The sequence below is a fragment of the Oncorhynchus tshawytscha genome, linkage group LG09, assembly GCF_018296145.1.
Source record: "Oncorhynchus tshawytscha isolate Ot180627B linkage group LG09, Otsh_v2.0, whole genome shotgun sequence".
NCBI classification, from domain to species: domain Eukaryota; kingdom Metazoa; phylum Chordata; class Actinopteri; order Salmoniformes; family Salmonidae; genus Oncorhynchus; species Oncorhynchus tshawytscha.
Genome location: NC_056437.1, coordinates 22,969,371 through 23,102,402, shown reverse-complemented (window position 1 = coordinate 23,102,402; position 133,032 = coordinate 22,969,371). Strand labels below are relative to the sequence as shown.

The 133,032-nt window shown below is 42.5% G+C and overlaps 3 protein-coding genes, 1 long non-coding RNA gene and 2 pseudogenes across 11 annotated transcripts; 4 read left to right on the top strand and 2 right to left on the bottom strand.

Moving 5' to 3' along the window:
* Positions 1 to 1,831: 1,831 nt before the first annotated feature.
* Positions 1,832 to 5,285, bottom strand: LOC112257287 (annotated as a pseudogene).
* Positions 5,286 to 32,760: 27,475 nt separating this feature from the next.
* Positions 32,761 to 37,614, bottom strand: LOC112257605. Its single transcript, XR_006084051.1, has 3 exons — positions 37,517 to 37,614; positions 33,622 to 34,774; positions 32,761 to 33,468 (listed from the first exon to the last, which is right to left on the bottom strand). It is a non-coding gene; the product is annotated as an uncharacterized LOC112257605 (long non-coding RNA).
* On the top strand, positions 36,513 to 45,410 carry LOC112257603 (protocadherin alpha-C2). 3 transcript variants are annotated; one of them, XR_002954606.2, is made up of 3 exons: positions 36,513 to 39,332; positions 41,030 to 41,091; positions 42,372 to 45,410. XR_002954606.2 is itself a non-coding variant. In XM_024431300.2 (3 exons), the coding sequence occupies exons 1-2, from the start codon at positions 36,879 to 36,881 to the stop codon at positions 41,039 to 41,041; spliced, it is 2,466 nt and encodes an 821-aa protein (XP_024287068.1). In that variant the 5' UTR covers positions 36,513 to 36,878; the 3' UTR covers positions 41,042 to 41,066; positions 42,372 to 45,410. The 3 variants fall into 3 exon arrangements, 2 of the variants coding, with proteins under 2 accessions (XP_024287068.1, XP_024287067.1); XM_024431300.2 differs by having other exon boundaries at positions 41,030 to 41,066; XM_024431299.2 differs by lacking the exon at positions 41,030 to 41,091 and having other exon boundaries at positions 36,519 to 39,332.
* A 13,126-nt stretch (positions 45,411 to 58,536) lies between these two features.
* Positions 58,537 to 61,065, top strand: LOC112257286 (protocadherin alpha-8-like). Its single transcript, XM_024430774.2, has one exon. The coding sequence runs from the start codon at positions 58,669 to 58,671 to the stop codon at positions 61,063 to 61,065; it is 2,397 nt and encodes a 798-aa protein (XP_024286542.1). The 5' UTR covers positions 58,537 to 58,668.
* Positions 61,066 to 64,097: 3,032 nt separating this feature from the next.
* LOC112257599 (protocadherin alpha-C2) lies at positions 64,098 to 126,660 on the top strand. Of its 6 annotated transcripts, none has more exons than XM_024431296.2 (4): positions 64,098 to 66,601; positions 108,020 to 108,078; positions 117,589 to 117,674; positions 123,776 to 126,660. In XM_024431296.2, exons 1-4 carry the CDS (start codon positions 64,229 to 64,231, stop codon positions 124,081 to 124,083), a joined length of 2,826 nt encoding a protein of 941 aa, XP_024287064.1. In that variant the 5' UTR covers positions 64,098 to 64,228; the 3' UTR covers positions 124,084 to 126,660. The 6 variants fall into 6 exon arrangements, with proteins under 6 accessions (XP_024287064.1, XP_024287062.1, XP_024287063.1 ...); XM_024431294.2 differs by lacking the exon at positions 64,098 to 66,601 and adding an exon at positions 70,679 to 73,200; XM_024431295.2 differs by lacking the exon at positions 64,098 to 66,601 and adding an exon at positions 73,900 to 76,388.
* Positions 126,661 to 131,299: 4,639 nt separating this feature from the next.
* Positions 131,300 to 133,032, top strand: part of LOC112257285 — a 22,098-nt pseudogene continuing 20,365 nt past the window's right edge.

The following is a 133,032-nucleotide window of genomic DNA, read 5'->3' as shown; positions in this document are numbered from 1 at the left end:
CACAGATTACTGTTCCATTTGAGAAGGGAGCTCCTTTCGCCCAATGACGTAACGGCCTTAGCCTGTTACTCCGCATATTCAAATCCTCCCATTCTCTCAAGGAAATGTTCTATGGTAATGAAGTGGTTAACTAGTCAGTTGCATAACAGAATGCATTCAACTGAAATTGGTCTTCTGCATTTAACCCAACCCCTCTGAATCAGAGAGGTGCAGTGGGCTGCCTTAATGTCATCTGCGCCCAGGGAGCAGTTGTTGGGGGTTAACTGCCTTGCTCAAGGGCAGAAGGTCAAGAGTTTTCCACCTTGGGGATTTGAACCAGTGATCTTTCAGTTACTGGCCCAATGCTCTTAACCACTAGGCTACCTGCCACAATGAGAGGCTTTACCTCTTGCCCCTCCCTCCTCAGTACTACAGGGCAGAGATGGAAGAGAACACAAGGGGGGTGCAATAAGTAGACCAGAGCAGGCTGTTATTGGGCAGTTTCACACTGGAAAAAAATCCTGTCTAAATGGGACGTTCCCTCTCTCACGTGAGCATGCCAGAGATTATGAAGGAACTGTGAGCGAGGGAACGCTCACTTACACAGACACGAACCGTGATCATTTATACAACATCTTCATTTATCCACCATATTTGCTACAGGGCACACATGCCTGTGAGAGTCCCAGCTGCAGGAAATGATTATGGATGTGGCCCTCAATGAGGCCACCATCCAGTTATGGAAGGCTGCACTGCTCACAAATAGATACATCTATAACACACATGTTAGTGTATAGGTACTCTCTGTTGAAGCTCGTTTCCCATTTATCAACTCAAGACTTTAGTAGTTGTATTAACCTGATCACCATTGATTCTATGTATTGGCAGGTGCATCCCATCCGAGAAAGTCTCCATAGGCTCAGCTCGTTTTCCAAAGGAAGAATCAATTGACTTAATCCCGTGGTTTGGCACATATTCTGTGTTCCGTGCAGATGCTCCCAGTGACCACCAAATGGAACTTATACACTTTTTTTTATTTGTATGAAACACAGCAGCAATGACTCCGAGCATGGTGTCAGCAATGTCTAGGTTATGAGTTGTCCGCGGACCAATTTCAATTATTTTTAGGGGGTACTCAGGTCGGGGTCTCCACTTACTTTTGAGAGTTAGAATAATAGAATATACAAGGTGCAATTTAAAAATTTGGTTGTGCATCAGCAGTCACTCAATTAGCCCACATCAGCTACATTTTTTTAGATTGCTGGCAGCTAGACTAATTTACCAATCTAAACTAGTAAGCATGGTCGAACTACTGACCAGGTTGGGACCTATTGCTTATCAGATATAATTAACTGCAAACATTTGCCTCCGCCCCATGACAAAATGAGTAGACTTGCATGAAATGAGTTATGAAATTGCTAAATGTTCTCTGCCTCGTGGTAAAATGTGTAGAATTGCAGAAAATACATTTGTAAACGTCAAATGTTTTCTCCTTCATGAGGTGGGCCACTAAAATGTCTTGCTCGCAAGCTAGGGTGTATGGATGTGGGTACGCAGATCCACAAGGCACTGTGGCCCCTCATGATGAGATCTGTTTGTTTGTGGCCCCCATCAAAGTTGACCATCCCTGACATGGACTGACCAGGTGAAAGCTTTGATCCCTTATTGATGTCACTTGTTAAATCCACTTCCATTGGTGTAGATGAAGGGGAGGAGACTGATTTAATAAGGATTTTTAGGCCTTGAGACAATTGAGACATGGATTGTGTATGTGTGTCAAGAACTACAACGCTGCTCGGTTTTTCACGCTCAACGGTTTCCCGTGTCTATCAAGAATGGTCCACCACCCAAATGGCATCCAGCCAACTTGACACAACTGTGGGAATCATTGGAGTCAACATGAGCTAGCATCTCTGTGGAACGAATTTGATACCATGTGAAGTTCATGCCCCGATGAATTGAGGCTGTTCTGAGGGCAAAGTGGAGTGCAACTCAATATTAGGAAGGTGTTCCTAATCTTTTGTACACTCAGTGTATGTATTCAATTAAGGCAATACCATTGGTCTAAAACAGCTGTCATACCATCAAGTTGAATAAATAATTGTGTTAACGATAACGATTGTAATAAAAATCCATTATATAATTTCTCAATTTCTTGTTAAATATTTTCCAATGAGTCAAGCTGAATATATTGTAATAACTATGTTACAGCAGCTTTCTGTATTGAGTGAATAGGCAGCAACAGTAGCTCCTGAATCAAATATGAAGAGAAAAACAAGAAATGTCTTGGGAAACCATGACTGACCCTCTGTGTTGGCTACACATTATAGTCCAGTCGTCTTTGGTGGTTTGGATGTTTGTTACTGAAAGGTTGACCAGTCATCTTTGGGATGTTCAAAACATGAATATTTGGTATTGAACTCCATGGTTCAGTTGTCTTTAGGATGTTCAAAACATGAATATTTGGTATTGAACTCTGGTTCAGTCGTCTTTGGTAGCACATCTTCAACCCCTGTGGTAGCAAACAGTGACTTTAGCTATCTTCTGTAGCCTAACTAGAATGATTGGCACTGTAAATTGTAATTCAACAGACTTTGAAACAACATTGTGTCTTTGGAATGGGGAGGAAAAAGGCAAGGCCATATTTCCCTGGTCACTTCCACAGCACCAACCACTGATGACATGGTCAGATTGTTTAATTCCAAGTCTTTTGATGTATATTCGGTATACACCAAAAAGCTATTTTCCTGGGCTCAGCCAAGCAAACTCACATTGTATTCACTGGGGGAAGGACAGTTGACTATCTAGGTGCTGTAGTTGCTGTTGGTCGGGTCCCTCTCACTCTCTTTTTCCTCTTGCTGACTGGTAAAGCGGAAGGGCTGCAGGTCGGGCTGCTCCCCGGGGGGCAGGCGCTTCATGAAGTGAACGTCCTGCTGGTTGGGCAGTGTCTGAGGGCCTCTCCTGGGGCGTCCCCTCTTGGTGAATCCCACGTACCATCCCGTATAGCATGCTGACCTCAGAGCTGTGTAGTGGTTCTCCAATACCATTTCAATGAAGACACAGTCTGCACTGCGATTACTAGCCTTCTAGGAGACACACACACATGATCATGTCAATACAAGATGAAAGAGAATAACTGCAGGTTAAACTCCACATTGAAAGGAAAGTATAGCGAGAGTCAGAATAAAAATGGTGTTTGTCTCACCTTCCCCACAAGCTTGCCTCGACGGTTCATGCACAGGTAGAAGTTGGTTTCTTTACCACGGATTCTCACCTGACTTCCAAAGGTATCAGCCTCCACAACAAGCTGGGCTTGGAAGGAGACAGAGGCCCAAAAAGACAGATTGAGGGGGGATTGTTAAATGCAATTAGATCATTGATGTAGCCCAACACCATAATGCGGAGGTCAAACTCAATCAATAACATACATTCCTTCTCTATCGCCCTCTCACTACCTACCCCAAACCCCCTCGATCCCCCTCCAACAAAGCAACAAAGCAGGGTAAATGGAAAACCAATGACCTTATCAATGGCGTAAAGTGGGACTGAGTCTAACACACAGAAACTGCTGCTCCATCTTTTTCCTATTTATATTTCTCATGTTAGGGTCTGTTAATCAAATCAAATCAAATTGTATTTGTCACATGTGCCGAATACAACACATTTCACCTTACAGTGAAATGCTTACTTACAAGCCCTTAACCAACAATGCAGTTTTAAGAAAATACCAACAAAAACAAAAGTAAGAGAATAGAATAACAAATAATTAAAAAGCAATGTTAAACAAAAATTGTGGGGCTATATACAGGGGGTACCGGGAACAGAGTCTATGTGGAGACTATATACAGGGGGTACCGGGAACAGAGTCTATGTGGAGACTATATACAGGGGGTACCGGGAACAGAGTCTATGTGGAGACTATATACAGGGGGTACCGGGAACAGAGTCTATGTGGAGATTATATACAGGGGGTACCGGGAACAGAGTCTATGTGGAGATTATATACAGGGGGTACCTATGGGAACAGAGTCTATGTGGAGACTATATACAGGGGGTACCGGGAACAGAGTCTATGTGGAGACTATATACAGGGGGTACCGGGAACAGAGTCTATGTGGAGACTATATACAGGGGGTACCGGGAACAGAGTCTATGTGGAGATTATATACAGGGGGTACCGGGAACAGAGTCTATGTGGAGACTATATACAGGGGGTACCGGGAACAGAGTCTATGTGCGGGAGCACCGGTGTCGAGGTAATTGAGGTAATATGTACATGTAGGTAGAGTTATCAAAGTGACTATGCATAGATAATAACAGAGCAGTAGCAGCAGTAGCAGCAGCATAGAAGAGGAGGGGGGCAATGCAAGTAGTCTGGGTAACCATTTGATTAGCTGTTCAGGAGTCTTATGGCTTGGGGGTAGAAGCTGTTTAGAAGCCTCTTGGACCTAGACTTGGCGCTCCGATACCACTTTCCGTGCTGTCATCAGTAGCCAAAGGGCTTGTCTGTCCATTTGATAGTTTATGAATTTGAGGGCCATGTACTGTAGGTATGATAACATACAGGGAATGACTGTTTGGTTCTAGTTGATTCTGATTTTTATTGGAGGGTTCTGTATATTCATGTGAATGTTAAATATGTTAATAGGAAGTACACTCATAGGAGAAAAAAAAGGTGCTATCTAGAACCTAAAAGGGTTCTTCGGCTGTCCACATAGGATAACCCTTAGAAGAACCCTTTTTGGTTCCACGTAGAACCTTTTTGGGTTCCATATAGAACTCTTTCCACAGAGGGTTCTACATGGAACTACTCCTATGGGGACAGCCGAAGAACCCTTTTTTCTAAGAGTCTACTATTATATCTTACCATATTTATCCCCATCGTCTCCCTTGGCACTGATTCTCCTTCCCATCACCTGCACATGTTTGCCGCTTGTCCTGCTGTAGAGCTGGTACACTCTGTGCTGCCGATGGCTCATGGCGTCTCGACCTCGTGTCTGATTCTCCACGTATACACTGAAATTAACATTGTCCACAGCTAAGACCTGTACCACCACAAAACAAACAGGCATGTGGTTAGAATGAGAGACTTTATCCAGAATTGGATATAATAAACTAAATGTATACAATTCTATACACACATTTACCTGCAGGTGGCTGCAGACCACCAGTAAAGCCTGGACAGATCTGAGAGAAGGGGAGAATGGATCTGCCTTGAGATTACATGTGGTATTTTTCATCCCAAAAGAATAGAAAAGCAGTCAGGCTGCCATGTCCCTGCCTCTTTTCTGCCTCCACCAACAATTTTAAACGAGTCTCTATGCCTCCAAAAAAGGTACTTTTTAGATCAAAACCTCACAACAAGAGACAGTGGCCATGTTGTCGCTCTCCAGGGACAGCTGCTGAGCTCAGCTCATATCTATGGTGAGCTAACAGGATATCAATATTCACGAATCCATCCAGCAATCTATCTAAGCACTTCAAGTTCTTATCCCTCTCCGGCATACACAGCACATGCATAGATACATAGATTGCATTACAATGCTGAACTCCATCTTAAATAAAGAGGGGGGAGAGCAGGAGAAACGTTACCAGTAGAGTGTTGTTTCGGCTTCCCAGTACCGTCTGGCTGTGTGCTCATTAGGAGACCACTATACCTACTGTGCTGTCCAGATGCCTGGAACACAGCCTACAGCTGGTGGAAACTGCACACAGATGTCTGCTGCTCCACTTCTGCTCCTCGTCTACTTCTGTTCTATCTCTGTGTTACCTCTACAAACCTGACCTCTTCTCTGTTTGAGAAGTAGAGAATAAGTTTGAGAGATATATGACTAAAATGGGATTGACAGGGACACTTTACAGAGGGAAACGGGGTCACTTTTAACAGTAAATGGAAGATTCGTTAACAAGTCTGATAGAATTGCTTTATGCTTGGTTATAGCGGATGGATGCCCCAATTTGGGGAAGAGGTAGTTACTGATTATCCACTTAACTAATCACAATCCTGTCAAACACCCAATCAAAGGCACTAATAAGGTACAGTCATACTGTAGTCATCTTGTTAATTCATAACCTGTTAGCAGACCCTTTGTCAGTGACAAACGGTCTTTCAGTCTGGGGAGAATAAAAAGTGGTTATGGGACATGGTTGAGTGACCAGAGGAGCAATGCTGCAGGAGCTGACATGATAGTTTTATAAACTGTATGACTATGTGGAACAGCCTCAGAGAAATTGCACAGATAAAAAACACAAGATTCCACCACCACGTGGTATTGGAAAAACAGAAGCATGCATATGCAATTTCTATACCATAGTTAGCTGTCCAGATAAATGTTTTTTCATTAATCAAATGTCTAAAGGAGAACGTTGACCCTTTCTGACGTGTCTAACATCACACCTGTTAACGGGTGCTGGAATTATAGTCCGAGCATGCATGAAGAGAAACACATGTGCACAGACACACATACACACACCATTCATGTAACACGGGATACTTGCACTCGTTTCACTTCAGAAAATCTTAGGTTGCGCATCAAGGGTTACTGCGCATCAAGTGTTACTGCACATTTAACTTACAACACCACCAGTGTAGAGAGGAGGTAACTCATCTCTCATCCCGCTCAGTTACCCTTGCCAAGGAAAGTCGGGCACCGTCAGGACCTCTCAACTGCTACTGTCTGTAATCCGTTTGTTGGAGAAAGGATTGGGGGAATGCAACAATTCCTGCGGGCATCAGCAGAGCACTCCGGGCACATCAGTTAGGATGCTGGCGGAGGGGAATGGGTTTTCTCTGGTATCGTATAGCCAAAATGTGAGCGAATACGCGCAGGGTATGTCCCGTTTGTCCAACACCTCAATTCGCCGAAATCATGACAGATGTTGGGCAAAATAGAACTGTTCGCAGGTTTGCCTTTTTTTTACTTGATCTGTTTCTAAAACTAGGTCTACAATGTTTATATAAGAAACATTTAAAATAGGCTTAATTATTCCCATTGTCCATTAGTTTCCCTTGTCTTCTTTAATTCCTTCTGTAGGCTTTATTACTTTTCTTTTTCCGATAATCTATGTTAATTGCTCAGTTATAGTCGTTCAGGGAAACATCCATTCCCAGTGTCACGGAAAGTCTGTATTTAGAGAGTGAGTGTGGGGCATGAGTGGAGTAGCAGCGGGGAAGGGGTAGGCGATATACGGCTCGTGTAATCCAAGTGATGATCTAGGTTGGTCCCACGGGAGTCGAGACCGCTTGGCATGTCATAGAAATACCAAGTAGATCAAGGAGTCCACAAGCAAGGGCAATGCGACTTTCAGAGAACCCAGTGAGGTAGCAGATTGTCCACTGATTGTGAGGGTGGGGTGAAAAGTGGTTTAGGCATCACTGTGAACTGGACATCCTTTCCCCGCCAGACGTCCTTTTTCCAGTACGCTGTATTAAAATGCCTGTCAGCATAGACTGAGAAGACCAGCCCAATACAATGCAGAAAGTTTTACTTCAGGTGTTCTGCAGGTGAAAATGAGACACCTGCCTGGTGCCCTTCTTGCCTGGCTGACGCGCTGCCCACGTGACTAAACAGCACGCTAGAGAGGCTGGTGTTAGCAAGACTAGTGCCCTTCCTCCATATAGTCTGGATTTTGTGTTGGTAGCCTACCTGACCAACCTCTCCCTCTCTGCTATAGACCTTAAAGATTTCCATATGTGTGTGAAGTGTGGTGATGACTGGAGAGTAAGCCTCCATTGCATTTGCACTATACAAACATGATGGGTACATTGAAGAACTGTTTTTGTTTTGTCTTATTTCGTTTTAAGTTCCATTAAGATTATGAAATACATAATGGAAAAGGAAAGGGAATGGGAACATTGGAAATGAGGGAGGGAGGGTGGGTGTGCATAAGGTATGTAAGCAAAGAGTGGGATCCAAAATGAACATTTCTCAGGGATTTAACAACACCGCCAGATCCTCATTCACCACAGAACTGCAGACATATGGTCAGCCAACCATACTAACCCCTACTACGCCCCCCTCTCTCTCTGTCTGTCTGTCTGTCTGTCTGTCTGTCTGTCTGTCTGTCTGTCTGTCTGTCTGTCTGTCTGTCTGTCTGTCTGTCTGTCTGTCTGTCTGTCTGTCTGTCTGTCTGTCTGTCTGTCTGTCTGTCTGTCTGTCTGTCTGTCTGTCTGTCTGTCTGTCTGTCTGTCTGTCTGTCTGTCTGTCTGTCTGTCTGTCTGTGTCAGACAGACAGACAGACAGACAGACAGACAGACAGACAGACACACACACACACACACACACAGTGGGGCAAAAAAGTATTTAGTCAGCCACCAATTGTGCAAGTTCTCCCACTTAAAAAGATGAGAGGCCTGTAAATTTTCCTCATAGTTACACTTCAACTATGACAGACAAAATTAGAAAAACAAATCCAGAAAATCACATTGTAGGATTTTTAATGAATTTATTTTCAAATTATGGTGGAAAATAAGTATTTGGTCACCTACAAACAAGCAAGATTTCTGGCTCTCACAGACCTGTAACTTCTTCTTAAAGAGGCTCCTCTGTCCTCCACTCGTTACCTGTATTAATGGCACCTGTTTGAACTTGTTATCAGTATAAAAGACACCTGTCCACAACCTCAAACAGTCACACTCCAAACTCCACCATGGCCAAGACCAAATAGCTGTCAAAGTGGAAGACATACAAGACCACTGATAATCTCCCTCGATCTGGGGCTCCACGCAAGATCTCACCCCGTGGGGTCAAAATGATCACAAGAACGGTGAGCAAAAATCCCAGAACCACATGGGGGGACCTAGTGAATGACCTGCAGAGAGCTGGGACCAAAGTAACAAAGCCTGCCATCAGTAACACACTACGCCGCCAGGGACTCAAATCCTGCAGTGCCAGACATGTCCTCCTGCTTAAGCGGTCTGTCCAGGCCCGTCTGAAGTTTGCTAGAGAGCATTTGGACGATCCAGAAGAAGATTGGGAGAATGGCATATGGTCAGATGAAACCAAAATATAACTTTTGGGTAAAAACTCAACTCGTCGTGTTTGGAGGACAAAGAATGCTGAGTTGCATCCAAAGAACACCATACCTACTGTGAAGCATGGGGGTGGAAACATCATGCTTTGGGGCTGTTTTTCTGCAAAGGGACCAGGACGACTGATAAAGGAAAGAATGAATGGGGCCATGTATTGTGAGATTTTGAGTGAAAACCTCCTTCCATCAGCAAGGGCATTGAAGATGAAATGTGGCTGGGTCTTTCAGCATGACAATGATCCCAAACACACCGCCCGGGCAACGAAGGAGTGGCTTCGTAAGAAGCATTTCAAGGTCCTGGAGTGGCCTAGCCAGTCTCCAGATCTCAACCTCATAGAAAATCTTTGGAGGGAGTTGAAAGTCAGTGTTGCCCAACAACAGCCCAAAAACATCACTGCTCAAGTTTCAACTGTTCTGTCTGCGGCTATGGAACCCTGACCTGTTCATCGGATGTGCTACCTGTCCCAGACCTGCTGTTTTCAACTCTCTAGAGACAGCAGGAGTGGTAGAGATACTCTGAATGATTGGCTATGAAAAGCCAACTGACATTTTCTCCTGAGGTGCTGACCTGTTGCACCCTCGACAACCACTGTGATTATTATTATTCTACCATGCTGGTCATCTATGAACATTTGAACACCGTGGCCATGTTCTGCCCGGCACAGCCAGAAGAGGACTGGCCACCCCTCATACCCTGGTTCCTCTCTAGGTTTCTTCCTAGGTTCTGGCTTTTCTAGGGAGTTTTTCCTAGCCACCGTGCTTCTACACCTGCATTGCTTGCTGTTTGGGGTTTTAGGCTGGGTTTCTATACAGCACTTTGTGGCATCAGCTGATGTAAGAAGGGCTTTATAAATAAATGTGATCGATTGATATCTATTTATGTAGCAAGCTAATAACACAGAGCCTAACGTTAGCTAGCTAGCTGCTAGGAGGACATAATTTCATTGGAGGAGTGGGTGAGTGACTTTTTCCCCTCATTTTTTTTTTCAGTGGCTACACAGTTAGAGATGCACGTGTCATTTGGTTAGCTAGCAATAAATGTGAATCACTTTGCTAGCTAGCTATGCTGAACGCCGTTATCCAGTTATCATATCTCTTGTGTTTGCAAATTCATTCTGACTAGCTATCTACTCCAATTTCAAAACACTCCTGTCTTGTTTGAGTGTGCCAGAGAGCAGAATAAGTGATGAATTTACGAATGCGCAAGACCCGCTGAATATGACCAGTGTCAGTAAACGTAGGCATAAAAAGTCATAGTTAATCATGAAAGCTCTAGATAACATGTAAACAGCCTAACCAACTCTGCTAGGGCGAGTAAAATGGTCAGTGAGGTATTCTCTCATTTGTGTCTGGAAGTAGCTAGCTAGCAAGCTAGCCAGCCTTTGCCAGTTAGCTTGGTTGGGACAAAGGATGAGCAGCCTATTCCCCGTAATTTATCAGTGCAATTTTGACGGCCAACTAGCTAAAAAAGTTTTAGATGTTTTATCTAATGTTCCTTTGTTAGATTTTAGCTCATCTTGCTCTGGCTAGAATTAGTTGTTGATCTTGTTGTTCTTGATGTGTATACAGGGAAATATAGCCTACCTTTTTATGATTGTTTACCAACTGGCAAGTTTCTTCACTGACATTTTCAACCTCTCCCTGTCTGAGTCTGTAATACCAACACGTTTCAAACAGAGCACCATAGTCCCTGTGCCCAAGAACACTAACCTGCCTAAATGACTACGGACCCGTAGCACTCACATCTGTAGCCATGAAATGCTTTGAAAGGCTGGTCATGGCTCACATGAACACCACTATCCCAGAAACCCTAGACCCACTCCAATTTGCACACCAACAGATCTACAGATGATGCAATCTCTATTGCTCTTTCACACCTGGACAAAAGGAACAACTATGTGAGAATGCTATTCATTGTCTACAGCTCAGTTTTCAACACCATAGTGCCCTCAAAGCTCATCACTAGGCTAAGGATCCTGGGACTAAACACCTCCCTCTGCAACTGGATCCTGAACTTCCTGACGGGCCGCCCCCAGGTGGTGAGGGTAGGTAACAACACATCCGCCATGCTGATCCTCAACACGGGGGCCCCTCAGGGTTGCCTGCTCAGTCCCCTCCTGTACTCCCTGTTCAATCTTGACTGCACGGCCAGGCATGACTATAACACCATCATTAAGTTTGCTGATGACACAACAGTGGTAGGCCTGATCACCGACAATGATGAGACAGCCTATAGGGAGGAGGTCAGAGACCTGGCCGTGTGGTGCAAGGACAACAACCTCTCCCTCAACGTGATCAAGACAAAGGAGATGATCATGGACTACAGGAAAAGGAGGACCGAGCACGCCCCCATTCTCATCGATGGGGCTGGGGTGGAGCAGGTTGAGAGCTTCAAGTTCCTTGGCGTCCACATCACCAACAAACTAACATGGTCCAAGCACACCAAGACAGTTGTGAAGAGGGCCTGACAAAACCTATTCCCCCTCAGGACACTAAAAAGATTTAGTATGGGTCCTCAGACCCTCAAAAGGTTTTACAGCTGCACCATCGAGAGCATCCTGACGGGTTGCATCCCTGCCTGATATGGCGACTGCTCAGCCTTCAATCTCAAGGCACTACAGAGGGCAGTGAGTATGGCCCAGTACATCACTGGGGCCAAGCTTCCTGCCATCCAGGACCTATATACCAGGCGGTGTCAGAGGAAAGCCCTAGAAATTGTCAAAGACTCCAGCTACCCTAGTCATAGACTGTTCTCTCTGCTACCACACGGCAAGTGGAACCAGAGTACCAAGTCTAGGTCCAAGAGGCTTCTAAACAGCTTCTACCCACAAGCCTGAACAGCTAATCAAATGGCAACCCAAACTATATGCATTGCCCCCCACCCCACCCTCTTTTACGCTGCTGCTACTCTCTGTTATTATCTATGCATAGTCATTTAATAACTCTACCTACATGTACATATTACTACAATTACCTCGACACCGGTGCCCCTGCACATTGACTCTGTACCGGTGCCCCCTGTATATATATTTTCTTAAAATTGCATTGTTGGTTAAGGGCTTGTAAGTAAGCACTTCACTGTAAGGTTGTATTGTATTCGGCGCATGTGACAAATACAATTTGATTAATAGGACTGGTAGGACTAATAGGACTGGTAGGATTAATAGGACTGCACATTTCCTAAATTTAAGAGGACTCCCATGGTATTTAGCTATATAATTGCAGAAATCCATTCAAGTGTATTTTGTGGCTTTTGCCTAATGCGTTTTAATGATCTAAGGTTGTGCTGTTGCAACTGCCTGTAAACACATAGTCAAAATGAACGATGGCAGGCCCTTCTGGTAAATTGCTTGTTTGCATATTCGCCTACTTTACCTCGGATTGACTATGGTGCACTTGTCTGCGTAGAGTCTGGTCCTGGATGAGACAGATGTTTTTATTAGGTTTTATTTACTGCACTATTAGCCTATACAAACGCTTTGAATAATAGTTTCACAACATGGAACAACAGATAGTCCCCCCCCCAAAAAAAAAAAAAAAATCAAAAGGAAGTTTGTTCTGAAGTGTCTTTCCTATATCCGAGAGCTATAAGAAAGATCAGGAAACAATTATTATTATTATTATTTATTTTTTTACATGTATTTAACACTTTATTTTTGGAATTAAACGGTCTCCATATATACTTCCATTCATTTTTTCAACTGGTACCGGGGGACCTTCAGAGTCTTGTGAGGTCTGTGGGCATCCTAGAGCAAAGCACCATCGTGCTCGTGAGAGTCTCACCTTTCCGCAGAGGGGACATATTAGTGTGTAGCACAAACTGTTCGGACGCTACAGACCATTATGTGAGAAGGCCAATTTTCGGGATGTCTCACAGTCTGACAAAGACCGCTCTAGCTCTGTCAGTTTTCACCGCAGATGCGGAAGTGCGACATCGGCGGATGTGTTATATTGAGATGCATCCAATGCAAAACAACACATATCTCTAGTTTAAATTGACAGATTTTTATGGGGATTTTTTTATTATTCGATTTCCGAAATGGGAAGACGAGCACAAGAACATCTCTGCTATTTTCCCCTTGCAATAGCTAGGCTACAATATCACACCAAATTAATGTTCGTTGGGGTAGACCTAAACTGTCAAATTATATTTACTGTGCTTAGATGTTTGTCCTCGTGGCCTTTGTTTGCAAGTTAGTTAGGATGAAGTAGAGATGATTCGTGTAGATCAGATGTTATTTCTGATGCTAAACCCCTCAGATGAAATACATAGTTGTATGATTAACAGGGCTGGGTGGCATTAAGCCTATGTTCAGAAACCAAGACTACCCACCCAGTACCCACAGACTGAAGGACTTCTAGAGGCCTAAACAATATTAATGTTATAAACCAAAATCAGATTTGACCCTTTTGTAATTTTAATATGTTTCTCTATTAGGTGAACATATGCCATCTATTAGCAGAAACAGTTATTTAGCCTTTTAACTTTGACTCAATAAGAACAAGGTTTCGGTTTCAGATGTAGGATGAGATATGGTTCTGAATAAAAAGCAGAATCAGATATACACCTCCATCACCACGAGCCATAATATACCAGTGAACTAATGCATCAGTATAAGAGTGCTGTGAGAGACTCATGGTCTTAAAAGGTTCCATATGGGGCTGCTGGGCCTGTGTCAGACTGAGCTGATACACAGTACTGGGCCTGGCACCACCAACACACTTTCTGTCTTCTTTTATTTGAGCTGTCATGCTTTACCTGACACCTGTGCTGTGATTGGATAACCTTTTGTCCCGGAGAACAAATGATACTTTTCACCCTTGCCTCGCCCTCTCTATGTCTGCCTCTGTGTGTGTTCAGTAGTAGTCTCACGCTCCAGACACTGTTATTTTTGTAAATGTTGAAATATGGATAAAAAAACAAAACAATGGAAAACTGGACCTATTTGGAACAAGCTCAATCTCCACAGTGCGAAGAAAGATGAATGCTCTTTTTTCTGTTACAGTGTGTAAGCCATTGTTCTCCATTCTGTTACTTCAGAATAGTGCACATTATGCATATACTGTATGTCAGGCCGAGCACAGTATCTATCTCCTAGAATAGTTTTATGTTTTACATGTGTCTGTTGGTATCTAGCAAGATGTCTATCTCATCTCAGTACATATGTTCAATATCAATATCAGCACACTCAGCAAGTCCCTGTGCCAGAGAACTGTGTTTCAGGTTATTGTTGGGATACATGGGCAATTCTCTCTCTCTCTCTCTGTCTCTCTGTCTCTGTCTCACTCAATGTCTCAGACACGTGCACAAACAAACTGTCTTGGCTCATACTCTGTCTTTCCAGACTTTGAAGGGAGTTCAGACGTCGAATATAAGACAGGTCCCCACCAAAACAAAATATCAAACTTTGAGTTAGAATAAATAATATCTCTCCCACCCTTTCTTTCTACCCCCCACTCCCATTTTTCTTTCTGCCCCCACTCCCATTTTTCTTTCTGCCCCCACTCCCATTTTTCTTTCTGCCCCCACTCCCATTTTTCTTTCTTCCCCCACTCCCATTTTTCTTTCTGCCCCCACTCCCATTTTTCTTTCTGCCCCCACTCCCATTTTTCTTTCTGCCCCCCACTCCCATTTTTCTTTCTGTCCCCCACTCCCATTTTTCTTTCTGCCCCCACTCCCATTTTTCTTTCTGCCCCCCACTCCCATTTTTCTTTCTGCCCCCCACTCCCATTTTCTTTCTGTCCCCCACTCCCATTTCCCTTCTCTGTGTTATTTCATTCTTGGCTGGAGGAGAAGTATGTGCACTTATTATGTGTTTTCCATGGTAGCCTTCCCTCTGGAATAGTTTAGCAACAGAGAGTGAAAGGGTGAGCTTAAGTGACAGAGAGACATAATGAGGTATAAGGAGACTGGGGAGACATTGGGCTGAAAGAGATGGACTTATCTTACCTGACTATTCTGGTGGAATACTTCTCTATATTAACTGCCTAGTTTCAAGCACACCATCCCTGTACTTAGATACATCTATTGATTGGCTATCTACTGACAATATTTTAACATACATGTCTTCCCTGCCATGTCCAACTCTTTCATTCTAACTGGCTGTCATTATAATGCGCGCACACACACACACACACACACACACACACACACACACACACACACACACACACACACACACACACACACACACACACACACACACACACACACACACACACACACACACACACACACACACACACACACACACACACACACACACACACACACAGGCACTCCTGGACTAGGGGTGAGAAGTCTATCAGCAGTAGATGAATGATAAGTTGGTTAGTGTGAGAGATATGAAAGAGATAGGAAATTATGTTATGAAATCTAAGTGTGGAACTGTGCATTTGCCTCTGCATGACCATGACAAGAGGAATAAGCTGGACTGATCTAAACCAGCCGGTTAGGCAGGAACACAACCCAATCTAATGGAAAGAGTTTACTTGCTATTTGCTATTTATCTGTTGGAGTAACTTCAAACAAAAAGGAGAAGGAAAATATGCATTTTATGAATTGCAAAAAAAGTGTAGTTTCTTTGAGCTTTGTGGGAAATGTGTTTAACATTCAGACAGGGACGTCTACCGTGGCAGCTTGAATTCCCTGACCCTGTTTGGTCTTGGCATAGAGGCCTTTTGTCAGTCATCTTATTAGAGCCACAACATGATTGGCTAAGGGCTGCTGGCACCCGCCCAGTAGAGGAAGAAGTGCAGTGCTGCTGGGCTGTGGAGCTGTGTTGTTGAACAGCACTGTGCTCTGGGGTTGTGTTGAAGGCCTGTGTTGTGGCAGAAGGTTGCCCTGTGTGTTCAGGAGGTGGTATGGTTTGGTCTACTCAGAAAGAGTATAATACTCTGCCCCTGTGTGGTTGGCCTCTAGGGTTGTAGTGTGCTCAGGGAGTTGTGTTGCTGTACTGTGCTGGGCTGTTTTGTTGCCAGTGCTGTGATCTTTGGTAGAACAGAGATTTTTAAACAGATGTAGGATCTTAATTTGACCGGTATTGTCGCAGCAAAATAATCCTGCAGCAAAAGGATTTTACAGTTTAGTCCATAATATTGCTTGATTGATGGTTAGGCTATTAGCTGGTCAAAAGGAGGCTACATGAAAAGTGGAATATTGTTAATATAACCAAACGTGTTTTAGTGCAGATTTTCAGTGAATTTATGTAAATCATGAAACTCATCTGCATTTTGTTGCTGAAAATTCTCAGCAACAAAAGAGTGATCAAATTAAGATCCTACATCTGTAGGCCAACACGTACAATACACAGAGCGATGTATGCATATACATAAATAAATAATGGCATTTAGTACACGCTTTTATCCAAAGCAACTTACAATCATAGAAACACATACTGACACAGAGATACTGTAGGCAGATGGATATCGCAAAAGGGATGAATGAGAAAGAAATGAGTGTGAATAGACAATGCAAATTAAGTTTCCGATTTCCCCAGAAACAAGCCCATTGCAAATTATCCCATTTGGAGCAGTTTAGCGGTACGTAATATTGGAAAAAGAAGAATGAGTGAGTACTACATATAAACAACACTCACCTCTTATATACACAGCATGATGTACTAGCATAATCAAACACTGTATGCTGATGGTTGTTTACAGCTGGTCATTACACAATGTGGCAGTTCAACTTAACCACCTGAGGTAATGTGCAAAAAATACAGTGTGAGAAAGTAGGAATGACTGTGTGTATATTTTATGTATCTTAGGTCGATGATTTAATTTCACATCTGTTCTGTAGCATTCAGAACTTTTGAGGAACACCCACAAACACCCCCACACACCCACACTGTGCAAACCCAAGGTCACTTTTGATCCTGCTCTATACCTTCCCCCCTCTTTTGTTGGCACTGAGCAATATGTTGTTTATGATGCCTCCACCTGGGTAAGCACTCATCTCTCTCTCCAGAAAGACTGTAAACCCCCAACCAACACACACGCCATTGTTTTTTCAGGATATATTCACAACACTGAAATGTAATATGTGTCAAAGGTAACATCTACATGGGTAAGAAAAAGTATGCGAACCCTTTGGAAATACCTGGATTTCTGCATAAATTTGTCATCAAATTTGACCTGATCTTCATCTAGGTCACAACAATAGACAAACAGTGGATTTAAAACTAATAACACATAAACAATTACATGTTTAAATGTCTTTATTGAACACACAATGTAAACACTCACAGTGCAGAGTGGAAAAAGTATGTGAACCCTTGGATTTAATAACTGGTTGACCCTCCTTTGGCAGCAATAACCTCAACCAAATGTTTTCTGTATTTGCGGATCAGACCTGTACAACGGTCAGGAGGAATTTTTGACAATTCCTCTTTACAAAACTGTTTCAGTTCAGCAATATTCTTGGGATGTCTGGTGTGAACTGCTCTCTTGAGGTCATGCCACAGCATCTCAATAGGGTTGAGGTCAGGACTCTGACTGGGCCACTACAGAAGGGGTATTTTCTTGTGTTGAAGCCATTCTGTTGTTGATTTACTTGTGTATTTTGTTTGGGTCATTGTCCTTTTGCATCATCCAACTTCTGTTGAGCTTCAATTGGCGGACAGATAGCCTTACATTCTCCTGCAAAATGTCTTGATACACTTGGGAATTCATTTTTCTGTCGATGAGAGTAAGCTGTCCAGGCCCTGAGGCAGCAAAGCAGCCACAAACCATGATGCTCCCTCCACCATACTTTACAGTTGGGATGAGGTTTTGATGTTGATGTGCTGTGCCTTTGTTTATCCACACATAGTGTTGTGTGTTCCTTCCCAACAACTCAACAGTAGTTTCATCTGTCCACAGAATATTTCACCAGTAGGGCTGTGGAACATAAAGGTGCACTTTTGCAAACTTCAGACGTGCAGCAATGTTTTTTTTGGATAGCAGTGGCTTCTTCCGTGGTGTCTTCCCATGAACACCATTCTTGTTTAGTGTTTTACGTATCGTAGACTTGTCAACAGAGATGTTAGCATGTTCTAGAGATTTCTGTAAGTCTTTAGCTGACACTCTAGGATTCTTCTTAACCTCATTGAGCATTCTGTGCTGTGCTCTTGCAGTCATCTTTGCAGGACAGTCACTCCTAGGGAGAGTAGCAACAGTTTGGAACTTTTTCCATTTATAGACAATTTGTCTTACCGTGGACTGACAAACATCAAGGCTTTTAGAGATACTTCTGTAACCCTTTCCACCTTTATGCAACAATTCTTAATCTTAGGTCTACTGCGATATATTTTCTTCGAGGCATGGTTCACATCAGGCAATGCTTCTTGTGAATAGCAAACTCAAATTTTGTGAGTGTTTTTTATAGGGCAAGGCAGCTCTAACCAACATCTCCAATCTCGTCTCACTGATTGGACTCCAGGTTAGCTGACTCCTGACTTCAATTAGGTTCTGGAGAAGTAATTAGCCTAGGGGTTCACATACTTTTTCCAACCTACAGTACACTGTGAATGTTTAAATTATGTAATCAATATAGACAAGAAAAATACAATCATTTGTGTGTTATTAGTTTAAGCACACTATATTTGTCTATTGTTGTGACTTAGATGAAGATCAGATCAAATTTGATGACCAATTTATGCAGAAATCCAGGTAATTCCAAAGGGTTCACATACTTTTTCTTGCCACTGTAGTTTCTCAGAGCAGTGAAGATATTCTTACTTGAAATGAGCTCAAAATAGAACAGGAAAGGAAAAGAGAAGATGGATTGGCAGGAGCAAGGAGATTAAAGGACACAATAAGGAAATAGACAATAGAATATCAGCATATAAAATAGGATAGAAGGCCTTTAATGTCTCCAGTGACTTATTCCCTGTTGTGTCCAACTTCAGCATGTGCAATAACTATATCAATGCTGTGCAGACACAGTTGAAGTATGAGCCTAGTAGTGAAGGATTATAGTTGAGCTTTTGGGTAAAAACACACAAAAAAAACAGTGTTGCGATTGGAGACACACTCAGACATCGGAAGGGTTATTGCATGCATCCCTTGTTTGAACACAGGAGTTTGAGATGTATTCCATGTACATAGATAGAGCATGTTCTCCGATGCACCATGGGCGTTATTCAATCAAGTAACATTTCACAATCCTCATTTTTCACACAAAAACATAGGCTGCTGGGTATAAAAAGTGTGGTGGAAAAATGCACACAACAGTAAGGGAATAGGACAACAGGTGAGCATTTGTCCTTGGAAAATAATCTCTAATCTGTGGCCTTGTTCAGGGTTCATTGGAATGCCTTAGTGTCAAAGAGTACATTTAGGTCACTCGACTGCAGTTGCGTTGGAGTACCAGGAAGTGATATTAACTTGAGATAATGAACACTGCTGACAAACAGCCAGGTGAGACTGATGTAGGCACCAGTGCTGCCACTTTGAGGAACACAGTGGAACTGCACATCAATTAGCCAATCATCCAAAACTACTGTAGTTCTGCAAGCCACACCATTTTACAGTATGTTATGCCAGTCCTTTAGAAGTCCATATTCTACCTAACCCTTCCCATATCTTTATTAACTCATTTATAGTTCGTAAAGATATATTTATGAACTAACCCAGCTGTCATCTGTACTTCCTACTGAAAGTGACCTTAGGCCATCTTTTACATAACACATGTTTTGATCCACCACCATACACTCTGACTTCGTGTGCGAGCTCTGACTGTGAAGGGGTGAGACAGACGCTCAGCACTCTCCTATTCATATAGAGTATATGCCCTTTTTCTGAGGGAATCCTCTGGTTTACACAACTGAGTAACAGGTGCTGTGTCTGCCCCTATAGTCCTCTACCCTCTATCCCCTCCTTCCTTGCTCTCTCTCTCCCTTCTGTACTCTTCATCTTCCCCACTGCGTTTGCCATCACCCACTATCCTTCTCTTGCCCTCTGCCTTTCCCTCTCTCCTTACCAAGGTATCTCCTTGAGGTTCTTCTCCTCTTTTCAGACACCCTCTTCCCATTAGACACTGACATGACAGCATACATTGAACATGAGTGTTAATCCTGACATTCCCTGTTTGTGGCACCCTGCTCCATCTCTGCAAAGAGAGAGAGAGAGAGAGAGAGAGAGAGAGAGAGAGAGAGATAGAGAGAGAGAGAGAGATAGAGAGAGAGAGCTTCCCATTGACTCAGACTAATTATGTCCATATCTAAAGTCTCTGTCTCCATCTACTGGCCTCCACATGTACTGAAACGAAATACTGTATCATGCATTTGCATCTTCCCTTCCTGTAAATTCCTTTGAGCACCGCTGCCTTCACCAAAGGTAGGCTGTACTGCTTTTTGACTTTGATACATCAGATGGTGCAGAGACAAACGTTTCCCCCTCGCATTTCTCACGGTCACTTGTAATCTCATATATATATATATATATATATATATATATATATATATATATATATATATATATATATTTTATTTTACCCAGGTTTACCACGTCTGCAGCTTTACAGGTTTGCCATAATTAGGACCAAGACCAGATGGGTTGATCCCCACTTTACTTTTTGTATTTGTTTCAAAATGTGTGTGTGTAGGAGAAAATAGTAACAATAAAGAAAAACCATTGAATGAGTAGGTGTGTTCAAACTTTTCACTGGTACTGTATATACATTTTTTAGTATTTCGAATTTACGTTTTGGTTGTTTACTTTATTGGGATATTACTTTATTTGATCTTTAAATATATCGAATTTCCATGTTATTACAATAGCCACATTATTCGTTTTAGCCAGTCATTTCATTTTAATAGGCTATTTCGAATAAAGGTGCTGCAGTAGGCCTAGCCTATGCTGTGCAACCTATTTGGAATATTGAGGATCAAATAAACATGATTCATATTGTTAACTCAACCCTAAAATGTGAACGAAACTTTTTGAAATATGAAATAATGCTATTACAAATGTCCTATGGACAATAAAGGCTAATTGTCTTTTAACCTTCACAATATATATAAATATATATTAGTTTAATTGAACTGAACTATGATAGCCTGTCATTTTATCTCCCGTCCTGTAGAATTTGGGCTAAATAACAGTTTCTTTGGATTTTATTAGTGAAAAAGATTATGGTGGTGTGGTGATCAAACTGAAATCAGAGCAGTTGTCGATTCTCCCTATCGGAATACTTGGATTGAGCCAATTAACACACAGATACGTACACACACACAAACACACGCACACGCTAGTGAGCATCACAATGCTGATCAGAGACAGCAACCTCCTCCCAACACCCCTCCCTCTTCTTCTTCTTTCACTCCACACACATTCAAAGACACTCCGCTAGGGCAAACACAACGGATCCACTTTGAGAAGGAAAGAGGACAATTCAGATATGATTATATACAGAATAACATAGATGTAAATGTGGCTATTTTCTAACTGAAACCCCTTTCGGTTATGGAGTGCGTTTTGGACATGGACTGCGCATTCTTGTATATGTAGTGCGTCGCTCAGATGGACCTCCGAGGCGCGAAGAAACGGCTGGCGGGGACATGGCAGGTGACATGCCTAGCTCTCATCAAATGTTTCCTGGATTTTGTTTGAGCTCAGAATCGCTATTCAATCCCTGAGGAACTGGAACATGTGGTTTAAATTAGAAATATAGCCGAGGATTTGGGCTTTGGTTTCTACGTGGAGAGACTCTGTGCGCAGGTTCAGAATAGTTTCAGGCACAAAAAAATACAAATAAAAATGTATTTTATTTGTAAACGAAATAATTGATGGAGAGGAGCTATGTGAACAGTCTCTCTTGCTCTTTCCATTTGCCATGGTAATCGAAAACCCTTTGGAAATATTAAGGGTTGAGGTGGATATTTTGGGGCGACAGTGTAGCCTAGTGGTTAGAGCGTTGGACTAGTAACCTGAAGGTTGCAAGTTCAAACATTGCCCCTGAACAGGCAGTTAACCCACTGTTCCTAGGCCGTCATTGAAAATAAGAATTTGTTCTTAACTGACTTGCCTAGTTAAATAAAGGTAAAATAAATAAAAAATGTAAACTATAACTCTCCCAGATAACTCTCCCAAGCCAGGGACATGGACTCATCGTCACTGTACGGTTCTGGTGATATCATAGATGTGAATATATCGAGGTGATTTTGACATCAGTGTCCACACCTGTCCAAGAGGACGGACCACCACCCGGGACTGTGATAGCGGTCATTAGCGTCATGGACAAGGACTCAGGTGAAAATGGGAACGTTGACTGTGAAATTCCAGATCATGTCCCAGCTCCACTCCTCTTTTAAGAATTATTACACTTTGGTAACTTGTGATTTTTTGGGACCGAGAGACCATTTCTGACTACAACATCACTCTCACAGCACGGGAAATGGGCGCGTCTCCCTTGTTCACAATGACAACTATTTTAGTCCAAGTGTCAGACATGAATGACAACGCACCCCGATTCAAGCAGCCATCATACACCGTATATTTGAGAGAGAATAACGCACCAGGAACCTCAATTTGTTCGGTTACTGCCCTGGATCCAGATTCGGACCAAAATGCCTATCTTTCTTACACTATTCTGGAAGGTGATATACAGGGAATGCCGGTGTCCACATACGTCTTCATAAACTCAGACAATGGAAATATGTACGCTTTGCGTTCTTTTGACAATGATCAGCTAAGAACTGTTCAAATTTGAGTCCAAGCACAAGATTCCGGTTTCCCTCCCCTGAGCAACAATGTTATTGTGAATGTCTTTATTTTGGACCAAAATACGCGGTGCTTAGTAGTGTCTCTGTGCGCTATCTCGTTCACGTTTCTGATGGCTATTATCGTTTTGGCCCGGATAAGGGCATACAGGGACAGACCTTCCATTCGAGGATTTAATTTCTCTCTTAGTGGATGCTGCGTGTTCCGATCTGAGGAGTCTACCGCTGATGTGATCAAGAAGTCCAACCTGAATGTGCAGAAAACCACAGGCACCAAAGGATCCACGAACTGCGACGAGGCAAAAATGCAACGGCCCCCTTTCACAGGCACATTACTTCAAGATGTGTCTGACCCAGGAATCATCAAAGAGCGATTTCATGTTCCTAAAGCCATGCATCCCGATAACTGCAACTCCACAGAAGGATAACACCAAGGGCACAGACGACATCGAGTTGGAACGCACAGGACCTCCGCAACCTGATAGTGAACAACGGAGCAATTACTCCGAACGATGTATATTGTTTCAAACTTAATCACATCAGACAGACACATTTTAAAATTGTAATGCATCATTTTATTTGTATCCTGTTTCGTTGATTGTCATGCTTTTTCAACAAATAAGAAGCATTGCAAAGATAAGAGAGAACGAATGGAAAACAATGACGCATGAGTCAGAAACGCCGTAGCTATGATTAACTTATAAAGTTATCTTAGAGACTGAACAAATATTTTCAGTCATACTATTAGAATTGTGCGTGAAGATTCTATATTGAAGTGGAGGGAGAAGAAAATCGCCGACTTTCAGGAGCGAGTGAGCAAGCATCAGGAGCGAGTGAGCAAGCATCAGGAGCGAGTGAGCAAGCATCAGGAGCGAGTGAGCAAGCATCAGGAGCGAGTGAGACTCGAGTTTAATCATGGGACTAGACCTAGATAGCCTATCCACTAATAATTTGAATATAATATAATTGTATATTTTATGGACTTATATAAAGAGAGAGGTCATGTGAAGTAATCCGTGTAATAAGCAAAACAACGTATTGTATAGTTTTGCTAATTACCTCAAAAATCAAATCAAATCAAATGTATTTATATAGCCCTTCGTACATCAGCTGACATCTCAAAGTGCTGTACAGAAACCCAGCCTAAAACCCCAAACAGCAAGCAATGCAGGTGTAGAAGCACGGTGGCTAGGAAAAACTCCCTAGAAAGGCCAAAACTTAGGAAGAAACCTAGAGAGGAACCAGGCTATGTGGGGTGGCCAGTCCTCTTCTGGCTGTGCCGGGTGGAGATTATAACAGAACATGGCCAAGATGTTCAAATGTTCATAAATGACCAGCATGGTCGTATAATAATAAGGCAGAACAGTTGAAACTGGAGCAGCAGCACGGCCAGGTGGACTGGGGACAGCAAGGAGTCATCATGTCAGGTAGTCCTGGGGCATGGTCCTAGGGCTCAGGTCCTCCGAGAGAGAGAGAGAGAGAGAGAGAGAAGAGAGAATTAGAGAACGCACACTTAGATTCACACAGGACACCGAATAGGACAGGAGAGGTACTCCAGATATAACAAACTGACCCTAGCCCCCGACACATTAACTACTGCAGCATAAATACTGGAGGCTGAGACAGGAGGGGTCAGGAGACACTGTGGCCCCATCCGAGGACACCCCCAGACAGGGCCAAACAGGAAGGATATAACCCCACCCACTTTGCCAAAGCACAGCCCCCACACCACTAGAGGGATGTCTTCAACCACCAACTTACCATCCTGAGACAAGGCTGAGTATAGCCCACAAAGAACTCCGCCATGGCACAACCCAAGGGGGGGCGCCATCACAGACAAGATGACCACATCAGTGAATCAACCCACTCAGGTGACGCACCCCTTCCAGGGACGGCAAGAGAGAGCCCAAGTAAGCCAGTGACTCAGCCCCTGTAATAACAATCCAACAATATGAATTTGTTTGCTAAAGAATAAACTGACGTTTCAAGGCCTTTCGAGTTAGTAGTGCAAGACGTGTGGAACTCATACATTAAAGATAAAATAATGAATGCATCCGAACATAACTAAATAAAAGTAATTCAAGTACTACATCATAAAAACAAAATGCTGATTTGCATACATATATTTGCAATTACTGACGGGATGGTGGCTCACTTGCAACTTTAGATAATCTGCCTCTTCCTAGGGATGCTCCATTGTGCCGCAGGGGGGCAATAGCTGCATACATGGGTATATAAATGAACTGTAGTGTATTGCATTAATAATGCAAGAATGAAACAACTGTACTGCCCGTTTTCCTATTCATTGTAGTACTAGTGTGTATTTCTTTCTTCCAAAGAGCAATTTAAACTATCCCCTGCATATTAAATAATGTAATGTTTCTCACAGAATCAAAATTATTTTATGGCAATTATTTGTAATTAATGTGGTCTATCATTTCTGCTGTATTGCTAACCTTACTGTTTAAATTTTTCCTCAAGCAAGCAAACATTGACTGGACATTTATGAAAAATCTCTGAAATTCACACTGTAGGGCATGTTGCTATTGCAGAAATAACAACACTAACCAACACTTTATTATGTGATTTGTTTTGTTAGCAGACTGCAACATGTCCACCCAGGAAGGAGAAGTTGGGAGTGTAGGAGGTGTTCCAAACCGTACCTGGACTCTAAGGTACACCCAGCCCCTATCTGCACAGCGACCACCTGACTACCAGCACAATGTCTACATCCCTGGCATGCTGTCTGGCTACTGTACACTGAAGCCTGTGCCCAGAGGAGAACTGAACTAATTTTCTACATTTGGAAAGAAGAAGAGGTCCGTCTCTAGCTATGACCCAAGCTTGAGCAGAGAGAGGACAATCTGATCAACAGTGACTTTTCTAAATGAATATAGTGGGACAGACTGTGCATACAATTCAAGGTAATTTCTTGTGGATGCTCACTAACTATTAATATCAACAACCCATAAATTATAACCCTCTGTGTCTGTTTGTATCCATGCTCCTTCGCACGTATAATTTACAACATTACACCATAGTATTTTGTCTCAATACAGCAGTGTCTGTGTCATAATGCTATCCCTTTTAATTCATATCATGTGCAATCCTAGCTTAGGATGAGGGTGATGATGATGATGATGATGATGATTGTACAGATATAATGGCAATTATAGCCACTTATGGTGAAAATGATCTGAGGATATACCATCTGCAGATTATGCATTGCATTCTGTGAGGCAATAATTTACAGGCAGGCACAGTGCCTTCCACATCTATTTTACATTACAGCCTTATTCTAAAATGTATTTAAAACATTTTTTTCTCATCAATCTACACACAATAATGTAATGTAATGACAAGGCAAAAAGAGGTTTGTAGAAATATTTTCAATGTATTAAAAAAACAAAACTGAAATATCACATTTACACAAGTATTCAGACCCTTTACTCAGTACTTTGTTGAAGCACATTTGGAAGCAATTACCTCCTCGAGTCTTCTTGGGTATGATGCTACAAGATTGTATTTGGGGATTTTCTCCCATTCTTCTCTGCAAATTCTCTCATGCTCTGTCAGGTTGGATGGGGAGCGTTGCTGCACAACTATTTTCAGGTCACTCCAGAGATGCTTGATCGGGTTCAAGTCTGGGCTCTGGCTGGGCCACTCAAGGACATTCAGAGACTTGTCCCGAAGGCACTCCTGCATTGTCTTGGCTGTATGCTTAGGGTCATTGTCCTGTTGGAAGGTGAACGTTCGCTCTGGAGCAGGTTTTCATCAAGGATCTCTGTACTTTTCTCCGATCATCTTTGCCTCGATCCTGACTAGTCTTCCAGTCCCTGCTACTGAAAAACACCCCCAAGCATGATGCTGCCACCACCATGCTTCACCTTAGGGGTGGTGCAAGGTTTCCTTCAGACGTGACGCTTGTCATTCAGGCCAAAGAGTTGAATCTCGGTTTCATCAGAGCAGAGAATATTGTTTCTCATGGTCTGAGAGTCCTTTAGGTGCCTTTTGGCAAACTCTAAGTGGGCTGTCATGTGCATTTTATTGAGTAGTGGCTTCCGTCTGGCCACTCTACTATAAAGACCTGATTGGTGGAGTGCTGCAGAGATGGTTGTCTTTCTGGAAGGTTCTCCCATCTCCACAGAGGAATTCCAGAGTTCTCTCAGAGTGACCATCGGGTTCCTGGTTACCTCCCTGATCAAGGCCCTTCTCCCCAAGTTGCTCAGTTTGTCCGGGCGGCCAGCTCAATTAAGAGTCTTGGTGGTTCCAAACTTCCTCCATTTAAGAATGATGGAGGCCACTGTGTTCTTGGGGAACGTAAATGCTGCAGAAATATTTTGGTACCCTTCCCCAGATCTGTGCCTTGACATAATTCTGTCTCTGAGCTCTACGGACAATTCCTTTCACCTAATGGCTTGGTTTTTGCTCTGACGTGCACTGTCAACTGTGGGACCTTATATGGACAGGTGTGTGCACAGGTGGACTCCAATCAAGTTGTAGAAACATCTCAAGGATGATCAATGGAAACAGGATGCACCTGAGCTCAATTTCGAGTTCATAGCAAAGGGTCTGAATACTTACTTAAATTTTTTTATAAATTACTTAAAACATTTATCAAAACCTATTGTGCGTAGATTGCTGAGGAATTTTTGCAATTTAATCAATTATAGAACAAGGCTGTAATGCATCAAAATGTGGAAAAAGTCAAGGGATCTGAATACTATTTTGAAGGCACTATATATCACATTGTTTTACTTTGTACCTTTATGTTTGACCTGTTTGGCTTCATAAACATTTCTATCATGTATACAATCAGAGATGTATGCTGATTTATTTTGATCAATGGGTTAGGTCGGGTATACTGGACACGCATAGCCTTATGATTCAGTCTGGGACGTAGACCTGCAGTGTGGCGCTGCCCATGCGATATGGTGCTGAATTTACTCATAGACAATTGCTGTGACGTTAACATCTATGATTATTGCATCAAAAGTGAGTAATTATATTATCTGTTGCCCTGGGATTCACAGAGACATCCCACTGGGCACACCACATAATTTCAATGTGGAAATTTGGGGGTAACACTTTATTTTAAGGGTCCGTAATAAACCGTTTATAACGCAATTATAAGGCATTTACAAACAGCTTGCTCACAATTTATTAATAATTTCTCCCACATTTGTAAATGCTAGTAAGCTAGTTATTCACACATGTATATAAAGTTACTTAAACATCCTGTGTTGTGTGCTTGTTTTGTTTTTTTACCAGGTACAGAAGGAATGTCTACCAATGGCATGTCTATTTTTTTGACTTTACTAATGGTAAGTAAATGTTTTTTTTTTAAATGTGGGAGTAATGATTAGTAAATGGTGAATTCAATTTATTAATGCCTTATAAGTGGTTTTTACGATGGACCCTTAAAATAAAGTGTTGCCAATTTGGATCAGATTTGGTTGAAATGTTTCTCAATGCGATAAAAAGCACAATAAAGTACATCCAAATTCCAATTGAAAAACGTTTTTATTTTTGGTGTAGTAGTCATTTAAGTGTGTTATCATTGCACTTTCAACCATTTAAAAGCAAAACAATGTCCAAATGGTAATACATTATCTGATATTTTGTATCTATACAACAACTTAATATGCTATCACTGTGCTTCATCTAATAGCACAACCACATGATCTGGATTGCAGTTGAAATTACATTAAAAGTACATAGTGCAATTGATCAATGTTTGAGATTCTGCGCAGATTATTATAGCAATTGTGAAGATGTCCACGGACCTGTGAGCTTTGCATGCTATCTTCAACATGCACACATTTTATGAATACATAAGAAGACATTAAAAGGTACAGTAACCCCCTCTCCAGGATCAACGTGTAATTGCTGACACAAAAAAAGATAAGTTTGGAGAAAATAAATGTAGGTGGATGATGGCCATGTTTAGGGTAACAAACTAAAAAGGAAAAAAAGGGCTACATTTGACAGATACTTGGTTATTTAATTAAAAACTTATTTTTTTAGGAAGGGGGCATTTTTCCCTGCTACCTGTGTAAGATGCCCACCTCCCAGGAAGTATCCCTATATTTTTTCTTTGAACTTTTCCTTGCACTCTTATGTACAGTTAAACTAAACTCATTATCATTTGAATAGGGAAGATTTTAAATCCCATAAGTCATTTAAATAAAATTCAAGAGCAAATGGTTCACACGCACACACACAGCAAAATAATCCCATCCCAGTTACATTTGAGCATGGCTCATGAGCCCACCTGTGACACTGCTCGCTCCGTATCCAGTCCCCACAGGTAACAGAGAAGAGCTCGTTACAGAACAAGCATTCTGCATCCCCTTCTTTTAGGGTGTTTGTTGTGGTTTTTGAACCTGAATAACCTTTTTCTGTGGCACCACATTTATACAGTGGGAATATATACAGTGGGAAGAAAACGTATTTGAACCGTTTACAATTACCTGGATTTCTGCATAATTTGGTCATTGTCACAATCGTTTGTAGAAGCAAATGTTGAGTTCCACATAATTTATTAATAGTGAAACTTAACAAAAACAATAAACGAACAACGAACCATGACTACAGAGGTGCTACATACACTTACTCAAAATACAATATCCCACAAACCCAGGTGGGAACAGACACTACTTAAATATGATCCCCAATTAGAGACAACGATTACCAGCTGCCTCTAATTGGGAATCATACAAATCACCAACATTGAAACATGAAAACTAGAACACCCACATAGAAATAATAAACTAGACTAACCCCCCAGTCACGCCCTGACCTACTCCACCATAGAAAATAAGGACTCTCTATGGTCAGGACGTGACAGTTATACACTTTTTTCTGATCTTTATCCAAATCACAACAAAAGACAAACACAGTCTGCTTAAACTAATAACACACAAACCATTACAATTTTTCATGTCTTTATTGAACACACCGTGTTCACAGTGCAGGTTTGAAAAAATATGATACACTACGATTTAATTTAGCCTTTATTTAACTTGGCAAGTCAGTTAAGAACAATTTCTTATTTTCAATGACGGCCTAGGAACAGTGGATTAACTGCCTTGTTCAGGGGCAGAATAACAGATTTTTTACCTTGTCAGCTCGGGGATTCGTTCTTGCAACCTTTCCGTTATTAGTCCAACGCTCTAACCACTAGGCTCCCTGCTGCCCCTAATAACAGGTTGACCCTCCTTTGGCAGCAATAACCTCAACCAAACATTTTCTTTAGTTGCAGATCAGACCTGCACAACAGTCATGAGGAATTTTTGACCATTTCTCTTTACAAAACTGTTTCAGTTCCACAAAATTATTGGGATGTCTCTCTTGAGGTCATGCCACAGCATCTCGATTAGGTTGAGGTCAGGACTGACTGGGCCATTCCAGAAAGAGTATTTTCTTCTGTTCAAGCCATTCTGTTGTTGATTGACTTCTGTATTTTAGAGTTGTTGTCCTGTTGCATCACCTAACTTCTGTTGAGCTTCAATTGGCGGACAGATAACCTTACATTCTCCTGCAAAATGTCTTGATAAACTTGGGAATTCATTTTTCCGTCAATGATAGCAAGCTGAGGCAGTAAAGCAGCCACAAACCATGATGCTCCCTCAACTCAACCATACTTTACAGTTGGTTTTCTCCACACATAGTGTTGTGTGTTCCTTCCAAACAACACAAATTTAGTCTGAAGTTTTGGGAACTTCAGACGCGCAGCAATGTTTTTTTTGGACACCAGTGGCATCTTCCATGGTCTCCTCCCATGAACACCATTCTTGTTTAGTGTTTTATTTATTGTAGACTTGTCAACAGAGATGTTAGCGTCTTCCAGATATTTCCGTAAGTCTTTAGCTGACATTCTAGAATTAGTCTTAACCTCATTGAGCATTCTGCGCTGTGCTCTTGTAATCATCTTTGCAGGACGGTGTAATGCTGGTCTGTAATGGAAGAAGGTGAGGACCGACCTCGGATTGGGGACCCTAGCCACGGGTCCCGAATGGACGGGAGATTCCGGCAGCACCGGACAGGCGGGAGACTCCGGCAGCTCCGGAGTGAAGTGCGATACCGGCAGCGCCGGAGTGTCAGGCGACTCCGGCATCTTCGGAGTGAAGGGCGATTCCGGTAGCACCGAAGTAATGAATGGCTCTGGCAGCTCCTGACTGACAGGCGGTTCTGGCAGCTCCTGACTGGTGTGCGACTCTGGCAGCTCAGGACAGACGGGCGACTCTGGCAGCTCAGGACAGACGGGAGCACCTGTAGGGAGGAGACGGAGAGACAGCATGGTGTGGGGGGCTGCCACCGGAGGGCTGGTGCATGGAGGATGCACCGGATAGACCGAACCATGGAGGCCTACTGGAGGTCTCGAGCACCTAGCCTGCACAACCCTATCTGGCTGGCAGGGTAGCCTAGTGGTTAGAGCGTTGGACTAGTAACCGGAAGGTTGCAAGTTCAAACCCCCGAGCTCACAAAGTACAAATCTATCGTTCTGCCCCTGAACAGGCAGTTAACCCACTGTTCCTAGGCCGTCATTGAAAATAAGAATTTGTTCTTAACTGACTTGCCTAGTTAAATAAAGGTAAAAAAATAAATACAAATCAAATAAAAAAAACTCCCCATAGCTAGGCCAGTGCGGCGAGGTGGAATGGACCGCACTGGGCTGTGCTGGCGAACCGGGGGCATCATGCGTAGGGCTGGTGCCATATACCCCGGCCCGTGGAGACGCACTGGAGACCAGATGTGCTGAGCCGGCTTCATGGCACCTTGCTCGATGCCCACTCTAGCCCGGCCGATACGAGGCGCTGCTATGTAACGCACCGGGGACACCGTGCGCCTCACGGCATAACACGGTGCCTGCCCGGTCCACCTCTCTCCACAGTAAGCACTGGGTGTTTGCTCAGGTCTCCTACCTGACTTAGCCACACTCCCCGTGTGCCCCCCCCCCAATAATGTTTTGGGGCTGACTCTCGTCCCAGCTGCGCTGCCGCGCTAGCTCCTCATAATGCCGCCTCTCGGCTTTCGCTGCCTCCAGCACTGCCTTGGGGCGGCGATATTCTCCCGGCTGTACCCAGCGTCCTTTGCCATCCAAGATCTCCTCCCAAGTCCAGGAGTCTTGAACCTGCTGCTCCTGGGTACTACGCTGCTTGGTCCGGTTGTGGTGGGTGATTCTGTAACGCTCATCTGTGATGGAAGAAGGTGAGGACCAATGTGCAGCGTGGTAAGTGTCCATATTGATTTAATAGAATAAATGAACACTCAACAGAAAACAATAAAGCGACAATGAACGAATCTAAACAGTCCTGTATGGTGAGTACACAAAACACAGAACAGAAAATAAATCACCCACAACTCAAGGGTGAAAACAGGCTACCTAAGTATGGTTCTCAATCAGGAACAACGATTGACAGCTGCCTCTGAGAACCATACCAGGCCAGTGAAGACCGGTAACCCATCCAAATGGCTGTAGCCTGGGGTTTTGACTTGCTTGTCACGGTGGTGCCTCAGGGTTTTGGGTGGCACAGTAAAAGCACAGGCAGCTGCTTTAATGCCCTCCCCATTTCAATAGCATTCAGGGCACAACAAAGAGCCTCTTCGTCATAAACACCACAATCATATATTTTCTTGTAAAATCTCACCTGAAAAGAAAAAAATGAAAAGTATTTTGGAACGGTGGAGAATTGACCCCTAATCTAGCCCTAACCCTGACTCCTATTCTGACGTTAACCTAACCCTAACCCCTATTCTGACCCTAACCTAACTCTAACCCCTATTCTGACCCTAAGCCTGGCCCCTACTCTAAATCTGACCCCTAACCCTGCTAACTGGGGGTTAGCTAGCTATTGACTGGTATATAGTACCAGTCAAAGTTTGGACACACCTACTCATTCAAGGATTTTCTTTATTTTTGACTATTTTCTACATTGTAGAATAATAGTGAAGTCATCAAAACTATGAAATAACACAGATGAAATCACGTAGTAACCAAAAAAAGTGTTAAACAAATCCAGATATATTTTATATTTGAGGTTCTTCAAACTAGCCACCCTTTGCCTTGATGACAGCTTTGCACTGTTACTGAAGAGCTCAGTAACGTTAAACGTGGCTCTGTCATTAGATCCACCTTTCCAACAAGTCAGTTCGTCAAATTTCTGCCCTGCTAGAGCTATCCCAGTCAACTGTAAGTGCTGCTTTGTGAAGTGGAAACTTCTAGGAGCAACAACGGCTCAGCTGCGAAGTGGTAGGCCACACTTGCTCACAGAATTAGACCGCTGAACCGCGTAGCGCGTAAAAATAGTCTGTCCTCAGTTGCAACACTCACTACCGAGTTCCAAACTGCCTCTGGAAGCAACATCAGCACAAGACCTGTTCAATGGGTGCTTTATGAAATGGATTTCTATGGCCGAGCAGCCGCACACAAGCCTAAGATCACCATGTGCAATGTCAAGCTTCGGCTAGAGTGCTGTAAAACTGGGGAGAGAGGTGCGAGAAAGAGTGTCAAAGACAGAAAGAGAAACAGGTAAGAACAGAGGAGCAGGGAAGACAGCATATGATTAATTAATTACAATGCTACAATTCAGTGCTACAATTCTCTCAGGTCATCACAATTACATATCAGTGTCTCTAGTGGTGTCTCCTAACCAGCCTTGGGCCCCCAGTTGGCCTGAAGGTTATTTTAAGAGCGGATGAGGTGGCGATGACGAGACTGGGGGTTGGCATTCTCTCTCACATCAAAACATATCTGCAGACGAGAGATAGAATAAAAAAAATCATCAATCATCACAAAACTGACCTTGGATCATTAACTCTGGGAATTCTACATCTCTATCTGTATTTCAATGTAAAGCATCGCTTTAATAATACTTCCTGTTGACCTGACCAAGTGACCTCTCACCTCTGATCATGCTGTGCCCTCTATGTGTCATGCAGTTCAGATGCAGGAGGGGTTCACCGACACAGCTGATATAACCTAGAGGATTTAGGGAGAAGGAGGAGAGGGATGAAGTGAAGGAGAGAGACTGTTATTGAGAAAACAAGGTAGTTACAGAGACTGTTCAACAGGAATGTGTGTGTGTGGGACCTCACCTGGTGTCCACAATCAGTGGCTGCAGGGTACATTATACTGAAAAACATGCACAGACATGCGAGGCAAACAATATGGCATAGTTATATAAATAGAAATAATGAAGTGTCTAACTATTCTCCATGGTTGGTCCTCTGAACTATTATTTGAAGGTGGAAGGAGCCACAGTTATACAACTGAGCCTGCTTATTGCACAACACAATTTATCAGATTGATACATGAATGCATAGGTGTGGGTTATAGGGTGTCTAATTGTTCTAAATCTTTTCAATATGGGTGACTCTTAAAATAGCCTGGGTGACTCTTAAAACAGCACCCTCACCTGAGAAGTAGAAATCAATGGGAGAAAAACTGGGAATTTAATAACTGAAGTTGACATAGCTAAGTAAATGAAAGAATACTCTTAATGCAATATGGATGGCTCTTAAAAGAGCCTTTGTTTGTTGGTTGTGCATAGTGTAGTCTATGGTGTTGCCAGGGAACAGCACCCTATTCAAAAAAGTAGCAGGTGAATATCTCCTGCACAAGGATTGCCTCCCATGCGGATTGCCTCATTGTTAGACCCCATCCTAGAAAACATCACGCAGAGCAGCAGACCTCTCCTCTCGCACATGGCGGCAAGCTGCAGATCCCCTCCTGGTGTTGGTGTACAAATACTGGAGAGTGAGACCAAATCATGGACGCTGGACAGAGTGGATTCAGTTGTAACAAAAAAAGGCAGTTTATTGAGTCAAAGATATCTTGTCCGGCAGTAAAGCGTGCACGGACCTAGTCATATGACTCAGTAAGGAGTCAGCTGAAAAGGCTGCCTAGACAGAGGTTGCAGCAGATTTTACACATGGAATAATGTAGGTGGAGTCTTGTCGTCTCGTCTTCTGAATGGTCCCGCAGAGTTGGAGGCGGACCTGCTCTAGCCAGAGCAGGAGCCCCATTGGTGCACAGCAGAGTCCTCTGCTCTTGGCACCTGACCAGTAGAGAGGGGAGTGAAGTGTGAGTGTTCGTGCGATGAAATGTCTGTGTGTCAAGGAGTTGTGAGATAAGGGGAACTGAAACTGTCAGTTACTGCCTGGGGCTATGGTGTTTCCTGTTTTGACAGGGGTGCATGCAATAACTTGAGTCAGGCGGATTAGTTTTGCGCTCTATAATTGTTTGTGCGGTTAGTATCCTTGTGACAATGGGGAACCATGTTTTGAGCAACAGTGGTCTTGTGTCGTAGTCATGGGGTATGTTGTGCAAGCTTTAATCATGTGGTTACAAGCAGGTTCTAGAGCAGTCTGAGAGCACCCAGGCCACCTAAATGATGCTTAATATATGTGCTTGATATATGAGCTATGTATATGAATATATGTATATATGACACTGGTCCTCATGTGTTATGCAGGACACAGGTTGCCTTCACACACGCCTGATTTCCCCCACGAGGCAGTCCAAGATGGCCCTGGTCACCCAACTGTGCAGTGCCCTAAACTGTAACTTTAGGCAATCGTTGTTAAGGAATCTACAGTCTGTAGGAATATGGAAGATAATGTCCTTATTAGACTTTTACATCACCAGGTCATTGTGGACTACTAAAGTATAATATCTCTTATAACAAATCATGATAACATTTGATAGATAGATGCATGTGCACATACGTGCATGTGAAGAGAGCAGGATCATATCAAGGGTAGCATCACAAATGAATACATACATACCACTTGCAGTTTGGAACTGCAAGTGGTACAACAGTATCTGCCTTATCCAGCATATCCTACTCTCTCCCTTCTTTTACAGTTGGAGCGGCTATCCTTTCACCCTCCTCCATGGCTGTTAGCTACCTACCAACAAATGCATTTGGAGTTTATTTTTTACAATGATAAATACATCAAGATAGCTAGCTAATATGAAGTTAGGTAGCTTGTGATATTTAATTCAGCTATACAGTATGTGAAGTTGTCTATATAACTAGCTAGCTATATTAGCAGCTCATTTTAGTTAGGCTGCACGGTAGCTAGTTAGCTAATAATACATTGTTGTTTTTTTACATTTTCGAAAAGTATTTACTTACATGAATAGGTTCTCCAAGCCATGTGGAGAACCTATTCATTTAATAACCAGACCTTCATACAAATGCCCTATGCTTTATTCTTGATGCACAACCAACTGCTGCTAACTATATGCTGCCATATTCTGCCAACACGGCCACAAGCGAGCCATTCTGAGCGGTCGAAGCGGCACGCAACAATGTACGGTGTGCTAGTGTACAGGAGCTGTAAAGTGGTGGCTTTGAGGTGCTGATTATCACAAATTGCAGCTTTTAAGATATGAGGGTATGCAGAATAATTGCAATACTATACTTCACTTGTTGACTTGTTTAGGCCTATTTGTTTTGAATGTTTTATAGACCAATATTGGACACTGTGCTAATGCTCCTTCGTCACTCAGACACACAATAGCCTATACTAGTGGACATAACTTTGGCTTGACATCTACTTCAACATTAATAACACTTCTGGTCATTATAGAGTTCCTCATTCAAACAATATTTTTTGAAGGCATGTTGTGTGGTGCTAAAATTACTAATTGAGAACTTGCGTTGGATTTGTTGTACTTCATTAAATTGGTATTCATACATTAGTCAAAAAAAGAGAACAACCACAGAATTAGAGTGCAACCACAGAATCTCAGACAATGTGCATATGCAAACTTATTAAACAGGCAGCCGTTAGTGCCTCACATAGGAAATGGTTTACCATTGCAATAACCTTTCGAAATATTACTTTTCGTCTGTAAACATTAACTAACGTTACGTTCGTAACCATAACATTCATAATAAGGTACAACCATTTTACATAGCACACATCATGTCGCTGTTCCTTTTCAATGACGACTACCCAGCAGACGTCATCACGATTGGGAGAGCAGCGCACCGCAGTTGTACCGCGTGGAAGCTCGGCATGAATTCCCCGGTGCAGAACAGAAGGCTACGGATTGTTTCTCACGTAAGCAATAGCTCGTAGATGTAAAGTTATTCGTCTTTAACGGATTGCTTCAAGTATTGACCTAATTTAACATATTTCTTTGCAATAATGGCGCTTTCCATTGCAACTGTATGGACAAGGTGCGTCACCGTTCTCTTTGTATTCAGCGCGATGTGGGGAATTGCTTTGTCCATTAATCGCTACTCTATTCCCGAGGAAATGCAAGAGGGTTCCGTTGTTGCAAACCTGGCTACAGATTTGGGACTTGACCTTCGCACTCTGATAACACGCAAGGCAAAGCTTGACATCATCCACAGAAACAAATATTTGGACATTAACAAAGAAACGGGAGACCTGTTCATACTTGAAAAGATAGATAGGGAATATATATGCTCGAGCAAGACAACGTCTTGTTTTCTGAAAATGGATGTCATATTTGAAAATCCCATTCGAATTTTTAACATTGAGCTTGAAATTATGGACATAAATGACAATGCACCGGTCTTTCGAAGGGAGACAATGCACTTGGATATTTCAGAATCTACCGCTGCAGGAGAGAGATTCTCTTTGACAAATGCTGTGGATGCCGATGTCGGTGCGAATTCTATTAAGACTTACTATTTAAGCGAAAGCAAGTCTTTTATAATTGACATACAGACGGGAAGCGATGGATCTAAATACGTAGATTTGGTTCTCAACAGTAATTTAGACAGAGAGGAACAGGCGGTTCATAATTTAATACTAACCGCTGTAGATGGCGGGGTCCCTGCACGCTCAGGCACAGCCAGTATCATCGTTAGGGTTCTGGATATCAATGACAACGCCCCTTTTTTTAACCAGCCGATATATGCTATTAATGTAACTGAGAACTCCCCAATTGGAACTCTAGTAATGACCTTGAACGCAACAGACTTGGACGAGGGCAATAACGCAGAGATGCTATATTCATACACGTTATATACATCCGAGAAGACACAAGAAAAGTTCGCTCTAAATTCGAATACAGGGGAAATAAAGGTTAAGGATGTGATTGATTTTGAGGAGAGCCACAGTTTCGATATATATATTCAAGCCAGAGACCAAGGATCTAATTCGTTATCCGGAGATTGTAAAATAATGATATTTATTACCGATCTGAATGACAACTATCCCGAGGTTACCATTAAATCTTTTAAAAGCACGCTCAAGGAAGATGTTGCCATAGGAACATTAATAGCAGTGATCAGTATAAGCGACAGGGACTCTGGGGACAACGGTGAAGTTGAGCTCACTTTGAACCAACAAACATCCCTACCTTTCGTTCTTAATAAGTCTTCGGAGGATTACTTTGCTCTGCATGTTTCCGAACCACTGGACCGTGAGACAATTCCAAGATATGAAATCACTTTCATAGTCACAGACAAAGGAACACCTCGCTTATCTGACAATGAGACAATCACCTTGGAGATACTGGATGTCAACGATAACTCGCCAATATTCCCCCAGTCGTTCTACACAATCCATGTTGTGGAGAACAACGTCCCCGGCGCACTGTTGACGTCACTCAGTGCTTTCGACCCGGACCTCCATGAGAACCAGTATCTGGTGTATTTTATCATGGAGAAGGAGATCATTAACACATCTATGTCCATGCTTTTCTCTATTAATCCAGAGAATGGCAACCTTTACGCTCTGAAGACCTTTGACTTTGAGAGGGAGAGGGAGTTCCTTTTCCACATAGAGGCCAGAGACTCTGGGGTACCTCCACTGAACAGCAATGTGACAGTTCACATCATCATTCTTGATCAGAATGACAACACCCCGCTCATAGTGTCACCTTGGCGTGCGCAGGGCTCGGTTATTGAAGAGGTGATACCGAGGTCCACTGATAAAGGATTCCTAGTTGCCAAAGTAATCGCCATTGACGCAGACTCATTACAGAATTCACGGGTCACATATCAGCTTCTACAGATCAGTGACTCTAGCCTCTTCAGTCTAGATCAATACAATGGGGAGATCCGTACCACAAGAATGTTCAGCTATAGGGACCCCCGTCATCAGAGGCTGGTTGTTGTCGCCAAAGACAATGGAGACCCTGCTCTTTCCGCTACAGTCACCATCAAGATATCAACAGTAGAACACATGGTGACACCATTCTCAGAAACTACTGAGTTGCCTTTGGAATATGACTTGTTCACAGACTTAAATCTGTATTTGGTCATTGGTTTGGGCTCAGTATCCTTTCTGCTATTGATCACCATATTGGTGGTCATCGTGTTGAAGTGTCAGAAACCGAAGCCCTTGAAGATGCCTCCTGCTATGAATATGAATCTGAACAGTCTAAACAGGAACAGTATGATCAGCAGAAACAGTATCATCAGCCAGAGGAGCTCTACCATAGCCGATTCCACCCTCATCTCCAGTGATGCCTACTGGTACAGCCTGTTTCTAGCAGAAACCAGGAAAGGCAAGGTGGTTGTCAGACAGCCTATAGTACCGAAGGGAGCAGGCTACTTTGTGTCCAGTATACCCAGAAGCACAGGGCCTACAGAGACCAGCGACTCAAGAGCATCCACGCTACAGGTATGTGCGCCTCTGAGATGGAGGCCCGGAGCAGTTTTCCTCTGACATGTACTTCCTTATATGAAATGCACACTCTTCCTTCCTTCATGTAATCACACATCTGACAAGGTTGGATTGATGAAAGCAGTAGCCTTTCTTTCATAGAGACTATCATGTGTCACTGATTACATGAATGAAGGACGCATTCAAATACTATTCAAACAGGGCCTTGTTTTGTAAAAAAAGTTTTTATACCAGAGCCACCTCTGCATTATTTTTGAGACCAAAGCCACCTCTGCCGGTTTCTATGCGTGTCCTCTGCGCATCCTTCAGACTGACCTTTGACCAACTTTACACAATCATATTCCACTGAGAGGAGGAGCCTATAGACCCTGTGTCACCTCAGTGCAGCTCTCAGCTTTTTATGTTTACTGACAGGTTAAACTCCAGTTAATGAACCAATACAGTAGTACTGTACTACTTATCTGACAGGCTACACTCCAGTTAATGAACCAATACAGTAGTACTGTACTACTTATAACTACTTATCTGACAGGCTACACTCCAGTTAATGAACCAATACTGTAGTACTGTACTACTTATAACTACTTATCTGACAGGCTACACTCCAGTTAATGAACCAATACTGTAGTACTGTACTACTTATAACTACTTATCTGACAGGTTACACTCCAGTTAATGAACCAATACAGTAGTACTGTACTACTTATCTGACCAGGGTTTAGTTTGGTTTTAAATAAATCCTCTATGTATTTTGCCGAAATGTCCTCTATGCATGGGATATCTGCAGGTTTTCTAGTGTTTCGCTAAGGGATACTGTGAGTAGCATTGCTCCTGTACCTGTTGAGTTCCAGTAATTGCACTACCGCTAGTTAGCATTGGCGTGTTGAACCAACGCTAACTTTCTTTATACAACACACATAAGCATAGCATCCACAAGTTCACCAGACTCTGGGAAAGTAGAACAAGAATATCACTGTATCCATTTAAGCTCTGTTCCAGTCCTGTGGTGTATGAACACCGCTAGGCTATTACTGTGTAAGTGTTATGCAGACATAACAGAAAAACTTATTTGCTTTTAATTTGCCCTGCAGTCATTCACTCTACTGGGGTTTGGCTCAGTTTGCTTATTTAAGTCATTGAGCCATGCTAATTCCCAAGTCATGTTAGTGCCACTTCCTTTCATTCTTTGCTTGCAGTTCATGCAATTTTAATAACAAAAAATAGCTTTCCAAGAACGTCTGTCTGCTGTTGTCTCAGACACTACAACTCTCTGAGCTGAATTACAAAAACCAGGACCGGGGTTTGTGTAATAATAAAACTAACCTGGGGGAAAATAATGGACTGATGTGAGCTCTATACAGTATAATGGGAATGCCAGTGTAGGCTAAACATTGTATGACATTGTTAGTTTATTCTAATTCCTTTTGTGTTGATGTGTTTGTATGTGTTCATTGTCTTTTCCAGGTCCAATAAGAGGCTAACCTTGTCTAACTGAAGTACTGTTTTAATTTTAGCTCTGACTTAGGGACAAGGCAGTCTCCTCTCTATTGTACTGACATGACATGAAAACAAACAAGAGATTTGGATTGGATTAGTGGATCTTGTGTTTTGGAAAAGTGTGCGTGTGTGTGTGTGTGTGTGTGTGTGTGTGTTGGACTCTGACCATTGAACCTGTCTCTTTTTCTGTTCTAAAGTACTCAAAATGAAAGGAAGCCCATTCTACAGCTGGAGGTATGCTGGTTGCTGGTAACATGATGTAGGAGCACTGATTGGTGTAGCTCAATCTAGAATTGTGTTTCTCACTATTTTTTTGTGCAAGTGTCGCTGTCCTGCTCTAATGATAGGTCTAATTGTCACTTTATCACCCCTAACGTGGGTTTGACTCTGTGTGGGCAGAGTCCAGTCTCCTTTGTAAAAGAGGGCATGGATTATAAAATGTCAGCAAAGAGCTGACATGCATTGATTTCCAGAGAGGATGCAGAGAGAGGGTTGAATTCCTGGTCTCTTTCTCTATCCCTTTCCCTATTTGTTTTCTGTCCCCCTCCCCTGATACACACGGCACACTCTTCTTCCCATTGACCTTCATTGTGATGCATCTGTGATTAGATTGGGAAACCAATCACTGACAGCTGAGATTAGGCCCAAAGTGGCTGCCAGGTCAGAGCAGTAATGACAATATGTGGTTTGTTTGGCAGAGACTCAGGGTAAAGTGCTAACTAGCACAGATAAAGGATAGGATTAAGGTATGCACTGTCCTGTTCCAAAGCTCAGTGTGCACACCACCTTCAGAGCAGCGGCTGCATCCAGCCCCTCTGTCACACCCACACACATCCCTGCATATTTTGGCTCTGCCCCTGCTCCCCAGCAGCCACATCTTATCATTGGCCCAATACAGGGAGAAATAATGAAATGATGAGCTGCTCAATGCCTGTCGGCCACTGTCTAACACAGACTAACTGTGGCCTCCATAGACATATTATCTTTAGCCCTGCACGTACACACACACACACACATAAACAATTGCACTAAAGTAGTTCAAACACCAGCTTGCCTATCCTTCACTCCTACAGACTGTGATGTGCATGTCTCTATGGTACATCTCCCTTTCTGTTGCCCTATTTTTGTCATTTGTTTGGTTTTATTCAAATTTCACTTGCTTGCTTTTTAATCTGACCTAGATGCACATGATAGATCCATTCTGCAATTTGTTTGGCCATTCTGTAATTTCTCAATTCCTGTGGGGACAATAAAAGATAATGATTTGAGAAATAGCCCATGTAGACAATTTTATAGGTTTTACCATGCACACCTCCTTGCATAATCCAGAGGCATGTTAATTGTTTATGACCGTAAAAGTAAGCAACTTGGTATCTAATGCCCACCCATGTTCGATTGATGGTGGAAATAACCAGTCAAGCCCCAGTTGGAGATCTTAACAGTTGCATGAATTGTGACTCCTTATAGGCTGTCAGTCAAGCTGATCCCCCTCCTCTCTCCACCTCCTATTGGCTGACTGTGTTTTCTATTTATTGGCAGGATTCCAGGGCCAGCAGTGACCTGCCATGATGTCCTCAATCTGGGTTATTCGGCTGCAGAACATTCAAAGAAGCTAAGAGTGACCAACACCCCTCCTTCAATCACTGGGATCCAACAGTTACCTCTGGGGGCAGCTCGTCGAACCCTCTGCCCAAACATACCACACCAACCACCTCAGCAACTGTAGACTACCTTTTTCATCTTCCATCAAGCATGAATCTGCATGGCTACATCAACAGGTACTTGTATTTAGAAAATATCATAAAGAAGAAAGGAACATCAAACACAAGGTCTTTCAGACAACATTGGACTGATGTCATTATGCATAGCATCCTCCCTGGGACTTTTGACTGTAAATGTGGGACCAGGCACTCAATATCTTCCAAAATCCTACCTTACCTCTCCAAGAAACACAATTACACAAAAGGGAATTCTGTTTAGTCCTTGTGAGGGTTCCCCATCATTGTGATGTCAATGCATTATTGGGGTATGTGTGAGAGGTCACAATATGGTCAATGCCATAACTCTGTTAGCTAGTGAAATAACTATCTTTGTTCATCTGTGAATGTGTAGTGTGCATAGATAACTTTTGTACATTTTGTTTAGAAATAATACTAAAGTTTTTCATCATTTGGCTTTCTAGACCTTACCAATTTTCTTGAATGTGTTGAATTATGTTTTTGACTCTGAACATCAGCCTATGTTATGGGATTATTTATCTCCTGAGACATGGTATGGGATGTGCATGTTGAGTTGGTAACAAGATAGATCAAGACCTCATACCTGTCATTCAATGAGCCAGGTAGGAGAGAAGTACCCCATCTTACTCTACTTCACATTGCAGACAGAGATAGCTAATATATTCTCACGGTTGAAATCTTCATGATCACATTTGACACTGACGCTATATTTAGTATATTTTGATGAGAAACATTTCCTGCTCAGCATGTATATATATATATATATATATAAGCACAGACTATAATCAATTTTTTGTGTGAGAATCATGTCCAAGGAAAAACTCAGGACAGCGAGAAATACCCAGATTAATTCCTACCTGCCTAAGCAGGACAATATGAGGGTCAAATGTAGCCAACACTGCATGTAGAATATCTGCGGCACTAAAGGGGTTCACTTTACAACAATTTATCATACCTCTGTCTGAGCCTTCTCAACTAAACTCCACAGGTCTCTGCCAGGTTCCAATTACTGTAACACTTACTCCATCCCACACTCCCAGTGTCCCTGTCACTGTGAACAAACCTCAGAGAATCAGCTAAAGGAGAATTCAGTGTTAAACAGGAAGCTTAGAGGAAGAAACCATGTACTTTATAGAAGAAATGTTACTATATTCACTTAAAAAAATAAGACTGTTTAAAAAAAAAAAAGTATTGTTGTATATTTGAAATGTATTTATGTTGGCATGGTGCAATACAATACTCTGGCCATGTTTTTAAAGTTTACAATGTTTTATGAATTGTCATGTTTTTATTGGATATTTTGACCTAACAATTGTTAACACTGCTTTTTATGTGACTTATTCAAGTACATTGTGTAGCCTACTGTATGACATTTGTATTGCAGTACATCATTCAAATATTTTATCTGATACAGTGTACAGACAAACAATCTAAATTATTTTATGAAATGTGAATGTAGCGCTCCCCTGATTAAGAATTTAGCCAACATGTTATTTTAAATTTATAGACATAGAGTATCTCTTCTCCCAGCAATACCCTGAAGTGCAGAGATTTAATGCAAGGCATTAGGTCTTAGAAATGAGAAACTAGAACAGACAGCAGTATATACACGTCACAATGAAGGGAAAGGGCCAAAAGAAGGGGAGAGAGAGATAAGGAGAAAGAATCTGAAGACGAGTGAGACAGAAAGGGGGTTCCTTTGACACCAGTGCATGTCATGTATGACCTTATAGGCCCTGCACTCACAATCCATCCAGTCTTCATTTGAAATGAAATACTGAACTTAAATAATACTGTATATATCTCAATCATATAGGTTTAATGGGATAAACAATAAGCTATTCCTATTCACAGTGATTTCCACTGAATCCAGATCTGGCTACACCACTCATCTACCACAGGCTGCAGTGCAGTCATAGTTTGAAGTTCTAATTAACTCTCCAATTCTCTCTTTATCAGTCTCTTCCTATTTAAAGCCCTGTGTGAATCATGACCTCACCTCCCGTCACAATGTGAGGTCACTGTTTGGGTCTGAGGGCTGATGGTGTTGGATACACAGCTGTCTGATTGCTACACTAATGATGTGGGCGCTGCCTGCTCTGCCTGTGGGGAGAATATGCTGCCTGAGCCTTTTATGAAGACACATGTATTACACATTTAGGTAACAGAAAATATTAAACTAAATTCAGACGTCATGAGCTCTTTATGGGTCTCCTGCATTATACCAGTACATGTGACTTGAGAAGAATGAGATGATGGTTCTTAATCCAGATTCAAGTCATGATTATTGCAAGGGATAAGATGTCCTCTGGATTCATTTAGATCCCAGGCATTTGGAGAAAATCTCCCAAGCAGCCAGTGGCTGGGTGATTGGCTGATATGACCTGAGACCTTAAAGCTCTACTTTGACAGTGGATGGGGTTTAAAACCTGTATCGGCATATCTACTTTGTACTTTTTTAAAAATACAATATACTTTTTATATCTGATGTAATCTCTGCACTTGGCTTGATGGTACAGGAGGGTGTCTGTGGTGCTTGCTTAAGTATCATGCAGATCATGTCTGTCTCTGTTGTGTAGCTACACTGCTTATTCCTGCATTATGATTCTATGGTCTGACTGTATCTGCCTCCCTTTCTGTAGGGCTTCCTGTGTTATTTATAGGTGGGTGGGGGCGGGGACACAACCCATAACGCTGATTGGCAGATGCGAGTTAAAAAGTGAGTGAGAGAGAATGGCATTGCTTACATTTTTTTATTCAAAAACAGTTTGGATGTTGTTTCTGTTGCTTAAATGTTCTGCTTGTAGATGCTGGTGTCAATAAAGCTTTAAGATATGTGGTTCTGTGGGTCCCTTTCTTTCTGAACGCCATTATTGAAGTTATCGGTGTTGTTAGGATACTTAAATCGTCAGACATTGATGATGACCCAGTTTCTCACTTCGGTACTCCATGCTAAATCAAGGAGATTGAGTATTAAACTGAGGGAGAGGTTAATATGAAGGAAGTATCAGGTAGAAACACAGCTTTCCTGGTGATTTTCTTCTTATCTTAAAGACTGCCCACACTGCACAGTGAAACACTGATGGATGATCTCCATTGTGACGGCACAGAGACAGAGCCTCTACCCTGCAGTCCGCTGCAAACGATTGATGGGAGTGGCTGGTTGCCAGGAACCACCCGGCACCTAGGAAATGGTTGCTATGACAACCACACCACCTTCCTGTGATTACGGAGGAGGGGATTATCATGAACACCCTGCTTTCTATTTTGTCTCCATCATTCCCTCTCTCCTTTTGGCTGTTCTGTCCCTCTCGCTCTCTCTCTCTCTAATTGAATGTTTCTGCCGTGTGACTGCCTTTGCACAAAATATTTCAGAAATCATGACACAATCTCTTGGGCACTGATAATGAAGTAATTTTCAATTCATACTAACTATTGTTTGACACTCCAAAATTTCAGTAATCATATTCTAACCCCTGCAGAGTGCTGCAGTTACAACGGTCAGCACCTTCTATATGTAGTACCAACCCCCACAAACCTCTGCTCTCTTGCTCTCCCTCTCTCTATCGCCAACCATTCTCAGTCCCTCTCTCATACATACATACATATGCATGTGCACTGACATACACACCAATATGCTGACCTGCACACGAGCAAGTACGTGTGTGCCCACACACACAATACATTCCTCTTTCAATCGGCAGCATTTTCCTCAATGATAGCTCTTGAGGTTCAGCAACATGGATAGCGACCCACCTCAAACTCATATTGCTATGGAGACAAGCTGTGCCACAATAGAGATAAAGCGAGAGAGAGAGCACGAGGGAGAGGTCATATCTCTCATTTTTCACAAGTTAGCAAGTCATCATACATTAATTGCAAGGAACATATACCCTGCCAACCCCATATTCAAAAATGTTCATGCCTGGAAAATGTTACATATACACGCAAATAATAGGCTAATTTTCTAGCAACTGAAGAATGAATTGTTGTTTTTCTTACACTGGACAAAGATAACTACATTATGACAACAGATTATATACAGTACAGTGGCAAGAAAACGTATGTGAACCCTTTGGAATTACCTGTATTTCTGCATAAATTGGTCATAAAATATTATGAGTCACAACAGACAAACAGTCTGCTTAAACTAATAACACACAAACAATTACACGTTTTAATGTCTTTATTGAACACACAATGTAAACACTCACAGTGCAGAGTGGAAAAAGTATGTGAACCCTTGGATTTAATAACTGGTTGACCCTCCTTTGGCAGCAATAACCTCAACCAAATGTTTTCTGTATTTGCGGATCAGACCTGTACAACGGTCAAAAGGAATTTTCGACGATTCCTCTTTACAAAACTGTTTCAGTTCAGCAATTTTCTTGGAATGTTTGGTGTGAACCGCTCTTTTGAGGTCATGCCACAGCATCTCAATAGGGTTGAGATCAGGAGTCTGACTGGGCCAATCCAGAAGGGGTATTGTTTTTCTGTTGATTTACTTCAGTGTTTTGGGATGTTGTCCTGTTGCATCACTCAACTTCTGTTGAGCTTCAATTGGCGGACAGATAGCCTTACGTTCTCTGGCAAAATGTGTTAATAAACTTGGGAATACATTTTTCCGGCAATGATAGCAAGCTGTCCAGGCCCTAAGGCAGCCTTTTTTTCTCCACACATAGTGTTGTATGTTCCTTCCAAACAACACAACTTTAGTTTCATCTGTTCACTGAATATTTAGCCAGTAGCATTGTGGAACATCCAGGTGCTCTTTTGCTAACTTCAGACGTGCAGCAATGTTTTTTTGGGAGAGCAGTGGCTTCATTTGTGGTGTCCCCCCCATGAACACCATTCTTGTTTAGTGTCAAATCAAATCAAATTTTATTTGTCACATACACATGGTTAGCAGATGTTAATGCGAGTGTAGCGAAATGCTTGTGCTTCTAGTTCCGACAATGCAGTAATAATCCAACAAGTAATCTAACTAACAATTCCCCCCCAAAAAACGACCTTATACACAGTGTAAGGGGATAAAGAATATGTACATAAAGATATATGAATGAGTGATGGTACAGAGCAGCTTAGGCAAGATACAGTAGATGGTATCGAGTACAGTATATACATATGAGATGAGTATGTAAACAAAGTGGCATAGTTAAAGTGGCTAGTAATACATGTATTACATGTATTACGTGTTTTACCTATCGTAGACTCGTCAACAGAGTTAGCATGTTCCAGAGATTTCTGTAAGTATTTAACTGACACTAGGATTCTTCTTAACCTCATTGAGCATTCTGTGCTGTGCTCTTGCAGTCATCTTTGCAGGACGGCCACTCATAGGGAGAGTAGCAACAGTGCTGAACTTTCTCCATTTATAGGCAATTAGTTTTACCGTGGACTGATGAACATCAAGGCTTTTAAAGATATTTTTGTAACCCTTTCCAGCTTTATACAAGTCAACCATTTTTAATCTTAGGTCTTCTGAGATCTCTTTTGTTTGAGCCATGGTTCACATCAGTCAATGCTGCTTGTGAATAGCAAACTCCAATTGTGAGTGTTTTTTCTAGGGCAGGGCAGCTCTAAACACCATCTCCAATCTGGTCCCATTGATTGGACTCCAGTTTAGCTGACACCTGACTCCAATTAGCTCTTGGAGAAGTCATTAGCCTAGGGGTTCACACACTTTTCCCAACCTACAGTACACTGTGAATGTTTAAATTATGTATTCAATATAGACAAGAAAAACACAATCATTTGTGTGTTATTAGTGTAAGCACACCATCTTTGTCTATTGTTATGACTTAGATGAAGTTCAGATCAAATTTTATGACCAATTTATGTAGAATTCCAGATAATTCCAAAGGGTTCACATGGGGGGTGAATAGTTACGCATGCTCAAGTTTTCTGTTTTATTGTCTTATTTCTTGTTTGTTTCACAATAAAAGATATTTAGCATCTTCAAAGTGGTAGGCATGTTGTGTAAATCAAATGACACAAACCCCCAAAATATACATTTTAATTCCAGGTTGTAAGGCAACAAAATAGAAAACTGCAAAGGAGGGTGAATACTTTCGCAACCCACTTTAAATCAAGAACTCCAATAGTTTGCCCAGCACTCACTGTCTATATTAGCTTCCTATTTGTGGGGGTAAGCCTACACATTCGTAAAGCTACTTTGTCATATCTTAATTGTCTAAGTTGAAGCCTACCAGTTATTGTATTGAATCAATGAATCAATTTATGACCTGACAGGTTGCGGCTCGTTGTACATCATTTATGTAGCCACATATTAAAATGATAAAAGTTGCATATGACATGCCCACTGACTTGTATATTTTTCTGGGTTTTGGATGTTTGAAACTCCCGTATTGATTTGCACTCAGCAACTGAGGAGTTGAAGCAAAAAAAGTGGAGGGGGATTGTAGTAAAGTATGTGGACTAGAGTCAGCACATATCTTTTTCACATATCTTTTTCTACAGTTTCTCTTCCCGTAACTTTCCTCACACTCTATTTTCTTTGTTCTGTCTATCTTACTCCACCCTCTCTTCTCCCCCCTCTCTTTCTATAGGTAATTTCCTATGTCTGACTCTGACCCAGACATATGCTCTTCATCACCTGGATATTTACTCATTAAACTGTTCATCAAGCTAACCATGCATGCTATAAAGCGTACACTGAGTGTATAAAACATTAGGAACACCTTCCTAATATTGAGTTGCACCCCCTTTTGACCTCAGGACAGCCTCAATTTGTCGGGCATGGACTCTACAAGGTGTCGAAAACATTCCATAGGGATGCTGGCCCATGCTTACTCCAATGCTTCCCACATTTGTATCAAGTTGGCTGGATGTATTTTGCGTGGTGGACCATTCTTGATACACAAGGGAAACTCACACTCAAACCGGTATGCATGGCAGCTACTACCATATCCTGTTCAAATGCACTTACATCTGTTGTCATGCCCATTCACCCTCTGAATGGCAAACATGCACAATCCGTCTCAATTCTCTCAAGGCTTAAAAACCCTTATTTAACCTGTCTCCTCCCCTTCATCTACACTGATTGAAGTGAATTCAACAAGTGACAAATAAGGGATCATAGCTTTCACCTGGATTCAGCTGGTCAGTCTATGTCATGAAAGAGCAGGTGTTCCTAATGGTATGTTCACTCAGTGTATATGCCTTCATCATGTACTGTTTGCATCTATGCAAACAATGAGCCACTAGGGGGGGCTCTCGATCCGTCTGCCTCTCCCCGTGTGTGACGTGTGTGATCATGGAGCATTAGTTCAGTGTCGGGCGGTTAGTGCCGTTTAAGATTAGGGAGGACATATTTTTGTTCTTCTATTACAACATATTGGATGACTTCCTATTCCATTCACCCAGCTCAATGTAACATTGATAGGTTTAGGCTACTACATGATACTCTAATTTGCCCTACTCCCATCACGAGGTTGCTATAACCTAGCCTACCTAGCCTACAAGTGCACAAGTTGAGAGACAAATTGGAGTAGTCAAGGTGAGAGACAGTGGCACATTCAATACTGCCTTGCACACTCTGGCCTGCATCTATCTGATCTGGGGTGTAATCATTAGTCAAAACTAAAACGAGAATTTCTATTGGACAAATTCAGCCAAGAACCTCCCCATTTCATTCCGTTTGCTTCTGTTTAAGAAAGCCGAGAAAATAAAAACATCAGAAAATATCTTGATGAAAATTCTGGTTCTTTCAATCACATTAATCTCTCTACTCCACCTTCCTGCCTCCCTTTAAATTGAGCAATTGCTAGTGAAGTGCAACATTGTGTCAAATCATCAACTGGGTCTGGCCAGAAGCTGTTGCTAGCGAACTTACAACATTGTATCAACTAGCCTATTTGGGGCCCTCAGAGTTCCAACGCAAGTGAGCTCAGAACAGACAGCTGTTTCCTCTGGATATATGGGATCATCAGATCATGATATTTTGCTCTTTCACACAAAGGCTTGATGATTATCGAGGCCGAGAGTGTTGGAACGATTTTTCAAATACTGAGGAACTATCATTTGCAATGGATGTAAAAAAACAATAGATTTGGTTTACAACGTGTGAGGTGAACAAAACATTACTGATAAGTTAGTGGTGGACGTGGTGAGTTCAGACAATCAGAAAACAGACATTGCCAAACGGGCAATTTCCTACATTTGCACGCAGTAAGCCAGGTAAATTAATTGAATTAATACATGCATTAACAGAAATCTATGTAACCAAATGATGTCATTTCAGATTTTCAAAATATGCTTTACAGCCAACGCTAGACAAGCATTTGTGTAAGTTTATCATGGCATAATGCTATGCTCATAAGAAGCGATTGGAAAAATGGCTACCTCAGTATTTTACGCAAGATTTTCTGCAGGAGACATCATGTGACCACTTGCTAAATGTGGTCCCTTACGGCTACTCTTCAACAGAAATGTGTAAAAAGGCGTCACAATGCTGTAGACACCTTGGGGAATACGTAGAAAATGTAAGCTCATTCGTAGCTCATTCACAGCCATATAAGGAGTCATTGGCATGAGTCGGTTTCAAAAAATGCGGCACTTCCTGATTGGATTTTTATCTGGGTTTCGCCTGTAACATCAGTTCTGTTGCACTCACAGACAATATCTTTGCAGTTTTGGAAACGTCAGAGTGTTTTCTATCCAAAGCTGTCAATTATATGCATAGTCGAGCATCTTTTCGTGACAAAATATCTTGTTTAAAACGGGAACGCTTTTTATCCAAAAATTAAAATACTGCCCCCTAGTTACAAAAGGTTAAAGAAGAAGTGAGACAGAAATCTTGCTTGTTTGTAGGTGACCAAATACTTATTTTCCACCATAATTTGCAAATAAATAAATAAAAAATCCTACAATGTGATTTTCTGGATTTTTTTTTCTCATTTTGTCTGTCATAGTTGAAGTGTACTTATGATGAAAATTACAGGCCTCTCTCATCTTTTTAAGTGGAAGAACTTGCACAATTGGTGGCTGACTAAATACTTTTTTGCCCCACTGTATGTACGGCAGGATCAAATCGGAAAGATAGATAGGAGCAAGCCCATGTAATGCGGTGTAGGTTAGCAGTAAAACCTTGAAATCAGCCCTTGCCTTAACAGGAAGCCAGTGTAGGGAGGCTAGCACTGGAGTAATATGATCACATTTTTTGGTTCTAGTCAGGATTCTAGCAGCTGTATTTAGCACTAACTGAAGTTTATTTAGTGCTTTATCCGGGAAGCCGGAAAGTAGAGCATTGCAGTAGAAAAGAAGATAATGATCCTATGTGACTAAGTCATGCTCTTTGGTGAAGTATTTTGAATGATTTTATTTAGACAGGAGTAATTATATAATGTGGGCAAGACATCAATTTACTTTAAGGCAGGTATTCCCAAACTGGGGTACGCATACCCCCAAGGGTACACACAATGCCATCGTGGGTACTACAAATAAAAATGTAATTCACAATAAAAATAATAATAATAAATTATTCACATTTTCAAACAGTCCATTTATATTTTCCAACGGGGCTATACATTTGGGTGAGGTTTTTTTCTCGCCTGAATAGCCTCGTTTCACTGCCATTTTTTAAAAACCATCTAGTGTTTAGCAAAATAACAACACAATGTCAAATACAGGTAGCCTAGTCAAATAATTACCATCCAATCACATTAACCATTACTCTCTCGTGGGAATTCACGTATGTAGCCAAATGTAGTTGCTGCTCATTTGCTCATTCCGTTTGCTCGAAAATAGATAAATAGTTATAAAACGTAAGGCCCGTGTCCATAGAGACACATACCATACTGCTACTACCAGCAGTACTACACCTGCACCTGTAGACGACACAAGTTGTTCTGCTTCCACGAGCACATCCAATGCTAGCATCAGTAATTCCATATTTGTTGTTATTCCCGCTAGCATGGACACTGACAGTTGTGAATCTGATGCAGCCTAAGAGCTACTGCCCCCTTACCCTGGAAAGCACCGAACAACAGACAGGAAAGTTGGACCATCGAAGAGGTGCAAATATGATGAGAGCTACATTGATTTGGAGTATTGGGAGTAGTTATATTAGCACTTATATTGGGAGTAGTGTCTTTCCTCAGCCACAGTGTGTTATATATGCAGAAATACTATCTGACAACTCGATGAAACCTTCACTCTTGCGCAGACATTTAGAAACAAAACATGCCAATTTGAAAAATAAGCCACAGCAGTTTTTTGAGCGACAATTAAGACAACTTTTGAGTAGTAAGACAAGTATAAAAGCAACAGATACAATTAATAAGAAGGGGCTAGAAGCATCTTATATGGTGAGCTACCGAGTGGCTAGGACAGGCAAGCCCCATACTATTGTGGAGGATTTAATTCTTCCAGCTGCCGCGGATATGGCTGGGACAATGCTGAGGGAAAATGACAAAAAAACTACAGACAATGCCTTCATCAAACAACACGTTTTCATGACACATCAGTGACATGGCAGGAGATGTTTTGAAACAATTACTGCTTTGCATACAAGCCAGTGAATTCTATGCCTTACAGCTGGATGAGTCAATGGACGTGGCGGGCCTGACACAGCTCCTGGTGTCTGTCCGTTACATTTATGGGAAGGTCAATTAAGGAAGACATCATCTTCTGGAAACCTTCTGGAAAAAGGATATTTTTTAAGTATTGGACAGCTTTGTGACATCAAATGGACTTTGGTGGTCAAGATGTGTTGGTATCTGTATTGATGGCGCAAAAGCCATGACAGGGAAACATAGTGGAGTGGTAACGCACATGCAAGCAGTTGCTCCCGACACCACTTGGGTACACTGCAGCATCCACCTAGAGGCTCTTGCTGCCAAAGGAATGCCTGACAGCCTGACAACGTGACAACGTGGACACTTCAGTGAAAATGGTTAACTTTGTTAAAGCAAGGCCCCTAAACTCTTGTGTATTTTCTGCACTATGCAATGATAAGGGCAGCGACCATGTAACGCTTTTACAACATACAGAAGTGCACTGGTTATCAAGGGGCAAAGTATTGACATGTTTTTTTAATTGAGAGATGAGTTTAAAGCTTTCTTTACTGATCATTATTTTCACTTGTCTGACCGCTTGCATCATGATGAGTTTCTCACATGACTGGCCTATCTGGGTGATGTTTTTTCTCACTTGAATGATCTGAATCTAGGATTACAGGGACTCTCCTCAACCATATTCACTGTGCGGGACATGATTAAGAAATTGGAACTCTTCTCAATCTGCATTAATAACCTCTTGGCGCAGCGATCCCTTTAGCGGGATAATTTTCATCAACATCCCGTGAATTGCAGAGCAACAAATTCAAATTAAATAACAAAAAATATTAAATTTTTATGAAATCACAAGTGCAATACACCAAAACACAGCTTAACTTGTCGTTAATCCACCCGGTGTCACGTTCTGACCTTAGTTCCTTTGTTTTGTCTTTGTTTTAGTATGGTCAGGGCGTGAGTTGGGGTGGGCAGTCTATGTTTGTTTTTCTATGTTGGTTTTTGAGTTTGGCCTGGTATGGTTCTCAATCAGAGGCAGGTGTCGTTAGTTGTCTCTTATTGAGAATCATACTTAGGTAGCCTTTTTCCACCTGTGTTTCGTGGGTGTGTGTTTTCTGTTTTCTGTTGTGTGTCTGCAACAGCCAGAACTGTTTTCGGTCGTTTCTCTTTGTTATTTTGTTATTTATGTGTTCATCTAATAAATATGGACATACACCACGCTGCACCTTGGTCCTCACCTTCTTCCACTGACGACGGCCGTTACACCCGGCGTGTCAGATTTAAAAAATGATTTACGGTGAAAGCAAACCATGCGATTATGTGAGGACAGCTCTCTCAGCAGACAAAACATTACAAACAGCTAGCAGGAAAGTAGATTGGTGACGAAAGTCAGAAAAGCAATAAAAATAATCCTTACCTTTGATGATCTTCATATGTTTGCACTCACGAGACTCCCAGTTACACAATAAATGTTTGTTTTGTTCGATAAAGGTTATTTTTATATCCAAAAACCTCCATTTGGTTGGCACGTTTTGTTTAGTAATCCACAGGCTCGTGCAGGTCACGACGGGCAAACGAATATTCCAAATAGTATCCGTAAAGTTCTTAGAACGATGTCAAACATTTTTTATAATCAATCCTCAGGTTGTTTTTACAATAAATAATAAATAATATTTCAACCGGACGGTAGCCTTTTCAATAGGAGAGAGAGAGAAAAGGTCTTGCTCCAGGTGCTCGCGCATGCTCAAATCTGGGGACACCTAGCTATCCACTGACGCGATGTGAACATTCTAGCTCATTTTTTAGAATAAAAGCCTGAAACGATGTCTAAAGACTGTTCACACCATGTGGAAGCCATAGGGAAAGGAATCTGGTTGATATTATTTTAAATGGAGGATAGGCTTGCAATGGAAGAGAGAGGTTTCAGAATAACAGCACTTCCTGGTTGGATTTTCCTCAGGTTTTCGCCTGCAATATCAGTTCTGTTATACTCACAGACAATATTTTGACCATTTTTTAAACTTTAGAGTGTTTTCTATCCTGATTTGCCAATTATACACATATTCTAGCTTCTAGGCCTGAAAAATAGGCAGTTTACTTTGGGAACGTTTTTTTATCCAAACATCAAAATACTGCCCCCTTGCTTCAAGAGGGACAACACACAGGTATTTCCATCATTGTATGATTTTTGTGTGTAAATAAACTCAAGCTTATGGACAATGTAAAATGTGATATAGTGATGCACCTGAGCGAGTTGTGTGTGGAATTACGCAGGTACTTTCCCGAAACAGATGGCACAAACAACTGGATTCCTTATCCCTTTCATGCCCTGCCTCCAGTCCACTCACCGATATCTGAACAAGAGAGCCTCATCGAAATTGCAACAAGCAGTTCTGTGAAAATTGAATTTAATCAGAAGCCACTGCCAGAATTCTGGATTGGGCTGCGCTCAGAGTTTTTCCTTGGCAAATCGCACTGTTAAGACACTGATGCCCTTTGCGATCACGTACCTATGTGAGAGTGGATTCTCGGCCCTGACTTGCATGAAAACTAAATACAGGCACAGACTTTGTGTGGAAAATGATTTAAGACTGAGACTCTCTCCAATACAACCCAACATTGCAGAGTTATATGCATCCTTTCAAGCACACCCTTCTCATCAACCTGTAGAGAGTTATTCGCAATTTTCAAATAACAAATAAAGTTTTATATGTAAGATGGCTAAATAGAGCAAAATTATTGACTATTATTATATTATGATTTGTACCCTGGTCCTATAAGAGCACTTTGTCACTTCCCACGAGCCGGGTTGTGACAAAAACTCACACTCATTCTTATGTTTAATAAATGTATCGTATAGTGTGTGTGGCAGGCTTACAATGATGGCAAAAAAATAAACATTTCAGAGTGCTCTGACACTGGTGCTAGAGGGGGTACGCAGCAGGAGGTTGAATGTTTGAAGGGGTATGGACTATAAAAATTTGGGAACCACCGCTTTAGGTGAAGCCAGCTTTCCTTTCCAATTCCCAAGAGGCTAAAAGCAGAAGTCTGCATATAATGACAATGGCAAAGTCCTCATCCTAACAATTGGAGTCTTTGTCCAAAAGGTGTGAAGGCAGACGACATGCTTAGGTCTGCATATTATGCGCATAGAAACACATTGTGCTTATTCTGGACAAATTCTGGCGAGAGTGAGTCCTTCCTTGCTGCTGAAACTTTATCACCGGAGCGAAACAGCGCCCCCTCTGTCTTACTATTTGTAGCTCATATATCTGATGCTGTCTGACCAGAAATAGTATGACATGCCATATTATTTTGGTCCAGACAGCATCAGATACATGGCTACACAGACTGAGAAAGAGGAGCGCTGTTTCGGTCAAATAAATGATCAACATTTCAATGTTTTATTTGGATGGGCAAGTAGGTACGGTAGGGCGGGACAGGCCCCCTAAGACCCACCCATAACGCCAGCCCTGGAATGGTCCTCCCCTTCCTCCTCTGAGGAGCATCCACTGGAGTCTTGTGCATGCTGCACTAAGTGTAATTATAAACTGGGTGGTTCGAGCCCTGAATGCTGATTAGCTGACAGCGATGGTATTAGCTGACAGACCTATACCATGGGTATGACAAAACATTTATTTGTACTGCTCTAATTACGTTGGTAACCAGTTTATAATAGCAATAAGGTTGGGTTTGTGATATATGGCCAATATACCACTGCTAAGGGCTGTGTCCAGGCACTCCGCATAGCGTTGTGCATAAGAACAGTCCTTAGCTGTGGTATATTGGCCATGTATCACAAACCCGAGGTGCCTTATTGGCCATATACCTCACCTCCTCTGGCCATATTGCTTAAATATACAGCTGAGCTCTTACAGTGCACCATTGATTATTCATTCCATTGTATAGCTGATAGGCAGACTTTTACTTGGTCTGTGTCTCAGCTCTCTGACTTATCTGAATGCTGCCCTCTCTTGGTCTATGGCTCAGCTCTCTCCCACCCTCTCTCTCTCTCCCTCTTCCTCTCTCTTTATCTTCTGCTGATGAGGCTCTGGCTGATGCCTGGCCTACATAAAGTGAGCAGGCAGCAGCCTGGGTATAGTCTGCCCTGAGGAAAATCAGAACACTACTGATACTCTGCTTCACTACAGTACATGATCATACTGACTTCAACCTTTCAGAAAAGAGACTCCAGAAACACTCATAGAGCGAAATATGCTCCTCAGACTAGAGAGGAAGCCCATCCTCATGGTAGATATTTTGAACACATCTGACTAGCAAAAGGAAGAAGTTAAGTGAAAACATAAACAATAACTAGGAGTTGGCTACCTTGGTGATACTTCGACAGTGATCATGTTACATTATGTTCGTTCCTATGTGAGAATTCTAGATTTGAAAGAGATGTCCCTATGATTGATGAAACTGACTGAGTAATTAAAGGTTAGTATGAGTAAATAACCGTCCGTGTGTGTACGTGCGCTCTATCCTGTGTCTGCATGTTTGTGCGACTACAGTATTAACATTGCATGTATAAACTATATAAGGCAATACGGGATTAATGATGGCTATGTGTGTTTACATTGCTATTTGCGGTGTTGTTTCTATTGAATGAGGGAATATCCTCTATGTAGAATGTGTGCTTGTCCTATGGCGCGATCATTTACTTATCTGGCCTCTGAGCGCCGCTCCTGTGTCCTGGTTTAACCACCAATCTGACTGCGTATCAGCAGAGAGGAAGAAGCGAAGCGAGAGGTTTCACTCTCGCCAAAGTCATTCCAAAATAAATCCAACGCGTTTCCATTGGTTTATTTTGGACCTACGCCTATCGTCTGGCTTCCCGTCTTTGGGACAACGACTCCCATTGTTAGGGCAGAGACATCTCGTCGTTATTTACAGATCTCTGGAACCAGGAGCTGTCTATGGTTCTGAATTCCGATTCCAGGGTTCTTCATTTTCATTAGTCATATTTTATTTCCCCTTTCTCTTCCACAGATTCTTTACAGTTCATAGCCCCTAGACATTTATTTAGGACCTTAAAGTGAGAACGTCTCAAATATCAAGTGAATTGTGTTAGGGTACAATCATTGCATAACACATTTTACAATAGCCTACCTGATAGTTATAGAAATCTATTTCAGCCCTGGACACTTATCTTTCACTAGGCTATGTGCCAATTAGTTTATTATACCTCATAATTTCCCCCTTCATGCGAATTTACAATGATTTGTTGTGCAGAAATGCTTTTCTGTCTTCCCTTTCTAGTTTATGCCAGTTTTTGAGTTTACGGTTTTCTTGCATGTATGCTCTTATGTCGGACCAGTTCTTATCCACACGGTGTCAGTGTCTACCAGCAAGACCAATTTACTCTTGAACTCCCCACCTAGGTCCTGGCACAATAGCAAAAATCCCACTCATTGCCGACTGTCCGTGAAATCTTATTGAGGTGGCGCACGGAGATATGAGGATTATGTTTCTCTTTCTTAAAAAAATTCCATTGCGTTACTTGGGTTCTCTTTGTTCTCTGTCACACTCTATGGATTACATTCTAAAAAGGATTATATAACAATGGCTGTACTCGAGAACCGTGAGTGGGGTTGGATTGTGAATATATTTTGGCTGTTGCTTTGTTTTCGGGGTTCTGTTTCTAGACAAATTACCTATTCCATTTCCGAGGAGGTAAAACCGGGGACATTTGTTGGGAATTTGGCTAAGGATTTAAATCTAAAAGTGATTGAACTGGAGGCACGCAGGATTCAGATTGAATCTGGATCATATAAGAAACATTTTGAGGTAAATTTGAAAACTGGCGTTCTCTTCGTTAGCGAAGCAATAGACCGAGAGAAGCTTTGTCCCAACAGCCTTGTTTGTACTGAAAGCTTGGAGGTTATTGTTAATAATCCTTTACGAATGTACAATGTTGAAGTAAATATACTAGACATAAACGACAACGCACCACAATTTCCTGTGAAATCACAGATTATTCGTATTTCTGAGCATACTTCACCTGGAGCAAGATTTCCTCTGTCTACAGCTGACGATATGGATGTAGGGAGCAACACTATTGACGCATATAAACTCTCCACAAATGCCTTTTTCATTCTAGACGTACATACTGAGGCTGATAGCGGTCCATCAGCAGAGTTAATTCTAAATCAAGCTTTAGACCGAGAGAAACAGCCTGCGATCACGCTAACACTGACTGCTATTGATGGAGGAAAGCCTCCCAGATCAGGGAGCACAGAAATCATTGTCAACATTCTCGATGCAAACGATAATGCGCCAGTGTTTTCCAAAGCCCTGTATAAGGTAAAAGTCTTAGAGACTGCGCCAATTGGCACTGCTTTTCTAAGGCTTAATGCAACAGACCTAGACGAAGGCTTGAACGGTGAAATAATGTATTTGTTCAGCAAACAAGGACAAAAGGGGGGTTATGGTACATTTGCAATCAATCAGAGCAATGGGGAAATGACAGTAGCGGGACCTTTAGATTATGAGGTGACCAGTGCGTATGAGATTCGTGTGGAAGCTCAGGACCGAGGCCACTCACCTCTGGCCTCACATTGCAAAGTGTTGGTAGAGGTAGTTGACGTAAACGATAATGCCCCGGACATCAAACTCTCCTCGCTTTTGGAGAGTGTGAGAGAGGACGCAAAGAAGGGTACGGCAATTGCGCTAATCACGATTATTGATAAGGATGGCGGTAAAAACGGGAATGTGCATTGTACCATATCTGGTGTCTCGCCGTTTCTATTGGAGTCATCTCAGGGTAAATACTACTCCGTGGTCCTTGGAGAAACGCTGGACAGGGAAATCAACTCTCAGTATAATGTCACAATCATAGCCAGAGATGAAGGGACCCCTCCTCTGTCCAGTACTAGCATTATTACTGTCCATGTTTCTGATGTCAATGACAATACGCCACGCTTTCCGGAACCCACTGTTAACGTGTTCTTAAAAGAGAATAGTCCGGCAAGATCTGTGATATCTTCTGTGACTGCGCTGGATCCAGATTCAAAAGCAAACGCTCAGATAACATATAATTTACTAGAGCCCAGAAATAGGCCTACAGCTTCTCAGACACCTGTCAATGTGAATTATGCCACAGGTGAGATATATAGCATGCAGTCAGTGAACTATGAAGAAGTGAAAAAGTTCCAGTTCCAAGTTCAGGCCACAGATTCTGGTGTTCCTCCATTAAGCAGCAACGTCACTGTCAACGTTTTTATTCTGGATGAGAATGACAACAGTCCTGTGATTCTCCCGCCCTATTCTGACCACGGCTCCGTTAATTCTGAGAACATTCCTTATTCTGCTGAAGCGGGATACTTTGTGGCCAAGATCAGGGCTGTAGACGCCGACTCTGGTTATAATGCGCTGCTTTCTTATCACATCTCTGAACCAAAGGGGACCAATCTATTCAGAATAGGAACCAACAACGGAGAAATACGGACTAAGAGACGCATGAGTGACAATGACTTAAAATCTCACCCGTTGGTCATTCTGGTGTCTGATAATGGAGAACCATCCCTGTCTGCGACTGTGTCTATTGATGTTGTGGTCGTTGAAAGTACAGGTGACACACAGACAACTTTCAGACAACTGCCTGTAAAGGAGGAGAGTTTCTCAGATTTAAATCTGTATCTGCTCGTCGCCATTGTGTCAGTATCAGTGACATTTCTACTGAGCCTCATCAGTTTAATAGTTGTAAAATGCCACAGGACAGACGGCAGTTTCAGCAGGTGCAGCGCCCCAATGATCACCACCCACCCTGACGGGAGCTGGTCTTACTCCAAATCTACTCAGCAGTATGACGTATGTTTCAGCTCTGACACTCTGAAGAGTGACGTTGTAGTTTTCCCCACGCCGTTTCCAACTGCTGATGGCGAGCTGATCAGTATTAATGGAGGGGACACTTTGCAAAGGACACAGACGCTTCCCAACACAGATAAGGTATGCCGGTAACTTTATTATGTCTAATTCTATATTAGCCTATTGTTTATTTTTCTACTAATGTTGTTTTGAAACAGTTTAAATTCAATTTCGATAGACAATGTGGTTGTTGTGTTGTGGTTGTCTGTCTTTGTATATATTACACTTAATTTGTACATTAGAGGGCACTCTATGTCGGGTCATGGGTTACTGGTAACTTGTAGGCTATATATGCAGACAGGTGACCAGAGAGTATGGATGTAGGCATGGAGAGTATACTACCGTGCTCATATTTTACGCGTTGGAGCTATGGATTGCGTTTACGGTAGTTTGCCTGTAAGGATTAATGGTATGTTATATCTTTACTGCTAATTAATGGGCAAATGATCCAACCCAAGATACCATTTTGGAAAGTGGTTTGTTTTGCACGTGTATATTAACTTTTGCAATTCCACCTGTGCCAGAGTGGCTATCAGGAACAATTGACTTCCGAGAAATTAGTCCCTTTTCGGTAGTGTAACTTGGTGAAAAAAAAAGGTTTATTTCAGATATTATTAACATTTTGGTATAAATACCACATGGTCAACTTCATAAAAACACGTTTTCCCGCCTCAAGAGGTCAAAAAAAAGAAGGAAAAAATACTATAGTAAGTGCCTACAAAGTGCCAAATAAAGTAACAGGGTTGGCGATTTCAACTTACATCAGCCATACATCCCCTTGTGACATGGGGAATGGAAGGTTGCTGTGTAGAACAGGGAGGGGCAATTAAATGCAAGCTTCACAAAAATATGTAAATTGTTGAAACATTTCTAGCTTGTCTAGCTGTGGGTGACAGGCTTGACGTGTTATGCTTGACCGCTCCGTTTCCCACCACAAAACATCAGAAAATTGCCAAAAATAGTAGAATCAGCTCCCTAACCCTAACCCTAACCCTAACCCTAAGAGGGCTAACCCTAACCCTAACCCTAACCCTAACCTTATGTACTCGCCTTGGTTAGAACTGGTTAGAACTAGGTATGACCGTGTACAAAATTACCTTACAGGGATGGTGGCAGGTTGCCACCAGACGTGACGCTTGGCATTCATGCCAAATAGTTAAATCTTGGCTTTATCAGTCCAGATAATCTTGTTTCTCATGGTCTGAGAGTCTTTAGGTGCCTTTTGGCAAACTCCAAGCAGGCTGTCATGCATGTGCCTTTTACTGAGGAGTGGCTTCCGTCTGACCAATACCATAAAGGTCTAATTGGTGGAGTTCTGCAGAGATGTCCTTCTGGAAGGTTCTCCCATCTCCACAGAGGAAATCTGGAGCTCTGTCAGAGTGACCATTGGGTTCTTGATCACCTCCCTGACCCTTCTCCCCCGATTGCTCATTTTGGCCAGGCGGCAAGCTCTAGGAAGAGTCTTTGTGGTTCCAAACTTGTTCCATTTAAGAATGATGGAGACCACTGTGTTCTTGGGGACAGTAAATGCTGCAGAAATGTTTTGGTACCCTTCCCCAGATCTGTGCCTCGACACAATCCAGTCTCGGAGCTCTACGGACAATTCCTTTGACCTTGGCTTGGTTTTTGCTCTGACGTGCACTGTCAACTGTGGGACCTTATATAGACAGGCGTGTGCCTTTCTAAATCATGTCCAATCAATTGAATTTTCCACAGGTGAACTCCAATCAAGTTGTAGAAACATCTTATGGATGGTCAATGGAAATAGGATGCACTTGATTCTGAATACGTATGTAAATAAGGTATTTCTGTTTTTTGTTTTGAATACATTTGCAAAAATGTCTAAAAACCTGTTTTCGCTTTGTCATTATGGGGTATTGTGCGTAGATTGCTGAGGAAATTTTTTATTTAATCAATTTTAGAATAAGGCTGTAACATAACAAAATGTGGAAAAGTCAAGTGGTCTGAATACTTTCTGAAGGCACTGTGAATATCAGTGTTCCTACAATATCCTACAGTATTATATATGTGGAACTTATGGCATTTGGGTTGCTATAACATTTGGTTTGAAGTGACTTTGAGTATTTGGGGATTCTTTTTTAAGCGTCCTGCCTTAGGCCCTACCCTATTGTTTTGCTAGCAGCAATGGTAATGCTTGCTGTGGGGTAAGTAAATAAAGAAAACTAAGCCATATTTTTGGTCATTGCCTCTCAGAATCAATGGATGAATCACTTTTTGTCAATAAAATTAAGTGTATTTCACATTTTTGTGTACCACTCCTTTAAATGGCAGTCATTTTTACCACAAATTAGTATTTACTTTAGAATTCTACAAACTAAGTGATACTACAATCAAATGATGGTCAATCAGCTTTTTAGTACATATATGGATTTGATTGTACTTTGGAAAAAAGCTGCACTTTATGAAACATTTATATTTTTGTGTTGCAAAATATGCAAATTAACTGTAATTTTGCTAAAATATCTGTCTGTTTTGGTTATTGTTGATTTATTTCTGATAACTGTATTTACACATCTAAATTGGTTTAGAAAAAAATGAAGTTTATATTTGACTGATTGTTGCTTTTTAAAATTTGTTTCTTCTTGGGGTCAGAATGACCCCAGTTGGCATTCCATGTATGTAAAATATGTTGATAGTGTGAAGGTTAAAAAATTATAGTTTCACCATTTTAAAATACGAGTTCAGTTCACGTAACAGGGTTGACCTTAAAATAAGAGACAGGTTTATTTCTCCTTAAACTGAATCACTAATCACATGAAATAAATAATTATCTACAGAAATGACTTTGTCAAAGCAACAAAATAACCAATGCTTTACAATGATGGTGAAAATGACTTTTAGGGCTTAAGTGATTTCAAATCTACCTAGAAGTCACAGAGGATATACAGAGGGACATAGAAAGACCCACAGGCTGTAACTATAATTTTCACATTGAAGTGTTTTTACATTTGTTCTGTTCAGCAATGGGTTACTATTATTGTGTTTCGACGCTGGGAGACGCTATTGACCACGATAGAAATGCACCTGATTTAGAAAGCCCGGGCTCCTCCTATCCTTTGCTACAGGATGTGTAGATCTAGGCTAGCATAGTAGTGAGGCTTTGTTTAAGAACACATTGGAATACCTTGCTACACAGATAAATCGGCTGGGTGGAATGTCGCGGATTTATCGCAGGCCTACCAATTTGATCAATTTGGGATTAATCTCGATTACAGTGTCAAGGACCTGAGCAGCGATGGATTTGTGTGACCTTAGAATACATGTTTGGATACAGTGTTTTGTATTGCTTTGTTCATGGGGATTGTCTTCAGGACAGATCGTCTACATGGTCTCAGAGGAGGTGGATAAAGGCACAGTTGTTGGAAATATAGCCAAAGATCTCAATCTAAATGTGCAAGATTTGGAATCGAGAGGAGTTGAGATTGTAACTGGATCGAATGAGAGGTATTTTGACGTAAACCGGAAGACTGGGCTTCTGTATGTCAATGAAATAATCGACAGGGAGATGCTGTGTCAGAATTCAGTCAAGTGTTTTGTAAACGTTGAAGCCATTTTGAAAGGTCCAACACATCTCCACCGCATAGAAATCAATATTTTAGACATAAACGACAATGCACCATCATTCCGAGAGACAGTTCATATTTTTAATATTACTGAGTATGCCTCTCCAGGAGAGAGATTTTCTCTGCCTGAAGCCCAGGACATGGATGTTGGCAGTAACTTGGTGAAAGCCTACAAGCTGAGCCCAAATGAACACTTCTCTCTGGATGTACAGAGCGGTGGAGAGCAGGTGTCTGCTGAGTTGGTGCTACAGAAAGCTTTAGACCGAGAGAAACAGGCTGTTATCAAGCTTGTGCTGACTGCCATTGATGGAGGAAAACCACCTAGATCCGGGACATTACAGATTATTGTTAACATTATTGATGTAAACGATAATTCCCCATCTTTCAGCAAACAACTCTACAAAGTTCAGATTCCTGAGAATGTCCCAAGTGGAACGACAATTCTTATTTTAAATGCGACTGATTTTGATGAGGGTGTAAACGGAGATATAATGTATTTCTTAACGGCAAAGGGAGATGCAAAACATGCTGAAATATTCTCCATTGATCCGCAGTCGGGAGTTATCACCTCTAAAGGCAAAATAGACTACGAGGAAAGTACAGCATTTGAGATCCGTATACAGGCTAAGGACAGAGGCGTCCCTCCTCGAAGCACGCAGTGTAAAGTCTTAGTTGAAGTGCTTGATGAGAATGACAATGCCCCTGAGATAGCTGTAACATCACACATGGGCGCAGTGAAAGAGGACTCTCCAATTGGCACTGTTGTCGCATCTATAAATTCATTAGATAAAGATGGAGGTAAAAATGGACGTGTTTTGTGTGCCATAGTCGGAGAAGTTCCCTTTAAACTTATCTCTACTTATAAGAACTATTATTCTGTAGTAGTGGGCGGACCTCTGGACAGAGAGAACGCATCGCAGTGCAATGTCACCATCATTGCTAAAGATGAGGGAACACCTCCTCGCTCCAGTACCAGTGTTATAACAGTAGACATCTCTGATGTGAATGACAACCCACCTCACTTTTCAGAACTAACAATAAACATGTTTCTAAAGGAGAATGGTCCTGTGAGAGATTTAATTGCAAGCTTGACTGCAATTGACCCCGACGTCAATGGCAATGCTGAAGTTATATATTCAATGCCAGAAACTAGCAACAACCTTCCAATGTCTACGATGATAAACATCAACTCTTTAACTGGTGAGATATATAGCATGCAGACTTTTAACTATGAAGAAGTAAAACAGTTCCAGTTCCAAGTTCAGGCCACAGACTCTGGTGTTCCTCCACTAAGCAGCAACGTCACTGTCAACGTTTTTATCCTTGATGAGAATGACAACAGTCCTGTGATTCTCCCGCCCTATTCTGACCACGGCTCCGTTAATTCTGAGAACATTCCTTATTCTGCTGAAGCGGGATACTTTGTGGCCAAGATCAGGGCTGTAGACGCCGACTCTGGTTATAATGCGCTGCTTTCTTATCACATCTCTGAACCAAAGGGGACCAATCTATTCAGAATAGGAACCAACAACGGAGAAATAACGACTAAGAGACGCATGAGTGACAATGACCTAAAAACTCACCCGTTGGTCATTCTGGTGTCTGATAATGGAGAACCTTCCCTGTCTGCGACTGTGTCTATTGATGTTGTGGTCGTTGAAAGTACAGGTGACAAACAGACAACTTTCAGACAACTGCCTGTAAAGGAGGAGAGTTTCTCAGATTTAAATCTGTATCTGCTCGTCGCCATTGTGTCAGTATCAGTGATATTTCTACTGAGCCTCATCAGTTTAATAGTTGTAAAATGCCACAGGACAGATGGCGGTTTCAGCAGGTACAGCGCCCCCATGATCACCACCCACCCTGACGGGAGCTGGTCTTACTCCAAATCTACTCAGCAGTATGACGTGGTCTTTAGCACTGACACACTGAAGAGTGACGTAGTAGTTTTCCCCACGCCGTTTCCACCTGCTGATGATGAGTTGATCAGTATCAATGGAGGAGACACTTTTCAACGAACAAGAACGCTTCCGAGATCAGAGAAGGTAAGAAGAGCTGTTCATGATATGGGATGTTTTTGTCACGTCTTGATTTATTTTATTAGCATTATTATCTTGTGTGTGCACATTATATTTTTCAAATTCCCGAGATTTATTGTAATTTACATAGACGGTTCCAGTTGTATGGGTACGGTTTAGGATAGGTATTTTTTTTTTAATTCTCCTCTAAATTGATGCAGAATGTAGCGTTACAATTCAGCACCAGGGACAGCAACATATGGCTTCTTGCTTTGATTTGTGTCAGTCTAATTCTTGCTCACGTTCTCAATTAGTTTGCAGGAAAGTTGTTTCATATTCTCCCATATCAGATACTCTTTTGGATCTGTCAAATTAGTGTAGTTTTTAATGGTTTATGGTTGACGCAGTAACTGGTAAAGTTATTTAAATGTATATGCACACCACAGAATATTTAACCATTGAGTTCGACTACTGGTCATCAGCTGTTTGTCAGATTTAGGGCTAAGCAATAAATTACATTTGAGAGGATCATGCAAAGCGTTGTTCATTGGATTATCTTTTTTTTTATATATGAACTCTTCTGATAGATACCAACATCTTGAATAACTAAAGCAGTCACATCTGTATTCATTTTAAGAGCAGAGTAAAAGCACTTGGTGTCGCTGTAGACCGTGATTATTCAGTTGATAACTATATGGGGCTTCTCCTTCCTCTCCTCACTTCCACTGATGAGGCAGGTACAGTCAAGCGAGTTGTAGAGACGAGAACGCACTCGAGATAGGCCTGTGTGTAGACACAACCGTTGTATACTAATAGAGAGATTGTTTTTACATAAAAACGTTGCTTAGCAATATTAGAAATATATCATAAACAACTCACAGACGAATCAGAAGGTCTGTGTATAAGGATGGACCATTCCGTGCATTGTGGATATTTTTGGATTCGGATTGTGCTGTTTCTTTGCTTATGGGATATATCTTCCGGTCAGATTGTCTATTCTGTTTTAGAGGAGGTGAACAAGGGAACCGTTGTTGGGAATATAGCCAAGGATCTCAATCTCAACGTTCAGGAGCTGGAGTCACGTATGTTTCAGATTGTATCCGGATCCAACAAGAAGTATTTTGATGTAAATCTAAGAACTGGTGTTCTGTTCGTGAATGAGATAATCGACCGTGAGGAGCTTTGTGAGACCAATGTGAAGTGTTCTTTGAATGTGCAGGCCATTGCGCACAATCCTTTACATGTTTTTCGTGTTGAAATAGAGATTTTGGATACAAATGACAATATACCTTGTTTCATGGAAAATTCTCTGACATTAAATATTTCTGAAAACGCTGTTGCGGGAGAGCGATTTCTTCTGCCAGTGGCTGAGGATGCCGATGGGGGCAGTAACTCTATGAAACCTACAAGCTAAGTCCAAATTAACATTTTTATTTGGATGTACAGAGCGGTGGAGATCAGAGTTTGTCCGCTGAGTTAGTGTTACAGAAGGCTGTAGACCGAGAGAAACAGGCTGTGATGAAGCTCATACTAATTGCTGTTGATGGAGGAAAACCTCCCAGATCTGGGACATTACAGATCACTGTAAACGTATTCGATACTAATGACAATACTCCAATTTTCAGCAAACCTCTTTACAAAGTGAAAGTTGAGGAGAACGTTTCAAATGGAACCAAAATATTAACTCTCACCGCATCAGACTTGGATGAGGGTATCAACAGTGACATTCTTTACTATTTTGTTGGTAACAGGAATGCAAAAGGATCTAGTATATTTGCTATTGACCCATATACTGGGGATGTATCAGTGAAAGGTAATGTCGATTATGAAGAAAACGTTGGGATTGAGTTGCGAGTCCAGGCTGCAGACCAAGGCCAACCTCCAAAAACGACACATTGTAAAGTGTTGGTGGAAGTAGTCGATATAAATGACAATGCTCCAGAGATAGCAATAACATCACTCATGAGCACAGTAAGAGAGGATGCCAAGTCTGGCGCTGCTGTTGCTTTAGTCATGCTCTCAGATAAAGATGGGGGTAAAAATGGAATTGTGAATTGTCAGTTAAGTGATACTGTTCCTTTCAAACTGCAGTTTTCTTATAAAAATCACTACTCTTTAGTTGTGGACGGGCCTCTGGACAGAGAGAAATGTACTCAGTACAACATCAGTATTATTGCTATGGACGAGGGGACCCCACCTCTCTCCAGCACCAGTGTTGTTACTGTATACATTTCTGATATGAATGACAACCCACCCCGTTTTCCAGAACATCTTATTGACATGTTTCTAAAGGAGAATAGTCCAGTGGGTGGTCTGATAGTTAGGGTAAGTGCGTATGATCGAGATGAAATGGAAAACGCGCATGTATTATATTCTCTATCGGAAAGTAAAAGAGATAATATATCGCCCTCGTCAATTGTCAACATTAACTCTATAACTGGTGAAATATTCAGTTTACAGTCTTTTAACTATGAAGAAGTAAAACAGTTCCAGTTCCAAGTTCAGGCCACAGATTCTGGTGTTCCTCCACTAAGCAGCAACGTCACTGTCAACGTTTTTATCTTTGACGAGAATGACAACAGTCCTGTGATTCTCCCGCCCTATTCTGACCACGGCTCGGTTAATTCTGAGAACATTCCTTATTCTGCTGAAGCGGGATACTTTGTGGCCAAGATCAGGGCTGTAGACGCCGACTCTGGTTATAATGCGCTGCTTTCTTATCACATCTCTGAACCAAAGGGGACCAATCTATTCAGAATAGGAACCAACAACGGGGAAATACGGACTAAGAGACGCATGAGTGACAATGACTTAAAATCTCACCCGTTGGCCATTCTGGTGTCTGATAATGGAGAACCTTCCCTGTCTGCGACTGTGTCTATTGATGTTGTGGTCGTTGAAAGTACAGATGACAAACAGACAACTTTCAGACAACTGCCTGTAAAGGAGGAGAGTTTTTCAGATTTAAATCTGTATCTGCTCGTCACCATTGTGTCAGTATCAGTGATATTTCTATTGAGCCTCATCAGTTTAATAGTTGTAAAATGCCACAGGACAGACGGCGGTTTCAGCAGGTGCAGCGCCCCAATGATCACCACCCACCCTGACGGGAGCTGGTCTTACTCCAAATCTACTCAGCAGTTTGACGTGTGTTTTAGCTCTGACACACTGAAGAGTGACCTAGTCCTTTTTCCCACGCCGTTTCCACCTGCTGACGGTGAGCTGATCAGTATTAATGGAGGGGATACCTTCCAAAGGACACGGACGCTTCCCAACACTGAAAAGGTAAGAACATATTTTTATTTTACCAATATTCTAATGTTTCATTAAAGTTTTAGTGCAGAGCTCGTGAAATCTGCCGAGATTCCAGCATTGGTGATTTTAGCACCATGCTAGTGGACTGCGATGCCGCGACAGAAACCATCTCCATCAGTGGATTGGTGAATGACGAGCAGTATACATTGTTGTTCTTTCTTTAAATTCTTCATCTTTGAGGGGTTGTGTTAACGTCTCTCGACTTTCAATTAACCTTAAATTGTGACACCTTTCTCTTTTATAACTGGAATTAACGGGTACAAAATATTAAGCATCAGTTTTCTCATAGTCATTCTTCCACATTATTAAATTAAGAATTTGTCTTTTTCTTTATCTTCTTTAGTGCTTCATTTTGTGAACTGCCTAAATGTTGTGACCCATCTCATTTTGCAATGTATTCAACCATAAGGGTTATAACCTTCAGTCCTCTGTTTCTTTTTCAACTTCTAATACCTATAGCGGAAGCCTGTATGATAACTATGTCAAGTGTTGTGCTATTGATTAGTCAAAGTGGTAGGTGGTCTCTAAATTATATAGAGTAAACCACAAGTGAAATAAGTTGGCGTACTATTTGCCTCTTCTTGTAATGAAGCAGAATTTTTTACTTAGACTATTAAACCGTTTTATTTCAGGCAAAGACATGATGCAGATGTAGGTCATGTGCTTATTTCTAATTGAGCGGTGTCATGTCCATTTAGTAAGAAAAACACAGGGTGTCGCTGTAGACCGTGGATATGAACCCATGATTTAATTATTTTAGGGCCCCTCCTTCTGAGCCTATCAGTCAGTGTTGTGCAGGCTTTTGTCAGAATAACAGAGCCAGATTCCATTTGAAACGACAGCTCTTTCGTGAGAGTATATTTCTAAAATATTTGCCTTATTATCTTCATGATTTTCTCATAGAATACGGAAAGTGTGGGATTCCCGTGGATTTAACGATGGGTCATTCCATGCATTGTGGAAATTGTTGGATTACGGTTGTGCAGCTTCTTTGTTTCTGGGATGTATCTTCCGGTCAGATTGTCTATTCTGTCTCAGAGGAGGTGAACAAGGGAACCGTTGTTGGGAATATAGCCAAGGACTTCAATCTCAATGTTCAAGAACTGGAGTCTCGTATGTTTCAGATTGTATCCGGATCTAACAAGAAGTATTTTGATGTGAATTTAAAGACCGGTGCTCTGTTTGTGAAAGAAAGAATCGATCGAGAGGAGCTTTGTATGACCAGTCAAAAATGCTCTCTAAACTTGGAGGCCATTTCACAGAACCCTCTCAACATGTATCGTTTAGAGATCCAAGTATTAGATATAAATGATTACGCACCTTCATTTCGTACAAGTGATCATACATTAAATATCACAGAAGCTACCTCTCCAGGTGAAAGATATCCCCTACCAAGAGCTAATGATGCTGACATAGGCAGTAACTCTGTTAAAACCTACAAATTGAGCCCAAATGAGCACTTCTCTCTGGATGTACAGAGCGGTGAGAAAACGGTGTCTGCTGACTTAGTGCTTCAGAAAGCTTTAGACAGAGAGAAACAAGCGGTTATCGTGCTCCTTCTGACTGGTGTTGATGGAGGAAAACCTCCACGATCCGGGACATTAAATATATTTATTAATGTGATAGATGTAAACGATAATAGCCCGACATTTAGCAAACATTTGTATAAAATAAGTATATTTGAGAACCTCCCTGCTGGCACACCTATAATAACAATTAACGCAACTGATGTGGACTCAGGAGTATATGGGGAAATAATGTATTCTTTGATAGGCCATGGGGAGGAAAACGCACTGGACTTTTTTCAAATAAACCCAGTCACTGGTGAAATTACAGTTAAAGAAACAATTGATTACGAAGAGCATGCTGCGTTTGAGTTACAAGTACAGGCCAAAGACAGTAGTTCTAGTCCCCGTGCAACACACTGTAAAGTCCTGATAGAAGTGATGGATGTCAATGACAATTCCCCAGAAATATCAGTGACTTCAATGATGAATGCAGTCAGAGAAGATGCAAAATCAGGTACAGCTGTTGGTCTAATAACAGTGTCTGATAAAGACAGCGGTGTAAATGGAAAAGTACACTGTCAAATAGTAGGCTCTGTTCCATTCAAATTGAAATCCTCCTATAAAAACTATTACTCATTAGTTGTAGATGGATCTCTAGATAGAGAGAGTGGTTCCCAGTACAATGTGACCGTTACAGCTACAGATGAAGGCATCCCACCTCTCTCCAGTACCAGTGTCATTATTGTGTATGTCGCTGATGTGAATGACAACGCGCCTCGCTTTTCAGGACCAATAATGAATGTCTATCTGAAGGAGAATAGTCCCGTTGGAGGGCTTGTTGCCAGCTTGACTGCGCATGATCCTGATATGAATGAAAATGCTCAGATGTCTTATTCATTTTTAGAAGGCAATAATGCAATACCCTTGTCTACAATGATAAACATAAACTCCTTAACTGGTGAGATATATAGCATGCAGTCTTTTAACTATGAAGAAGTAAAACAGTTCCAGTTCCAAGTTCAGGCCACAGATTCTGGTGTTCCTCCACTAAGCAGCAACGTCACTGTCAACGTTTTTATCCTCGATGAGAATGACAACAGTCCTGTGATTCTCCCGCCCTATTCTGACCACGGCACCGTTAATTCTGAGAACATTCCTTATTCTGCTGAAGCGGGATACTTTGTGGCCAAGATCAGGGCTGTAGACGCCGACTCTGGTTATAATGCGCTGCTTTCTTATCACATATCTGAACCAAAGGGGACCAATCTATTCAGAATAGGAACCAACAACGGAGAAATACGGACTAAGAGACGCATGAGTGACAATGACTTAAAAGTTCTCTCGTTTTTCATTCTGGTGTCTGATAATGGAGAACCTTCCCTGTCTGCGACTGTGTCTATTGATGTTGTGGTCGTTGAAAGTACAGATGACACACAGACAACTTTCAGACAACTGCCTGTAAGGGAGGAAAGTTTCTCAGATTTAAATCTGTTTCTGCTCGTCGCCATTGTGTCAGTATCAGTGATATTTCTACTGAGCCTCATCAGTTTAATAGTTGTGAAATGCCACAGGACAGACGGCAGTTTCAGCAAGTGCAGCGCCCCAATGATCACCACACATCCTGACGGAAGCTGGTCTTACTCCAAATCTACTCAGCAGTTTGACGTGTGTTTTAGCTCTGACACACTGAAGAGTGAAGTAGTAGTTTTCCCCACGCCGTTTCCACCTGCTGATGGTGAGCTGATCAGTATTAATGGAGGAGACACTTTCCAAAGGATACGAACACTCCCTAACACAGAGAAGGTAAGACAATAAATATAGATTTTCCCAACTATTACAAAATATTTTAGAAGTGTTTGTGGAGAGCCCTGGTGGCATCAGCACCACACTGGTGGAGAGCGACACCGTGGGAGAAACTGTCCTCTCCAGCAGATTGGTGAGTTGTCCTTTCCCTATTTTCCTCATCTTTGAGGAAGGTTGCGCTTTCAATTATAGTCTTGTTGTGATCTCGATCAGAAACGTTGCTTCTTCAGAGTAGTATCGTTTACCGTGACAAATGTATATGATTATTTCTCGACCCTGCATAATTTCAACATCCAAAACGTTTCTTACAATATCATTGTTGCCTACTGTTGATGAACTGCTGTAAAGATATTTGGTTAAATTTGTCTGTCAAAGTGCTATTGAGTATAGCAGCCTATCCAGACGTTTACATTTGATTTCGTAATCTATTGCTCCTAAAAATAACGTCGATTTCAGCCTTTTCTATGTGTAGTCTAGTACGCCTAGTAATACTCAAACTGATATCAAATTTGAACTGTATAAAGAAAGACATGATGCACTCTGATTGTTGTACTTTCTCGTTTGACCAACATCATATTCATTAGTAAGCACTAAGTGTCGCTGTAGACCAAGGGAAAAAAATAACTTTTTTTTAAAAGTCTTTGTGCGGTGTCTGGCATTCATTGCAGGAAGGGCTTTGTCATAACATCATGGCTTGTATTCGTGAAGGAGTGTTTGGCATGGGGTAGAGGAGTTGATCTCGTTAGCTTATACATGCTTTTTCGTGATTTCCTTATTAATGATTACTGCAAATTGCATATGAACAGTGGATAACAATGGGCCTCTCCGTCAATGGATGTATTTTGATTCAGATTCTGCTGCTTCTTTGTTTCTGGGATTTATCTTCCGGTCAGATTGTCTATTCTGTCTCAGAGGAGGTGAACAAGGGAACCGTTGTTGGGAATATAGCCAAGGACCTCAATCTCAATGTTCAAGAACTGGAGTCTCGTATGTTTCAGATTGTATCCGGATCTCACAACAAGTATTTTGATGTGAATTTAAAGACCGGTTCTTTGTTTGTGAAGGAAATATTCGACCGAGAGGAACTCTGCATGACCAGTCAAAAATGCTCTCTAAACTTGGAGGCCATTGCACAGAACCCTCTCAACATGTATCGTTTAGAGATCCAAGTATTAGATATAAATGACAACGAACCTTCATTTCATATTAGTGATCATACATTGAATATAACAGAATCAACCTCTCCAGGTGAAAGATATCCTCTACCAAGGGCTAATGATGCTGATATCGGCAGTAATTCAGTGAAAACCTACAAGCTGAGCCCAAATGAGCACTTCCTTCTGGATGTACAGAGCGGTGGAGAGCAGAGTGTGTCTGCCGAGGTAGTGTTACATAAAGCTTTAGATCGAGAGAAACAAGCTGTGATCCGGCTCCTATTGACTGCTCTTGATGGAGGGAAACCTGCTAAATCTGGGACTCTTCAGATAATAGTGAATGTGATAGATGTGAACGATAATAGTCCAGTCTTCAGCAAACCAATGTACAAAGTACGTGTGTCGGAGAACGTACCTATAGGCACACCTATAATACAACTGAACGCAACCGATTTGGACTCAGGAGTAAATGGGGAAATATTTTTTCATTTGATTCATCACGGCAATCAGAAAGCATTGGATGTTTTTCAAATAAATCCAGCTACTGGTGAAATTACAGTAAAAGAAGTGATTGATCACGAAGAGAATGTTGCGTTTGAGCTGCACGTACAGGCCAAAGACAGGAGTTATAGTCCTCGCACAACGCACTGTAAAGTCTTAGTTGAAGTGATAGATGTCAATGACAATGCTCCAGAGATAACAATAACTTCAATGATGAATGCAGTCAGAGAAGATGCAAAATCAGATACAGCTGTTGGTCTAATAACAGTGTCTGATAAAGACAGGGGTGTAAATGGAAAAGTACACTGCCACATAGTAGGCTCTGTTCCATTCAAATTGCAATCCTCCTTTAAAAACTATTACTCATTAGTAGTAGATGGATCTCTAGATAGAGAGAGTGGTTCCCAGTACAATGTGACCGTTACAGCTACAGATGCAGGCATCCCACCTCTCTCCAGTACCAGTGTCATTATTGTGTATGTCGCTGATGTGAATGACAACGCGCCTCGCTTTTCAGAACAAATAATTCATGTCTATTTGAAGGAGAATACTCCCGTTGGAGGGCTTGTTGCCAGCTTGACTGCGCATGATCCTGATATGAATGAAAATGCTCAGATGTCTTATTCATTTTTAGAAGGCAATAATGCAATTCCCTTGTCTACAATAATGAATATAAACTCTTTAACTGGTGAATTATTCAGCCTACAGTCATTGAACTACGAGGAGGTGAAAAAGTTCGAGTTCCAAGTTCAGGCCACAGATTCTGGTGTTCCTCCACTAAGCAGCAAGGTCACTGTCAACGTTTTTATCCTTGATGAGAATGACAACAGTCCTGTGATTCTCCCGCCCTATTCTGACCACGGCTCCGTTAATTCTGAGAACATTCCTTATTCTGCTGAAGCGGGATACTTTGTGGCCAAGATCAGGGCTGTAGACGCCGACTCTGGTTATAATGCGCTGCTTTCTTATCACATCTCTGAACCAAAGGGGACCAATCTATTCAGAATAGGAACCAACAACGGAGAAATAACGACTAAGAGACGCATGAGTGACAATGATCTAAAAACTCACCCGTTGGTCATTCTGGTGTCTGATAATGGAGAACCTTCCCTGTCTGCGACTGTGTCTATTGATGTTGTGATCGTTGAAAGTACAGGTGACATGCAGACAACTTTCAGACAACTGCCTGTAAAGGAGGAGAGTTTCTCAGATTTAAATCTGTATCTGCTCGTCGCCATTGTGTCAGTATCAGTGGTATTTCTACTGAGCCTCATCAGTTTAATAGTTGTAAAATGCCACAGGACAGACGGCAGTTTCAGCAGGTACAGCGCCCCCATGATCACCACCCACCCTGACGGGAGCTGGTCTTACTCCAAATCTACTCAGCAGTATGACGTGTGTTTTAGTTCTGACACACTGAAGAATGACGTAGTAGTTTTCCCCACTCCGTTTCCACCTGCTGATGGTGAGCTGATCAGTATCAATGAAGGAGACACTTTTCAACGGACACGAACGCTTCCCAGTAGCGAGAAGGTAATTACCCTTCATTATAAAAGCATACTATGCAGCATCTATTGACCAAAATGTTATTTGTATGTCGATAATATGTCTCTTGTTTTATATCATTAGTTTTGTTCAGGAAATCCTGATGTCTCAGCATGTTGTTGTTTCGTTCAATGTGCCTTTTGACAAGGTAATGTAGGGGTACCTTATGTTGTTGAATAGAGTTAGGCCTACCTTGTTGAACTTTTCTGCCTTCTGGATATTAATCACTTTGTTCAAACAATATTTTCATAATTTGGGGTTCATATGGTGTCAATGTTATGGTTAATTGTAGGTCAAAAAAGACAGCTCGTTTAAGAAGCACTTTTATTTTGACTTCAGCACCACTGGGGTGGACAGAGACATAACTGGGTCGCTGGTGGTTTTTAAAAACACTCGTTTCATGTCACACCGTGTCGCTGCAGACCATGAATATGAAGGTTGTTTCTCAGTCTGGTGCCCCTCCCTCTATGGCTTATCCTGAGCTGGGAGGGATTTGTACAGGTCCAGGATACAACGCACTCTGTTTGTGTTTTATACAAGAAAGCATTCTCACTGCGTTTTGAGCGTTTTATGTCTAATGTTTTTATGGTAGATAACACTAGTTTCAGAATCTACTTATCGATGTTTGGCACAAACAACTGAACCTTGGATAACGATGGGCCTCTTTCTCCATGCATGTATTTTTATTCGAATTCTGCTTCTTCTTTGTTTCTGGAATTTATCATCCGGTCAGATTGTCTATTCTGTCTCAGAGGAGGTGAACAAGGGAACCGTTGTTGGGAATATAGCCAAGGACCTCAATCTCAATGTTCAGGAATTGGAGTCTCGTATGTTTCAGATTGTAGCCGGATCTAACCAGAAGTATTTTGATGTGAATGTTAAGACTGGTGCTCTGTTTGTGGTTGAGAGAATCGATCGAGAAGACCTATGTGTGACGAGCAAGACTTGTGCCTTAAATTTAGAGGCCCTAGCACAAAACCCGCATAGTCTTTATCGGATCGAGATAGAGATTTTGGATACAAATGACAACGCGCCATTTTTCTCAGGTAATACACTTACAATGAATATTACAGAGATAGCTATTTTGGGAGACAAATTCCTCTTACCCATTGCAAAAGATCCAGATGTTGGTAGTAACTCGGTAAACAGCTACAAGCTGAGTCCAAATGAACACTTCTCTCTGGATGTACAGAGCGGTGGAGAGCAGAGTGTGTCTGCGGAATTAGTGCTAAAGAAAGCTTTAGACCGAGAGAAACAGGCTGTGATCCAGCTAACACTGACTGCTGTTGATGGAGGAAACCCTCCTCGATCAGGGACGTTACAGATTGTGATAAACGTTATGGATATAAATGACAATAATCCAATTTTCAGCAAACCTCTTTACAAAGTGAAAGTGAATGAAAATTCGCCGGTAGGAAAAAAAGTAACGTCTCTTCTTGCTTCGGATATGGATGAAGGAGTAAATGGTGAAGTAATATATTCTCTAGTTGGATATGGGCCTGAAAACGAAGCTCTATTCTCTATCGTTCCAGAGACAGGGGTGATTGAGGTAAAGGGAGTGATTGACCATGAACAAAATGCTGCAATTGAGTTAAGAGTCCAAGCAAAAGACAAGGGTATTCCACCTAGGAGTACACGTTGTAAAGTCTTAGTTGAAGTTATTGATGAGAATGATAACACTCCAGAAATATCAGTGACGTCACTCATTGACACTGTTCGCGAGGATGTGAAAACAGGCACAGCTGTTGCCTTAGTCACAGTCAGTGACAAAGATGGGGGTACGAATGGAGTAGTTCAGTGTAACATTGCAGGTTCTGGTCCTTTCAAGTTGCAATCTTCATATAATAATTACTATTCTGTATTAGTTGATGGGCCACTAGACAGAGAACTTGTTTCAATGTACAATATAACCATTGTTGCAACAGATGAAGGATCCCCACCTCTCTCCAGCACTCGAGTTATTAGTGTGCACATTTCTGATGTGAATGACAATGCGCCTCGCTTTTCAGAGACCGTAATGGTGAATTTAAAAGAAAACAGCCCAGTGGGAGGGCTTATTGCCAGCTTGACTGCGCATGATCCAGATATGAATGAAAATGCTCAGATGTCTTATTCATTTTTAGAAGGCAATAATGCAATACCCTTGTCTACAATGATAAATATCAACTCCTTAACTGGTGAGATATATAGCACGCAGTCTTTTAACTATGAAGAAGTAAAAAAGTTACAATTTCAAGTTCAGGCCACAGATTCTGGTGTTCTTCCATTAAGCAGCAACGTCACTGTCAACGTTTTTATCCTTGACGAGAATGACAACAGTCCTGTGATTCTCCCGCCCTATTCTGACCACGGCTCCGTTAATTCTGAGAACATTCCTTATTCTGCTGAAGCGGGATACTTTGTGGCCAAGATCAGGGCTGTAGACGCCGACTCTGGTTATAATGCGCTGCTTTCTTATCACATCTCTGAACCAAAGGGGACCAATCTATTCAGAATAGGAACCAACAACGGGGAAATACGGACTAAGAGACGCATGAGTGACAATGACCTAAAAACTCACCCGTTGGTCATTCTGGTGTCTGATAATGGAGAACCTTCCCTGTCTGCGACTGTGTCTATTGATGTTGTGGTCGTTGAAAGTACAGATGACAAACAGACAACTTTCAGACAACTGCCTGTAAAGGAGGAGCGTTTCTCAGATTTAAATCTGTATCTGCTCGTCGCCATTGTGTCAATATCAGTGATATTTCTACTGAGCCTCATCAGTTTAATAGTTGTAAAATGCCACAGGACAGACGGCAGTTTCAGCAAGTGCAGCGCCCCAATGATCACCACACATCCTGACGGGAGCTGGTCTTACTCCAAATCTACTCAGCAGTATGACGTGTGTTTCAGCTCTGACACAATGAAGAGTGATGTAGTAGTTTTCCCCACGCAGTTTCCACCTGTTGATGGTGAGCTGATCAGTATTAGTGGAGGAGACACTTTTCAAAGGACACGAACACTTTCCAACACAGAGAAGGTAAGGATCACTTTTTCTAAGGATTTTGCTTTGTAATTGCTTTTTTAAAATTGACATTATTGTCTTATGTGCACATTATATTTTTTCAAATTCCCGAAAAACTTGGGGAAGTTCCCTTCTAACTTGACAAATTTAATGGGTACGGTATAGTTTGGGTAAAATTTTGCTCCAAATTGATGCAGCATGCAGCTTTTTAATTCAACCCCATGGACAGCGACCTGTGGCTACTTTGGTTAGTCAGTCTCATTCTTGCTCACTTTTTCTAGATACAACTGCAGCAAAGTTGTGTCGTATTGTCCTCTAACAGATAAAGGTATGAACCTGTCAGAATATTGTAGTTTTTCGTTGTTTCATGTAAAACTGAACATTCTTTGTTTGTTTCTTTAGGCGTTCCTTATGTTATTTCAGCCCAGCCTCACATCCAATTCGCGCATATATGTACAAAATGTATTTCAGCAGATTTCGTGCGTTTTTGTGCATTTTTGTGTGGTTCAATTCGTTCGAAAATACACGCATTTATGTGCTACTTAATTCGTGCGAAAAGACACGAATTTAAGCCTTTGCAACAACCATATACGCGACTATACCTTACCCTAACCTTAACCCTAACCTTAACCATTCTACTAACTATACCTAACCCTAACTCCAACTGGACCTAACCCTAACCCCCACCCTACGGACGGCCTACGCGCATATGTGTGGAGTGCACCCCCTCCCTTCCCCCCTCCGGTTTCCAAGTGTCAGAGATGGAAGTGGATCAACCGACTCAAAACTAGAAACCAAACTCCTAGGTTGCACTATGCTTTCCACATCCGTTGACAAGCGGACCTAGACATCATGACCACACCACTCGATATGGACACATGGCAACCAACCGAGGACCAAACCTGCATAAGGTGCGCAACTCAAGGGATTTTGCCTGATCCTACATCGAGTTTAAGAACAAAAATTAAATATAAACTATCGCGTCTATATGGTTGTTGAAAAGGCTTGTATGTAGCCTACTGGTTAAATTTGTGTCTTTTCGCACGAATTAAGAAGCACATAAATTCGTGTCTTTTCTCACGAATTAAGCCACAAAAACGCACAAAAACGCACGAAATTTGCTGAAATGCATTTTGTACATATATGCACGAATTGATTGTGAGACTGTGTTGGTTATTTACAGTTGAAATCGGAAGTTTACATACACCTTAGCCATATACATTTAAACGCAGTTTTTCACAATTCCTGACATTTAATCCTAGTAAAAATTCCCTGTTTTAGGTCACCACTTTATTTTAAGAATGTGAAATGACAGAATAATAGGTGAGAGAATGATTTATTTCAGCTTTTATTTCTTTCATCACATTCCCAGTGGGTCAGATGTTTACAAACACTCAATTAGTATTTGGTAGCATTGCCTTTAAATTGTTTAACTTGGGTCAAACGTGTTCACACACGCGTTTTCTGTCCTGCCCACAAATGTTCTATAGGGTCGAGGTCAGGGCTGTGTGATGGGCACCCAAATACCTTGAATTTCTTGTCCTTAAGCCATTTTGCCACAACTTTGGAAGTATGCTTGGGGTCATGGACCATTTGGAAGAGTCATTTGCGACCAAGCTTTAACTTCCTGGCTGATGTCTGGAGATGTTGTTTTAATACATCCACGTAATTTTCCTGCCTCATGATGCCATCTAGTTTGTGAAGTGCACCAGTCCCTCCTGCAGCACAGCACCCCCACAACATAATGCTACCACCCCTGTGCGTCATGGTTGGGATGGTGTTCTTTGGCTTGCAAGCCTCCCCCTTTTTCCTCCAAACATAACGATGTTCATTATGGCCAAGCAGTTCTATTTTTGTTTCATCAGACCAGAGAACATTTCTCCAAAAAATACGATCTTTGTTCCCATGTGCAGTTGCAAACCGTAGTCTGGCTTTTTTATGGCGGTTTTGGAGCAGTGGCTTCTTCCTTGCTGAGTGGCTTTTCAGGTTTTGTCGATATAGGACTCGTTTTACTGTGGATATAGATGCTTTTGTACCTGTTTCCTCCAGCATCTTCACAAGGTCCTTTGCTGTTGTTCTGGGATTGATTTGCACTTTTCGTACCAAAGTACTTCCATCTCTAGGAGACAGAACGCGTCTCTTTCCTGATTGGTATGACGGCAGCAGGGTCCCATGGTGTTTATACTTATGTACTATTGTTTGTACAGATGAACGTGGTAGCTTCAGGTATTTGGAAATGGCTTCCAAGGTAAAACCAAACGTGTGGAGGTCTACAATTTGTTTTCTGAGGTCTTGGATGATATCTTTTGATTTTCCCATGATGTCAAGCAAAGAGGCACTGAGTTTGAAGGTACGCCTTTAAATACATCCACAGGTACACCTCCAATTGACTCAAATGATGTCAATTAGCCTATCAGAAGCTTCTAAAGCCATGGCATCATTTTCGGGAATTTTCCAAGCTGTTTAAAGGCACAGTCAACTTAGTTTATGTAAACTTAACTAAAATAATACATTTTTATAATTATTATTTTTTTAAACACAGTAGAAACACTTGGTGTTACTGTAAACCGTGATTATATTGTGTTGATTAGGTTCCTCGTTTCTTCCTGCACTTCCACTGCTGAAGGCACAGTCAAGCAAGTTTGGTGAGACGGGAATGCACTCGAGATGTACTGTATGTAAACGCATCAGGGGGTGTAGTGATCATTGGGGCGCTGCACCAAGGGGGGGGGGTTCTGCACTACCGGAAAGGCCCATCACTATCCACGGACCACCCTATTCTTCTGTAGGCCTAAGTTATTTATGATCGTTTCATTATATTGCAAAGTATCGTTAAGAATAATCTCTCGACTAGTATACCGCGGTTCTTTTGATGGGAGGGGCGGCAGGTATCCTAGTGGTTAGAGCGTTGAACTAGTAACCGAAAGGTTGCAATATCAAATCCCCCAGCTGACAAGGTTAAAAAAAACTGCTGTTCTGCCCCTGAACAAGGCAGTTAACCTACTGTTCCTAGGCTGTCATTGAAAATAAGAATTTGTTATTAACTGACTTGCCTAGTTAAATAAAGTTTTTTTTTTTTTAAATAAACAGCTATGTCAATAGTATTTGTGCTGTGTATACACAACAAACACAGGATGTCGCTGTTGACCATGAACATTATTTCTAGGAGGAATAATACTGGACTATTCTTGTGAATACTAAAAAAGGAATGGAGTTGAAACCAGTCGTGTGTTTTGGGATGAGGGGAAAATGCTTGTGCGTCCTGGATTACTTGGGTTGTATAAACACGGATTAGCAGAGTTTGTATTATTTTCATTTTTCCCTTTTTGTATATTTTGGATAAGCGTTTATTTGTACAGCCATGGGCCTGTGTGACCACAGAAGACGTGTTGGGATACAATGTCTTCTGCTGCTTTGTTCATGGGGATTGTGTTCCGGACAGTTCGTGTATTCAGTCTCAGAGGAGGTGGATAAAGGAACATTTGTTGGAAATATCGCCAAAGACCTAAATCTTAACGTGAGGGAACTAGAATCTAGAGAGATTCAGATAGTAACCGGATCCAAACGGAGGTATTTTGATATCGACGTGAAGACGGGCGTTCTTTTTGTCAGTGAGATAATTGACAGAGATGCCATCTGCCCCAACTCCATAACATGCTCCATAGATGTAGAAGCTATCATGAACCATCCCATGCGAATCCATCGGATTGAAGTAAACATTTTGGACATAAATGACAACGCGCCATCATTTCAAGAGCGCATTCACGTTATCAATATGACCGAATATGCCTCTCCAGGTGAAAGATTTCCATTACCACTTGCCGGTGATGCGGACGTTGGCAGTAAATCGATAAAAACCTACAACCTGAGCCCGAATGAATACTTTTCTCTGGATGTACAGAGCGATGAGCATAGTGTGACTGCTGAGTTAGTGCTGCAGAAAGCTTTAGACCGAGAGAAACAAGCTGTAATTAAGATGATACTGATTGCTGTTGATGGAGGGAAACCTCCACGATCCGGAACTTTAGAGATAATAATTAATGTGATAGACGTGAACGACAACAGCCCGATTTTCACGAAATCTCTGTATAAAGTCCAAGTCTTAGAAAATGTTGCCATTGGAACTTTAGTTCTAATCATAAACGCAACAGACATAGACGAAGCTGCAAACGGTGAGATTGAATACTCCTTCATTAGTAACAGAGAAATGGATCTTCATAGGCTGTTTGCAGTCAATCAGCACACAGGTGAAATAACCATTAAAGGAAGGTTAGATCACGAGGAGAACCCTGCGTTTGAAATCCGTGTACAAGCAAAAGACAAGGGTAATCCACAAAGGAGTGCCCATTCAAAAGTCCTTATTGAAATACTTGATATCAATGATAATACACCCGAGATAGAAATAACATCACTGTCCATTGCAGTCAAAGAAGATGCCGAGAAAGGAACAGCAGTGGCTTCAATGAGTATTGGAGACAAAGATGGGAGTAAAAATGGGCTCATCAAAGCATTTGTTCTGGGAGATTTTCCTTTTAAATTACAGTCGTCCTATAAGAACTATTATTCTTTGGTGGTAGACGGGCCTCTAGACAGAGAGAGTGCCTCTCTTCATAACGTAACTATTAAAGCCATTGATGAAGGGACCCCACCTCTCTCCAGTACCAGTGTTATTACTGTACACATTTCTGATGTGAATGACAACGCCCCACTCTTTCCGGAGCCCATATTGAACTTTTATATAGAGGAGAACAGTCCAGTGCGGGTTCGTGTTGGCAGCGTGACAGCGAATGACCCGGATATCAATGAAAACTCTCAATTGACGTATACACTATCAAAAACCAAAACATACGCCCGTTTGTCAACATTTCTAAACTTAAATTCTCTAACTGGTGAAATATTCAGCTTACAGTCATTTAACTATGAAGAAGTAAAAACGTTCCAGTTCCAAGTTCAGGCCACAGATTCTGGTGTTCCTCCACTAAACAGCAACGTCACTGTCAACGTTTTTATCCTTGATGAGAATGACAACACTCCTGTGATTCTCCCGCCCTATTCTGACCACGGATCCGTTAATTCTGAGAACATTCCTTATTCTGCTGAAGCGGGATACTTTGTGGCCAAGATCAGGGCTGTAGACGCCGACTCTGGTTATAATGCGCTGCTTTCTTATCACATCTCTGAACCAAAGGGGACCAATCTATTCAGAATAGGAACCAACAACGGAGAAATACGGACTAAGAGACGCATGAGTGACAATGACCTAAAAACTCACCCGTTGGTCATTCTGGTGTCTGATAATGGAGAACCTTCCCTGTCTGCGACTGTGTCTATTGATGTTGTGATCGTTGAAAGTACAGATGACAAACAGACAACTTTCAGACAACTGCCTGTAAAGGAGGAGAGTTTCTCAGATTTAAATCTGTATCTGCTCGTCGCCATTGTGTCAGTATCCGTGATATTTCTACTGAGCCTCATCAGTTTAATAGTTGTAAAATGCCACAGGACAGACGGCAGTTTCAGCAGGTACAGCGCCCCCATGATCACCACCCACCCTGACGGGAGCTGGTCTTACTCCAAATCTACTCAGCAGTATGACGTGTGTTTTAGTTCTGACACACTGAAGAGTGACGTAGTAGTTTTCCCCACTCCGTTTTCATCTGCTGATGGCGAGCTGATCAGCATTAATGGCGGGGATACTTTTCAAAGGACACGAACGCTTCCTAGGAGTGAGAAGGTAAGCCTTTTTCACTATTCACAATAAGTACTGGATCTGTTAGAATGAGGTTTTGTTTAATTCAGTCACTGCTTATGGATTTGTTTTTTATAAAAATGTTGTTGGATGATTATTGACAGTGACATTGAGTACGGTTACATGCACACAATAGTACGATTAATGTGGATAGATTAATATAATAGTTCGATTAAAACTTTTACATTATTTGCAAGAAGTACAATTTCCCTAATAATCTTTACAATCAGGCTACCTGATGGCACTCTGATGAATGCAGAAAATCCCCAATGAAAATATACGTTCTACCACATCGACCATGTTATTTTTGGGAAACATATTTAATTCTAAGTTCGACATAACGTTTGTATGTGAAAAAAAAAAACTTCTAAGATGCGTACATTCAGTTGTTCCAAACTCACTTCACTCGCGATAAAGAGGGAGGCTCGCTCCGCTGGTGCTAGCACATGCGCAGATCAAACACACAGCTGGAACGCGGATAAAGGTGTTTACATGTCCTAATAATTCGAAAGATTGCTTCGAAAACCAGACGTTTTAATCGGCGTAATGCTTACTTCTATTTTGACCTCATGCTGATTACGATAAACAGAGTAACGTGTTTACATGACTATTGCATAATCTGCCTATTGGCACAATCCGTTTAATATCGAATTATTAGTGTGCATGTAAATGTAAGCCTATAAATTGTCGTCGATTGTGAAGTGATTCAGATTTCACATAACAGCTACTGCTGCTTCATCATACATGGTGATAGTAGGGCTGTCAATAGCAGGGCTGTCAAACTCATTCCATGGAGGGCCTAGTGTCTGCGGTTTTAGTTTTTTTTCATTTCAATTTAGACCTAGGTGAAGGGAGTTCTCCAAATGAAATTAAATCAAATGTATTTATAAAGCTTTACATCGGCAGATGTTACAAAGTGCTTATACAGTTGTGGACAGTAGCATCATTACTGATGTATAGTATAGGCCTATTTCAGCACCACCGGTGTGGATAGCAGCATCAGTTCTGAGGTATTCTATAGGTCTATTTTAGCACCACCAAGCTACAGCAAAACATCAATCAATCAATCACTCAATCAAATGTATTTATAAAGCCCTTTTTACATCAGCCTATGTCAGAAAGTGCTGTACAGAAACCGCAAACAGTAAACAGCAAGCAATGCAGATTTAGAAGCACAGGGGCTAGGAAAAACTCCCTAGAAAGCCCGGACCTAGGATGAAACCTAGAAAGGAACCAGGCTCTGAGGGGTGGCCAGTCCTCTTCTGGCTGTGCCAGGTGGAGATTATAACAGAACATGGCCAAGATGTTCAAACATTCATAGATGACCAGCAGGGTCAGATAATGATAATCACAGTGGTTGTCGAGGGTGCAACAGGACAGCACCTCAGGAGTAAATGTCAGTTGGCTTTTCATAGCCGATCATTCAGAGTTAAAGACAGCAGGTGTGGTAGAAAGAGAGTCCAAAACAGCAGGTCTGGGACAAGGTAGCATGTCCAGTGAACAGGTCAGGCTTCCATAGCCGCAGGCATAACAGTTGAACTGGAGCAGCAGCATGACCAGGACTGGGGACAGCAAGGAGTCATCTGGCCAGGTAGTCCTGATGCATGGTCCTAGGGCTCAGGTCATCCAAGAGGAGAGAGAGCGAAAGAGAGAGAGAATGAGAAAGAGAAAGAGAGAGAAAGAATTAGAGGGAGCATAGTTAAATTCACACAGGACACCGGATAAGACAGGAGAAATACTCCAGATATAACAGACTGACTATAGCCCCCCGACACAAACTATTGCAGCATAAATACTGGAGGCTGAGACAGGAGGGGCCAGGAGACACTGTGGCACTGTCCTGACGATACCCACAGACAGGGCCAAACAGGCGGGATTTAACCCCACCCACTTTGCCTAAGCACAGCCTCCACACCACTAGAGGGATATCTCCAACCACCAACCTACTACCCTGAGACAAGGCAGAGTATAGCCCACAAAGATCTCCCCGACTGCACGAACCCGAGGGGGGCGCCAACGCCGGATAGGAATATCATGTGAGTGACTCAACCCACTCAACCCACTCAGTCCCCTCCTAGGGACTGCATGGAAGAGCACCAATAAACCAGTGACTCAGCCCCCGCAATAGGTTTAGAGGCAGAGAATCCCAGTGGAGAGAGGGGAACCGGCCAGGAAGAGAAACAAGGGACATCCGTCGCTCCAGTGCCTTTCCGTTCACCTTCACCCTCCTGGGCCAGACTACACTCAATCATAGGACCTACTGAAGACATGAGTCTTCAATAAAGACTTAAAAGGTTGAGACCGAGTCTACGTCTCTCACATGGATAGGTTAACATTACGTCTCCGAATGACATCACCAAGAGGTCAAATATATTGTGAATACAATAGTGGTCCTAAAACAGAACCTTGAGGAACCCCGAAATTTACAGTAGATTTTTGAAAAGACAAACCATCCACAGAGACAAACTGATATCTTTCTGACAGATAAGATCTAAACCATGCCAGAACTTGTCCATGTAGACCAATTTGCGTTTTCCAATCTCTCCAAAAGAATGTGGTGATCATGATATCAAAGCAGCACTAAGGTCTAGGAGCACAAGGACAGATGCAGAGCCTTGGTCCAGTATGCAGCTTGAAGGTTTAAAGGCCAAGACAATTTTCATCAATGTGTCAAGAGATATAATATTAAAACACTTGAGTGTCTCCCTTAATCCGAGGTCCTGGCAGTGTTGTGCAAAAACTTAGGACAACTGAGCTTTGGAGAAATATGCATATTTAAAGAGGAGTCCGTAATTTCCTTTCTACTGATCATGATCTTTTCGTCAAAGAAGTTCATGAATGTATCACTGCTGAAGTGAACACCATCCTCTCTTGGGGAATGCTGCGTTTTAGTTAGCTTCGCGACAGAATCAAAGTAAATGTTGGATTGTTCTTATTCTCCTCAATTAAGTTGTAAGAATAGGATGATCGAGCAGCAGCGAGGGCTCTTCAATACTGCACGGCATTGTCTTTCCAAGCTAGTCGCAAGACTTCCAGTTTGGTGTAGTGCCATTTCCGTTCAAATTTTCTGGAAGCTTGCTTCACGTCCAGGGTATTTTTCGTATACCAGGGAGCTAGTTTCTTATGACAAAGCTCTGTGAGCTCTGTTAGGTGGTTAACCAATTTTTGTATTCTTACGTCCTTGGGTAGATGAAGGGAGTCTAGAAGGGCATCAAGGAATCTTTGTGTTGTCCGAGAATGTATAGCACAGCTTTTGATGATCATTGGTTGGGGTCTGAGCAGATTATTTGTTGCGATTGCAAACATAATAAAATTAAACATAAAAAACCATTAAGATCCACAATATTTATTCCACGGGACAAAACTAGGTCAATAGTATGACTGTGGCAGTGAATAGGTCTGGAGACATGTTGGACAAAACCCATTGAGTCGATGATGGCTCCGAAAGCCTTTTGGAGTGAGTCTGTGGACTTTTCCATGTGAATATTAGTCACCAAAAATTAGAATATTATCTGCCATGACTACAAGGTCTGATAGGAATTCAGGGAACTCAGTGAGGAACGTTGTATATGGCCTAGAAGGACTGTAAACAGTAGCTATAAAAAGTTATTGAGTAGGCTGCATAGATTTCATGCCTAGAAGCTCAAAAGACGAAAACGCAGTAATTTTTTATTTTTTTATTGAAATTTGCTATTGTAAATGTTAGCAACACCTCCACCTTTGCGGGATGCGCGGGGGATATGGTCACTAGTGTAACTGTCACGTTCTGGCCTTAGTTCTTTTGTTATATATTTGTTTTAGTATGGTCAGGGTGTGAGTTGGGTGGGTTGTCTATGTTCCTTTTTCTATAATTTGGGATTTCTGTGTTTGGCCTGGTATGGTTCTCAATCAGAGGCAGCTGTCTATCGTTGTCCCTGATTGAGAACCATACTTAGGTAGCCTGGTTTCACTTTTGAGTTGTGGGTGATTATTTTCCGTGTCAGTGTTTGTTTCCACACGGAACTGTTTCGGTTTTGTTCAGTGTTCTTATTAAAAACCAAGATGAACACTTACCACGCTGTGTATTGGTCCGATCTTTGCTACTCCTCCTCTGAAGAGGAAGCCGTTACAGTAACCAGGAGGAGAGGCCTCATTTAAATTCATCAGGCTTAAACCATGTTTCAGTCAGGCCAATCACATCAAGATTATGATCAGTGATTAGTTCATTGACTATAACGACATTGGAAGTGAGGGATCTAACATTAAGGAGCCCTATTTTGAGATGTGAGATATCACAATCTCTTTCGAATAATGACAGAAATGGAGGTCTTTATTCCAGTGAGATTGCGAAGGCGAACACAGCCATGTTTAGTTTTGCCCAGCCTAGATCGAGGCACAGACACGGTCTCAATGGGGATAGCTGAGCTGACTACACTGACTATGCAAGTGGCTCCACTAAACTGGCAGGGTGGCTAACAATCTGCTGCCTGGCCTGCACCCTAACTCATCGTGGGGCGAGAGGAGTTAGAGCCCTGTCTATGTTCATAGATAAGATGAGAGCACCCATCCAGCTAGGATGGAGTCCGTCACTCCTCAGCAGGCCAGGCTTGGTCCTGTTTGTGGGTGAGTCCCAGAAAGAGGGCCAATTATCTACAAATTCTATCTTTTGGGAGGGGCTGAAAACAGTTTTCAACCAGCGATTGAGTTGTGAGACTCTGCTTTGGAGCTCATCACTCCCCCTAAACTGGGAGGGGGCCAGAGACAATTTCGTGACCTCTGACTGTTTCATCCTAACATCGTTGGTGCCGACGTGGATAACAATATCCCTAAACTCTCTACACTAGTTTTAGCCTTAGCCAGCACCATCTTCAGATTATTCTTAACGTCAGTAGCCCTGCCCCCAGGTAAACAGTGTATTATCGCTGGATGATTATTTTTAAATCTAATACTACGGATAATGGAGTCGCCAATGACTATGGTGTTCAATTTGTCAGAGCTATTGGTGGGAGGCTTCGGCGTCTCAGACCCGTAACGGGAGGAGGAGAGACCAGAGAAGACTCGGACTCTGACTCGGACAGGTTGCTTAATGGTGAGAACCGGTTGAAAGTTTGTCGGCTGAATGAGCGACACCGGTTGAGCATTCCTACAGCATTTCCCTCCAGAAGTCATGAGAAAATTGTCCGGCTGCTGGGACTGTGCGAGGGGATTTATACTACTTTCTGTACTTAATGCTGGAACAAACGCTGTTTCATCCTTTCCTACACTTACATTACCTTTGCCTAACGATAGCTTCTAAAGCTGGGCTTGCAGCACGGCTATCCTCGCCTGGGCTGCCTCGCCATAAGGCGATGGTTCTCCTGTAAATTATGAGTACAGCGACTGCAGTTAGAGTCATAATGTTAATGTTACTGCTTAGCTTCGGCTGGTGGAGGTCCTGTAGAACCATGTCCAGATAAAGCGTCCGGAGTGAAAAAGTTGAGTGAAAAAAGTCGAACGAGGGAAAAATTTAAAATATAAAACGGCAATTAAAAAGTAAAAACCGTAAAGTTGGCAGGTAGCAAAGAAACGTTAGCAACAAACCGCACAGCAGCACATACTGTAAACAAGTCTACAAGTCTACATCAGCATTCTGCACTCTCCTAATTTACTGTTATTTGTCAAACATAGATCAACACAAACCTCAGCCTTTCCATTCTTACCACATTTATATAGGCTTTAAGATTATATTGAAGGTTATATTGCTTTACTGAACTTTACTGAACTGAACTTTAATCAGGTTGGTTCCAGATGAATGGGAATATCGTCATAAACCAAGTTTCCATCCACAGTTTTTATGCGAGTAAAGTTATAACATATACAAAAAATTATGAAAGCTGTGATGGAAACATGAAGTTTCGGTACAGTTTTATAAATCCCAACAGATAATTTGTTCGTTTGACATGGTGGGATCTTTTTCTGTCGGTAAAATGCATTATGCGAGAAATGTGTGCCTTTATGCGCAAATATTGATACCGTATAATAACCATCATATCTAAGTAATTTGGAGTCACGTTATTATATGGCGTGTGGTACTCCCACTACGATTTAGGAAACCATACAGTTTATTAGGCTACAGATTAAACTTCATAGGGTGGTGAATGTGAACTGTGATCTTGATGCTCCTTTCCAATAAATATTGAGGGTCTTATTCTGAGGATCAATGATTGACTGCGTTTGACAAATATAAATATTCTAGCTCTTATCCATAATAATCTCATAATATAGACTATACTGCACATCCTACCTGCACTGTAGGCTACCTGAGGTCTGTTGGCCAAAGTAGGCACATTTGCAATTTATCGCTGCGGTTTTTGTGACGAAACTATCGTTAGAGTTGAAAATGCCATGGAAACATATTGAACATTATATTTTTTATTAGGTACATGAAAACTTCAGCGAAAAAATACTTTTTGTTTGCACTACATCATCACGCACTAATTTTTATTAGCACAAAGTCCATTTGGGGGGGAAAACACCACTGTTGTGAAAATGCATATTTTCTTTATGTGGATTCTAGTATTCACATTAAAATAAAAATTGGATGGAAACCTAGCTATATCCTCACTTTCCCATTGATCTCCAATGAGCTATTGTGTGTGTGAATAAATAGGTTTCCATCCAATTGGCAACAAATTTTCATGCGAATATTCTAACATCTGCATAAAAACAATATGCACATTTCCCCACCAGAGATGTTTCCATCAAATTGACTTGTTGCCGATAAAAGGCCGTGCCTGATGAAGTAGTGGACATAAAAACGTTTGCGGTTAAACTCCTAAGTAAGGATAAAAAAATACAAGTTAAATGGTTTTGTAAAAAAAATGTTTTGAGTCATTTAGCGATTGTGCTCACACTGGTATTGGCTCGTGAGCCTAAAGGCGTCTACATTGCTTACCAGTGAAAACAGTTCGGAAGAGTTCGTGCATACATTATGACGACATTTGGTGAAGTTTTTGTTTGTTTTGGAATTCATTGAGGGATTTTTCGACTGTTCGGAACACAAAACATTTTCTGGAGGCATGTCCTTTCGGCGATGATTGGGTCAACAGCAGGGATACTTCAATAAAGTATTTGTTGTCATTCAACGAGAGACGACTCGTTTTCATGCACATTTTTTCCATTGAGAAATACTGCACCAAACATCTTAGTTCGATGTAATATTGCTCGATTAAGATCTCCTCGGAAAAAATAATTACAGATTTCTTGAGTTATCTCAGACTAATTTGGACTATTTTGGCTACCGTCTCAAAATGGACAAATCAATCAAATGTATTTACAAGGCCCTTCTTACATCAGCTGATGTCACAAAGTGCTGTACAGAAACCCAGCCTAAAACCCCAAACAGCAAGCAATGCAGGTGGAGAAGCATGGTACTATTGCTGTTTTTTTCCCTAGTTTTTCAAGCAAAGGTCTTTTAATAAGGCACTTTGCGAGATCTCTCTTTCGGTTTGCCTAGCTGAGTCTGGCTAGGCGCCAGCCGAACTGAAGCATGCTGAATCATTTAGCCAACAGCTCACACATATAGTGCGGGTATAGCCTATATGATACGATTATAATGGACAAAAGAGCGAGATAATTTGTATTTGTCAAATGGCAGCCAAGAATCAATCATCATGTCACCAGAATAAGACCCTTGATAGCATCACTTTCACCAGGATGTGAAGTTCATCATCATTTATTTCATCTGTACCCTAACAAACTGCATGGCCACTGTGGATGAGTCTGTGTTTAGAGACAGTCACAGATGTGCAGCCTGTTTAATTCACAAGTCAACCTCCATATAATCATGTTAACCTTTCTTTGCATGCTCTGTGTTTGGTCTGTGTCTGTGTTTGTCACAGCTTGTGTAGCCATCCTGTCATGGCCTCTCAGGGAACATATAGCTGTCATTCTAGAGGGGACTGTGACAATGTATACTGATTCAGTTAATTCAAACTTACATGTAAACTTCCCATCGACATCAATGCATGATTTCAGCTTATACCATGGCATTGTTGAATACCCCTTTCTGATTGGCATGAAGGGCATTCTAGAGAGTGCATTATTTCCCTATAATTGCCTATACTCTATGCCACTGAGCTCAGCTCTCTCTAACTGTGTGTTGTGGTTCTCACTGAGTATAGGTAATGATAGCATGTTTCTGTAATGCCATCCCATGGGTCAGTTGTGTATGAGTCCTTAACAGAGGACATGGATGACTCCAGCTGTAAGTGGGTCAGGCCTGTGGTTCCGCCTGGCCCATCTGGCAGAGAGAGATACATGGATTAGAGGGTCTTGGGTCTGCAAGCCGGAGCACTGGAGCAATCCCACTTGCATTATGTGTGGAAAGCAGGAGGATTCACTCTCACTGCTGCATTGAGAGCGATACTGCAGCCTCGCTCCCCAGAGAGACACGCCTGGGCTAGAGCCCTGCTCCTCTTTCTCTGTCTTTCTCTGTCTCCCTTTCTCTCTCTCTCTCTCTCTCTCTGTCTCCCCCTCTCTCTAATTTTTTCTCTCTCTCCCTGTCTCTTTCCCTTTATTTTCGCTCTGTTTTCACAGATTTCACAGTGTCTTCTATCACCATATAGAATCAGGATCTCATTAAAAGTGTTCTACACTTTTTTTCTCTAACTCTTTGTAAGTACTTCTAGAGTCAGTCTTACACAGAGCCCACTTCTATGTTGGGTGACTGGGATGAGGATTATGATTAAGACATTTTTTCACTTGTTGACCTTACAGACGAAGTGTGTCTCACACGGAGATAACACCTGTCACAAAGTGGCTGTATATGTCAATATTTCACTTACTTTTTATCCCATCCTGGTTGAAATTGAGAGTGAATGGTACAATCTTATTGTGAGATTTGATTTCCCCAGTCCACTTCCTGAGCTGTTGTCTGATAGATTACATTTCCCTGGGAGTCATACTGCTGGTGCTCTGGGGCGCCACAGGGACAATTACCCGTGCTATATTAACACTATTGTTCAGATAGCGTCCCCGAAAATTGTGAGTTTCTAAACTTTGTCTGTCTTTAGTTAGTAGTGCTGTAGGGCTGTCTCAGGAAGAGAGAAAATCATGTCCCTGCAGTGCAGCAAAGACAGAGCGGAGAGGAGAGGAGAGGAGAGGAGAGGAGAGGAGAGGAGAGGAGAGGAGAGGAGAGGAGAGGAGAGGAGAGGAGAGGAGAGGAGAGGAGAGGAGAGGAGAGGAGAGGAGAGGAGAGGAGAGGAGACGAGAGGGAATAGAAGAGACAGGATATCCTTTCATGCCTTCTGCTTTTGTTTGTACCTTAAGCGAGCCTGCTCCAAATGCCCAAGGGAATTCAGGAAGAATTTTACAATCATATTAATAGACTGATATATTTGGAAACATCTGTGTTTAATTTATGCTGAGTACTGCATTAAGGAGGGTGTGTAATGTGATATGCAGAGTCACACACACGCATTCTCACACACATGCACACACATTGGCTTGCAGGCTGTGTAGGATGCCTGCCAGTAATATTCCACTCTGTATTTCTCCACTGCACCACTGAAGCCAGATATAGGGCTATGCTGGGGGAAAGGTGTGGCTTCAGATACACACACTGTCACATGCAGGTCTCCCTCTGTCTTTTCTCATCCCCACCTTCTTGTATTGTGTCCTTCCCTACCCCATTCTCTTCCTATTTCCCTTTTTTCTCTCTCTTTTCGCCATCTCTCTCCTCTCCGTGCCACATCACCTGTGTGTTGCTTGGACAGATGAATCACAAATGTCAACTCTTCTATCGGTTATACAACCATCATTAGTCCACCCTCATCCATTAGTCTGCTCACATCCAAAGGTCATGGGTCAGACCCAAAGGCATAACATCATTACAGATCAGAGAGAGAGAGAGAGAGAGAGAGAGAGAGAGAGAGAGAGAGAGAGAGAGAGAGAGAGAGAGACTGACTGACTGACTGACTATACCTAGATATCCCTTTATCTGTACTATATCACTGCTGTAAGTATGCGATGTGTTTCTAGTCATGTCATTGTCTTCTAAGATGTACAGTATGTTCTTTATTATGCATTTCTATAGCTGCAAGGCCCAGGTCATGATAATCTAGTGTTTCGATCAGTCAGTCTTTTGCATGGCTTGGCTGGTATGTTTCTTTGGAGGGCTGCAGGTGGCAGACCAAGCTAAGCCGAGCTGGGTGCATTGGCTGCTAGCAAGTTCACTGGCGCCCTCTGTCTGTGTAGTGGTGGTGATGGGAGTTGTCTCTGGAAGTGTCTTTAGAAGGCTCCAATTTTGGATGTCTTACTCAGCCAAGAGATCTGTCCATTAGAACTCTTCAGTGCTTGAAATTGTTGGTAGAGTTCTACCTTTTTTACGTGTCAGTGATCCCCCACAATATCTGTGTGATGGGATGTTCTCTTTACCATGTTATGCATCAGCAGAGACACAGACAAAGATAAACACTGACTCAAGGCATGCTGGTTTATATTACTATGTCATAATAAATCCAGTTGACCTTGGAGGTCATGTATATGATGCAGATTTCTGAAATGAAACAGCTACATTCATCTGCTGCCACATTCTGTGCAAGTCAGGATTTATCTCCTTGTATAATGTTCACTACCAGCTAGTTTTGTATAAGTAAGTTACTGTTCAGGTTATTGTTCTAAAACAAACTAATCTCTCAATCCATAGGATAATGAGTACATGTGTAGTTGTTGGTTAAATTTAATATTAATTGTCACGTGCTTGACGTAGATATACAGTACCAGTCAAAAGTTTGGACACACCTACTCATTCCAGGTTTTTCCTTTATTTTTGACTATTTTCTACATTGTGGAATAATAGTGAAGACATCAAAACTCTGAAATAACACATGGAATCATGTAGTAAACAAATAAGTGTTAAACAAATCAAAATATTTGTTATATTTGAGATTCTTCAAAGTAGCCACCCTTTGCCTTGATGACAGCTTTGCACACTCTTGGCATTCTCTCAACCAGCTTCATGAGGTAGTCACCTGGAATGCATTCCAATTAACAGGTGCATTTTTAAAATTTAATTTGTGGAATTTATTTCCTTCTTAAATAAGTTTGAGCCAGTCAGTTCTAGGGGTGGTATACAGAATATAGCCCTATTTAGTTAAATACGAAATCCATATTATTGCAAGAACAGCTCAAATAAGCAAAGAGAAACGACAGTCCATCATTTCTTCAGTCAATCCGGAAATGTTCAAAAAGTTTCTTCATGTCCAGTTGCAAACACCATCAAGCGCTATGATGAAACTGGCTCTCATGAGGACCGCCACAGGAAAGGAAGACCCAGAGTTACCTCTTCTGCAGAGGATATGTTCATTAGAGTTAACTGCACCTCAGATTGCAGCCCAAATTTAAAAGCTTCACAGAGTTCAAGTAACAGACACATCCCAACATTAACTGTTCAGAGGAGACTGTGTGAATTAGGCCTTCATGGTCGAATTGTAGCAAAGAAACCATTACTTAAGGACACCAATATGACGATGAGACTTGCTTAGGTCAAGGAACACAAGCAATGGACATTAGACCGGTGGGAATCTGTCCTTTGGTCTGATTAATCAAAATGTGAGATTTTTGGATCCAACTGCTGTGTCTTTGTGAGATGCAGAGTAGGTGAACGGAAGGTCTCTGCATGTGTGGTTCCCACCGTGAAGCATGGAGGAGGTGTGAAGGTGTGATGGTGCTTTGCTGGTGACACTGTCACTGATTTATTTAGAATTCAAAGCACACTTAACCAGCATGGCTACCACACCATTCTGCAGCGACACACCATTCCATCTGGTTTGCACTTTTTATTTGATTTTTTATTTAACCTTTATTTAACTAGGCAAGTCAGTTAAGAACACATTCTTATTTACAATGACGGCCTACCCCGACCATACCTTAACCCTGACGACGCTGGGCCAATTGTGTGCCGCCATATGGGTCTCCCAATCACGGGGGCTTGTGATACAGCCTGGAATCGAACCAGGGTTTGTAATGATGCCTCTATCATTGAGATGAAGTGGCTTAGACCACTGCGCCACTCGGGAGCCCATAGTGGGACTATCATTGTTTTTTCAACAGGATAATGACCCAAAACACACCTCCAGGAAGTGTAAGGGCTATTTGACCAAGAAGGAGAGTGATGGAGTGCTGCATCAGATGACCTGGCCTCCACAATCACCCAACCTCAACCCAATTGAGATGGTTTGGGATGAGTTTGACCGCAGAGTGAAGGAAATGCAGCCAACAAGTGCTCAGCATATGTGGGAACTCCCTCAGGACTGTTGGAAAAGCATTCCTGGTGAAGCTGGTTGAGAGAATGCCAAGAGTGTGCAAAGCTGTCATCAATGCAAAGGGTGGATACTTTGAAGAATCTCAAATATAAAATATATTTAGATTTGTTTAACACTTTTTTTGGTTACTTCATGATTCCATATGTGTTATTTCATAGTTTTGATGTCTTCACTATTATTCTACAATGTAGAAAATAGTACAAATAAAGAAAAACCCTGGAATGAGTATGTGTATCCAAACTTTTGACTGGTTCTGTATAATAGCACATACTTAGGAACTAATATACCTGAATTGCTCCTCTGATAGCTAGATATATTGAGGTGTTCGGATAGACAGGGCAGAATTCAGCAGGCACTGTGAAATGTGCACTATGTTGGAACCTCATACAATACTGCAGTGAGTAATGGACACTAGAGGGCACCCAATGTCAGATCTAGTCTGTGATCACACCCTTCAGCTGCAGGCTGCGGCAGTGTCCAGTCTCCGCTTGAGAACAAGAGAGGGGAAGAGAGAGCTGGATAAATAACTGGAACAAGTGGGAGAATGGAGTTTGATAAAGGGAGGGATAGAGAGAGATCGAGAGAGAGAGTTTGTCTTGAGTGGTCCATGTAGCTGTCGTGCCTGTAGCTGGTTGTGTGTCCTCAGTTGCTCTTGCTGAGGGTGTTGTTCTGCTGTGGTGGGGGCTGTCTGTCTGCTCTTGCCGAGGGTGCTGTTCTGCTGTGGTGGGGGCTGTTTCTCTACTCTTGCTGAGGGCGCTGTTCTGCTGTGGTGGAGGCTATCTGTCTGGTCTAGTTGAGGGTGCTATTCTTCTGTGATGGGGGCTGTATGTCTGCTGTTGATGAGGGCGCTGTTCTGGTGTGGTGGGGGCTGTCTGTCTGCCGTTGGTGAGGGCGCTGTTCTGCTGTGGTGGGGGCTGTCTGTCTGCCGTTGGTGAGGGTGCTGTTCTGCTGTGGTGGGGGCTGTCTGTCTGCTGTTGGTGAGGGCGCTGTTCTGCTGTGGTGGGGGCTGTCTGTCTGCCGTTGGTGAGGGTGCTGTTCTGCTGTGGTGGGGGCTGTCTGTCTGCCGTTGGTGAGGGTGCTGTTCTGCTGTGGTGGGGGCTGTCTGTCTGCCGTTGGTGAGGGTGCTGTTCTGCTGTGGTGGGGGCTGTCTGTCTGCCGCTGGTGAGGGTGCTGTTCTGCTGTGGTGGGGGCTGTCTGTCTGCCGCTGGTGAGGGTGCTGTTCTGCTGTGGTGGGAGCCGTCTGTCTGCCGTTGATGAGATGGAGTGCATGTCTGAACTCTGGTGTCTCAACCGCTTTGGGTGTGAGTTCAGATCCCAAAAAGAATGTACCACTTTCTGGAGTTCATAGGTCATCATTATCTTGTGTCAACAGGAAGGTGAATGGAACGAAGCCATAAGCCTTTAATCCACTTAGACAGACCCCAACCCCCCATCTCACTGTCCTGTGTCCTCCCCTGTTCATCTCGCTCTATCTATATGTATCTAGTTGAAATTCAAATAAGCTTTATTGACAGGAGAGGTACCATCCAATGTTGCAAAAAGCCATTTACAGTACACAGAAATAACACACAAGACATTGCACAAGTAATCAAAATACCACACAGAATAAAATAATGGACTGGAAATGGATGTTCATTCCCAACTCTATGCTCGATCTCTCTCTCTGTCTCTCTCTCTCTTTCTTTCATTCTCACTCGAAGAAGTATTTATATTTTCAACTTGTGTTTGCACAGAATCATTTTGAACTTTCTGAGAGGCACAGTTCTGGGACGCAAAGACAACCCCCTGACAGTTTTGCATTTACTTTTTGTATGTTGTGTTTTGGAATTTGCTATTTTTTATAGAACAGGAGAAATGTACCTATCTCTTTTACTCACACTTCCGAGATCTCTTTCACACACTGTATCTACAGTATCTGTGTACTCTTTATTGTGTTTCTGTCTTTCCATCTTTCTATGTCACTCTCTTCACCTCTCAATATACAGTATCTCTCTTCCTGTCTGTGTCAGATATCTTCCTGGTCTTGTTGATGAAAAGCAGACCGAGGTCATTAGAACACAGTGTCACTTAGTGTTCCTGTGAAATGTGCTCTGGACCTGTCGTTCTTGACTCACTTGGAAGGGTTGTGTTTTATATACACAGTGAGGATGATATATCTCAATCAGAGTCTACAACAGGAAATGGCTCTTATTTACAACGTGGACAACAGGTGGGGCAGCTGCCTGACAAGCTCCTTAAAAGAGACAATTAGATAGACAAGATTTAAGATATGAGCCAGAAGAGGTACTTTTCCCTGCTGCAGGAGCCAGGTGGAAGGATTGTGCTGCTGTGTGTGTAATTGATAGGATTGTGTTGTTTTTCAGGCTGTGATAACCAGTCCCTCCAGCTGAAAGACTAAATGTAATTTTGTTTTCTAATCTCATGTCAACAGATGAAAATCAGGATATAAAACCAGGAGATGACTTATTCATTAAAGTATTTAGTTACTGCTACTCTTATTTGTTAGTGTAAAGTTGGGAAATTATGCAAACTGTCTAAGTGGAACCATTCCAGATGTCATTTTCCCTTTGGTTCTTCAGTAACCAACACCATAACATGACATGATTGATAAAGGTTTTGCTGGTGTGCATCAACAGAATCTCTAGAATAGATTGGCTATGTTAGATATGTCTAGGTGACCTTTCCACCCAGTATTCCTTTGCGAGTCCAGCTCAGAGTTGTCATTTCCTCTTCTTGTGATGGGGTCAGGGTGTCTTGGTCAGCCAGAGTCGTTAGGATGTGGGTTACCCATTGCATGAGGTGAGGACTGCGGATATGGGCTGGCTGCTCAGTGCATCAGTGACCTGTAGTCCGCTGCTTACTGCAGGAATAATTCACCCAGATCCCAAGATCCCCTGATTCGTTCGGAATCATCTGTCCTCACAATGACACATAGCCTTGCTTGGGTTTAGACTTACAAGTCCATGGGCCTGTGTTGGAGATAATGGGCTTTTCGGTAATGAGTCAGAGCCGTTCTCTCTTTCTCTCAAACACACACACACACACACACATACACGTCGCGACATCAAAAGTCAATAAACAGTACCTTTCACATTTGAGTTTACCTTATAAGCTCATAGAGTGTGTAACACAAGCAAATCATTCCATTCAACGGCCTGTTAGATATAGCTAAAGCTATTGACACACTGACTTCACTGCTCTCGGTACAAAATGTATTGAGCATCATTAACTTTGGTACTCAAGTTGTGATTTAATGCGTCACCTGAATTTATTTCACTGAAGTCAGCGCCCCAAACAAAGTGTTGCTCAGCAAATACATGACATTGGCAACACACTATCATCTTGAAGTCTTGTGCCCTCCTGCTTTAACCACAGAAAGAAGCGTATTTCTTTTCTGTAGGAAAACACTTGGCCTACAGATGTAGGATCTTAATTTGATCACCCTGTTCCAGGGGAACGTTCCTGCAATGCAGGAAAACAACTTGTAGTGTATTTGAAGTTTAAAAAGGCTTCTGAAGTTTGTCATTTCCACTTTGTAATGTCAGACTTGATTTTCCCTTACAAAAAAATGATCAACCCCAACAAAAATGTACATGAATTATAATCCACATAATAATTCACATTTCCTGTTGCTGCAGGATTATATTCCGGCTGTAAAAAACTGGCTCAAATTAAGATGCTACATCTGTATTTGTTTTCTTGGATGGTAAAGGTTAATTAATTATATTTTAATTATATGCTGGAGCAGGTTTGTATTGGCGATTTAGCAACTTCAAGATATTACTAGTCCAAAACTGACAGTATATGACTGACTTTGTGTTAACTTGCTCAATGAGAAAGTAAACCACTGCATTAAAATCCATAACATCACAGTGAATTCTGTCTGTGCCATAAACCCTGTATGCCTACAGATGTTATAAAGACAGATGTTTTAAAGTATCTGCCCAGTAATAGGCCTACCACATGTTCCCCATTCGCCAACTCTTGTGCACAGGACTCAATTGTCACTCTGAATAGACAGTAGTTTCAGAGTGACAGATTCATGTACTCATGTATTCATGTTGATGGATTCACAGAGAGCGTGCCTGGGGCATGCTGGCCAATATGGTCTGCACTGTCTCGTGTAAATCTGTTAACATTTTGACAATGATGAAGATGATTATAATAATGTTAATGATGATGATGAAGAGGACGATTATTACTGTGATGATGATGTGGAAAGTGATGGTGCTGGATAGTTAGGATGATGGTGGAGAAAATAAGCGGGTTCCGCGTGCACAGTGGTGATACAGAGAGGGAATGAGATGTAGGCTTATTGGGAACACCACGGGCATCTTAGATGTGATTATTTGAGCTGACACTGAAGTCTAGCACTGACAGCGATCCCGGTGTTAGAGGTTGTGGATGTAAGGGCGATGCCAGTGATCTGCATCGTTATATGCCTTTCCCAAATGTGGAGGTGCAGGGTGCGCTATAGCAGAGGACATAGCTATTAGAGCTGCTTTAGGGGAAGCCGCTATGCAGCGGTTCAGGTTCAAACAAATCAGGGCAATGACAGTCCCCAAAACGTGCCATGTTTGAGAACGGCTACCTGTTGTAAAATTTGACTGCAGGGTTTTGCGTCGCAGTATGAGGCAGGCTAATTGCAAATTTGATATCATGATTAAAAAAAGACTAGAGAATAATTGGTGGGACAACCCAAATGAACAATTTAATTTTAAACCATACACCTGTGCTGGTTTTCCATATCCATTTTAACGAGTGATGTATTGCAGTGGTGACTCAATTTATCGTGTGCACAGACACGGTAAATGGCCATAAATTAAACCAATCTAAGGCGGTGGATTTGTATTCAGTTCTGTTATTGTTCTTAATTAAGGTGCTGATATGTGAAATGGAGCCAACCGTCTTTGAGCACACGGACCCTCCCCCGCTGCTCTGCATCGACACCATCACATTGAGCACTGGAGGTAGAAAGAGAGACACATGGAGAAATTGATGGGGACGCGGGGGAGGTAGCACCAGTGGGGAAGGAGAAGAGGAGAAAGAGAGAGAGAGAGACCGTTGCGCGCGAGAGCGAGATACGCAGCACCAGTGGCAGGGAAACACACCCGTCAGCCGCGCACTGAGGGCAGAAAAAATACATCACGGACAAAGACAACATGGATGCGTTGGAGAAGTATCCATTCAAACAGATAACGAAATGGATGTGCCGTTCCTCCTGCACTTAACGGGGAACCAATTATCTTATTTTAATGCGGTGGTGGGAGGTGAGGTACTGCAAGCTGAAAAGGCGGAAAGCTGTATTTAATCCGTCTGCGGATCCCATGAGCTTGCAATGGCTGTTACGAGGATATGTAACTGTATAGGAAACAATGTGGCTCTTTCTTTTGTTGTATTTTTCTTATTTTGTGGCCTTTCACTTGGACAACTACGGTACTCCATTCCTGAGGAATTAGAAAATGGAGCGGCGGTGGGGGATCTTGTGCAGGATTTGGGGTTGGATATCCGAAAGCTCTCAAATCGAAAGATAAAGGTAACCTCCACCACTGGAAAACGGTATGTGGATGTCAATCCCAAAAATGGAAAATTAATTGTCACTGAAAGAATCGACAGAGAGACGTTGTGTGATTTAAGCAGCACCTGTCTTATAAATTTAGAGGTGCTTGTTGAAAACCCATCCGAGGTGCACAATGTTGAGGTGGAGATTGTGGATGCTAATGACAATGCGCCGAAGTTCCCTAGAGATGAGTATCAATTGGAAATGACAGAATCGGCTTTACCAGGGTCTCGTTTCCCCATTGAGAATGCCCTGGATCCGGACGTGGGATCCAACTCCGTTCGTCTATATCGACTCAGCCCAAACGAACACTTCGCGCTGGATTCCAACAAGCCCTCCATCAACAGCAAGCACATTGAGCTCGTGCTCAAAAAGCCCCTTGACCGCGAGCTGGCGCCTTACCACCAATTAATTCTGACTGCTGCTGATGGCGGAACACAAGCAAAAACCGGTTCAGCTAAAATTAATGTGCGAGTCCTGGACACCAATGACAATGTCCCTGTATTTGACAGCTCAGTGTACAAAGTAAAATTGTTAGAAAACTCACCAAAAGACACACTGGTCATCAAATTGAATGCCACAGACCTTGACGAGGGTACCAATGGTGAGGTGTATTATTCTTTCAGCAGCTACACATCTGAGAGAGTCAGACAGATGTTCAGCATGGACAGCAACACGGGAGAGATCAGAGTGAGGAACAATGTGGACTATGAAGAGACCAACTCTTATGAGATGTATATCCAGGCCATGGATAAAGGCCCTGGTGCTGTGGCAGCCCACTGTAAGGTGGTGGTGGAGGTGGTGGATGTGAATGACAACGTCCCAGAGATAGTCCTGTCTTCTCTCTCCAGCCCAGTGAGGGAGGATGCCCGGGCTGACACCGTGGTGGCCCTGATCAGTGTCACAGACCGGGACTCTGGTGCTAACAAACAGGTGAGCCTAGAAATACCCCTGGGCCTCCCCTTCAAGATCAAGTCCTTTAGAAACTACTACACCCTGGTCACCTCCGCCTTCCTGGACCGTGAAACCACCACTGCCTACAATGTCACCCTCAGCGCCACTGACGCCGGCACCCCACCCCTCTCCTCCCAAAAGACCATACAGGTGGATGTGGCTGATGTGAATGACAACCCGCCACGCTTTGAGCAGACCTCCTACACGGTCTATGTGACGGAGAACAATGCTCCCGCGGCCTCGCTGTGCACTGTGAAGGCCCAGGACTCAGATGTCAACGAGAACGGACGCATCACCTACACTGTCCTCAATGACAACAACCACGGGATCCCTGTCACCTCTTACGTCTCTGTGAAGGCCGAAACGGGAGAGGCCTACGCCCTGCGCGCCTTTGACTATGAGTCACTCAGGGAGTTCCACTTCCAGGTCAAAGCTCAGGATGGGGGCATTCCGCCCCTCAGCCGGGTGGCCACTGTCTACATCTATATCATGGACCAGAACGACCACGTGCCTGAGATCGTCAATCCCCCAGGCAACGGTACGCGCTCCACAGAGACAGTCCTGAAGAACGCTGAGGCTGGCGCCCTGGTGACCAAGGTGGTGGCGTACGACGCAGATGCAGGTCCCAATGCCTGGCTGATCTATGTGTTGGATCAGTGCACAGACTTGGAACTGTTCAAGGTGCATGAACACACGGGGGAGATCCGCACCACACGCAGGGTCTTGGAGGACAACTCCACCTCCTTCAGCATGACGGTGCTGGTGAGGGACCACGGCCAGCCGCCTCTCTCCTCCACTGCCACTGTCAATGTGGCTGTCATGGAGGTGCCACCCAAGGTGACCCCTGACCCCAAGAGGGTCATCCGGCCCCACAGCACCCTCCTCTTTTCTAATTTGACCCTCTATCTGATCGTGGCTCTGAGCGCCACCACCTTTGTGTTCCTGGTAACTGTGGTGGTGCTGGCCATCGTGCGCTGCCATGCCTACTGCACCCAGCCTGGCTCCTGCTCCCCCTGCTGCGTATCCCAAAAGACCCCCCCTGACGGCGGGAGCAGCAGTATAGTAGGTGGTGGTGGGGGACAACCCAATAACAATGTGGCGCTGCGGAGAGACCTCAAGGTGGAGCCTCACTACATTGAGGTGCGTGGGAATGGCTCTATGACCAAGACCTACTGCTACAAGACCTGTCTGACGGCCACCTCAGGCAGCGACACCTTCATGTTCTACAACACAGGCCGGCCCATTAGCGGCACCTGGGGTTCTGAGCGCTTCTTCACAGGAGGTAGTGGGTTTGTACGGAGACTAAGCATGCCCGACGCTTCACTGCAAGTCTGCCCAGAGGTGCGTCATATTTTTCCTCTTCTTTTAAGCCAAATGACTAACAGGTCATATATGGCATAACAGAAGTATAGCCTCACAATCTGCCACCTCTCCAGATTACATACCAGGCCAGGGGTGTCAAGCATACAGCCTGCGGGTGGTTTGAGTACAGAAATTATTTAAAAACGATATGCTTTTCTCAATATACTTTAAAATGACTAAAACCAAATTGAAAGTGTGTAGAAATTATAATGGACCTACATTTATAAAGTTTCTTGACTGTGTCCAGCTCACTAATAATCACAGAAATTCAAGCTAGAGAGTATCAAAAATTTAAAAAAACAAAGGATAGAGGACTGTCTTTTGCAAATTTGAGGAAAAATTTCACATTTTCAGAGTGGCTCTCTGGACCATGTTGAAGACCTATTGCAGTTCCCAGGGCAGAATGAGTTTGACACCTCTGTACTAGGCTTTATATGTATTGGCTATGTTGGTGCTGGTTGTCTTTAGATGAGTGTTGTAGAACACATTCCATCCTACCACTGTTCTTTGAACTGTCTGTTACACGAAGGGCTGTAGATGCTCAGTGGTTTTACATGCTAGCTGAAGTCGTTCATTGTCATATTGTTTGCTTTGTTGTCATATTCTTTTTATTTGCCAGTACATCTTGAGACTGCGTCAGATATGACATGTTTCTTTGTGTGTGTGTGTGTGTGTGTGTGGTTGTGTGGCTGTGTGTCTCTTAGTTCCTCTCTCTAGTTGCACAGTGTAGCTACTTCCTCCACCCAGCTCAGCACTCACACTGTGTCAGTGTAAGATTGGAAGACTTTCTGGAGTCCTGCTGTATTTTTGATGATTCAGGGATTTGTAGTTCACTTTGATGTTGTCATCACATATTCAGTCAGTGCAGGTCATTTTGACTCTACCACTGGCTCATTCTCTATCCAAGTGTGTTTGACTTCATCATATCTCACAGTGCCTGTGTGTGCCTGTGATTTCTCCAGTTTAAATGTGGCTGCACTGTGTGTGTGTGTGTGTGTGTGTGTGTGTGTGTGTGTGTGTGTGTGTGTGTGTGTGTCTTTGTGTCTTCTTTTTCTTTAGTCACGACAACGTATCTGTTAAATTGCAGTAACTGAAAGATCCTCTCATAACTTTACTCCTGTGTTCCTTCCTCTCCAGTCTGCCACATTGACTCCTCACTCAGAGTTCTCTCTAGCAGTCTTTCCTGCTGTCTCTCCTCTCTAGAACCTATTCTACTGCAGCACTATGCTGCCGTAGGAAAGTGTTGGCATTCATGGTCGAGCATGGCTTAGGAGCCAAGGCTGAGTACTACAGGAAATGAAAAATAAACAGCCCTGCATATGTTTACCACAACAGGGCTGGAAAGTTACGTATTGCAGCAGCACTCATGAGAAACATGTTCTCTAACGAGGAACCACAAGTTGAGTTTTCGTTTAACCTCAGTAAAACTCCCAATAGGGGTGCTTCATTACAGACTAGAGCTCAAGGAATTAACGTTCCTGGAGAGTGTGCAAATGGCTGTATTCAGCAGCTATGTCTTTTGAGATCCATGAGCTCTCTGCTTACATTAGCCATCTTTTAAGGTTGATTTGTTGTATTTTTGTCTCTGGCGGGAACTCATGTTTACTCTAACGAGCAGAGATCTGGGTTGTGTCCTCTAATGGGCTGGCTGTCATACGATCTGATGCTCTGCTGTTTCAGCGCTCCACTCTCTGCATTGGATAGATTGATGGTCAAAACATTGTCAGAATGTAGTTCAGAGGCGACATGGGGTTGATTGGAATGTTTTGGGGTTTAGGTTGTGGTCGTGGATGGGTCAAGATGGAGCAATGAGCAGAGGCAGCATCTGGCCAAGATAAGAATGGTGGTGGAAATTAAATTAACCTCCAGCCCCACAAATTAGATTCACTCAGAGATGTTGTGTCTCAGAGCAGGAGATACTCCCTACAGAATGAAACTAATTAAATAACATTATGTACCCTCTTTATCTGGGGCACCTATTGAAGCCTAAACAGGTATGAGTCTTAAACTACTACAGTACTCACCCCTACCCACAGATCTGATGTCTAGGGCTCTGATGATGTCAGTGGTTATGATTTGTGTTTTCAAGATATACATATTGAAATCTCTGAAGCTCCATGATGAACCTTCATGCAATGTGTAAATCTTGTGGAAAACAAACTACATTAATTGAAAAAACACACATCCACATGGAGCAGCCTTCTGGAGGAAAACATCAATGAACTTGAACTTGAGTAATGTGTGACTGCCCTAGGAGAGCCGCCCTTTACCTCTTAACCCCAGCCCAACATGAGCAGGGATGGAGGATGTGGTTGGCCTGGTGATAGAGGGGCTCATCCTGATTGGATTAGCTCAAAGCCCAGCTGCAGTGTGACTGATGAGGCAATAATTTAAAAGGGCTGCCTGGAGCTCTGAGCTCACGGCACTCAAGCAAACTTCATCAGCAAACACACACACACACACACACACACACGCACACACATCCTCTCACAGAAGAACTCTCACACACACAGGTAATCCAAGAATGTATCAGTGTGTCTCTCAAAGTCATTGCTTTGGTAAAGGGCATGTGTGTGTGTATCTGATGGCAGTGGCACAATGTTTTCCAGAACTGCAGTGTTCCAATCAGGATGCAGAGCTGGGATGTGCACCATGATTAATTAATGAGACCATATCTGCACCCCCCCCTCCTCTCTCTCTCAGCCGAAGGCCCCAAATGCTGACTGGCAATACTCCACTTCTCTGAGGACAGGGATGCAGAGGTAAGCACTTTACTCTTTTGCCCTCTTGTAAATTCTACCCTCCTTAAAAAGATTCCTAAGCCCCTTACGACTTTTAGCTCTTAGAATTACAGTATATTACAGTATACTGGGAGGCAGCCACTCTGACTACTGCACTCTGCAGAAGCACCTGCCTGCAGACAGCATAACATGACCACAGACAGGTCTCAGATCAGATTAGCAACAGCCTCCATAACCACTAGTGGCTCCTCAACATGTGTCTGACCCCACTCAGCCCCCTGTTGCCCTGTTTGGGCCAGCTGTGCCCTGGCTGTCCTGTCAGCCACCCCAGAGGGGTACACACACAGACAGTGGGGCAGAGCCGTGCTGTTCCAGCCAGGCCCCAGTAGCTCTGCTCCTCTGCTCTGCCATAGTGTATATAGGTCATCTACATTCCGAGCACCACTCTTCCCAGATACACAGTCTTTCAGAAGGAACCGTGAAGGACAAATGAGCTGATGAACTGACTTTTTTTTGAGAGCTTTCTCAGCCTCAGATCATCACACACACACACAAATGCATGCACGCACACACACACACACACACACACACACACACACACACACACACACACACACACACACACACACACACACACACACACACACACACACACACACACACACACACACACACTAAAAAGGGCTGCAGACCGTTTCGTTATTTACATGAATGTGTTAATCAGTAGCCCCTGACGGTTGGGGGGGTATTATATTATATATTATATGTATTGTATTATACTGTATTAGATGGACTGTAATTACACACATCGTTCAAACCATGATAAAGCAGAAGAGAACATGGAATTCTAGTGCAGCACATGCGGCCTACAAAGTTACAAGTATAGGCTAGCGAATTTGATAAACATTTTGAAATATACTGTAATAGGGCCTATTTGTATAAGGCTGGTACTGTATATATTTATATATATTTATACAGTACTAGTCAAAAGTTTGGACACACCTACTCGTTCAAGTGTTTTCTTTAAAAAATATATATATTTTCTACATTGTAGAATAATAGTGAAGTCCTCAGAACTATGAAATAACACATATGGAATCATGTAGTAATGAAAAAAGTGTTAAACAAATCAAAATATTTCTTATATTTTAGATTCTTCAAAGTAGCTACGCTTTGCCTTGATGACACCTTTGCATACTCTTGGCATTCTTCACCTGGAATGCTTTTCCAATAGTCTTGAAGGAGTTCGCACTTACGCTGAGCACTTGTTGGCTGCTTTTCCTTCACTCTGCAGTCCAACTCATCCCAAACTATCTCAATTGGGTTGAGGTCGGCTGACTGTGGAGGCCAGGTCATCTGATGCAGCACTCCATCACTCTCCTTCTTGGTCAAATAGACCTTACATATGATAGTCCCACTAAGCACAAACCAGATGGGAAGGCGTATCGCTGCAGAATGCTATGCTAGCAATGCTGGTTATGTGTGCCTTAAATTCTAAATAAATCACAGACAGTTTCACCAGCAAAGCACCATCACACCACCTCCTCCATGGTTCACAGTGGGAACAATACATATCAAATCAAATCACATTTTATTGGTCACATACACATGGTTAGCAGATGTTATTGCGAGTGTAGCGAAATGCTTATGCTTCTAGATCTGACAGTGCAGCAGTATCTAACAGGTAATATCTAACAATTCCACAACAAAACCTAATATCTAACAAATTCCAAAACAAAACCTAATACACACAATCTAAACTCGGCAAAAAAATAAACGTCCTCTCACTGTCAACTGTGTTTATTTTTAGCAAATTGTGTGTAAATATTTGTATGAACATAACAAGATTCAACAACTGAGACATAAACTGAACAAGCTCCACAGACATGTGACAAACAGAAATTGAATAATATGTCCCTGAACAAAGGGGGGGTAAAAAAAAAGTAACAGTCCGTATCTGGTGTGGCCACCAGCCGCATTAAGTACTGCAGTGCATCTCTTCCTCATGGACTGCACCAGATTTGCCAGTTCTTGCTGTGAGATGTTACCCCACTCTTCCACCAAGGCAAGTTCCCGGACATTTCTGCGGGGAATGGCCCTAGCCCTAAACTTCCGATCCAACCCCAGAAGTGCTCAATGGGATTGAGATCCGGGCTCTTCGCTGGCCATGGCAGAACACTGACATTCCTGTCTTGCAGGAAATCATGCACAGAATGAGCAGTATGGCTGGTGGCATTGTCATGCTGGAGGGTCATGTCAGGATGAGCCTGCAGGAAGAGTACCACATGAGGGAGGAGGATGTGTTCCCTGCAATGACAACAAACTCAGTCCGATGATGCTGTGACACACCTCCCCAGACCATGACGGACCCTCCACCTCCAAATCGTTCCCACTCCAGAGTACAGGCCTCGGTGTAACACTCATTCCTTCGACCATAAGCACGAATCCGACCGTCACCCCTGGTGAGACAAAACCGCGACTCGGCAGTCCTGTCTGGTCCAGCGACGGTGGGTTTGTGCCCAAGGGGCCCCAGGGTTGAGGATCAGCAAAGTGGAGAGGTTGTTTCCTACCTTCACCACCTGGGGGCGGCCCGTCAAGAAGTCCATGACCCAGTTGTACAGTGCGGGGTCGAGAGCCAGGGTCTCAAGCTTAAGGATGAGTTTGGAGGGTACTATGCTGTTGAATGCTGAGCTGTAGTTAATGTACAGCATTCTTACATAGGTATTCATCCTGTCCAGATGGAATAGGGCAGCGTGCAGTGTAATGGCGATTGCATTGTATGTGGACCTATTGGGGCGGTAAGCAAATTGGAGTGGGTCTAGGGTAACAGTACATGCAGCCCTGGCGAAGTAGTGTGTTACTGATGGTAGGCTTTGTTACTTTGGTCCCAGCTCTCTGCACGTCATTCACTAGGTCCCCCTGTGTGGTTCTAGGATTTTTGCTCACCGTTCTTGTGATCATTTTGACCCCATTGGGTGAGATCTTGCGTGGAGCCCCAGATCGAGGGAGATTATCAGTGGTCTTGTATGTCTTCCATTTCTTAATAATTGCTCCCACAGTTGATTTCTTCAAACCAAGCTGCTTACCTATTGCAGATTCAGTCTTCCCAGCCTGGTGCAGGTCTACAATTTTGTTTCTGGTGTCCTTTGACAGCTCTTTGGTCTTGGCCATAGTGGAGTTTGGAGTGTGACTGTTTGAGGTTGTGGACAGGTGTCTTTTATACTGATAACAAGTTCAAACAGGTGCCATTAATACAGGTAACGAGTGGAGGACAGAGGAGCCTCTTAAAGAAGAAGTTACAGGTCTGTGAGAGCCAGAAATCTTGCTTGTTTGTAGGTGACCAAATACTTATTTTCCACCATAATTTGCAAATAAATTCATAAAAAATCCTACAATGTGATTTTCTGGATTTTTTTTCTCATTTTGTCTGTCATAGTTGAAGTGTAACTATGATGAACATTTACAGGCCTCTCCTCTTTTTAAGTGGGAGAACTTGCACAATTGGTGGCTGACTAAATACTTTTTTGCCCCACTGTGTATATATAGGGCTATATATCAATCTAGAAAAGATGATCTACTTTGGATTCAATTCGAAATGGGGGTGAAGGAGAGAGAGAAGGAGAGACTGCTCGCGCGTGCACTGATTTAGAGCAATAATATTCGAGTGATAAGCTGTTTTAAAACTGGAGCTGCAATTAAAACAATTATAATATTTACAATTAAAAAACAAGGTGACCCCTGAAAGCCAGATGGAGACAAGTAAATTAGATGCTCATTCTGTGTTTATTTTACTGTAGCATAGGCTATGCTGCAGAAAATGTAGGCCTAAGAAAAAGAGTTCCCATGATGAGATGATGGGTCTTCATGCATTGTGAACTGCACTCCATACTAAGATGGGCTGTCTGTCCCCACCCTGAGCGTTGATTCATCATGCAGAAGCTTAGAGAAGCTAGATTTAGATATCGTATATAATTTAACAGTTCCGTTTCACCCCATGCTCTTCATGTAAATAATGTATTATCATTTCTGGATTCTCGCAGTTATTTATCACTGGAAAAGGGAGTGGTTTTGGGCAGTAAATCTTGGTAACCGGGTTCCCGCCATTCAACCCTAGTGTGTGTGTGTGTGTGTGAGGGAAGGGAAGGGAAGGGGAGAGGGTGTGAACACAGACGGCAGAATACATTTTAGATTAATAACAGCACTGCTATACAAACACATTAATATTCTCCTCCAGGGGCAATGCTTCTCCCATTCATACAATTTAGCCATTCTACAACAATTACGCAATCATCTGCTAAGAGTTCAGGTCCTCATTTTGTGTACTATCTCAATGGAGTCTGATTTTCCGGTTTGGTTTTAATGCATTTGAGTAGGATATTTTGATATATTGGATTGATGATTTATCTGGTATGCAGAGAGATTGTGTATCATGGTGACATAGACTCTCATCGACTCTCATCCACCGTCTTAGCATTGCTGCAGCAGTTTCAAATGGCACACTCCCTATACCTCTTTCTGCACACAGCCAATCCAAACTCTTGCTTCCATATTCTCCACCCGTACACATCCTCCAGACACCCCATTCTGACACACCCCCACTAACACCCCTCAGTTCATATCCCTCACCCAACATCACCCAATGGGAAATCCACTATAAACGGCCACATCTATCTCTGAGTGATGTGTATTGCAACAGAGGGCAGGAAGGCATACAATTCATAAAGCAGAGGGAGAATATACACTGTGAGCTGCATTGCAGAGGCTACAGCCAGGGCTAGCGGCTCCTCTGCAGGCCTACATGCTGTACATTTATTATGCATGTTTAGGAAAAAGGGTGCGTGTTTGTGTGTGTCTGTGTTTTGACGTTTATGGCCTTTTTCCGTATGTGTGGTTGCCAAGACAAATAATGCAGTCCTGAATGCATCTGTGACTCATACATGCCCTCTGTTTTGTGTGTGCATTAGATGTGGTAGGGATTGTGAATGTTGGAGTAGCATGGTTAGTTGTGACAAACAGTGGATAAGGGTTGACTTCGGAAAGTATTCAGACCTCTTGACTTTTCCCACATTTTGTTATGTTACAGCCTTATTCTAAAATTGATTTTTAAATATAAATCTACACACAACACCCCATAATGACAAAGCAAAAACAGGTTTTTATATATCATATTTACATAAGAATTCAGACCCTTTACTCAGTGCTTTGCTGAAGCACCTTTGGCAGCGATTACAGCCTTGAGTCTACTTGGGTATGACGCTACAAGCTTGGCACACCTGTGGGAGCGTCGCTGCCCATTTTCAGGTCTCTCCAGAGATGTTCGATCGGGTTCAAGTCCGGGTTCTGGCTGGGCCACTCAAGGACATTTAGAGACTTGTCCCAAAGTCACTCCTGCATTGTTTTAGCTGTGTGCTTAGGGTTGTTGTCCTTTTGGAAGTTGAACCTTCGCCCCAGTCTGAGGTCCTGAGCGCTCTGGAGCATGTTTTCATCAAGGATCTCTCTGTACTTTGCTCTGTTCATCTTTCCCTCAATCCTGATTAGTGTCCCAGTACCTTCCGCTGAATAACATCCCCACAGCATGATGCTACCACCACTGTGCTTCACTGTAGGGATGGTGCCACATTTCATCCAGACGTGACGCTTGGCATTTAGGCCAAAGAGTTCAATCTTGGTTTCAACAGACCAGAGAATCTTGTTTCTCATGGTCTGAGAGTCCTTTAGGTGCCTTTTGGCAAACTCAAAGCAGGCTGTCATGTGCATTTTATTGAGGAGTGTCTTCCGTCTGGCCACTCTACCATAAAGGCCTGATTGGTAGAGTGCTGTAGAAATGGTTGTCCTTCTGGAAGGTTCACCCATCTCCACAGAGGAACTCTGGAGCACTGTCAGAGGGACCATCAATGTCTTGGTTACCTCCCCGACCAAGGCCTTTCTACCCCAATTTTTCAGTTTGGCCAGGCAGCCAGCTCTAGGAAGTGTCTTGGTGGTTCCATATTTCTTCCATTTAAGAAATGGAGGCCACTGTGTTCCTGGGGACCTTAAATGCTGCATAATGTTTTTGGTAGCCTAATCCAGGTCTGTGCCTTGACACAATCCTGTCTCTGAGCTCTACAGACAATTCCTTCGCCCTCGTGGCTTGGCTTTTGCTCTGACATGCACTGTCAACTGTGGGACATTATATAGACAGGTGTGTGCCTTTCCAAATCATGTCCAATCAATTGAATTTATCACAGGTGTTCTCCAATTAAGTTGTAGAAACATTTCAAGGATGATCAATGGAAACATTTAATACATATAAATAAATAAATTTATATTTAAAAAAAAATAATTTGCAAAATGTTCTAAAAACCTGTTTTCGCTTTGTCATTATGGGGTATTGGGTGTAGATTGATGAATTTTATAATTTTTTAGAATAAGGCTGTAACATAACAAAATGTGGAAAAAGTCAATGGGTCTGAATACTTTCCTAAGGCACTGTATGTAAAATGATAAGGAACTTGGAGTAGATCGTCAGAGCGTTCTGTTTTCCTCTGCTTACCAATCCTCTCACTCTCGCTTTACTCCTTCTCTCTCTCATCTCTCTCCTTCTCTCTCTCATCTCTCTCCTTCTCTCTCTCATCTCTCTCCTTCTCTCTCTCATCTCTCTCCTTCTCTCCCTCATCTCTCTCCTTCTCTCTCTCATCTCTCTCCTTCTCTCTCTCATCTCTCTCCTTCTCTCTCCTCTTTCATTCTCCTGCCTCTATGTAACTACCACCTCCCGTCCCTATTTTTATCTCACCTCTTTCTTTCAATCCCATCACACCTGCTCTCTCCATCTGACTCCTTCTCTCCCTTTCTTTCCTGTCCTTCTCTCCTCCTCCTCAAATCAAATCAAATTGCATTTGTTACATGCGCCGAATACAACAGGTGTAGACTTTACAGTGAAATGCTTACTTACAAGCCCTTAACCAACAATGCTTTAAGAAGTTAAGGGGGAAAAAGTGTTAAGTAATAAATAGATAATCAAAAAATGTATAATAAAATTAAAATTAACATATAATTAAACAGCAGCAGTAAAATAACAATAGTGAGGCTGTATACAGGGGGTAACGGCACAGAGTCAATGTGGGGGGCACCGGTCAGTTGAGGCAATTGAGGTAATACGGTAGGTAATACGGTAACATGCAGGTAGAGTTAAAGCGACCATGTATAGACAATAAACAGAGAGTAGCAGCATGTTTATGCGATGTTTCCTCTGTCTCTCTGCCTCTCAGTCAACACATCTGATGGGAGGTGAAGTGATACACAACAGACCAGAGACACATCAGTGTGCAAAGATATTTGCACGCACCTTAACAGACACACAGGCACCCCCCCCCACACACACACACACCACACACACACACGCTTTCCCAGATACACATCAAACTGCGATTATACTATCACACTGGAAACATCAAGACTGATTAAAAGCATGGTGTCAACCTTGAAGGGATAATTAGAGCATTAGAGGAGGAAGTATGTGGGTGTCTGATTGTATAGTTCTTTTAATATTGAAAGTATATCGTCTGTATCCATTTCCTTTTTGGAGAGTATTTTTAATGAATGTAGTATTGGCTGGACTATGGGAGTCACTTCCTTGACATGTATTTAAACTTTGAACCCTTAAGCTTACCGACTGGGGTTATTTTGACCCCAGAGGGGCATTTTTTATCACATCCCAAAAGTAGTTTATTAAATTCTTCAAAATGTTCATGACTTTGTCTAACCTAAGCGTAAAAAGACGCCTGAGCGGAGGTTCCACTTCCATTTTTCGGGGTAATTGGAAGTTAGGTTGAAAATACTGTATCCCTGAAAAAACGGATGGTAGTGTTTTCTGGTCACTCCGCATAGCCTAGACTTTGTCAGTCAATTTGTTCTTAACAAATCTAAATCATTGTTTAGTTTTTCTGTATCTATATGGACTTTCAAAATCTCATGTCTAGTCCTTTGGGGTCATTTAGACCCTAGCCAAATTCCCTAATTCACCTAATTCCCCCTTTACCAGCACTTCCCAAACTCCGTCCTCGGGACCCCAAGGGGTGCTCATTTTGGTTTTTGCTATAACATTACACAGCTGATTCAAATGATCAAAGCTTGATGATTAGTTGATTATTTGAATCAGCTGTGTAGTGCCAGGGCAAAACCCCCAAAGTGCACCCCTTGGGGCCCTGAGGACCGAGTTTGGGAAACCCTGCTCTATAGTCATTTGATAAATTGGACCTTTATTTTAATCTAGGTTTCTCTGGAGACATACTATTAAGCAGTACACATCATCCGAGGGTGGAAGGGGACCTGTATCATTCATTTTGACCAGATAGACAGATCACCTGCAGAGATACACTGCAGCTAGATCCCCATGTACTTGCCTAAGATTGTACTTTTCAATACCACATCGTATGACTGTGTACAAAACCAAAGTTATTCTCCAAAAATGCTTTATTTTACTGAAAATGTGATATAAATACCAGAATTCCTATAATATCCTCCAATATTCTATATGTGCAACTTGTTATGATTTGGTTGCTATATAATTTGCTTTGAAGTGACTTAGAACACGTGGTTATGCTTTTTGAAGCATGCTGCCAAAGCCCCTACCACTCCCATTGTTTCACTAACAGCGATGCTAATGCTGGCTGTGGGGTAATTACATTCTTTACATAAAGAAAATGTCTCAAAGGATTACTTTTTGAAGTGAATAGAATCCCTTTTTGCAATTTTTTAAGAATATATTTAAATGGAAGTAGTTTTTACCACATACATATGACAAAAGTAGTATTGATTAAAAAAATCTGAAAACTAAATGATGCTATATGATGGTAAATTAGCTTTTTATTACTAATGTGGATTGTCAACCAGAATATGCCAATAAATTATAATTTTGCTAAATTAAGTCTATTTTGGTCTTTATTTATTACATGTCTAATGGTGATTTGATAAGACATAAGTTGATATTTTGTTATTATTGTTGTTTTTTCCAGTAGTTTCTTCTCTGGTATATGTAAAATATGTTGGTAGCTTGAGGGTTGCAAAAAAAACTATTCATAGCCTTTAGGTGATGATCCATACTTGGAGAATGATGGTCAAAATATCAATTGTGACCTGAACTCAAGTTATGACATCACCCGGAAAAATATTTAAACACAAACTTAACTGGCAGCTATTTGTGATGTCATGAATCAGAATATTCAGTCCTGAATTATGACATCGTACAGGAAAACTATGACAAAGAACTGAGTTGGTAGTTTATGGTGTCGTCAATCAGAATGTACAGGCCTGAGTTATGACATCAGGCGGCAAAACTGACTAAGGACTGAGTTGGTAGCCTATTGTGATGCCATCAATCAGAATGTTTGAGGTTTTCTAAACAACCTGGTGGGCCAACACACACATCTGGCTGGTTTTGATAGGCTATGACCAAAGCTATACTTTACTTTCAGCTCATTAATGTGTTGATACGACAGGGGATAATATTGATGTATCTAATGAGCATACGTGAATGTGTGTTTTGTGTTCCAGCTCGGTCCATATGGAGGAGTCGTCAGTGATGCAGGGAGCCCAGGGGATGCTGGTCCAGAACTGGCCCACAGTGTCCAGTGCTGCAGGTGAAATGGCTGGCTGGGTGGGGGTCAAAAGCACACAGTGTTGATCTGCTGCCCGCTCCTGTAATGGAGGCACTCTGCACACATAGTGATGTGAAATGACAGAAGATAAATAGAAATAAGGAAGTCAGATGGGAAACATGCAGGTGACCTTTTAGAATCCCTGCCAGATGAATGCTAAGCATTAGCGCTGAGACTCCAGAGGGAGCATCCTGGAAAGACTAGAGGAAGGCCAATGACAGACAGCAACACAATCTGCCAAAATGAAAGAGACAATGAGAAGCTGTTACAAGACAAGCAAATGTGGGCTAATATCTGTCTGTTGGTTAGGTAGGGGAAATTGGGACAGACTTTGATAGGTGAAGTGAAGTGTGACACTGCACCATGCCCGACTTAATAATTGTGATGGGGTGCTGTTGGGAGTGGTACATTTAAAACCATTGCCACTGACAAAAGAAGAGAGAAAGCAAGGCATTCATTTGTCCATATACACAGTATCTTAGATAAAATGGAGCGAAAACAATCGCCTTTGAAGACTATTTTAGGAATCTGTCTGGTAGTGAAGAGAGGGATAACTAGACAGCGAGTGAGAGAGACAGAGAGGGCTGACTTGATCACAGTTGACTGGTTCGCTCCTGTGGTTGTTTTCGGAGGGGTTGTCAGAATGCCTAGGCGCTGGTTTGGTGTTCCTGTCAGCTGCCTGCCTCCTCTCTAATGCCTGCCAGCCCAGGCTGAGGACTTATTGATTTACTGTCCAGTGACAAGAGTTAGAGCACAGGTGTAGGACCCTAAGGTGGTTGAGGTATCAGCACGGTGATGGACTGAAGTGTGTCTGTTTATATGTGTGTGTCTGCACAAGCTGAAATTGAGTTGGGAGATTGAGGGAGAGAGAGTGTAGGGTTAACTAGAGGGAGGGAGAGAGAGAGTAGGGTTAACGAGAGGGAGAGAGATTAGGGTTAACGAGAGGGAGAGAGAAAGTAGGTTAACGAGAGGGAGAGAGTGTATCAAGCTATTGATTTTTTAAATTCTTACTGACTGATGTTTTTTTGAGCTTATGGAAAACTTGCACTCTGTGGTCTTGCAGAGAATCCAATACTCTGTGGAGGCAGAGGACATGCAGAGTATACTGCAGGCTTATCAGAAATGTCATGCAGGGTTAATAGGGGCTTAGTGCTACATCCTGGTATGCTGCAGGGTGAGACAGTTTTCACAATAGGGAAAGTAAGCAAAGCCTTATGGCTTATACAGTATATATATATGATGTCATATAGCAGGATTGGCTTTGTTTCTAAATGGTGTATCAAGTAGGGTTGGAAGTGTAAAGGAAATAATTCACATACTGCATAGTAGAGCTATTGCACCTCAAAGAGAGAGTATACTTCCTCAATGTGATTCATTTGAGTTACCTGCAGAGAAAGGGGAAGGGGGCATGGTTGGATTAAGACCAGACACAGAGTTAGATAGAGAGGGTGTTGAATAAGGCATGGCAAGACAGCCATCTTTTTTACAGTACTATTGGAATTCTGAGTAATTTGCGAGAGGACAAAAGAGAGACACAAATGACAAGGATGGTAAAGGAAAGAGAGGTATGGGGGTTTGGAGAAAGAGAAAGGTTTAGGATTGTCAGGGCCCTGCAGTACTTGCTAGGGAAAGCTGTGACTTGCTTCTAGGCAACGCTGTCTAACTGAGAGATTGCTGCACCATCCTACATCAACAGGGAGTGGGTGAAAGCAGTTTCCACGGCAACCATTCAAAACCTGAATGGAAGATTTAGAGGATGAGAGAGAAACAGAGAGGAAGGGGGGAGAGAGAGACAGAGAGAAGAGAAGAGATGGATAGGTGTTAAGAGGAAAGAGTGAACAGTCAGACATGGAGAAGAATAAAAATGGAGGTGGAAAAGTAAGACAGATATACAGTGAGCTTTTAAGAGAAAAATTGATTCATAAAGAAAGCGGATACAGCATGTGCACACACACACACACACACACACAGAATAAATAGCATAGATTAATATAAATAAAACACACACGCACAAATAACATACACACACTCATATTCAGAAACCTTAATCTAACGCATGATCTTTAAATTGGGATGTGTAGAACAAAGAAGAAGAATGGGCTGAGGAGTAACCCAGATTGGACCAGGAATAATGGACTTGAATGTAGAACACTGGGTGCTGAAATGAGGCTAGAACCACCCCAGACAGCTGAGTACCATGGTAACCTCCTTACAGAAATCTACAGTAACCTGCAAATCAGCAGCCACAGGAGGTTCATTTTAATATGATGTTTGCAGAGGGGGGAAATAGGCAATGGTCAGGGTAGAGCAGAGCTCCAAATAAGCCTCCATATTACTGGAGATACAAAGGCACTCTGTGTGCAGAGCATGTCACGCCTGCTCCCGCATAGCCCCCGCCGAGAATTAGATTCACATCTTCCACAGAGTAACATTCTGCAAATTGATACAACTCTCTCATGTAGACACGCAAAAGAGATGAAGAGAGGGGAGATAAAAACAGAAAGAGGAAGTACCGGTGTAGAACTGTTTGTTGGTTTTTTTCAATAGGGGCACATTTGATAAATACATTAGATTATTCCATCTACACACACCACTTTCAAACATGTGGCCCTCTCCAAACCAATGACAAGCTCAACTGACCTGCTTTGACAAATAATCAATGCACTCAAAATGTTGTTGATCAGTATAGGCTACCCCCATTAACACAATCACAGTGGGCTTGAGTGAAGTGATGTACTTTAGGTGTGGTAATGGTGTTGTAATGTAATAACTTCCCCACACTAACCAGGGACAGAGGTTTAATTTAGTTTCTACTGTAAAACAATTGTTATTGCTGCGTGCCTCGATTATCTGAGCTGTTCAGCCATACTGGCTTTATCAAGCCCTAGGGAACCAAAAGTACTGAAGAGGGTGTCGTACTAGCTCCATCAAGCCCTAGGGAACCTAAAGTACTGAAGAGGGTGTCGTACTAGCTCCATCAAGCCCTAGGGAACCTAAAGTACTGAACAGGGAGTCAAATTGGTTCTACCAAGCCCTAGGAAACCTAAAGTACTTTAGGTTCCCTAGGGCTTGATGGAGCTAGTACAACTCCCTCTTCAGTACTTTGGGTTCCCTAGGGCTTGTTGGAGCTACTGTACTGAAGAGGGTACCAGAGCGGATCTATGTGTTTGTTTCATTTGATTTACTTTACTTTATTTCTGAGAGCTCTTGCATTGCATGCTACAGTCATTGCAGGCATGCACAATCACACACACACACACACACACACACACACACACACACACACACACACACACACACACACACACACACACACACACACACACACACACTGTTTCACTTTAAGGATCTTGTCAGAGTAGTAGGCTATATTCGAGTACAACGTCCCTGTGGGACCATGCATGAATTTAATTAGGCACTCCAGCCATTTCATAATTAACCTACAAATAAAATACAAAAATAATCTCTTTGCAGTGCCTTAGTTTGATCTAAATAAAACACAGGCAGAAAGTAGGTCAGAGCCAGTGAGGCTGGTGTGTGGGACTGAGAGCACTGTGTCTGTCAAGCCCAGAGAAGCTGGTGTGGGACTGAGAGCACTGTGTCTGTCAAGCCCAGAGAAGCTGGTGTGGGACTGAGAGCACTGTGTCTGTCAAGCCCAGAGAAGCTGGTGTGTGGGACTGAGAGCACTGTGTCTGTCAAGCCCAGAGAAGCTGGTGTGTGGGACTGAGAGCACTGTGTCTGTCAAGCCCAGAGAAGCTGGTGTGTGGGACTGAGAGCACTGTGTCTGTCAAGCCCAGAGAAGCTGGTGTGTGGGACTGAGAGCACTGTGTCTGTCAAGCCCAGAGAAGCTGGTGTGTGGGACTGAGAGCACTGTGTCTGTCAAGCCCAGAGAAGCTGGTGTGTGGGACTGAGAGCACTGTGTCTGTCAAGCCCAGAGAAGCTGGTGTGGGACTGAGAGCACTGTGTCTGTCAAGACCAGTGAAGCTGGTGTGGGACTGAGAGCACTGTGTCTGTCAAGCCCAGAGAAGCTGGTGTGGGACTGAGAGCACTGTGTCTGTCAAGCCCAGAGAAGCTGGTGTGGGACTGAGAGCACTGTGTCTGCCGAGCCCAGAGAAGCTGGTGTGGGACTGAGAGCACTGTGTCTGCCGAGCCCAGAGAAGCCGGTGTGGGCCTGAGAGCACTGTGTCTGCCGAGCCCAGAGAAGCCGGTGTGGGCCTGAGAGCACTGTGTCTGCCGTGCCCAGAGAAGCTGTTGTGGGACTGAGAGCACTGAGTCTGCCGAGCCCAGAAAACATCACCTCACTATTTCTTTCCCTTACTGACGCCCTCTCATTTCCCCTCTTCTTTTTCTGCATTGTTCTTCACCTCAATCGCTGTCTCCCTTCATATGCCTCTGTCTCTTGCCTGCTGGTTATAATTACATTTCTTTCATATCTTGCATTATACTGTATGCTAAATGAAAGGAGAATAGGGTCTCATTCTCTTAGTACTTCAGTTCACCCTCTCTAGGCTCTCTTGGTCTTTTTCTTTCATTGTCTCTTCCGCTTGCCCTGCTTCTCTCTCTCTCTCTCTGTCATATTCATGATTGCATATTATATGAGATTCTCTCTTTTTTTCACTGCTGTGTCGAGCCCTTGTGAGAGTGGGATTAGGTTAGTGCTGGGTTTTCACAGTTCCTGTCATCCTTACGTGCTAATTCTTGTCACATCACAAGTGTTAAACATCCCAGTACCTCTCTGCCGTTAAAGGTCACATCTGTTTAGGCTAACCTTGTGTTCTCAGCTGCACCACTGGCTGATAAAGTTATACTCCCTGCAGTCACTTTCCCCTTCTTTAGTTTATCGGTGTGCCTCTGGCTTGAATTCTTTTGCTTATCTATGCTGTGTCCAATTGTCTTACTTGAGTAAAAGTAAAGATACCTTAATAGAAAATGACTCAAGTAAAAATGAAAGTCACCCAGTAAAATACTACTTGTGTAAAAATCTAAAACTATTTGGTTTGAAATATACTTAAATATAAATAGTAAATGTAATTGCTCAAATATACTTAAGTATCAAAAGTAAAAGTATAAATAATTTCAAATGTCTTACATTAAGCAAACCCGACGCCCAATTTTCTTATTTTTTTTAATGTACTGATAGCCAAGGGCTATCTCCAACTCTCAGACATAATTTACAAATGAAGCATTTGTGTTTAGTGAGTCGGCCAGATCAGAGGCAGTAGGGATGACCAGGGATGTTCTCTTGATGAATGTGTGAGTTGGACCATTTTCCTGTCCTGCTAAGCATATCAAAATCAAATCAAATCAAATCAAATTTATTTGTCACATACACATGGTTAGCAGATGTTAATGCGAGTGTAGCGAAATGCTTGTGCTTCTAGTTCCGACAATGCAGTAATAACCAACAAGTAATCTAACTAACAATTCCAAAATTACTGTTTTATGCACAGTGTAAGGGGATAAGAATATGTACATAGAGATATATGAATGAGTAATGGTACAGAGCAGCATAGGCAAGATACAGTAGATGGTATCGAGTACAGTATATACATATGAGATGAGTATGTAAACAAAGTGGCATAGTTAAAGTGGCTAGTGATACATGTAATTACATAAGGATGCAGTAGATGATATAGAGTACAGTATATACGTATACATATGAGATGAATAATGTAGGGTATGTAAACATTATATTAGGTAGCATTGTTTAAAGTGGCTAGTGATATATTTTATTTTATCTGGGTGTCAGGTAAAATAAATGGAGTAAAAAGTACAATATTTCTTTAGAAATGTAGTGAAGTAAAAGTGATCAAAAATTGAAATAGTAAAGTACAGATACCCCCCAAAACTACTTAAATAGTGCTTTAAAGTATTTCTACTTACATACTTTACACCATTGGCTGTATTACAGCTGTGGTAACACTTTACCTCAGCCGGAAATAGGAGACTGAATAAGGCTCAATTTATGAATGTGCTGGTATGTTCAGAATCTCATTGTGATGATGAATAATGGGGATGAAGATGATCATGAATTAGACATAGCTCTTCTATCTCGCTCCGTTTCTTCTCTTTCTCTCTTGTAGATGGTGAGGGGGGTGAGCTGTCCCCTCCGGTTGGAGCTGGCATCGACAGTAACAGCTGGCACTTCCGTTACGGGCCTGGCCCTGGCTACGGCCCCCCTCAGGTCCTGAAGCCTGGAGACATTCCCCCTGAAGCCTTCATCATCCCCGGCTCTCCCGCCATCATCTCAATCCGCCAGGGCCCGGGAGGAGAGGATGACAAGAGTGATTTCATTTCCTTCGGCAAGAAGGAGGAAGCCAAGAAGAAGAAAAAGAAGAAGAAGGAGAAGAAAGACAAGAAAGACAAGGGGAAGGAGGATGTGGACGAGTAGAGGAGAAAGGGGAGATATGAAAACAGAGCTACCAACTAAAGTCCAAATAACAGCTGCAAGACAAAAAGCCAAATGTATATTTTCGAATCAGGAGAGTCTCCATGTGTTGTTTTTGCATAGTTAAGTCTGCCCAGCCAAGTCCCCATTAGCAGAGGCCTATCTCTGTAAAACATGTAAGCAGCCAATAGTAGCCTCTGCCAGATTGGCCCTCTGAAGCTACCATACCTCTGGCTATAAAACACTATTTTTAAATATATTTAATAGGCTCTCATTTACCAGACATTTACTGAAAATTCCACAAAAATCTCGTTGATTAGAATAACCTAAAGATGATAATGCAATCAACTACCGATACCCAGCCGTTTCATGTATAAAACCTCACATACCCTATTAATGGTGGTGCTATAGTCCTGCCAGCCCGCCTCCCCAACCTTGCTTGAAATGGGACCCTTCTCCCTGGCCCTTCTGGCCCCTTGTTGGCATCTCTGTCTTTACTCTGCCCCTTGCCTCCTCTGCTCTCCTGATTGGAGAGGGAGAGGAGGAGCTCAATCTGACAAAGAGTGACACAGAGGCTCTCATCTACAGTAAAATGGAAGCCTTGTGCAAAAAAATGAGTCGTTTTTTTCTACAAAATATAAAAAAGAAAAAGTGGTGCAAACAAGACACATGACGTGTATATGTACAGTACAGTGAGCTGTGTGAGTTTGGAATGTGTTGAGATTAGTGCTGGCCGGGATTGAAGGCTGGATTAGGCTGACCGTGTTCTGGATTAGGCTGCCCGTGGGTTGTTTCATGCCTGGTACTGTTGGCACTGTTGGCAGCATAGGGCAGGGGCTAAAGACCTTGCCCCGCCTTCTCATCTACAACACAAAATAGGCCAGTGGGACCTTGGATCCACAGTCTGTGCAGCACACAACCACTGTAACACACACACGCACATGAACACATTAGACAGTCTGGGGGAGACATGCACACACCTCTCTGGATAGTGTACAGCTCTAACTCAGCCAAAAGACTGAGGCCTATTTCAGTGGCCTCTTTTCTATGGGAGTGTAATATATGACAGGAACTCTTTCTTGTTGTTTAATTTCTGTTCAAGCCTGACCCCCCCCCCGCTTCTGTCAGTCAATGTTCAATAGTCAATGTTCAGTAGATCTTAAAGCCCCGCCCCCTTACCTTGCCCGCTTTGGTGCTAGTAGGATTCTCTCGCACGCCTCGTCTGTTGACCCTCAACTCCTCCGTCCTCTGATCACCATGTTCAGAAGGTCTCTCTCAAAGACACTCTTAACTTCTGATCACTTGTTCCTCTGCAAACACAGCAAAAGAATGAACCTGTATAACACACTCACACACTTTCTGTTAGCTTTAACCAAGCCTTGCTACTGAAATATCAACGTTCCTAGCACTGTTTTGGGGACAAGTTGCCGTCTCTTCCACCAGTTACACACAGGGTAGTGGGGCAAACATAAGGAGCTTAGCAGAAATATGGACGGGCTTCCTTCTGTCCAGATGGAGAGAAAAAGAGGGATTGAAGGACGTAGAGGCAAGGAGAGAGAAGTGGATATGTAGTGATGGGCACTCCAGTCCACAGCTTTGTTGCTGTGTTAAACTCTACTCATATTTTGTGATGAAAAGGAAGCATCAACAGCATTGAGTCTTCTCCAGAATAGAGCATCCCCAGAATGAACTCAGTATGTATGAGGGCTAATTCCACAGCATCTCCTACTCACCTCTCTGTTTCCTCTTTCTGGCTGATATCTGACCAATCAGAGGGGACACAGGGATGATACTAGCGCTGCTATTGGACTGAATCCCTGCATATTATACACGTGCTCCCCCTTCAGGTGTGAATCTGTGCTGTCAGATCACTAAGTGGCTGTTTGCATGTTATAAGCAAAGGAAATATATATATATAGATCTATATAGATAGATATATTTAATTTCCTTCAACCATTTATCACAAATTCAGAGATATGAATATCATCTCTGCTAAAATATGTATACATACTCACTCTCGAAAACACACATGAACACAAATACACACATACTATGTATTCCTAGACAAACAGGAATCACTTGTTTTTATTCTGTTGAAGTTAAATTAAAATAACCTTCTAAATATAAGTAATGCTGTAGATATGCTATGAAATGCTATTTTTGTTCATGCCCTTATGATTTTTGAGGATTACAAAATGAGTCCTTATACCTTGTGTTAAGCTATGAACTGATATCAAAGAAACACTAACGTAATACTGAATCATTTACTCACCATCGATATATATCCCGAACACCTTTGAAAATGTTTTTATAATGTTGAGAGAAAAAAAACTAACAAAATTGTCAAAAAAAAAGCTAATCTTGATGTACTCTCTGCTTGTGTGAAGTGAATGTTTCCTGAGTCATCTGGTGCCTGTATGGCACTAAGCAGTCGACTGCGACATTGCAGATCTGTTCATAACCTTTTTGTACACCTGTTCATCAATGTAATGGTGATATAGTGATTTGTCTTTTTTATTATTTGATGGATCTGGTATCGTGTTTTGTTTATAAATCACAAATAAAATGTTATTTCTTAAATATTGGGGAAAAATGGTCTGTGCCTTGATTTCAACTAATGTATACTGCTAAGCCCAGCAGCCTGGTTAGTTGGGTTTTGGGCACAAGGTTGAACAGGCCCACTGCAAAAGTGATAATTACATATATTTACAGATTTTGGATACAATTGACAAAATAATATCCTAAGTTCTGTAGAAACCTAACGGCTACAGGAGAAAAACGCTCAAAAACTGCAGAAAGACCCACACAAACACCCTGAGTCTAATACCTGAGCGCTAATCAACGAGAAGGTTCTGCCCCTGACCTGCATCCAGGGAAAGTCCAGGGAAGAAACGCCCCGGGGAACCAAACCCCGTCTTGCTTCTCTTTCTATTGGATCCTAGCTGCTTTCTCATTCTATGGGTCAACTAGTATTGTAGCAAAATCCAGTGAAAAAAAAAACCCTTTTCCATAACCTTAACCTCATTCCCCTAACCTAATATGTTAATTATGCTAACCTGCTACGTTAGTTATCCTAACCTGCTATATTAGTTATCCTAACCTGCTATTAATGCTAGGGGCAAATCTGACCAGGTCTGAAGATGAGATTGAGAGACCCGATTGAGAGACCCGGACCCAACGAGGACTCTCATCTGGGTTAGATAACACATCTCATTGAGTTTGTCACTGTAGGGAGAGACAGCTCTGCTCTATGATAAATGATATATCTGTGGCTGACAGGGCTCTCCCAGTCAGAGCAAGAAGAACTTAACCCTTGTGTGGTGTTCATGTTTTTGTTATTCACTCAATGTTTGCGGATCTGTTGGACCCACAACATTATTGGGTTTTTAAAACATTACAGCAATAACAATGTACATACAATACTTAATGCTTAGATGTTGACTTATATCAATTGCAAGCAATATAGACAGCATACATTGTTAATATTTGCCATTTACCTCTGCTAGATCACATTTATCAATTAAAGCGCTATTTGCTTTTTTTAAATAAAATTTGATTTTTGTAAACAAAAAACAATTATAATCAAGACATGGGTGGAATAAATCATGTTTATTGCAAATGTATTTATTGCCCTTGATCCACGTGTACTGTGTCTTCCTTTCCTTTTTGGGTCCACACACATCACAGCACTTCTTGTTGCTACCAGCTGCAATCTACAATGATGAAACACTTAGTTCAGGAATTTTACTAACATCTCACTCACCCACATATGCAGTTACAGCAGGCCAAGGTAGGAGAGTCAGACACACACGCAAGAACATCACTCACACTTACTTCCGGTATTGGAGTTGTTAGTTCTGTGGGTTGGGCGGATGGGGCACCAACATCCTCCTCCTGAATCCTCCTCATGATGTCTGCAGAAGCTGGGGTCCTTGGCATATGTTGCCTCCTCTGGATTTGAGGTCTTACCAATGCCTTGCCCAGCTTCTCGACTATTGTTCCAATCTGAGTTCAACGCCATCTAGGTGACAAACGCGCTGTACGCCGAGATGTCCAAGATGTTGAAGAATGTGTGTTGAAGAAGTGGCCAGTGTAGGGTTTTTATTTTGCAGCTGTAGCCAGTCACCAGCTTGTCTAAAATATTGTCCACTACTCCTTTTGTGGCATTGTAATCTATTATGATTTCTGTTTTTGATGTTCCTGGTACTCTACAGTACTGTTTTACTAGCACAGACAGGAATGAGTGGATGCTACTCTTCAGGACTGTTTTGCTAGCACAGACTGGAATATGCTCCGGAATTCATCCAATGGCATTGAGGAGTATACCATCTCAGTCATCGGCTTCATCAGTAAGTGCATCGACGACGTCATCCCCAAAGTGACTGTATGTACATATCCCAACCAGAAGCCATGGATTACAGACAACATCCGCATTGAGCTAAAGGCTAAAGCTGCAGCTTTCATCGAGTGGGAGACTAATCTGGACGGTTATAAGAAATCCCGCTATGCCCTCAGACAAACCATCAAACAAGCAAAGCGTCAATACAGGATCAAGATTGAATCCTACTACACCACCCCTGACGCTCTTCGAATGTTGCAGGGCCTAAAAACTATTACGGATTACAAAGGGAAACCCAGACGCGAGCTGCCAAGTGACGCGAACCAACAAGACGAGCTAAATGCATATTAAGCTCGCTTCGAGGCAAGCAACACTGAAGCATGCACGAGAGAACCAGCTGTTCTGAATGACTGTGTGATAACGCTCTCGGTAGCCAATGTGAACAAAACCTTTTAACAAGTCAACATTCACAAAGTCGCCGGGCCAGACAGATTACCAGGACGTGTACTCAAAGCATGCACGGACCAACTGCAAAGTGTCTTCACTGACATTTTCAACCTCTCCCTGACCGAGTCTGTAATACCTACATGTTTCAAGCCCAACACCATAGTCCCTGTGCCCAAGGAAGTGCTTACCGTCACGTGGCACTCACATCGGTAGCCATGAAGTGCTTTGAAAGGCTGGTCATGGCTCACATCAACAACATCCGCCCGGACACCCTAGGCCCACTTCAATTTGCATACCACCCCAACAGATCCACAGATGACACAATCTCAATCACACTCCACACTGCCCTTTCTCACCTGGACAAAAGGAACACCTATGTGAGAATGCTGTTCATTGACTACAGCTCAGCGTTCAACAACATAGTGCCCACGAAGCTCATCACTAAGCTAAGGACTCTGGGACTAAACACCTCCCTCTGCAACTGGATCCTGGACTTCCTGACGGGCCGCCCCAAGGTGGTAAGAGTAGGCAACAACACGTCTGTCACGCTGATCCTCAACACTGGGGACCCTCAGGGGTGTGTACTTAGTCCCCTTCTGTATTCCCTGTTCACCCATGACTGTGTGGCCAAACATGACTCCAACACTATAATTAAGTTTGCTGTTGACACAACAGTGGCAGGCCTGATCACCAACAACGATGGGATGGCGTATAGGGAGGAGGTCAGAGAACTGGCAGTCTGATGCCAGGACAACAACCTCTCCCTTAATGTGAGCAAAACAAAGGAGCTGATCGTGGAATACAGGAGAAGGTGGGCCTAACAGGCCCCCATTAACATAGACGGGGCTGTAGTGGAGCGGGTCGAGAGTTTCAAGTTCCTTGGTGTCCACATCACCAACAAACTATCATGGTCCAAACATACCAAGACAGTTGTAAAGAGGGCACAACAAAACCTTTTCCCCCTCAATAGACTGAAAAGATTTGGCATGGGTCCCCAGATCCTCAAAAGGTTCTACAGCTGCACCATCGAGAGCATCCTGACCGGTTGCATCACCGCCTGGTATGGCAACTGCTCAGCATCTGACCTTAAGGCACTACAGAGGGTAGTGCAAACTGCCCAGTACATCACTGTGGCCAAGCTTCCTGCCATCCAGGACCTATAAAATAGGCAGTGTCAGAGGAAAGCCCATAAAATTGTCAGATTCTAGACTCTCACCAAAAGGCTCCTCAACAACTTCTACCCCCAAGCCATAAGACTGTTGAACAATTAATAAAATCGCCACCGGACAATTTATATTGACCCCCCACCCCCCCCTATTTTTGTACACTGCTGCTACACGCTGTTTATTATCTATGCATAGTCACTTCACCCCCACCTACATGTACAAATTACCTCAACTTACCTGTACCCCCGCACAGTGACTCGGTACCGGTGCCCCCTGTATATAGCCTCGTTATTGTTATTGTGTTCGTTTTTATCATGACTTTTTATTTTAATCTACTTGGTAAATATTTTCTTAACTCTTCTTGAACTGCACTGTTGGTTAAGTGCTTATAAGTCCGCATTTCACGGTAAAGTGTTCACTTGTATTCGGCCATGTGACAAATAAAGTTTAATTTGATTTTAATTGATTTGACCCGAACACCACATATGTGCTATAAATGTGTAGGAGGGTGCACAGTGTGCACTCAATGAAACTGTGTTCTCTTACATGTTCTTTACAGAAAACGAGCCAAGGCCAATGAGTCTCAGGTTGAAGAATAATTGAATGTATCAAGTTGAGAACAAGTTCTCATTTACAATTGCAACCTGGCCAAGATAAAGCAAAGCAGTTTGACACATACAATAACCCAGAATTACACATGGAGTAAAACAAACATACAGTCAATAATACAGTAGAAAAATAAGTATATGTACAATGTGAGCAAACGAGGTGAGATAAGGGAGGTAAAGGCAAAAAAAAGACCATTTCGACAAAGTAAATACAATATAGCAAGTAAAACATTGGAATGGTAGATGTGCAGTGGAAGAATGTGCAAGGTAGAGATAGAAATAATGGGGTGCAAAGGAGCAAAATAAATAAATAAATACAGTAGGGAGAGAGGTAATTGTTTGGGCTAAATTATAGATGGGCTATGTACAGGTGAAGTAATCTGTGAGCTGCTCTGACAGCTGGTGCTTAAAGCTAGTGAGGGAGATTAGTGTTTCCAGTTTCAGAGATTTTGGTCGCTCATTCCAGTCATTGGCAGCAGAGAACTGGAAGGAGAGGCGGCCAAAGGAAGAATTGGTTTTGGGGGTGACCAGAGAGATATACCTGCTGGAGCGCATGCTACAGGTGGGTGCTGCTATGGTGACCAGCGAGCTGAGATAAGGGGGACTTTTCCTAGCAGGGTCTTGTAGATGATCTGGAGCCAGTGGGTTTGGCGACGAGTATGAAGCGAGGGCCAGCCAACGTGAACATACAGATCGCGGTGGTGGGTAGTATATGGGGCTTTGGTGACAAAACGGATGGCACTATGATAGACTGCATCCAATTTATTGAGTAGGGTATTGGAGGCTATTTTGTAAATGACATCGCCGAAGTCGAGGATCGGTAGGATGGTCAGTTTTACAAGGGTATGTTTGGCAGCATGAGTGAAAGATGCTTTGTTGTGAAATAGGAAGCCAATTCTAGATTTAACTTTGGATTGGAGATGTTTGATGTGAGTCTGGAAGGAGAGTTTACAGTCTAACCAGACACCTAGGTATTTGTAGTTGTCCACAAGTCAGAACCATCCAGAGTAGTGATGTTGGACAGGCGGGCAGGTGCAGACAGCGATCGGTTGAAGAGCATGCATTTAGTTTTACTTGTATTTAAGAGCAATTGGAGGCCATGGAAGGAGAGTTGTGTGGCATTGAAGCTTGCCAGGAGGGTTGTTAACACAGTGTCCAAAGAAGGGCCAGAAGTATACAGAATGGTGTCATCTGCGTAGAGGTGGATCAGAGACTCACTAGCAGCAAGAGAGACATCATTGATGTATACAGAGAAGAGAGTCGGTCCAAGAATTGAACCCTGTGGCACCCCCATAGAGACTGCCAGAGGCCCAGACAACAGACCCTCCGATTTGACAAACTGAACCCTATCAGATAAGTACTTGGTGAACCAGGCGAGGCAATCGTTTGAGAACCCAAGGCTATCGAGCCTGCCGATGAGGATGTGGTGATTGACAGAGTCGAAAGCCTTGGCCAAGTCACCACACATGCGATGATGTCATCACATGTGTGGGTGGTGGAACTGAAAGGTTGGATAAGGTATAATGAGCAGGGCTAGAGGCTCTACAGTGAAATAAGGCAAAAAACACTAACCAGAACAGCAATGGACAAGGCATATTGACATTAAGGAGAGGCATGCTTAGTCGAGTGATCATAAGGGTCCAGAGAGTAGTGAGGTTGGTTGGGGTCACGACGATTCAGACAGCTAGCCGAGCCTTCGGTAGCAAGCTAGCAGATGATGGAGGTCTGTTTTTAGCCACCTCGTGCATTTCCTTTGGTAGATTAGTGGGGTTCCGTGTGGTAGAGGGGATCAATCCAATTGGCAAAATAGATATACTTATAGTGACTCAAGAAAAATTGTCCGATAGACCTATTCAGGTAGCAGCCGATAAGACAGCTAACGATTAGCGGGCCGCAGATGGGCTTTCAGGTAACGTCGCGACGGAGGAGCCCGTTGGATAACTCCCTCGGGCAGAATAACGTCGGTAGTCCAGTCGTGAAGGCCCGATGGGGCTCCGCATCGGCAGTAAAACGGGTCCGGATAGGTGATTTTAGCCCAGAGTGGCTGATGAAACTCTTCAGCTGGCTAGCTCCGTAGTAATTTATGTTTGCACCGGGATTGACGTAAGCCAATGGTCACACGGATAGCAGCTAGCTAGCTGCGAGATCCAGATGTAAATGTCCAGAGCTTGCGGTTGAAATCCGGGGATATGGAGAGAAGAATAGGTCTGGTATGTTCTGGTCTGAGTCGCGTTGTAGAAAACTGGCGATAGCTTTTCGAGCTAAAGGATAGCTGATGACCACAAACCGTGGTTAGCTGAATACTAACATTAGCCAGTAAACTGTCTAGCTTCTGGCTAGATTCTGGCTAGTTTCTGGCTTGCTTTTGGCTAGATTCTATTGTGGATTTCAG

Coding starts and splice junctions, on each gene's coding strand:
- LOC112257603 (XM_024431299.2), top strand. CDS start 36,879: ATGGCGCTTTCCATTGCAACTGTATGGACAAGGTGCGTCACCGTTCTC. Junction 39,333..42,371: donor CAAGAGCATCCACGCTACAG/GTATGTGCGCCT, acceptor ATTTATTGGCAG/GATTCCAGGGCCAGCAGTGA.
- LOC112257286 (XM_024430774.2), top strand. CDS start 58,669: ATGGCTGTACTCGAGAACCGTGAGTGGGGTTGGATTGTGAATATATTT.
- LOC112257599 (XM_024431291.2), top strand. CDS start 102,779: ATGGCTGTTACGAGGATATGTAACTGTATAGGAAACAATGTGGCTCTT. Junction 108,079..117,588: donor CTGAGGACAGGGATGCAGAG/GTAAGCACTTTA, acceptor TTTGTGTTCCAG/CTCGGTCCATATGGAGGAGT. Junction 117,675..123,775: donor CACAGTGTCCAGTGCTGCAG/GTGAAATGGCTG, acceptor TCTCTCTTGTAG/ATGGTGAGGGGGGTGAGCTG.